This window comes from Fundulus heteroclitus, chromosome 2 (genome assembly GCF_011125445.2).
Source record: "Fundulus heteroclitus isolate FHET01 chromosome 2, MU-UCD_Fhet_4.1, whole genome shotgun sequence".
In the NCBI taxonomy this organism is placed as follows: Eukaryota; Metazoa; Chordata; class Actinopteri; order Cyprinodontiformes; family Fundulidae; genus Fundulus; species Fundulus heteroclitus.
The window spans coordinates 29,389,715-29,494,714 of NC_046362.1; the positions used below are offsets into that span (position 1 = coordinate 29,389,715).

Below are 105,000 nucleotides of genomic sequence, written 5' to 3' on the forward strand. Positions count from 1 at the left end.
TTGTTCTTTTCCTCATTATTCCTCCAGTTGCAATATGTAACGTTGGCGCCATTAGTACTGCTTGCATTGGAGTATAGTCCCTAAAGGTATCCTGCCTTAACCCTGAGATTTGCTCAAAGAAATCTGACAAGATTTTAACATCCAGCATGTTCTATGACAGAGAGCGTCGTCGAAGCCTTGAAAAGGACAAAATACAGCAACTTTGCTACAGCAAAAAAAAGCTTTGTCTCGCTCTCCCTTGCCGAAATTTTTTTATTGCCATGTAAATTCCTTTTACATAACTTTGACATGTGTGTCCCTCCTGTAAAGTAATTTCAAACGTCTATTTGATGTTGAAAAAAAGCACTCTGAAACTTCTCTGTAACATCAACATCCATTTCAGAAATGTTTCAACAATCTGAAAGTACTCATCTTGTGTGCTGACAAATTAAAAAAGATCAACATTTTAAGTGACTGACTGGTTACCTTCTGGTCAGAGCAAATCAAGCAAAAAGTATTACAATTCTGGTTGAGTGGTTAAATCAATGGTGCCTGATTTAGTCATAAAATGGGGGAGAAAATATGGAAAATTATGACTTTGATATCCTCCCAACCTCACACACAGAATATCTACACAAGCACCTCCTCCCAACCGTCAAGCATGGGGAAAGAGTGGTGTTGATTGGGATTTGGGCATTTTGCAGTCAACCCGGAGCTCCTTTGACTGGGACAACATCTTAAAGTCGACAACTAAAGGTATTGCCTCAAACTCTAGGCTCGAGGACGAGGCTGCCATGCACCGGCGCCACCGGCCCTCTGACCACCGCCAGCAGGCAATGTGGGTGAAGTGTCTTGCCCAAGGACACAATAACACAGTGCAGAGTGGGGGATCGAACCGGCAACCTGCCAATTGCAGGACGAACTCCCTACATCTGTGCCACCAAGTTAAAAATAAAAACAATATGATATTTTTTCTGTTAAAGGTAATTCTAAAAACTATTGAATAATAGGGTGTAATAAGTTTTCTGTTTTTTCACTGAGTGCACATCAGCAATTAATAGAGATATTTGAAACCCAAACAATAACTGCAAAAGCTTAAAAAAAAAGGTGGACTTAGAAAGATAATGTTGCATGACTTTTGTAAAAAAAAAAAAAAAAAAAAAAAAAAAAGTAGAAGATCTAAATTTGCACTAGTATGACAGAGTTGTAGAGATGCATTTTTAACTTTTAAACAATACCCAAAGAAATATTCATCCAAAGTAAAGTCAAATTGTGATGTGTAGAGCTATTTTAGTTTATAGATGTTGGAGGGGAAAAGAAGGAACTGTCAAAAATGGTATCAAAAACTACAGAAAAATATAATACACGAGTCCATAGCACAACATCTATTTCAAAATGTGGTCAAACACTCGATATTGGAGCCAGCAGTGGAAATAACGTTTTAGATAGAATTTGACCTCTCCAGGCCTAGAGGGGGATACAATAAGAGTTAAAACTGGGTTATTTCTGCACACCACTGATAGTCTGCCCTGCTTTATGAGCAGTGGTTGCTTTAAAAAAAAAACAGCAAAGATGAGTAAACTATTTAAAGAACCAAGTTTTAACATAGATGTTTAGAAGAAAGGACTCGAGTCGCCAGTGCACGAAAAGATGCCTTATTCCACTTCACTTAGTGAATAATATGGACCACTGGGGTTTTTTAACCTATTGAAAAATTTGCTAAAAATGATCAGGCACAGCTCAATAGTAGTCATTATATTTCACTTTTGTTTTCCAATTTCATGCCCAAGTAGTCGCCTCATGTTGCAGAGTACACTGCACCATTCAAGCTGCATAAGATTTATAGAAGCAATATAACCAAGAACTCCTACCTAAAATCCGCTGTTCCCCTCCTCTGTCTTCATTGCCAGGTTTGTTCAGCACACTTCCAGGCAGTTTTATTTCTCTCTACTGAACGTGGGGCTGACTGCTTTTATAAAAAGAAAAGTACACCTGTTTATTTCTCTTCAGACTACTGTAATACACAGCATCTCTTGTTTGTAGTATCAATATCGATTTCTGCTTATGTCCAAATAATTTCCGTTTTTAGATGGAATCGTGTACTTTAAAGTACAATTCTTGGTTAGGAGCTGATGCCACAAGTGTGTAAAATATTTACCTTGTGTTTTAAGTTGGTCTAGTGTCACATCTATGTCTTTATGTAGGACTTAAAATAATCTTGTGGGAGATAAACAATTGATTCGCTCTCAGACTGCAGTCTGCTGGTGGTTCCTAGAGTCTCTAAAGTAGAATGGGAGGCAGATCCTTTAGCTATCAGGCTCCTCTACTGTGGAACCAACTCCCAGTTTTGGTCCGTGAGGCAGACACCCTGTCTACTTTTAAGACTAGGCTTAAAACTTTTCTTTTTGACAAAAATTATAACTAGTGACTCATGTTACTCTCAGACCTTTATAGTTTTACTGCTATAGGCTTAGGTTACTGGAGTATATCAGGATCTAATTTTCTCACTATATTGAGTTCTACTGTTCTTCAATTATGCATTATGTGTTGTCATTTCTGCTTTAACTTTCTGTTCTCTCTCTTTTCTCTTCATAGTAGGCACCTGGTCTGGCGTTCTGTTAACTGTGACATCATCCAGAGAAGACGGCTCACCCGCTACTACCATCTAATGTAGAACAGATTACTAGATCAATGTGTGCTTCTGTGCTTTTTTGTCTCTCTTGTTGTGTCTCTGCTCTGTTTGGACTGAATGTATATAGTTTTTGAGACAAAACACTGAGATCTGACTCATATTTACATTCATCAACGGCATGAGTGTCACACTCATTTTGGGTTACTAATGATGTATTTGAACTGTTCTTTTTTACTACAACGTACATCTTCATTGAATTTTAAAAACAAGAAATGGTAGCACAATTTTCAGTTTATTTGCAAGTTTAAAAACAGGCTGAAATACATACATATACTCGCACTTAAGTGTTTCTCATCAAGTTGTACCTCAACTACAAACACTTTTTATTTAATCAATAACCAGCTTCTGGCTTGATTATGGCTAGATTTTTGAACACCTTGCTTGACAAAGATAGAGTGCAATTAAATGATTTGGATTCCTGGTACAGAATAGGGGCTTTATTCAGAATCAACTTTATTTGCCAAGTTTGTGTAAAAAAAAAAAAAAAAAAAAAAAAAAAAAAGAAAAAGAAAAAATCCGTAGCCTAAACGGTCATCTGGAAATGTGTGATGCCTTCTCCTCTCTGGCTTTTGATCGAAAAACAGATTTTCTATGTGTTCGGGATGACTGATGCTACGATCTAGCTCTTAATTTGAGATGCAATGGAAGAAAATCAGTTTATGATAGGCTGTAGCCTTAGTTGTTCCTGGATAGTTCAGATGGGTCAGAACTTTAAAACTTGGACACAGTTTGGTGTTCCAAGGGTACAATCTCAAGAACACCTCAAAAGGGGTTTTGCAGTGAATGAATCTGGCTAACATAGATCTTTTAGAATGACCTCCCCAAAGCGTTTGCCCGCACCCTGTTGATTTTTTTGTGTTTGTGTTTTTGTTTAAATACTTGCTTATTATCCAGCGAGAAGTATGACACAGGCTTGCTGATCTCTTCAAAAACATGTGGCTGAAGAAAAACTTGCTAAGGGATGTTGAAAGTTCACAATTAATTTTTTTTTTTCGTTTTTTTTTTTTTTTTACAAAAGAACTGAAGATCTATGTTGTCATCCCTGTACTCTTGACAAGAAAATTTCAAATGCATCATTACAGACTTCAAATTATCATGGCATCATGTTTGTGATGTTAGCTTTCATGTGGATCCTTATGCTTTCCTTTCCTCCCTGTGTTTAGTTGTCTGCAGTGTCATTTAAAGGATTTTTACTTTTAATGTCCTTGAATTTGCAGCATATGCTCTAGAAATTTATTGCGACTGCTGTTATTACATGCTTTAATTTTCCAGTGAAGGATGTCCGTTGTTATTTATTGCAAGCTATACGGCAGGCTTGCTGCTATATGTCAGTTTGCAAGGCCGCCAGACCTTTGTGCTCCTCTGATTATTTGTTACCGTCTTTGTCCTCGAAATACCAATAGGAAAGGTAGAAAATAAAGTCTTTGAGGTATCTGTTATAAACGCATTATATTTTTACAGGAGAAGAAAGTAGAAGTAGAAGTATTGGTAAAACAATGCATTTTGGTGGGGGCAGTTTAATTTTTGGACAATATCAGCACATAAATTAGTCTGGTTTTGTCTGAAACAAATGTACAGATCTATATTCTGTCTCCTAAAGGTAATAACTGCGGTTTTCTCTCTTTTTCGTATCTGTGGGTATGAGTGCTTCTTTTGCAGCAGGATGATGATTGTGCTGTGAGATTTCGAGAATATTTTTTGTGGAAAAAAAAAAAGTGTACTCAGTGTCCATTATGAAAACTTGGGGGAACCATTACCCTCTGTCCTTACAGAGGATTACATGGGTCAGATATTGAAAAGAACGTCTAAAAAAATTCAATTTCATGCAGCTTTTACACCACAATGACTATCCAACATTTCTCCATTTTCTTTCTTATCTTTACGCCACATTTCTCCCAACCTGTGCTCTGTTTCTGCAGGGCCAGTATTGTCCAGAAAAGGGTCATCTATTTCCAGGATCAAGGCTCTCTCACCATTCGACTTTGTGAGAAAGGTAATGACAGCTGCTTATCAACTCCTTTACTCTTTCTTTTGCAGCTCATTTTTCCAACCCAAACTTGTTGTCATGCAGTTATTATTGCCTTCTCCAAATGCAGTACTTTTCCTGCGTTCTGGTACGGATAACCCCCCCCCCCCCCCAACTCCTCCACATTCATTTTCAAAAAATATAAAGTGAGAAAATAACTATTCAATGGGTTAACATTTTTCTCAATAAAAATTAATATCCCTCTGACATGAAATTTTTATCAAATATTGATACCAACACAAGTAATCCTTACATACAATGACATCAAAGCAAATTTGTTCAAGATTAAGCCATGGCTAAAAAAATTATAAATGTTGAGCACATTTACTGAATTGTATTCATTATTCTGCAGAAAATTCATTATTTTGCATTACTTTGTCCGTATCCTCCTCTTTTCCCCCGGGTGCTGCACAGTGGCAGCCAACTGCTCCCCAAGGGTAATGGTAAACTGCAGAGAACAAAACTGGAATGTATGTTGCAATGACGATAAAGATGATTTACTATTATTATTATCATTATTATTATTATTATTATTATTATTATTATCATTATTATTATTATTATTATTATTATTATTATTATTATTATTATTATTATTATTGTAAAAGTCCTGTTATGGATATCACAACTTCAATACGTTTCCTGTATAGAGACGCTAAGTTACATTTGATATTCATTAGCTTCATTTGCTTTAGTTTTATTTGCTGTTATTTGCATGATTGTCTTGCATTCTTAGATTATTATGAAGTATTTCTCAGTAAAACTTCTCCTTCCATCCATCCTTCAGCAATGAGGTCTTATGCAGTCAGAGTGCATAGAAGCCATGGCAATTGACAAAGTTTGTTTATATTATGCTGAATGTTACTATTTGTATTAGTTATTTATCAGTATTTGATTTTTTTTTATGAAATGCTTTTAACTGGTGAATGTATTGAGCTGTAATTGAAGAAAAGCTTAAAGCTCACTGTTATTTCATTATCTTTTCTCTGATTTCATAAAAAGCAGTTTGAGCTTGAGTTTAAATGGTGCTGTAGAAATGAACCTGCCTAGTCTTGTGTTCATGGAAACACTGGTTCTGCTAACTCCAGAGCTTTCTCAATACATCTGTGAGTGCTCGTTGGATCTTGGATAAATTTCTTTTATTTTTTTCTGACAAGGAGCACCTGGTTGTGGCTCTTCATGGTGAAATGATTTTCTTTCCATTTATGTATTATGGCTCACAGGTACTCACTGGAGTGTTCACAAATTTAGAAATATATCTGTAACCAGTGTTATCACTATGTTTTGCAATGATAAAATGTATTCAGAGAGCTCTTTGCTTTCACCCATCAGAATATTCCTCTTACATCATACCATGGTGGTGGAAAACCTTTTTATGGCTCATCAGTTCTGTCTAAATCAGATGATACTGATTTGTACTGATGCAAAAAGGATTGCTTTCTAAATATTAAAACATTTCCGTTGCCTGATTTTTTTTTTTTTATACCATGGGGTGTCCGTTAAAAAGTTCCGGTCATATGGCCTGATTATTCTAAATTATTGCACCGGTTGTTGTCTATATCGTGTAAAAATGTCATGTCATTAAGACCATTGAAAATATTTTTGCTGAAACAAGATGTTTAGCTTTTAATACTTATTTTTTCTGTTGTATTAAATCAGTGAAGCTGGTTGAAAAAGGGTTGAGGATGAAAAAATAATAGTTACCTGGCAATCTGTGCACAATTTACATATGTCTTTGTTGGTCACCACAGAGCTGTGCCAGAGGTTTTATGTTGACTGTATTTTGCTGCAAAGAATAACTGTCATTTTTTAAAGCTCTGAAAATAAATTAAAAAGTTTGCCTAGACAATAAAGCAGCAGGAGTCTCTCAGCTCAAATGTAAACATTTATTGTACAATATAAACTGTGGCTGAATGGTTTTCGCATGCTAAATCTCATAAGAATCCTGTCTTCATAAAGCTTTTTTTACGCCACACTAAAATCTAATTTTCCATGTTATTATGCAAGTCAATCAAACCATCCTGTTTGCATTTGCTGACATAAGTGAGGTGCCTCAAAGTTTGACTCATCCTGCTGCAACTTAGATCTCAGGAGAAAGTGTCCATTAAATAATTGGGTGATTCATAAATATTCAAATTATCGCCTTGACCTATCTTTCAGAAACGTCGGTCCAAGGCAAGATTAGAATATTTATGAGTCTGTGTTGTGGCTAGTGTGTCATTTAAATGACTTCTTTTCCTGCTTTGCAATTCTGTGATATTCTTACTGGCTCCGATTGTTGTCAATTATCATGTAAAATTAAGCCAAAAATACAGTTATCTGTCAAGATTGTGCACCCTAATAATTTCTAAATACGAACACTTCAATTTGTTTGAGCATACAGAGAGAGCAGTCTTTGACTCTTCTCGTTTTTCCACAATTTCTCCTGAGACTCTGTAGCCCACTTGCTTTTCAACCTTTTCATCCTTTGGTTCTCACCAAACCCGCATGCAGTACTTGCATTCAAAAAGCTAATTTGTGGCGTCATCCAACCGAAGCACACAGTTTCTGTTAAAGTTAAAACAAACTCCGCATTTTTACTTTGTGATGAAAAAAACGTAGTTTTCCCTGGCACATGTCTGAAAAAATAGATTGGCATGTAGATATAACCTAATGGCTGTTGTGAAGATGTGGCAGCTCCCAGATCCCATTTTTTGCTGCAGTTCTCAAACAGGGACCTTAAAACATTTTTTAACACCGTTACCGTTTTCTTGGTTAAATATGTGATAGTCGAACGTCTTACTAATTTAAAATGTATAGTTTAAAATAAGGCTTTTTACCTGTCTGAAATACTTACACGCTTGGTAAGTATGCTGTAGTTCATGTTTACTTTGATTTTGGTTCTGAGGGAACCCACTGTGGCCATCCTATTGAAAATTGTGTTGTTTTAATCAAGTAACAAATATGTCTTCCCTGCCCCCGACAGTATATAGTGCCTATGTCTGCAGGGCTGTTCTTTTGTCTTTGCACTTTGTGAAACAGTAGATTCACAAATAATGTGTGGCCAAGTTTACTTATGTTGGGCTTTATGCAGTCGTTTAATTATTTGAAAGATATTAACTTCTCTATTATAATTTAGTTCATGTAACTGGTCTGTGGAAACATCTATATTTGAGTGTATTGTATTTTCTACCTTTCACGTCCCGTCTCCCTGCAGAGCGTGTTCTTGGAGAAGTCACCGACGTACCTGCCATCGAATGCTGCGCTTGTGGAACTGCCAAATATAGACTTACCTTTTTTGGCAACTGGTCAGAAAAAGTACATCCCAAAGACTATCCAAGTGAGTTATTATAACAGGCTTCGATTAAAACCCACATTTACTCTGCAGCTGATTAGAATTCATTTTAGACTGCTTGTCATTTTGACTGATTTAATGGTTCAGATCATTTTGGGTATTTGTTTTAAATGTGCTGTACTTAAAGGAAAATCCAAGTGACCTGATAAATCAGGAATGACTGATGTTAACCATTATGCAGCAATGTAATTTGCTATTATTTTCACTCAAGAACTGATCTCCATGCAAAGAAAATATAAGTTGAAATTGCTTTCTTTTCTTACACTGATCACACAGGTAAATCTAAAAGAATGAGAAAATAATGAAAAAGTCATTTCTTTTTTATTCATTTCAGAAAGTGAAATTCTTATTATATAAATTCATTGGACATAAAGTTTAATGTTTCATGCTTTTATGTCTTGCAATTTTGATCTTTATGGCTAAAGAAAGTTCAGTGTCTCAGAAAATGTAAATATTGTGAAAAAGTTCTATTTTTTAAAACACACTTGATGCTGCCTTCTGCTAACAAGTTTTATAGAGATACTGGTTTTATTTTCCTGCAGGACTTGGGTTCAGGTTATACACACTGTCAAAGTTACAAAAAGCTGGCTTTATGTACATGTGGGCTTTTTACCTTGATCTATATTTAAATGGTGTCCTATGTCTTAGATTTACCACATCACAATCTGTATATTAGTTATTGATTGCTTTAGTTTCTGAGTTACTGAAAGAGAACCCCATGCAATTGTAAAGGCTGCTACATACTTCATGAGAAATGAGACATGTGTCCTCTTTCCCGCAGCGAATGATGCCGTTTTGTTCTCACAGCCCCATCCTTGAGAGTCTCCCTGCATGTTCTCGACGGTGTCCGACTACTGTACTGTGATTGGAAAGAGATAGATGGGCGTGTTTAGGTTGGAGAAACGGAAATGTCTCTCACATCTGTGAAACTGCAATCCCCAAGTTCAACTCTGGTCATTTAAGTGGTCAAACATGCCAACTCCGCTCACTTGCAGCGTTTACTCTATAAATTATTATAAAGTACTTGGCTCTCTTTTTCCCCCTGATGTTGGGCGAACTTCTGCAGCTGAGCGTCTATGCATGGACAGAGTAAAAACTAACTTTTTATGTATTCTTCCCAGCTACGAGGGGGAAAAAAACTCTTTGTTCTCTGGGAGTATGTAGTGGCCTTTAACCACATTTTAAGACTTACTTATTTGAGATCAAACAACTCTGAGCTAAAGTTTCCGTCTCCTCCAGGACGCGCCAACCACTGGTCTGCCCTGATTGGTGCATCCCACTCCAGGAGTTATGTGCTGTGGGAATACGGCGGCTATGCTAGCGAGGGAGTTCGGCAGGTGGCTGAGCTCGGCTCCCCCATCAAGATGGAAGAAGAGATTCGACAGAAGGTAGGACAAACATCAGCAAGAACCAAAGTAGCTAATCCTTCACTTCTTTTTTTTAATGCAACTTTATAAATTATTTCACCTGTGCTTTCTTATACTCTGTGGCACCTAATATGGCATGACAAGTACAAGTAACAGCAGACAGGCTTAAATGAAAGGCAACCGGACTTTTGCTCAGTTCTTTCAGAAAATGTTTCGACACCTATCTAGGAGTCTGAATCATGACGAGACTGCTGATGACGAGAAATCAGCTGTCTCATTATGATTTAGGTGATCAAGTCCTCCACTCACACCAAGCAATAGCTTCTAACGACCCAGGACAGTGACGAGGGGGTCATTGATTTGCATCTGACTTAGAATACGCCTAGCAGGATGGACCTCCATGTTCTTCATGAACAACAACGTACCATCCACAGGTTGCTCAAAGGCGAGCCACCAAAACTGACAAAGACTCCTGGATTGGTGTCAAATGTTTTCAGAAAGAACTGAGTGAAAGTCTGGTTGCCTCCGTTTTAAACCTGTTTGCTGTAGCAATGACTGAGAATTTGCACAGGCGCAAGTACGAGTAAAAATTTTAAATATTCCCACAACAATTTCCTGTTCATATGACTGTGTAAAATATCTACCTGTAAGATTTTTTGCTTTGACCAGAACCAAATTTGACTACGATTTTTTTTTTCAAAAGATCACAAAAGGTAAGTCCATAAGAATTGATTTAATCAGTTTCTGTGTTTGAGTTTCCAGCACAATTTTTATTATTTATTTAGGAAAGCACCAAAAAATATATTTTTTCCAATTTATTTCTGAAAGGCAAGTATGAAATATATTTTGACATGTTTTAGGACTGAATGGGTTACCATCCACACATGGACACAGAAAATTGGTCAAATTGAAACCTGATTTTGTGTGTTAAAAAAAAAGAAAATCTTCATTTTGGCTAAAGTATTGAGATAGTGGAATGTTGTGAAATGTCAATAAACATATTTCAAACATTACCTGCACATATCAATCAGTTCTGCTGGGAATTTTTTTTATCTTCTTTTCATTGATCTTATGTTTTAGGGGATTGTATATTTTGAAAGTTGTCCACTGGATGGACATCTAGTGGACGGCATTAATTTCTGTGTGTAAATTCCGTCAAAATCCTTCATATCAAGCATGCATGTAGCGACAGTATACAGATGTATGTCACCTTTAGAACATAACATTTCTTGTTTTTTTTTTTTATACCAAGGCAGAATTGTCTTGTTCTGGTTGAGACTTATTTTTCCAAGTTTAATTAAGTTTAAATTCTGTGAGGTAAGGGGGCAGTATGGTTGTAGCACCTATACTCATATTACAACTTTGGCTGGAGGGGTAAAAGGGAAATACATTAATTGCAGACAGGATATCTTGAAAGAAACAGGTTATGTACATATCTAAAAATTTTGATCAGCTCTTATTTTGGAGCAATTGAAAAGCAGAACTTAGTAAAGTTGGACTCCTATGCTCATGCATTTTTACATGAGAGCTGAGTATGACCATAGTGAAAAAATATAAAGTAGGAATATGGACTCATTACCTAATGTTGAGACAAAACAGATTTTTTCGGGTGTATTTCTTTAGAAGTACCAATGGCAGTTATTTTTTGATTATTTTGCCTTTCGGGGTATAGTGAAAACCCTAATTTTTTTCTTAGAATATTACACAAGACCAATAAAGCAATTTTTTTAAATCGTGTACTGTTTTTTACTGTTGCTAAAAGTACCAATTCCTGTTCTACTGACTATGGTATCATTTAGTTTGGTTGACAACCAAATACTCATGGTCTGAAAAATAAAATAAAAGGTCTAAATCCCTTAGGAATCTATAAATTATTGTCAAGATAAAGAAGAAACAATGCCTTTTTTTTCGTATTTCAATTATATTTAGATTTTTTTTGGCATAATTCTGTCAACCCACTCTTCTAAAACTGCCACACCTGAACACGGGTTACGAATTGTCAGGAAACAATATGTTGTAAATCTCACTTGTGGTTCGGTTGTTTAACATTTAGCACTACTGTGTTCCTCAGGTTGCTCCATCCTTTGCTTTAGAATGGCTCTCCTCTTACACCTGATGTTAATTTGTTAATTATGCCACCTGCGAAGCGTCAGTCTTTGTGCCCCCGGAGTATAAATACTGCATGGTTTCTGTGTTCTCCTTAAGATGATTTGTTGTTTCATCACTGCGTGTCAGTGGTTGGTTCTTCCTGTTTTGAATTTATGTTTTATGTTAATTTCCTTTGCACTGATTTTGGGGTTTTCTTTTCATGAAACCCTTTCATAAAACATGTTCAGAAATCTGGTAATACACCTCAATGCTGTATTTGCATTTCCTTTTAAAACACCTACATATTTACGAAGTGTAGTTTATATCGACAGGTTTACCTAAGACCTATAAAAAAAGAGTGCCTTTTAAAATGGTGTTGTGATGGTTATCAAACTAGGAACAGGGGGAAATGGTGGAAATGATTGTTGATAGCAAATGGTGGCAGTAATGGACTGCATTTAAAAAAACCTTTTACTGAACACAAAAGCACATTCTATAATGTATTTTTTTTATTCACTCACACACTGAACAGCACCAAACAGAACCCCAGACGGACAATTTAGTTGTCTTGGGCTCTCGTATACATATTAAATACCGGCCTCATCATGTTTAGTGAGAAACTGTTCTAATCCATGAAATGAAATGTTTAGATTGAGTTAAATGATGCTAATATATAACAATAAACACAGCCTATCAAACGATTTTCTCCACATGTGCCAGTTCTAATGAATATGTTGCATGTCTGCTGTAGACGTGTCCTGGTTTGGCGTGGAAGTCGGACTGCCACACACGCCTGCTGGCTCTGAAAGGTGTGGGATGGACATCTCAGAGGGAACAATGGTGTGTTGTTAGAGGACTGTTGGTGTGGCGTGTCCCTGTCAGTTCAGCTTTGGGCTGTTGTGTGGGGACATTATGTGCTGACACATAGCCCTAACCCCTCTCTCGGCTGGTTCGTTCTGTCTGTCTCAGGAGCTAAAAATTCCCAGAAGACAAAGAAAACTACACCCTGTTTTATTGAAAAATTAGATGGCTTTATTGTGTACTATAGGCTGTATTGCTAGCTCTTTAGCAGTTGTAAGGAGCACTTTAGTTGGATACTGGAACGTCAGCAACCATGTATTTGGAGTTAATATTTTTTTTTTCCAAAGGGACACATCTGTGTTGGTTTGTGCAATAAGTTGCAATTTCACTAACGTGTACTCCCTGAACAAAAACCTAAGACACTAAAACTAAGTGATTATAAAAATTAAAAGAGGGCCTTCTCCTAAAGAGATGAAAGGTAAGATAAGCCCAAATTTATTTATACCCCTGGCAGATTTAGCTTCAAAGTAGGCTTTTAATTTTATGTGGAGGGAGCTAAAGATCAGGGTGATGCCATCCCCTGAGACTTGGAGCTCCAAAGATAAAATCAGCCAGAACGTCTACTAGTGGGAACATGCTAAAACCTGGTTATTATTAAATGAAGGGTTTGATTGCTGTAATGCTATTAAATATGCTTTCCGTACCTATTTAGAGGGGTATAAAATATTGTAGATACACATTTAGAAATAACGTAAATTTAAATAGGTATGAAGAATTTGTTTTTTTCAGATTTAATTCTCTGTTTACATTTTTTTCTTTTCTTTTTTTTCTTTGTTTTGAGAGAGGATTGTCTCATTTCTTATCAGAAACAAACTTCTTGGTTGAATGAAAATTATTTGAAAACTAAATGTGCCAGAAGTATGAATAATTTTGACTTAATTGCATCTCGTAGAGACGGAGTTAAAAACTTTTGGAACAAATCCTGACTGGGCAGGGGCGAGAAAAAAACCTTTTAAAGTATACATGCAACTTGGAACAAAATGTACAACAGTTTCATGGTCTTGCCGTATTAAAATGAGAAGAAAATCAAAGACTCCACATGGTTTTGTTGATCATTATTTAAAAACAAAAAAAATGGATCCACATATTCAAACTTTTCCACTTATCATTGTGACCTGGGAGAAACAGGTCCAGCAGAGAACCCCAGAAATCCCTCACAGCCTGGGAGCTTTTAGCTACCTCCACAACTTCTGCTACTGTAATAGAATCCCATCCTCCCGAGTTTTTAGGTTTTTCTTCTTCTGCAGAGGACATGGTAACCGGATTGAGGAAATCCTCAAAGTTTGCCTTTCATCGCCTGACAATGTCCTCAGTCAGGTACTATTCCTATTGCTATTGACCAAATTCAATATCAGACGTTATGGTTAAAGCTATAGTTTACAGATATTTCTTTTATTGTTTATTTCAAATATTTATACATATTTCAGCCCTAATTATAGATAGAAAGTTTGAGGGTGAAAGGAGATTCTAACAACTTATATCAATTATATCAGGGGGTGTCAAACTTGAGTCCTTGAGGGTCATTGTCCTCCAACATTCAGATTTCTCCTTGGTCCAACACAACCTGATCAAAAGGCTGAAATACCTCCCACGCATGCAGTCAGTTTCCACAAAGTCCCACTCATGACCTAATTATTTGATTCAAGTCTTAATAACATAAAGTTGCAGGACAACATCCTTCAAGGTCTGGAGTTTGAGGACATGGTTTAATTAACACCATAAACAATCAGCAGATTGTTTTTAAATATATAGTTCCTTATTTTTCATCCACCCATAAACACTGAAGGAAAACTTAATTTAAAACATGTATTTACTGCCCGCTGAGATAGATTGTCATGGTAACACAAAACTACTTATTGCACAGAATATTAATCATACTAAGATGATGTCCTCTGCTGGGTGGATATTTAGCTGCGTTACTACCTACTGGTACTTGGATTGGGTTCTGTGCACAGCCCACTGACAGCCCGCAATTACAGTTTAGTGATAGGTAGCGTTACTTTGAGTATCATACAAAAGATGAAATCCTCTGTTTTTCTCAATGAAATGTATAAATTTCAGGAACTGTGTGAGAAAAAGTTTCAGTGACTTTTAAACTGCATAATGCCTTGAAGCTGGAGTCATTAAATCCCTGAGGTACTCGCCTAATCTATAGCTGCCCATTTAAATCAAAAAGTTGTTTTTGAATTTGGCAGACACTTTTACCCGAAGCCACTTGTAAATGAAGATATAACAGTGAAGTTAATATTAAATCTAACAACAAGCTACTGAGAAGGAATAAAAACAGTAAATCAGGTTCCATGAGAAGTATAAGGGGTGACAGTAGGGCTGGACGATATGGTTAAAAAGCACATCAATAAAATAAAACTTATTTTGATCTATATAAGTTCAGTCCATTTACCGTTTATTTTGATCGATATCAATAATTATTAAGATTCAAAACATATTTTATGTGCAGCCCTGGCCATTCTATGCTGTTGCTCAATTACCTATTTTTAGATAAAGAACAAACATTGAATTCAATCTCAATCAACCAACTTTTTACCAAAACTGCAAGTTTTTTAAAAAGAAAAAAAAGAACACGTACTCTCTCTGAATTATTTTAAGTGAGCGGAGCTTGGTGACGGAGCGTTCCTGGGTCTGTGTTTTTGATTGGTTGGGAGGATGTAATGACTATAGTATTAACCTACATCATAGGCTAGAATGCAAGAGGAAGAAAAAATTGTTGTTCTATTGAACTTTTTATTGACTCCTTTTTTTTCTATTGCACCTATCGATCAATGTAATAACATTGTTATTGAATTATCCGCTGGCCCTAGGTGACCGTGAAAAGCTGGAAGAGAGGGTGCAGTCGAGGGGGTAGGGAAGTACAGAGTTTTAAGGATTTTTTTACACATTGAAAACAAGGCAAACACACAACTGTTCAGATACAAAAATGTGCTTTTTCAATTCTCAGAGGTGTCAGAGTTCAGACTGGTTGAACACTGAAAAGTCTGCTATAAAGTTTAGATGTCGACATGGGTTAGTAATCCCAGTCTTAGCAGAGAATCTCAACCATCCAGAGGAGCAATCAGCTGTGGTGAATTGTGGACAAAGCCTTAAGACCCACATCTCCAGCCAAGTGCTGATCAGCACTCCTACAACTAACAGGGCTGAGCCTGCAACAACAACAGCAGGCTCACAGACAGAGACATGGGCAGACACACGGGTGCTAAAGAATGACAAGACCTTAGAGCATTCACTGTAATGATGTGAATACAAAGCCAGAAGTTCTCTTCCAGAAAAGTGCTTCCTTAGACAGCTCAGCACACAGCAGTAGGGTGTTATATTAGAAAGTCTGTTAGCAAAAAGGAATTACCTGTGGAAAATTACACAAAGGTGCTGTCTGGAAGCAAATATTTAGCAGCTGAATATGATGTTGACATAACACCTTGCTGCATATCACTAATGTAAACCTAGAGAGAACTGAAGGTAAAGCTTGTATTTGCTTCATTACTCAGCAAAGCCTTCATTTAAAGTCTTGTTTGGATTGTAGCCTTAAGTTGAGCATGGCTAATAAAGCACCACATGAAACACTCCTTACCATGCATCTGAGCACCAAGGTCCAATGAACTCAACACATCATGTACAGACCTGTGTAAAATATGTGTGATTAAGGCCTTTTTAAAGGCTCCAGGCATCTGTTCACGTTTCACACAAGTCAGACTTAGTGGCATGTAGTAACCGGTCAAGTGTGCAAACACCCTTCTGCTCCTTTAGTCAGTTTAGTGTAGTCTTAAGGTACCAATACTGTATGTTTCTGCATGGACAACAGATTGACTATCATTCAAAACGAGAAGCTAGGAGCAGGAATACAGGGATCTCAACATTAAATATTGAATTAGCAACTTATTTCAGTAATTTAATTCAAAAAGTGAAACTCATACTATCTAGATTGATTACACTGTGTAATATATTTAATGTGTCATTGCCATAATTCGGCATTGGAGGACCTAAATGTAACACCCTCAATCGGAGGCAAATGGACTTTCGCTCATTTCATTCTTGAAACATTTCAACACATATCCAGGTGTCTTTGTCAGTTCTGGATAACTTAGATAATTTGCACAGGCATGCTGCCTTACAATTTGGAAAATAGACCTAAATGTTGGCAGACTGGAAGAAGATGTATGGAACACATTTAAGAATGAAATGAAGGCACTTAAAATATGGCACTAGTATACCAAGAGATGGAACCAAGCTTTGCTAAACAAAAAAGAAACATTTGTGACTCTAAAGAAGTGACACGAAAACCTCTTGAGACCAATCAGAGAGGCACAACAGCTGGGGAGAGTCTTAGCAGGAAACTAAGGAAGGTAACTAATAATCCCAGAAAACACAGTGGTAACTAAAACCAAAACATTAAAGAAGCTTTCAGACCAAGAGGGAAAACACTGACACTAAAAAACAGCCTTAACCAAAATGTACAGAGATCAGAAAAATAAGGAATAAGTAAGAAACCCAACATAAAGGTATCAATCAAATATGATATGCCAACTTGAAAAACTTTAAATACAAACAAAAACACCTGCAGTTCATGACATTTATTTCTGTTCTTTCTGATGAGCTAAAGAGAACCAAACACAGTCACTTTGGAAATTTAAATATTTCAGCGAACCAGTTAAAATAAAACATTTCAATACTGAAATGCTGACCTCCACCAGAACAGTAAGCAACAAAAGGTTGAACGCAAATCACAAAGGACTGCATTTGAACATGTTAACGGGAAGCTGAGTAAGAGAAAAAAGGGGAGTAGCTGGTTTTCATTTCCCAGCAGTACTTGGCACCTGCCGACACTGCCAAATTATTAACTCTTAGTTTAGTGATCATGGTATGACTGTGCTTTCTTGGCCAGAAAACTCATCTGACTTTAACCTGATAGAGAATCTATGGGGTATTGGCAAGGGGAAGATGAAACTCCCCAAACTCAATCCACTAAGGCTACTGTTAAAGTAACCTTTGTTTTCTTAAAGGTATAGTGGACATTTTTTCCAGAAATGTAGGTAAGAAATGCCCATTTTCTGAATAACTGCGTGCAAAACCATCTTACCTGCTCTTCTATTCCTCAAGGGTAACGCGGGAAATAATCTCCCAAATACAGTCTAGTCTTATTTTTTTCTTCTGAAGCCTTCGTCTTCTTTTCATAAACTTGTAAGACAATTTGCTTCTTGCTACTCTCAGCCATTTTCAAAGTACAGGGTGAGAGCAGTGGACCTACAATGAACGGCTGAAACCACAACTCACTGGATACATAATCACTGGTAGTGTGTAGGCATCAATAGGAAACTAGCAAGGAACGAGTATGTACATTAACTATGACTGGCATGTGGGACAACCGATACATAAAGAGAACCCCCCAGAACTCGAAGCCGAAAAACGATTGTCTACTTTACCTTTAACTCTTGAGCGGTGCCACAGACTGATTGGCTCTATGCCACACTGCAATAACAGTTATTATTACAAATATGGAGAACAGATAATCTGGGCTACAGTACATGGACATATCAGTAGATTAACATTTCTGTTCCCTTTTTACTAATTGGTATTATGGAATATTTTATTTCCATGAGGAACTAACATTTTATCATTAGTGGTAGGGGGATCCAACTGGGTACATGCAGCCTTCTCAGAACACAAGCATGCTGCTATACCACTAGACCACCAATCCCCCATAAGCACCCATATTGGCTCAGTAGCTGCCATGTTTATCCTGTGGGGAAACTATTATAGTCCCACATATCAAATTTCACTATACAACATTATTTCCAATAACAAACTTTTATTGTGTATTTTATTTATTTGTTGTCAAAGCCTATAATTTAACCCCATTTTCCACCTCATGAAAAATATGTTCCGTTTTGTAAGTTTCTAGGCTTGAATTTTGAGTCGTGTCTAACAGTCACCTATGGGTGAATACCTAAAGTGTTTGTTAAAATTTTTGTCAAACCTTGGACGACTTTTGATAGATATTTACCGCTGCAGACTCAGACAAAATGCCCACTAGGATGGACCATAATGAAACGATTATCAGTATTAGTCACATCAGTTGCCAGTGGTATTAAAGTAGTGCTTGACCGCTGTATGTAAAGGGTAACTACTTTAGGGTACAGCAAACTGAAATTTAAACCAATGATGTCAACAGGTTAAGAACAGAATAAGAAGTTAGATTTTTTAAATTACGCTTTTAATATCACCTCCCAAGGAACAGATTTACACAGCACATCTAATTATTGATTGTCTGAAAATGTCACATGCTGTAGAGTTCGTAGCTATCACATGAGTGGAGGTTGCAAAATGTGAAGTGCTGCTGGCCAAGAAATGGATCTTCAACCTTTTTAATGCCACAGCACACTAGCAGAACCAAAAAAAGGTGTCCATAACCACCTTATTATTGCTTTCCGTGAAATGCCACATGCTCTGCAGCTAAGGTGTGATCACATCAAGATTTTACAGCAAAATGTCAAGAGCTGCTGCGCAACTATTTTCGTGTTACTGTTAGAAAGTAGAACTGCGAGTATGGCCCCAGCCAGCTACACTTTAATGAAATTAACACAGTTCTCGCCCTCTGTGGGAATTTCAGCATTCCCACATCTTAGGCTCTATCTGTGCCTGCGTGCTCCATAATGCACTTTTGCTCACCTCTGAAAGGATTTGCCAACTGCATTCTTCTACTTCTCTGGAAGCTTCATTCAGAAGGTGCTTCAGGGCACTGCCTGTCATGGATACAGCTGTTGAGAGGTGACATTTGATGTGCAGCTCCTTTGTGTGGAGGTTCAACATGTTACATTTTAACTGGCTGAGCTTTTAGCAGTGTGAGGAGGGGTCTTTTGAAATGAGACAAAGGAGGCAGGAGTGTAAAGACAGGTGGACACAGATTGTCTCCAAGCTTTGCTCTAAAACACAGAGCTGATCCCCCCTCCCCCTTTTTTTGCCCTCAGCAGGCATCTGTTAGGTTCCTCTGGGGGGAAACCACAGCTGATATTTCCTCTGCACAGAAGGAAACCTTTTTTCCATTTCAAAGTCTCACAGCTGGACAAAGAGTTTAACTATTAGAAATGGGAAATGTGTCACAGTACCCTTCTTGAAGCCTGGAAAGATAGCCAAGGCATGAGGAATTCCTCATTTCTTTGGCTTTCAAGTTATTTTTATGGTTTAAAAATTTTTACGTTTTTAAAAATATTTTCATGTCCCTAAACCTGTATTCATTTAAACATGTTGCATTTACAACTTCTGTCATAATTGTTTCCGGTTATGTTTTTTCAGTATAATAGTCCTTGATTTCTTCCTGCTTTTTCATCCGAGCATTTCCTTTAATGTTGTTCACTTTCTACATTCCTATATTTAGTTTATCTTTGTCTACATGATGCTGCTGAGTCATTTTTTTTGTCTTCACCTGGTTCCTAAATGCACACACAGTACAGTATCTGTCATTATTGATATTTTCCTGTCCAAACTTGTCCAATCCCTTAACTGGCACCCCCAAAATACCAAAAACGCCTAAGAAAATATATACCCAATTAAATTAGATGCTGCTCTTGAACCCTTTGGAGTAGAGGCAAAAGCTCTGTGTCTCTCTAAAGGTAACTCTTTAAATCTTTAAATTAAGACGTCCAGTATGGTGTTCTGGTAACCAGTTTTCAGTTATTGAAGTTGGAACACATATATTGTCCCTATTTTGCTCTTGTTTTCTTGTTACTTTCTTCGACATGCAGCTGCAGGTTTATGAGACAAGTCTTTGTGTGACAGGTTCAAATTTGAATGCAATATAATAAAAATGATTACTCTAGACCTGTTTTTCTGGAAGTATGTCTAGGTGTTCTCCAAAACTTTTCTGATGAGTAATCAGAAAATAACATTTTCACTCCTGTGACAAGCTCTACCGCTTCTTCTATAGCTATTCAGTTCTTCCCAGAAATTTTACACAAATTTCCTGATGTAAATGTATGTCTAACACCAGAAGCTGACATTTACACACAAGGATGCACCGAGACTGCAGCAACGGATGAGCTTTACGCATGCTTTTGCTATGTGTCCTGCCCCACAAGCGATACATCCACGTAACGTTAATTTCACTGGCTACAATCTCCACATGTCGCAATGAGCGTCTAAACTGGCTGGTCCGAGCAATGTACCTCAAAACAGGAAGAGGGAGGGTTTTGAGAAATGAGCTATGGTGAATAACATTAGCTCTGGAGAAACTGTGGCTCAACACAGTTGGTCTAAATAGCTGTCAATCAAAGGAGCAGGCCCTAGATGACCATCTTGAAACAAGAGTTTTTAAAACAAAAGTCTATGGTAGAAACTACATGGCTTTGAAGTAAAAAAAATAAGTTCTGATGGGTCACCAGCGACCCGTGGCCGGTTAAGGAGTGAAGCATTTAGTGTTGTTTTTGCTGTTGTACCAAGCTAATATGAATAGATCACATAAACACAATAGTACATGCTGCAACCTCTAATAGAACAGTGGAAAGCCATTTTTGCAAGCAAGCCATAAGAAGTCTCAACTCCAGTTGCCAAGTAGAGGACAAAGACAATGCATGGAAGATACTCTGGTCAGACAAGTCCAGAATTTAACCTTTTTGGCCTGTGTGCAAAACACTGTGGGTGCTGGAACACTAATCCTGCATTATTATGAGAATGCCATTATAAATAATGAAACAAAGAGCCAGCAAAATCATATTGTGTGGCTGCTTTTTCTTCAGCAGGGATTGCTGGATCAAAACATTGTAGAGGCTGCAAATTAGGCTGTGGTGGAGGTTTGTCCAGTTCTCTCCAAATTGAGTATTATCTACTACTTTGTGTTAGTCTATCACACACTTCTCTCATTTCCTATGCTTCTCCCTCAAACATCGTTATTGGCAGAGCTTTTACTACAACTGTATGTGCTGTCTTTCTTCCTCCTGAACAAAAAACAGGCTCAGAGCCTATCTGCTTAACTGGGTTTCTTTCTTAGACACAGACAATTATGGAGCTAGTCTGCCACTACCCCTTCTATCATAGAAGGTATTCCAGGACCAGTGCTTCAATGCACTTTGTGTGTGTCTGCTCTGTCTTCTCTAACCCCAAGTCAAGAATGAGTTATAGAAGAATGAGTGTTGGGTTGTCCTACATGTCTGTGCGGACAGGGCGTGAGCCCGTAGAAGCGCTTTAGACATTTAGACTTGACACGGACGCAGATGCAGTATTCTCCCAAAACACAGGGGGCAGTACTCAACAAAACCAGTGGAAATGTAGTAAACAAGGGAAGAAACAGTTGATGTCACACACCCAAAATGGCCGTGCAAAGTGTCGTAAACAATGATGAAGAATAGTTGGTATGTTTATGGCAGCTAAACAGAAATAAACGATGGGTTAGAGACATAAAAGATGGTGTGTTCAACCGTTGCTTACAGAAAGATGGCGAAGATGGGTAATACAGCCTGTTTGTAAAACCCATAGGTATCTTTAATAAATAAAAGGTATAAAAAACACTTGCCTTACTAAATAAAAAGGGATTGCTTTACATACTGTGGGTCGTTGTTGTTGTTTTAGACTTGATTTATGCTGGAAGTGACGGATACAGAACTCAAAATTCTTGTTTGTACACACAAACCTTGCCAATAAACTCACCCCTGAAAGTATGGCAATAATATGTGTATGCTATTTTCAATCACAGAATAATCAGAAACAACATAACATTTAGCAAAGCTGTGTGGCTAGAATCGTCAGTGCCATCTGATGTCAGAACAGGCGACTTTGTTTGGTTGAGGGCACAGTTGAATCCTCCGTTTTTTTAATTAAACTTGCGCTTGAGCTCTGCGCCAAGTTGCAAAAACTTGGTGAAAAAAAGGGGAAAAAAAGCAAGGGTTGTAAAGACATTTGCAAAGCACTGTACATGCATATTAGGTACCATAATGATCATGTCATGCCTTTTATTCAAATTTAATGGCAGAGCTGTAAAATCTGAACTGTAAGCTGTAGAGACCAGGAGTGCAATGGACTTTAAACAGTGTTTCATGGAGTTTTTTTTAAGTTGCTGTCAACTGTATTTAAACAGGGAAAATTGCTAGTCAAATAAATAGTTTGAAAACTTTTTTAATTCAACAGCAAAAGTTATTGGTAAAAGTATGTCTTTGTGGCGTGAACAGTCATCAAATATTTCTGTTAACGTTTATTTACATTGGACAGTGAAGTGAAGTTAGACCAAACAGCGGGATGAAGTGGTGAACTTTTATTTTATTGAAACAAAATCAAGAACATTAGATGGTGAGATTTTTTTTCTCTTTTACCAACCTTTATCAACAATTGCCACATTTAGCACCACTAATTACCGGTTTCTGTGTGTTTTCTAGATTGTTAAATATTGTAAGTTTCGGACTTGTCTGCATCTTCCAATAGAGTGACAGCAAATTCCACATTTTTTCTGCTCTGTGGTAGACAGAGATGTAAATCTCTATAGGATAAAACAAAACATCTTTTTGTGACCTGGTTAGTCTTCTTACTGCTGCGAAGGCTCAAAATAGCTTTTTTGTAAAGCTCAAAGAATCATAGTACAACATTGTCTTGTCAATTGTAAGAACAGTATCTGATATTTTGACTCCTCTAGATATTTGTACACATTTTTTTTTTTTTTTTGAGCAACAATACTTATCTTCGTTGTATACGTGCAGAGCAGCAGACCTTGATGTTCTGTAATTTTTTTTTAATAAACCAGCAAATCTGTTAAATACATAAATACTACAATATCCATATTCATCTCATGTATTCTGTAGAAAATGATGTGTACAACAAATTATTTGGCTCCAATCATAAGTGTTTAGATTAAAGTCAGACATAACATGATGTTCTGTAACACAGTTCGCTGGATCAGAGACGTATCACAGACGTCTGACATGTCCACCGATCTCTGATCCAAAAATGATGTCAGTATTTGGTCAGATGCAGATACTGGATTTATCCTTTATCACTGCAGCGCTGATTGACATAAATCTTACCCCGTAATTCCACATCCTCCTCTCCTGTACATGTCCGCTTCGTTCCAGACCGCCTCCGTGAGTCCGTGAAAAACAAAGCCTACTCCATCTGCGGTTACTCCGTCTTGTTCCGCTCCAAAGTTTCTTGGAGCCCGAGGAGAACATTGTGCGATCATCGTCATTACAAGCAGAATGCAAATCTATTTGGAGAAGATTACCATGTTTCAAATTAAATGTTGAAATGACAAATGTGCTCCTTTACTTGGTGCAAAAAGAGTGGTTTGCATCTGATATTTAGATAAAACAGCTAATTTTATTGTGAATATTTTAAAAAAAATTACTTTGTGGTTGACAATCTCTATTTGCATCATTTATCTTTGACAAACCTGAGGTTGTTGACGTTCTTTGTCCTGTTTTGCAATTGTGGAGCTTGACCCGAGTGAAGCCTGATGGAATGAGAACGTAGCAGAAAATTTAACTTGTTCCGTACGTGTTTTGACGGTGAATGACGGAGAGCGTGTCTGCTGACGGTGACGTTCCAAGACGTCACAGAGAATTTGGAAACTTTCTCAATAATTAAAATGACAACGTAGTTGCTCCGTCGGTTGGACGGAAGGGAGCAGTCACGGAGGATGTGGAATCTGGGGGTTACAAAAAAAAGACTATTTGTTATGCTCCTCCACATCTAAATTTGTCCCTTTTTTTCAAGAAACTCATTTGCTGTTGAGTTCTCTCGTTTTTCTCTGTTTTATAACCTTTTTAACCTTTTTTCTGAAAGGCCTTACTGCTGAAAAGTTGTCAGAGAAAGGTGAAGTAGGAAGAAAAAGGAGACTAGGTCGAGTGGGAGTTAAGGACCTAAAGAACAGTCTTTTCTCTCTACTCCCAATGCTTTACTGGAACATGCTGCAGATGAGCTATGAATAGGCATAACCACAGGAAAAAAAAAAAAACATACAGCCTCACACAACTGCAGACCATTCTCCACGTCTTTATTGATTCCCACAGAAGTCTGGATTGCACTCATATACAAGGTAAAACAATACGTTGTTGCTATTAGAGTGCTGAAAACTCCTCCACCTATTCTTCCTCACTGCTGGCATATGTCAGAGCTAAGGAAGCAATGATGTGGGGGGCACTGTATCATTGTCAGTGTGGATGCTCACAAACAGTTACTGCTTTCTGGGGAGTTTTGTCAAACTGTCAGCGGTGTCTACACTCAATAAAGGGAACTGTCTTTGTGGCTCTTCTCAAAATACCCCAGCAGGGAAATTCTGTTTACTTTGCAGAATAACCAATCAACAGACCTTGTACCTTGCAATTGTACTCATACGCTTTGAACCTTTTCGCATTTTGTCACGTTGCAACCAAAAACGTCTAGGTGTTTTTATTTAGATTTTAAAAGTGGACCAACACAAAATACTGCAGTATTGTAAAGTGGAACAAAAATGGTCTGCTACAGAAAGGAGGGCTTAGAATTTGCCCCAAATAGGGGTCACAACAAACTGGACTTTCTGGCTTAGACAGAAAAGGTTGTACGGTGGAAAATCTGACTTTACACATACAACTAAACATAGATCATGGTGAAATATGGTTGTTGCATCATGCTGTGGGAAGCTTTTCTTTGGGATAGGAAAAGACTGTAAAGAGCTTTAAAGCAGAGTCAGGTTGTAAAACAATAGCATTTCTGCACGAAAAAGCTGCCGTTTATGAGCGGGCGACAAGGACAACCAAGAATCCAAAGAGCCATAAGACATTGTATTAAAAGTTTGTCACAAACCATAAGAGGAGACACAGCAAACTTTTGGGAGATAAGTTGTCTGGTCAAATATATTTGATTTAAAAGTCATACATGGCAGTGGCAGCATCACACCCTGAGAGAAGCTGGTGAGAGTTGATTAAAAGGTAAGATGGGGGTAAATGCAGGGCACTTCTGGAAGTAAATCTGTTACAGGCTGCACACAATGTGAGAGTTTGGCAGAGATTTACCTTCCAGCAAGATGACAAAAAATAGAATAGAATACAATTATCCTTTAGCAGGGCTGCACATTAGGCAGTGGGTAGCGAAGGTCCTGGGTTCGAATCCTACCCTGGGTCTTTCTGCATGGAGTTTGCATGTTCTCTCTGCGTGGGTTCTCTCCGGGTACTCTGGCTTCCTCCCACAGTCCAAAAAGATGACTGTTAGGTTAATTGGCCTTTCTAAATTCTCCTTAGGTGTGAGTGTGTGCAAGGATGATTGTTTTGTCCTGTCTGTCTCTGTGTTGCCCTGTGATAGACTGGCGACCTGTCCAGGGTTTACCCCGCATCTCGCCCATTGACAGCTGGAGATAGGCACCAGCACCCCTCGTGACCCCACAAGGGATAAGTGTGTTGGAAAATTGATGGATGGATGGAATTATCCTTTATGGTCCTTCAGTGGTGGGAAATTCTATGACCCTAAACACAAATATATACTGGATCTTGGTTGCATATCATGACAACTCTGTGATTATTTCTGCATTTCAGGGTACAACATGAAGTAATAACCTGTTGGAGTGCAAGAAACATTTACAAACTGAAGCCTCCTGGGTTACTTGATAGTAAGATTGTCATTAATTTAATATCATCGGCTGCTTATTAATCTTCACACAGATGTCAACAGCATGTTGATGCTCTGACACTACCTAGTGCCTTCACGCTTTTTAAATCAGATTGTTTTATATTAAAAAAAAACACATAATACATAAACTCTGCAACTCAATGTTGATGCTCTGAGGAAAATAATTACTTTTGTTCTTTCTTCTATTAGTAAATGCCTTTCTGTTGGCATGCGTTACACATGCATCACTGGTCTCTAGGGTGATTTGACTGTTTGTCAAGCTGGTCATGTAGCAGGTTGCTATGAAGGGTGTGTTGTCATCCACACTATATTTGGACTCCAGTTTGGTTGCCTCTGAGAGTGAGAGGTGGGTGGAAATGAAGAGACAGCTCAACCCTGTGTTGGCTCTGTGCGCCTGTGTGTGTGTGCGCGCGCACACACGTTTGATCCCGAGTGTTTTATTTTTATCTATCTCGTGTGATTTGCGCACATGTTGGAGTAGTATAATGTAGCGCTGTCCTGATTTCTTAATGTGAAAGACAGAGATAGACAGAGAGTCACACAGCAGCTGATGAACACAGGCACACACCTCACAATGGAGAGTCATTCCCGAGGGATTCTTGGAAAGCTTTTAGCGGCTGACAGATGGATGGCAACTTATCTCTAATTGGCTGGGAGTTATAGAAGGGAGACAACTGGACAAATGAAGCGGAAGATAGTGACTGCCAAGCAACATCATCCCAGGGATCTGACTCCATGTTCCTCTAACCTATCAGCTGAAAGCACCAATTTAAGGCTGCGCTTCGTGTATTTTAGTCCTATCTTTCGTTAGCATTGCGTGTCAGAAGATTCTATGTTGCACAGTTTTTTTTTCTTTTTTGTAAAACCAAGACATCAGAGAGTGCTTAGGGTCTGATCGTTTCTAAATGGTGGCTGTGTGTTTTAAAAGAAGTATGTGTGAAAATGCAATTTTGAATCATTGGGAACAGCTGCCAGTTCAGTGTTTACAGAATGAGTTCTTCTAAAATCTAATTTCAAAATTTCATCAAGAATGAAAAAACATTCTGTTCATCTCAGCTTGTAAAAACAAAGATGTTTATGTCAACTTATGAAATAAAAAAAAAACCTTTTGGCATTTCCGTGCAACAATACTCCAGCTTGCCTGCTGTCAATGTGTTTGGTATTCTGTACATTTTATTAAACGTTTGATTTTCCTACAGTAAAAAGGTACTCATCTTGACTGTAATATCGTCACTTTTGCCAAAGAGTTATAATAAGGCATGTTTGTTACAAACAAATTGTTAAAAAATCTCTTGGGGAAAGTGTTAGCTCTGGTGGAACATAACCCAAGTGTTTTTTTTTTTTTTTTTAAATCAACTTTGGTGGTGCCTTTTATTTTATGCAGCCACGTACACAAGAGGAGCTCTTTTAAGCACTGCAATAAAAAAAGGTATATGTAATCAGACTTTTAAAAATTTATATGAAAATCATGGCTACTTCATTCCTTGTTGTGGATAAAAATACTCTTCAAAATACTCATTAACTAGCCCATTGAAAACCAGTTTACCAATTAAAATATTTTTTGTTTATTTAAAGAGATAATATATTTTCTTTATTTTATTTTATTATGGGGGTCGATAGGGCACGTGATTTTGCAATACATTGTGGGATGTGGTGGCCACTTTCAGGGGCCAACGGTTTTTGTTCTGGATAAAGGTTTTACAAGACCTGCCGCCGCCCACCGCCGTTTTCAAAAGCTGAGTTTCCTTTATATGTCGTCAGTGGAGTTAGTTTTCATACCGGCGAAGAATTCAGATATGTTAAGGGCTATTGGACAAAGTAACTTTGGGTGGGTTCAGGATCTCCAAATATTTTGTCATTTCAGAGGAAATTGAGGCTCTCCTTGTTTGCTGGCCAGGCTAGCGCTAGCAGCCTGCTGAAAGCTCCATGTATAACAAGCTGTGATTCAAACTTACAGCATTTGAAAATGCTGTAAACACAGACACACATATTGGATATGGCATTAAAAGTGAGTTTTGGTCATCTCACAGCTGCTATCCAGCGTCTATTTAGAATTTTCTTTTCAGGTATCCGAGCCTCCTGGCTTTTATTCCAAGTTGGAAAACTGAAAAATCGCAATCCATTGAACGTTGTCCCGAAGTAATCGTGTGAACGAGTGTGACACTTAATGACAGCATGTTTGCACTTTGCATTTAACTCTTCAAAAACATAAGAACAGAAAACAAAGACAGTGTTGTGGATGAAGGAGGTGTACACAAATAGAAGCCTGTTTCCACCTATCCAGGTACCACGCGATGCAGTGCAGTTGATTACATCACACATTCAAGCCCCATTATATTTTTCACTTTATTTAACCAGGAAAGACCCATTTGAAATCTTGTTTACAAGGGCGAACTTGGCAGAAACAGCACTAACATGAACAGCTGGTGAAATGTTATGCTATTTGTATTGAGACAGCTAACCATGTGCAAAATAAAAAATTTGTAAAAGTGTCCAGGGACCACCAAGGTATAAGCAAACTATGTGGTCTGATCATAATGGGATCTTTTATTTATTAAGATCTAAAGTTCTGAACCTATATGCTCACTCGCTGTAATGTTTTGAAAATGTATTTCAAACATTTTTTCGAATTCTATGTTTTATTTTGTAACTGCTTTGTTGCTTCCTATCAATAGTAAACTAAAGTTATTTTTTGGCAGGTCTTTGTCTGGACAATACAGCACTGTTGGACTGTTTTATCATTTTGAGTGATGAAACATTCCCCTTAGAGAAATCCAGAGTTAAGATCAGATATAATTTCTCCTCTGCTGTTTGTTAATAGTAGGCAAAATAATTACATTAACGACTAATGTAATTTAATGATGGTTTACACTTTTAACTCTGTAACCATTTTGTCTTTTTAGAACCCTCTGTTGCAGTGGCTTCCCCAAATACAAATGATCAAAAACTTCTCATAGCAGGAAGTCTATTAAAATGTTTTTAAAGCGTTTTTTTTTCTTATACTTCTTAAAAAGAAAAGTGGAATCAGCTGAATTTAATGTCGACGGGTCAAAGATGAACAAAACCATGAAATCTGCTAAAAACTTGCATTGGTACATCTCACTCCATGTATTTTTTTTAAAGATTTTTGATATTTATTTTAGCCAAATTCCTTTAACATTGTTGCATGGAATACATAAAGATATTTAGAAAAAAGGTTGAAGCATATAAGCAACAGGCAGAATCCAATTTTACTGATGAGCTCCATTATGCTATGTATTTCTGGAATGTTGCTTCTGACCGTGAAGGTACAAGTTAGATATCTGAAAAAGTATGGAGGAGAAAAAGAAAGTAGGCTCGACCCTAGTAAACATCTTTTGTGCTTGAGATAAAATATTTTGGAATTGATTGCGCTCCAAGAAACGCAGGAGAGGCCAATTTGCATAACAGCAGATGCTCAGTTCTCTGTTTCAGTTGTCTTCCAATCTTACACGGTAAATACTGCCAGTCAGAGATGACTGTTTCACTGTTTGTCTCTGCATGTTATGATGCACATTTCAGTCTTTGTTTGTTGGAACTTGACCGAGCCGTGCTCTGGCTGCTCGAATTAAATTTCGGGCTTAGGAAAGGTTGTTTCTACTCTTTGCTGAGGAGACACATCCAAACTGAAAAGTCAAATGCAGACTCTGCACCAAGAGGCAGCTGGACTCACAGGATATCTCTCTCCTTCATCCCTTTTTTGATACAAGGAAGCGCATATCGTCTTGGTGGGTGACCATAAATGTGCAGTTTAAAGATAGCAACACCTCAGAAATTCTCTTTCCTCTTCCTGCCATATGGTGATTTAAACATAAAAGAGAAGTTTTCTCAAGCTTTAATGCATTTTGCAGAAACTTCTTCAAACAAATGAACATTAAACAAACTATTTAATCCAAATAAGTTTTGCCTCGTGGTTATAGTGGCAGTGGACTAAGAGGGTTTACAGCTCAATTACACTCCGGTGTTACACAGGATGACGACATCCCTCGTAGCTCATCTCATGCCTCTGTCTGGCTTTCATCTAATGTCGAAAGGCTTTAGTGCTTCGCTTTGTAGTGGGACTTCATTTCAACTCAATGCTCAAAAGGACTGAGGGAATTTCAGCTTTCACAAGTCACTGTTGTGTCATATCCACTTTATTGTGGAGATTACCGCAGCTCCAAAGTACTTTTATCCCACAATTTGCCCACATTTTAACGTATCAGTTCTTATTGTGTCGCTGCAGTCGTCTGCGCGACGACGTGACACCTAGTATTGCGTGTTGTGGTGTCAAATGTATGCAATCAAGGTGCTCATTTATGACCAATTTTGAGCAGAAAGAAAAAGCAGACATATCTGTATTTAATAAATAATACAGATAATAGAATCATATTTGTCTTTCTTAATCTGGCATGTCATTCAATTCAATTCAATTCAATTTTATTTATATAGCGCCAAATCATGAAACATGTCATCTCAAGGCACTTTACAAAGTCAAGTTCAATCATATTATACAGATTGGGTCAGATTATACAGATTGGTCAAAAATGTCCTATATAAGGAAACCAGTTGATTGCATCAAAGTCCCGACAAGCAGCTTTCACTCCTGGGGAACCGTAGAGCCACAGGAAGAGTCATCTGCATTGTACATGGCTTTGCTGCAATCCCTCATACTGAGCAAGCATGAAGCGACAGTGGGAAGAAAAACCACCCATTAACGGGAAAAAAAACCTCCGGCAGAACCGGGCTCAGTATGAACGGTCATCTGCCTCGACCGACTGGGGTTACAGAAGACAGAACAGAGACACAACAAGAGAAACAAAAAGCACAGAAGCACACATTGATCTAGTAATCTGTTCTACATTAGATGGTAGTAGCGGGTGAGCCGTCTTCTCTGGATGATGTCACAGTTAACAGAACGCCAGACCAGGTGTACCTACTATGAAGAGAAAAGAGAGAGAACAGAAAGTTAAAGCAGAAATAACAACACATAATGCATAATTGAAGAACAGTAGAACTCAATATAGTGAGAAAATTAGATCCTGATATACTCCAGTAACCTAAGCCTATAGCAGTAAAACTATAAAGGTAGCTGAGAGTAACATGAGTCACTAGTTATAATTTTTGTCAAAAAGAAAAGCTTTAAGCCTAGTCTTAAAAGTAGACAGGGTGTCTGCCTCACGGACCAAAACTGGGAGTTGGTTCCACAGGAGAGGAGCCTGATAGCTAAAGGATCTGCCTCCCATTCTACTTTTAGAGACTCTAGGAACCACCAGCAGACCTGCAGTCTGAGAGCGAAGTGCTCTGTTAGGAACATACGGGGTAATCAGAGCTCTGATATATGATGGAGCTTGATTATGAAGGGCTTTATACGTTAGAAGAAGAATTTTAAATTCTATTCTTGATTTAACAGGAAGCCAATGAAGGGAAGCTAAAATTGGAGAAATATGATCCCTCTTGTTGATTTTCATCAGAACTCTTGCTGCAGCATTTTGGATCAGCTGAAGGCTTTGAACTGCATTTTGTGGAATTCCTGATAGTAAAGAATTACAATAGTCCAGCCTTGAAGTAACAAATGCATGGACCAGTTTTTCAGCATCACTCCTGGACAGAATGTTTCTAATTTTGGCGATATTCCGGAGGTGAAAAAAGGAAACTCTGGAAACCTGTTTAATATGGGATTTAAATGACATGTCTTGGTCAAAAATAACACCAAGATTTTTTACTTTATTACCAGAGGCCAGTTTAATGCCACCCAGATTAAGTGATTGGTTAAGAAGTTTATTTTTTGAGGACTCTGGCCCAAAGATTAAAACTTCGGTCTTGTCAGAATTTAGATGCAGGAAATTTAAAGTCATCCAGCTTTTGATGTCATCAAGACATGACTGCAGTCGAAGTAATTGATTGGATTCATCAGGATTTATGGATAAATATAACTGAGTATCATCAGCATAACAGTGGAAATTAATCCCATGCTGTCTGATAATTTTGCCTATCGGAAGCATATATATAGTAAAGAGAATTGGTCCAAGGACTGAACCCTGTGGTACTCCACAGGTGACCCTAGAGTTTGAGGAAGATTTATTATTAACATGAACAAATTGGAATCTGTCTGACAGATAAGATTTAAACCAGCCTAATGCTTTCCCCTTAATCCCTACAGTATGTTCAAGTCTTTGTAGGAGAATATTGTGATCAACTGTATCAAACGCAGCACTGAGATCTAACAGGACAAGTATAGACACAAGTCCATTATCTGAGGCCATGAGAATATCATTAGTGACCTTCACCAGAGCTGTTTCAGTGCTATGATGAGCTCTGAAGCCTGACTGAAACTCCTCAAGTAGGTCATTACTTTGTAAATGTTCACAAAGTTGATTAGCAACTACTTTCTCAAGAATTTTAGATAAGAAAAGAAGATTAGATATAGGTCTGTAATTTACTAACTCATCTTGATCAAGAGAAGGTTTCTTAAGTAAAGGTTTAATAACAGCTACTTTCAAAACCTGTGGTACATATCCATTTACTAAGGATAGATTAATCATGTCTAAAATAGTGCCACTGATCAAAGGGAATATGTCCTTAAACAACTTGGTTGGGATTGGGTCTAACATACAGGTAGAAGGTTTAGATGAAGCTAAAATTTTAGATAGCTCAGAAAGCTCTACTGCATTCGTTACTCAGAGCCAATCAACAGGAAACTCTCCGATCTCTTGTCAGCGGAAAAATCAGCATTATTCTTTGTGATGATATATAGAGTTTTAGTGTGCTCAAAAATGTGTTGTTTTCTGGCTTAGAAAGTGAATGTAGATAATTAAAGAACAGATGAGATGCTACTTCCTGCTACGTTCGCGTTGTTTAATTGGGCTCCACTATTTAGAAACCGTCTTCAATCTTCTCCCTTAGATTATTTTCAGTCAATATCCTTCCTTTGGGAGACATGTAATAAATGACTGCGCGCCTTCAGTCTTTCTTTGTTACTGTTTGCTTCTGCTCCTCAGGGAATGAGATTATGCTTTAAAATCTGTCACTCTGTATATTTGCCTATGAAACAGCTGTGTTTGCGTGCATGCATGCGTGTGCCTTTCCATCCTTTGCTAATTTGGAATTTGTTTTCATTAAAACCAATAAATGAACACTCAAATGCATGCTCACACCTGTTGTTTATGTCAGTAGCAGCTCTGTTTGAAGCGGGCCGGGATAAATGGCGCTCAGCCATCCCACTTCTCTCATCAATAATCACAATCACTTCATGAATCTCCAATTATCTCCCAAGCTGCTGGCCCCGGGCCAAATCTGAGCCTGTCTTCCTATTTTGAAATGATGAGAAGATACTTTTAAGCTAATAACCTGCTATACATCGTAGTTTCCATCCCAATTATTCCTTTTCATTTTGTCTCATTAGTGTTGAAAAAGAAAGATTAAGTTTTGATGAGAAGGGCCACACTTGGGGATGTGGGCTTTTGCATGCATGAAACAAAAACAGAAATGGCAGGATCAGCCGTGTCATTTGGCGAATGGTAACAAAGACACGCTGACTGGATATGAAAGATGAAACTTGTTAATAAGGATTGCTCACCTATCAAAACATAACTAATCCGACTCCTTCTTACTTCCAGAATAATTAACTCCACCTTTCTCTCCTCTACTTTCCACAGTTTCTGCTGTCACTTTCTACGTTCTTTCAGTGCTTATAAATGTCTTCTACTTTCTCACCTCATTACGTCTGACCTTGCCAACTTGTTAATATTCAAACTGGCTTACCTGATTAGTTTTCAGACAGGAAATCGGGCCAAAATTAAAACTGGAGGGAGATCTTAGTTTCTGTTTGTCTCTTTCTTGTGAGCAAGATGATAAAAGTTTATTCCTACAAAATTTCTCCATCTCTTTCATATGTATCTGTTTATTATCATTCAAGTCAAAAACAGTGCAGATGGGAAACAGGAATTAATTTATTAATGGTCTAAGAAGTATGGCAGAACTGAATTTCACCTTCATTTTTCCTTAACTACCAAGTTCTGAAGGCTCAACAATACTTTTGCCTTGAAGGCAGGATCTAGCTACCTTTCTATTGTGTGCTTGTCACAGTGTCAGGGCATTACAAATCAGTGCAATCCTCTACTGGGACTCATAATTGATCATTGATCAAACCAGTTCAGATGGTGGGAGACAGAAGGATTTATGCAAAAATTGCATCACTGTTGGAGAATGTCTCCCACCTTATGCATGAAGCTGTTGCAGAGCTGGGGAGCTCCTTCTGGAACTGACTGCTGCAGCCTAGGTGCACAAAGCAGCTTTATTGCAGACCCTTCCACCCCTGCAGCTGTGAGATTTTATAACCATCGCTGCTCAAGATCAGTATGTTTTTTTACAATGCTCCTGTTAATTGCACAGTTTTTCCACCCATTTTTTGTAGCCTGTTGCTGTTTTTCATGCACAATCATAAATGCACATTCTCAGATCACCGTATTCAGTTGAACATTTCATTTCATCTAAGTATGCCATTTTCGATAACTGTACAGCTTTTTTTCTTCTTTTATGAACTTTTTTCTCCTTCCCTTCTGCAACTGAGTGAGTCTGGACCTCGGCATGATGACACTCAGCACATTGCAGGCACTGTGCTGATTATCTCTCAATGATTATCATATGTATATAATTCCAAAGAACAGTTTACACAACACATAACATGGATATAAATGTGAGCCACCTCAAACACAATTTTATCATAAAAACATTAAAACTTTGAATTCAATCCAAATAATGTGTTAATTGGGTTGGAATGTGAAGTTCTTTCCAAACAATAATGTTTATTAACGTTGTTAAAAACTTGTTGGACTTGATCAAATGGGCTAACCTCGCTTGACTTGCAATGGCTTTGTTGAGGCTAATTTTGAACAAAAAAAAAACGAATGCGCTGAAAAAGTCAAACACGTTTTTTTTTTTTCAGGGTAAATCATGGCAATGACTGCTGGAGCTGATGCCCATTTTTGGAGGCTGACTTTGCCTTTTTTTATTCCTACTTTTTAAATAACGGAATAATCATACAATAAATCACCTTAGCGGATTTGAAATAACAATAAAAACAAGAATTGGAGTATAACCTGTACGTTCGTTTTAACCGAATGGAAAACCCCAAGTTTCCTCGTTGTGGGACAATAAAAGTATCATTTTTATTAAAGCAAAGCTCACAAATTATCAGCAGGGCTGAGATCAGGACTTAAATACAGGTCATTGCTTAAACTTAAGCTTGGCTCAATCTGTTTTATCCACTCCAAGATCTCTTTTGATGTGTGTTTGAGATCATTTTTGGCAAAACCAGTTTGGTCAAGATTTCAACATTCTAACTGCTGTTGAAAACTTTTAAGATGATCCTTCTTCTTCACTATTGCATCCATTTTGTGGTCGGTACAAAGGGAATCAGTTGAAAGGGCATATGTATCCAAAAACACTGGGCAATAATGCAAAGTGTTAAGCTGCTTTCTAAATGCGGGGTTGTCATGTTTTTAAAGCAATGCTTCAAAGTGGGAAGGCTTTGAGGTTAAAAGTGAAAAGTGACTTTTCACTTTTAGAAGAACACGTCTTCTGTCCATACGTCTGAAGGGATTGGGTGGTCTCAAAACTGGCATAAATGGGAGAATCTATTCATTTTCCTTATTCTTTTGCTTGATTTGGACAAACAAAGCCAATGAGGTTCCCACTTGTGGACCACTGCTATAAAGCAACCACAGTTACTCTGTAGTTTAGAGGCATAGTTCAACCATGGCAGCATTTTAACATGCCAGTAAGACGTTTTTCTTTTTTTTTTTTTTCTTTTTTTTTCTTTTTTTCTTGAGGACAACCTCATCTTTGTTATGCTTGGTATTGATACACCTCCCTCAACAGGAGTATGGAATGGTGAAACAACATTTACATGAATACCTGTTATTTTTCAGTACTGTACTGGCAAAGACATTTTAAAGCCTTTTCTATATATAAAATCAACCAACATGTGTATCAGGAGCTTTAACCCCAACCAGGTAATGTCAGAAGCCCTTAACAAAGGTTATTGTTTTCTGTGGTTCTTACATAAACAAGGCAAGGTTCTCAAGTTGAAAAATCTTTAAAGGATTTTATCCTCCATATCTACATTTGTCGAATGAGATTGATTAAATTAATTTGGTTTTGGCTGGATATTCGATAGTAACTGAAGCTAAACTTAAGCTGGGACACCTGTTTTTTATACTGAAGATTTTTAAAATACATCGTCATGAATCAAGATCAGACCATTACAGTAATTAATCTTGACTCCTTGAGGAACTACAATATGTTAAACCCATAATGAGACTTTCCTCACAATTCTTTCACCCCCCAAATGTTACCTAATAGAATCAAATTTAGGTCCAAAAGAACTAAATGTACTGGGAGGAAAACTGCTTTGGGCTCTGATGTCAACTAACTGCAGGTCTACCAGATTAATCCTCCAATCTTTCCCTATGCCAAACAGCCCTCATGCAACACCCTGAAGCCTAACTTCACATGTAGAAGCACATCACAGAACTTCAACACTGTTAGAGTGACAATGAGGATAAGTCAGTTTTTATACTCTAACCTACGTTTTTCAACCATTAATCACCACCTCTGCACATAGGCCTTTGTTTCTGATGTCTCTCCTCTCCTCCTCTGCAGCGGGTTATTCTCGTAAGCCCATTGTTGTTTAACGCTTATCAGCCGGATATTGGATGATCAGGCGTAATCAGGGCCCTCGTCTCCACCTAAGTCGCCGTGTCAGCTCTGACATGTGGGTTGGCATTTAATGTGTGACAGCAGCTCGACACCAGTTCACATCCCTCTTCATTAGGGACGCTGGAGACAGTTATATTTTGCGCCAATCAGCCTCAGTGTAATCACTTGTGTTCAACAAACCAATCTCGCCCATGACAAGATAATTACCGTGGTCTCTCGAGGGAGACGTGTACCGCGGAGGACCGGAGAACTCAAATAGAAGTCGGAGGGGCAGTTGCACCTTTTATAGTTCTGTGTAATTCTGTTTCCATCAGTTTAATGACCGCTTCTCTGTAGCTGTTTTTAGAGACGTAAAGATGGAAATGCTCTCAATAGGGACTGCTGCAAAGTCTGAGCTGTGCTTAATTACCTGTGGGAGTGTTCATGAAACTCCTCGGAGTGTCAGATAATTACATTAAGGTTTATTTTGATCGGGTGCAACTGTTTTGGTTGCCTTCCTGCATTCATAGTTCTTTTCCTAACTTTCCTTGACTTGGAAAGTTACCAGCTACAGACTGCAGCTCTGACAGGTGATGCACTGCTGTGTAAAAGAACTGTAAAAGGATGCACTTCATTATTAAGCAGTGACATTTGTAGATTATGGACTGTTGATAATAACAATCTGTTTATGTTAGCTTAATTCTGATAAGCACATGACTGTCTCTCCAACAAAACACTGTATTAAATGACTTTAGACCATTTGAATAAAAAAAATCAACTTAACTTACCTCCGAGATCCTCTCACTGCTCAGCTATGTCTGAAAATATCAAATTAAAAGCACTTTATTTTCATTATGTTCATAAGTTCAACCCTCCTAGAAGCGTTCCTCTGCTATCAACAATTTAAATCCATCATTACATAAAAAACAAACTTAATCATTGGCGGTAGGGAAAAGATATGGCATTCTCTTCCAGTTCTGACCATTAATTCAGACAAGCAACAATAGAGTTTTCCTCGCAAATAACGCAGATCTTAAACCTGTAAAGTATTAAGTTATTCACAGATCCCACATCACTCAAATGAAAATGTTTAAAATGGACTCTGCTGACACTTGCTGACGCTTGAGTACAATGCACCTTGGGTAGCACCAACAACCATTTTCATGTCACTTGAACCTGCACACCTGTTCAATAATATCAGTGACTAAAAAACTCTCCACCATTTTGAGCCCAGCTTCACCAACCCTCTCTTTGCTTGGCAGTCATACTGAGGTTAAAAATCTCCCAAGCAAAAACATAAATCCACTCCTTTTTTTCCTCTGTCGCCAAGAAAACATCTCTCCTTACCATGAAATTAAAGAAATCATTACATATTAACATCTGGACAAATACTCTCACTTTACCATCTATAAAGCATGACGTCCATACAAAAACAAACAAACAACAATGAAGCTGTATTTATCAATATTTTGAACCAATTTTTGGAATTCCTTTCACTGAATGTAACACCTAAGGGGGATGCCTGCATATTCCAAAAAACTAAAATGCTAAAGGTTACGTTGACAAAGTAATGCTAAAGTAGTGCTTCTCATGATTTGTGGTTTTTTTTTTGCACTTTTTATTTAATTGTTTTTCGTTTGCATTGAAGTGGCAGTTTTCTAGCCCTTCCTTGTGGGTCCGTCTGTTGTTATCCCTGGTTCCTGTGCTTCCTTTGTGCCTATTATTATTTGTATTAAATGTATATCCATCCAACACATGCCTGCTGATGTCCTGGTGCCACTCCAGTCCTTCGCCAATGCAAACCATGTTAATACTTGTTTGCTTATCTTCAACTGTTATTGTTATTGATTAATTCACATTTTGAGTATTTTTGAAAAAATAAAAATAATAAAATCACTGATTAAGTTGCTACAAATATTCATTCTGTAAAGGCTGAAATTGTCTAGAAAGTTACATGCATTGGTTAAGGTGTTAAAAGACTACCTGCGTTTTATGTATAAACTTCACCCAAGTATTTGGACTGGCACTGTATGTGCATTTTAGAGTTTTTATTGAAAATCACGTTTGACATGCCGAAGGCGGTTTTTGATTTAAACAGAAAAACAATGAAATCAGACAGAAGTGTGTTTTGGAAAATAATGACTTTTACAGTTGGGGCCTAAAACTGCATGAAAAGCACATAATGGTGAATAAAGAATCATTATTCTTGCAGTGGGTCAGCTGCTGGATGGAGTGTACAAGATGACATATTTTCCTGTATGGCTGCTGTGTGCCTTTATAAAAGTTTAATAAGCAGAGAAAATATGATGATATTTTCTGTCCTAGAAAACTCCGGAGCTGCTGTAACTTACCTGAGGGTAGCGGGGAGCTGAAAACGAGTACAGCTTTCTGCAGGTCACGTCAGAGCTCATAAACCTCCATTGGACAGGTCACACGATTACAACCCATCTTCCCCAAACGTGTTACAATTTTCCCAGCTGCACTCCGTCTTATTTCGCTGGCCCTTTAAGTATCCCTTTCAGTCTGTCTCTCCCATTTAACAGTTTCCCCTGGCTGCAGTGAAAGCTTACACTCCCAGAATCTCCCGCTGCCAGTCTTCTGTCTTCCCTCCATGTTTTGCTCCAAGTGGTCATAAACAAAAATCCCTGAGAGTGGTGGCTTTATTCCCACTACAGGGCTGAGGGCATGAAATTCATCACTGGCTTTGACTGAGTTACACCCCATCTCAACACAAGGTCAAAGCAATTACTGGACTTTCACTCCCTGACCCCCTTCTCCTCTTTTTTGCCTCAATCTGCACTCCACCAAAAACTCCACTTTTCTTGCTCCCTTATGATCCTTGTTTTCTTCTGCCTCACCAGTCTGCACAGTGCTCCTGTCTGACATCCATGCTTATTTGTGCTTTTGGTTTTTCTGTGCTGTTCTTTTATTCCCCCCTCTTACTGTTTGCCTCTAAATCGTACCTGACGCCCCTGGCTAATTTGCGTGAAATTGGACTCACATGTATGTTTACCTATGGCCACCCTGTCCTCGCCCCTAATTACATATGAAAATCCTTTATAAATACCCTGAAAACACCCATTATATGTCCAAATGGCAATGGAGCTGTCAGACAATCACACAGACACCTGGGCGGATATTTGCAGTGAATGAAAGTAAACCAGCGACTTCTTGACTGACGTCAGCGACTCATTAAAGAAACTGGTTGAAAACTTAAAGTTTGTCTCATCGTACCCCTTGTGTTCTACAATATTAAAGTCAAGCAACGCTGTAGCTACTGCTTTGAGGTGATTATAGCTTAATTAGCTGCTCGTTGTAATGTACACCAAATCACTGTAATGATGTGACTATGCCACCAATGTTTTGATTAAGAAGTCTGTCCCCACACACACACACTTTAAATCGTTAAGACAAGTTAGGATGTTGCATAAAACTTTACAGAGTCAGGCAACGTAGCAGACAGAACTGTTATAATGAGAATGACTGTAATTATATGATATGAATTATTATGGTATAGTGAAATCCTGAGTTGAGCTGGATTATAGCAACATGAGTGCAGTTATAGCCTCTGATTACAAACAAATGATTCAGAATCACGGTTATAGTTTTTTTTTGCATCTGATCAACATATTGATGAGATCGTCTCACGGGGCAGGCTTGGGATGTCTTTGGGATGATGGCAAAACACCCGACCTGTCAGTCAGAAAACCGCTGGTTGCAGAGACCGCAGCAGAGTTAGAACTTGAAATGTCGACGCACGGTTCCTCTTGGTTTCACTTTCAACAATATTTGGGCAACCTGAACGGGCTAATAAGCCGCTCATCATCATGCGCCAGCAGATCAGCGGGATCTTTGAACACAAGCTTCCTCTGCATTCTTCCATCGGCGATGTCCTCCAGCAGCGCCAACGCTGCCGCCGGTCCACAGTTACACGCAACTTAATGCAGCTATATATATAGTCGTGTAATTACCTCCACCTTGAGAATTGAAACACACGTTTTTTTTTTTTTTTAGGAAATAATCTGCTGATCTGACCTCGTTTTGTTTTTCATTGAGAATGCAAAAGCTTGTTAGAGAATCACACGCATTTCATGCACAGAACGATGCTCATATACACCTGGGACAAAAACAGAAGAATGTTCATAGTTTGCATCTGATTGAGGTTATTTCCATCATTTTGAGGTGTTTTACGTGATTGTATGAGGCTAAATAAGATTATCTTTCTTTGTACGGATTTGTATCATAAAACCCATGCAAACACTTCAAGTACAATGCTCATTAGGATAAATAAAACTGAACAGCTATATGTCCGTGGATCTTGGTGAATTTTAGTACTTTGTGGGGTTTTTTAATTAGCAATCGGGGAGGGGGGTCAGTACTATATGTATATTGTTTTAACTTTTAATCCCATGAATGTTGGTTTCATCAAAGAAAAAGAAGGTTGCTTTAAATCCTATAAATAGAAATCGAGGTAAACTTGTGGTACATTAACAAAAATATTTTTTTCTTGAGGAAATCAACAGAGCATAAATGGAACAAATCTTGAGCTCTTTTCTTCCTTTTAGGCTAAATTTCTTTGCATAGGTTTTTTTTTCTCTCATTTTAAGTGTTGCCTTCTGACCAAAACCACAGTAAATGAAGAGTTTAACAACGCAGTTACGAGAGTAGTTATAATCATCTCCCCGCATAAGACGCAACACTTTTCTATTCCCAAATTGCCCAGATTCTGCAATCAGATAAGACATGCTAGACCTAAATGATTTTTGTCACTGTACAGCCACCATATGCTTCACATCAAAGAAAATAAAAAGACGGATACAGGAGGGAACAAGAGGGTTCAAAAAGTGTGAAATCCTCATTACATGTGACAGTGTATTAAATACCATAGGTTAGTAAGATTATCTTTTTATCTTTCAACTTTCTTCCTCTCCCTCTTTCCTCCGTCTTTTAGTTGATCGCCATGAAGGTAATGAAGTTTAAGATTTAAAAGCCTCTGAGGTGTCTCAGATGAGCAGCTGAGTTTCACTCGATAACAGTCTTTAGAACGTCATCTCCATTTCCAGATCCACTTCAAATGCAAATTCAAATGGCTTTCTGCTGCAGCTTCCTGCTTTTCACTTTTCTTTATAACCAGGCCCTCATTACAAAAGCACTCTCTAGCTGTCGATGTGTTTTCAGGGCAATGTCAGAGTGTAATTTCTAGTTTTACCTTGAGATAGTTCATTTTGTGCTTCTTGTGTTCTGTGATATGCACTATGTTTTCATTGTTCGCTTTCTTTACGTACATTGCATTTGTGATGACAAGCGGCATACTGCTTACTCTGGGGAGTAATTTGTTTTCCCAAATAGCCTCAATTTTAAAGGGCTCGGTAAGCACAAAGGGTACATTATCAGTATAAAATGGGATTGTTCATGTGTGAGGTTTTGTTTATACCTTTTCCCACCAAACATAAGATTCAGGCCCTCGCAGGCCGGCACCTCCGAGAAGCATGGACGCTCTCATTCCTCAGACATTATTAATTGGAAGTTGTAACGGAGAGGTTTGCAGATATGGAGTTTGACAATGATCTATGCTGATTGATGTTAGCTCCCTAAGGTAAAATTTTCCAGTTTCGGGGATGACATCGGTGTATGATGGATTAACAGGACCCCGGGTTATCGGCAGTGAGCAGACAGATGGACAAACACAAAGCGCAAATCATTTCGGCTCTGATACCAACTCACCTGAGTTTTGAGCAGAAAGGTTGGAACTTTGTGTCTACTTAGACATGATGATTAAGGTCACTGCATGGTTAAAAATAATAAACGCTGTGTAAAATATTGTTTTAAAACTATGAAGGTCTGGATTTGGTCTGAAAAAATTGTCAAATATAGGTGAGGAAGAAAAGGTAAATAACACAAATGTAAAAAAAAAAAATTAATAAATAGGACAAATTAATTCCTATCTGTTGGATATCCAGAGAGCAGTTCACAACGTTTTCCATTCTTTTTTCCCCCTATTTTCTCTCACTCACATCTTTGATTGGTGCTGCTCATTTTGTCCCTTTACACTTTCACATTATTTATTTTACTGTTTTTGATATAAAAAGGAGCCGCTTGAGACGGGATGTTATGGGACCTCAATAATATCTTCCAATTGGGGGTCGGTCAGAGTTATTTTTGTTGACCAGGGGTCATAACCCGGGCTTCTAATTAAGTATGAAAAAGATCAGATCACATCAGAAACATTGTCAATTGATTAAGACAATTTCACAATACACAAAAAAATACACAATGAAATCTATGGAGGTTTTTTTTCAGTTTTATGATAAGTTTTCTCTATAATTCATCAAATATGTATTGTGAGGAATTAACAAATGTGCAAAGGTCAATTAGATTTGCACACAATGGTTTGTTTTTGGACACCAAATGGGAGCAGAAAGGGTCCAAATTTAACACTGTGGTACATAATGTGGGTGCAAATGAATGAAAGTGCAAACTGACCTGAAGTCCTTGACAACATGTTAATCATAACATGCTAAAAAGTAATCAAACATTGAGATACTGCTTTTACCTATAAGTGCGTTTTTTAAAGTTTTTTTTAATTAATTAAAATAATAAAAAAAACTAAACATCCCTCAACTGCATGAACTTTGTACAGATTTGCAGTGTGATTTAGGATTAAATTAAGTGACATTTCAGTGACATTTACAGAGCCTTACCTGTTTTCAAGATGATTCGGGGTAAGAGAAAAAATGTCTTGTGCGGTGGCTAAAAGAAGACGCTTGTGTTCTCGGGCTGGCTGATTTTTAGGCTATTTTGCCCTTTAGTTCTAGATCCTGTGGTTCTGAGAATTCAGCTCGTTGTCACAATAAAAACAAGGTTGTAATAGCTGCTACAACCTCCATGCAGTTTGCTTACAGAGCAAATTAAGGGGCCGGACATACCACTCTCACACTTCTGGATAAAGTACTGTGTCATATAGATAAGCCTCGGACATATGTGATTGTATTATTTATGAATTTCTCATCTGCCTTTAAAACAGTGCAGCCGCACATGCTTTGAAAGCGCTTGTGTGACCTGAATCTCAGCCGCTCTTTTGTGTTTTGGATCAGGGAGACTTCAATAAGTCTGTATCAGCAATGTCTAACGGACTGGGGATAGAACAACCTTGTGCGGGATGACTGAGAATCTTCATCAGGATATTTAGTGAATTCAGCTTCTTGAGTTTATAAAACTTTGGCTTTAAGATGTATTGTTTTTAACATTAGTTTTTTTTTCTTTGATTTATTTTCTGTTTTTTTTCTGTTTTGTTGTATGGTTGCTTGGTTTGCCAGATGTCAAAGACAAATCATCTCAAAGATGATGAACAATAAAGTTAGCTCCTTTTACTAACCATAAACATTAACCACATATTTCCAGTGTTTGCACAATTTCACAGTTTCTGGCATACCCCAGGTCTTTATTACAATTATTTGGGTATGAGAACCATTTTGTTCAAATAACTGTAAGAAATGAAATTTGCAGTTTAAAGAGTGAACCGATTAAGTCTTCTAGTCTACACGTTACTCCGTTAAACAGGCAATTAGAAGCCACAACTACAGTCGTCGTGTTGGTGGAGCATAGTTCAGTTAAACAAGAGAAGAGGAAGAAATTATTAACTAGAAATGATCCCGTTTGGAGATTTTAACATGTCATTTCACACGTAATGAGTCTGCCTTCATTCTAAGGTGAAGCAAAGTGGCCATGCTGCTCAAGAATCTTGAGCAAGCTTGGATTATAATCTTTATAGACAGAAAACATGCTGTTGTATGTGGATGAAAAGCAAAAAAATAAAATAAAAGGAAAAAAGGACTGAAATTCAGTGCACATAGCAAGTGAAAATCTTTCGACTTGGCTCAGCTGGAGATGGAGACTGAAGCCTGGCCTGCAAAGAAACCTGGCGCTTCTTAAGTAAGATTAATAAGTTATCAGAGTCCTTTTTCCATTGCCATTCAAAAGCCTGGGGCCTTGGTCACCAGACCGACCAGTACTTCTCTGCTTTCTCAGAGCTTGTTGAGGGGACGGGGTTGCATGCAGTGAAAAGAACTGTCCGCCACAAGGGTGGAGTAAGGAGATGAGGAGTTACAAACCTATCAATTGTTTAACCTTAATTTATCCCAAAAGTTGTTTTAAGTTGATTAGGTGAGAAAGTACACCTCCAAACTTCTTCTGTGCAGTCAGTTCATCAGGATTATGAGCCAATTGTAATTCTGCACGAACTTGTTGGGAGAGGCAGAAGCCCGCTTACAGGCTGGCCTCGCCTGGGAGACTGCAGTGTTACGGCCGCCGGCCAGACAGTCAGCGAGACCTGCTCAGTGCATATAGGCTTTAACCTACATAAAAATAAATTTGCTGTGATCAAATGTCCACTATACTGAATTTAAAAAACGTCTCCGTTCAACTCACCGTGGCAGAAGAAAAATTAGACTCATAAAAATCTTAAGATCAGTCTCGACTCCCCCCCCATGTGTGTTACACCCCCCACATACAACTGTGGTCCCTGAGCTGCCCTGGCAGAAAGAAGCTGTGCTTTATTTTTATTTATTGAAACCAACAGGAGTAGAATAGAGTGGAGCCCAGTGGTGAGAAATAGGGTTGAGGGCGGTGTAAAAGAGGCTAAGGAGATGTGAAGCTATCAGTTGCTGTTCAGTACCTGTTTTTTGAGTCGGGATTTGTGGCAGGATATGGATACAACGTTTCTGCATTTGTCTGTTTGACCGCTTTCTTCTTGGCGCCACCCCGCTGGACCGGAGTGGTACTGCAGTTTTTCATCACAATGTCTCGTAGGTCATTCGGTTTGTTTTATATAAATGGCCCCCAACTAATGGAAACACAAAAGCCCAAAAGCCCAAGACTTTGGTTTATCAGGGTAAACCAAAGCCTGGGTCTTTAAATTCTGGGGGTTTAAAGTTCAGGAATCAAAGTCAATTATTTTTCTTCATATGTTAAAAAATGTTGAAGATTTCCTCACCATTTATCTTTATGACATGACAAATGTTCATATTTATCTCGTTGTGTTTTTCACTTAAGTTTCTAGTTTAATTTATTACCAATAATGACCCCAAGAAATCTGTAACCAGGTCATCTTTCAATATGCATTTTCATGATTGCTCAATTCTGTAGATAAATCAACTAAATTGAAGTTAGTGTGCAGATCTACTCTTATGCCCTCAATTGTTAAAATAGTAATCGTCATCAGTGGGTTTAAAACTGCAGCTTTGAAAATTTGGTAGATTCGTCAGCTCTTCACTCAAAAGAGAAGAAGAGGAAAATGCATGAAAAGAAAGAAAACATGAATTTGACCGCCTTAGGTCCCGGGGGGGTCCGGCCATGACAAAAAAAAAAAGTGTTGGTAGGAATTACCTAATCTCCTATGTAAGGAATCACTGCATATGACAACCTTGATTACTACTACCATCCTTAGAAATCAGAGCCAACTCAGCAGGTCATGATGCTGGAAGTTGTGAGCAATAGTCCATACTAGTTTCTAAGTGTTGTTTATCAAAGACAGCAATTCAGTAATCATTTCTGGGGACTGGATGAGATTCTCTGAGATCACCCTCTATTGGTGTTCTCGTGCATGTCTTCCTCTTCTTTAGCCCAGACTGAATGCATTTATTTCACAATGGTCTCTGTGAACTCTAGCTAGGTCTCTGAGTAGCTGCAGACTAACTGGCAGGGCCGCCAGCCCAAGAAAATCCCTTAGTGCATTTGCTGCAGTTTGGTTCCTCAAATATTATCTTCACCCCCCAGCCTTGAAGTCACTGGAATGACTTCAAGGTCTCAGCTAAGGACAACATGACAACTACAAATGTGTGTACTTACTGCTATCCATCACTACACAGAGGGAATGTTGGAAATCAACTCAATAAGGATCAGATCTCATGTGACACATCTCTGATTAAAATTATTTTTGTGAGTAATAACTTCTTTCTCTTGGGTCTTCGCAACGTGTTGACTCATCTTCGCCCTTTGCAATATGTCATACTCCCTTGTTTGCCAAGCTATGTGACCAGGTTGTAAATTATACCTTGACCATTTATTTCTCGAATATAAAACTATATGTGAAATAAAATTAAATCATCCTATGTTTTTTTTTTTTTTTTTTACATGATTGTATACATTTAAGTCCATAGCATTCATACTGATGGAGGATATTTATTTAAAATTATTGTTATTGAACTGAAAGGTTTTTTTTCTCTGATTGGAAATGATATTACATTTTGAAGAAAACATTTTATTTTTAGTTTTGAATTAAAAAAACGCATGTCAAAAAATGATTTATACCCTTCTTACAGATCCACAGAAAAATATTCATTGGCATTACATTATTGTTTTATTTTTCATGACTTGTCTTTGGGAAAGAGCTCAAACTGTAGTTGGTTCTAGTCAGAAGAACCACGTCAGTAAAATTAGTTTAAACTAAACTATGTTCAATTCACTTGGCCTCACATGTATGCAATGTTTTTAACTAGTTATTTTCTTTCTTATGCGTTCAGTTTTTATTTACCCATAAATATGTTAAATTTTATCACATTTGTACAATATATTTATGGACAAATGTTCAGGCTTTAAAATACTAATTCTGCCTTTTGTGTGTCCAAAACCATGTGGCTTTTTTTTCCATTTGCAAAAACAACAGCACTCTAAGCAGCTACATCACATAAAAACATGTTTGTTAACTGCTGATATTACTACAGTTGCCAGCGGCATCAGAGCTGCCATTATTACATTTTGGGGAAAAACACATTTACTAAGGCACCATTCTAACATGAGTCCTAATGCTTTGAACACATGAAACTCTAACAGAGCTTTTCATGAGGAAAGTAAATGTTTCACAAATTGCTAGAATATTAGCATTGATGGAGATCTGAGAACACACAAATCCTGGAACCAGGATTTGGAATGATCTAATTACTACTCCAGTTATCAGTACATTTCAAATACAAGACATTTCGCTGCCAGAAGTTATCAGATGTCTTGGAAAAAAAACATTAAATAACTAGTGATCCCTCAGGGAAAATAAAATTTGGGCTTTTTGCATTTAAACCAGCTTTTACTTTAAAAGAATGTAGGCTGTTATTTTGTACAGTACAATTACTGCTGTTTGCTTGAGGGACAAGGAAATTACCACGTAATTGCACAGTTGATATGGCTTCGTGGCACAGGTGGTTGATAAATAATCTTCTTATCCAACAGAGTCGTGTTTGCAAAATAAGATTCAGCAAATGATTGAAGACATCTTGCGAGATGAGTGAAACCGCAATCTGTTTCCCCCAGGTTAAACGGTTTCATCGTCTACTTGCTGTTAGATAAGACTATCAAATGTGTGTTTGTGTGGCTCATTTCAGTAGGGACTTGTGTGTGTGTGTGTGTGTGTGTGTGTGTGTGTGTGTGTGTGTGTGTGTGTGTGTGTGTGTGTGTGTGTGTGTGTGTGTGTTTTAACCTTTTTATGACTGAGTCACAATGTAGTTGCCAAGTCATCCATCTGTTCAATGGCCTCTATGCAATTGTAATTGCATTAGTGCAGTGTTTGATATTTTTTTTTTATTAGACACCTTTTCCCAAAGTCTCTAGGCTCATTTTCCTTTATTAGACGAGTCTAAAAAGACAATACAGAACCTCTTGTCACCGAGTCCCCCCAGACAGACTTTATTCCAGAGTGATAACTGGGCTGAACTGTGCCAGTTGAAGGGATATGCCAAGAAAACGCTGCAGGTTGCTTTTTGCTTGTGCCATTGTCCTATTGAAAGGAAAATGTTTCAGTATAGTCATAATGAAAGGTTTATTAAAAAGTTTGGAGTGGCAATACAAAAGCAGTTGTCTCTTTAAAGGGCACTATCCCTCATTGTTATAACTTTCCCTTTTCAATTGTATAAAGGTTTATTCGTGATAGTTATTCCATCTGCATGTCCAAAATTGAGAGATATTGTAAAAGGTGTAAGGAAGATTAAAGCACAAGACTGCTGAAAGTTGCCAAATGACAAAGAAGTTACATGCAGAACAGATGAGTGGGCGTAAATATATAGCACAAAAGGTACCCAAAAACAATTGTGCTACCAAAGTCTCAGGCCTGAATGTGAGTTAATATCATACTCGATATTTAACATATATGTATATAGTATATGTATTATTTTCTTTTATGTTTTGCCGTATCTTAGATTTTGCATTCTTCTTCTGGACTAAGCAGAACACATTTGGTATTCTAAACACCTTCACGTTATGATTTAAAGCTAACTCACTTCAAAACCAAAACGATGCACTTCACCACACCTTAACAACTAGTGTTGGCAAAGTGACAGTGCTTCTCCTGAGCCTGAAGGGGTAACGGTTCTACGCGCTTAACACTCATTGCCTGGAATAGCTCCTGGAAGTTAAATTCAGTCTGAAGGTTTGACCAGATTTCCATCCAACTAAATCTGAGACTGCCAACTCGCTGAATGGTAGAACAAGTTGGACATCAAACCAGATAATGAAAACAAACAACTGAATTGTTTACTACTAGTTCTACTAAATTTTACTACTAGCAACAAATGAGATATATTTTTAAGTAACTCTAAGAATACACCTTGCGGATGTTTTCATCCCTAGGCAGCTTCACTATGTTCACTCTTGTTCCTCCTGTAATGGTCTGAACAAGCAGAAAAGGCGAAATTTAAACTGGACACTGTTGCTTTTTAAGATGACCTGGTGACAGTCAGAGATCCCCTGCAGGAGAAAGGTGAAAAACTGGCAGTGATAATTCGGTTAGTCTATAAATCATTTAATAGCTTAGCACCTAATTACATCATCAGCCTGTTATCAGTGTATCAACCCTCCAGACTACTGAAGGTCTTCTGGCTCAAATCTGCTCTGCATACCCAGAACCAGAACCAAACATGGAGAAGCAGCATTTAGTTTTCATGCTTCACTTATCTGGAACAAACTCCCAGAGGACTATAAAGTGCTGAAACCCTGAGTTCCTTTAAATCAAAATTTAAAACCTATTTGTGTAGAGTTGCCTTTAAATGTTAATGTTGAAGTTTTTAGTCCAACTTGACCTGCTGCTACTATTCTAATGCGATGTGCTTCTCTCTGTATTGCTTTTCTTTCCTCTGTCATTTTTGTTGTTTTGAACATGTGCAGCACTTTGAATTGTTTTGTAACTTGCCTTGCCTTGATGACCGCTTGCTTACTCACTGCATAGGTGTCGGGCAGGATGGCTCAGGCTCGATCATGATTCAGGGAACAGGGCTGGGTCATGCACGGATGAGCAGAGATAGGCAGACAGATCCAGCGGTGAGGAAAGGCTACTTGGTCACAGTCCAAGTCCTGGTTGAGGTCCAGAACTTGGAAGCTTGGTAGATGTCCTACAAGGGCAAGGCAGGGAAAGCCAAGTAATGTGAACAAGGTAAAGACATGGTAATCAGGCAGGAAAAGAACACTGCACATCTTTTCAAAAAGCTTTCAATAATCTGGCGACATATTGCTGTCTGCGCTGAGTTTATAAGGAGCAGAAAACAGGTGGGTTGCATGAAGGTGATAAAAACAAGGCATAAGATGAGTACAGCAGACAGGCCAGATCATGACACCGCCAACCTTCAGGGACCATAATCCCTGCTGTGGGGGAGGAGCTCTGGGAGGGGGGGGGGGGGGGGGGGGGGGTGTTGGTTGGGCTGTAATGTTGCAGAGAGCAAGGGGTGGGCTTGTGAGGTGTGCCTGTTTAAATTTTCAGGCTAAGTTGAAGGTTTTCTCAGAGCTCCCTACTGCAAATTTAAAACCAAACAATCTGGATTTCGAATTTTATAAATCCTTCTCTGAATATTTGTTTTGAATATTCATGATCTAATACATCTGTAACAGACTTTGTTGTCTCAATGTCATATTTTAAGGATTGTTGTTCCAGCTGTTTCGTTTAGTGAATAATAATCAATGATACCACAACAATATAGTGGCTTGTAAATGGAATTCCTTTCATAAGTCTGTTGATTACTGCCATCAAAATATCATCTGGTTGTGCATGAATAAGTGTATTAATATTTTTTTAAAACTGGTAAGTGGCCATCTACCAAGTTAGTTAAAAAAAAATCTCTATGTAGTCTAATTTTGGATTTATGCATGTTAGCCTTTCAAATATTTTGGAATATAGACATAATATTGTTACGCTTAATAATGAAGTGCATAGATGTATTGCTATATGATTTTCTTTTTTGTGTGGGTGGGTGAGTTGCCTGCGTTTTTATTTTAATTTTGTCATTATCAGAGTTGTTTTATCAACATATGTCCAAGACGTTCAGCATCTCATTGCAGAAATTGTTGCAGAGGAACTGAATTACTGGAACCATTACTACCTCTATGCTTTTAAAATTGTCTGTCACTCTTCTCTTTGTCTTTTTTTTATATTTTCACAATTTTCTCCATCCATCCATCCGCTTGACAGACCAGATATAGATGTTTGCTTTCACAGCGCAGTTGCAGCCCTGAGCCACAGTAATCGTTTCACTGAGGCTTTCACTTGAGCTCTGCGTACCCTCATGTTTGGCAGCAGTGTCACTCACTAATCTTTGCAATTTCTTTGAAAGATGTGTCCGGGGCCTCAGCTGTTTCCTCTTTATTTTTATTGCTGTCACACCTGGTGCTGTGGATGCTGGAAAAGAACAGATAACAGCAGAGATATGACAGATAGAGAATTTGACAGATAGAGAAGTCAAACACGGCACCGGCACCTCAGTCACTGTCTGTAGTCCTTTTTATAAAATGCTTTATAGTCGGGCTTTTTTTTTCTGTCATCCCACTTTGACGTTATATAAGGAACGGTCCAGTTGAAGGTTTAAAGTCAATATGCAGCTGTCACACCTTTAAGGCATCAAGGGAGGTAGTTATAGAATCAAGTTGTTGAGAAAATCTAGTGTATCTCTCAAAGACCACAATAATACAAAGATTGCATTGATATCCTGGAAATTAATCCCTATTCTTTCTTTTCGTGTACTTTCTTCTTCTTCTTCTCTTTTGAGTGGACAGTTGGCAAACTAGTGCAGTGTTGCCATCATTTAGGCGACCCTCCAAAAGGGATTTAGGGATTTTAATCCTTTTCTTGAGCACATGTGTTTAAAATCCAGCACCTGGGTGCAGACTGCTTCTCCTAACATTTGTGAAATAATAAGTCCCTAGTAAGAGCTCAGTGGCTCTGCGGACCGAGGGAGGGATGTAGTGATGATGTATGGTTTTTGCTACCAGCCAGCAGCAGGATTTAAAAAGCATAAAGAAAAGTAAAAGATAATTTCCAGTGGGAAGAGTAAGGTGAGATATTTCATTTACACTTATAGCACTGACTCAGCCAACAACAGACCTGATACAGTACGTTCTTTGGCCATTAATACTTTTAAAATAATGGTATGGGGAGACTTCTGAAGCAGATTTTATGTGTAGCGTGGATATGATTGCCACACAACAAACACCTCCTGTTGTCCCAAAATGTAGGCTTTATTTTTGAAAACTCATAGCAGCGCATAACCAAACCATTTCCACTAATGATTTATAAACAGCCAGAGGGAGCTTGGAGGGGACTCGTCTTTGCAGGCTGATGACTGAATGTTTTATGTAAGAAGCATTCGAGGGGTAAGTAATGTAAAATCACAGTGGGGACAGTACATTACAGTACTAAGACAGACAAACAGATGAAGAAGCCCAGAGAGGTACGGCAGGGCAAGGTCATTCAAACACTTAAAAACTAAAATAAGAATTTTAAAATGAACTATAAAATGTACTGGGAGCCAATGGAGTGAGGCCAGAATAGGAGTAATATGCTCTGTTTTTGGAGTAGCTGTTAAACGACGAGCAGCAGCGTGTTGAACCAGCTGCAAACAAAAAAAGCAAAGACTGATTCACTCCAACATAGAGTCCATTACAGTAATCCAGGCGGGATGATATAAAAGCATGGATTACTGTTTCAAGGAGTTGTCTTGACAGAAAGAATTGAAATTTTGCCAGCTGCCTTAAGTGATAAAAAACATGATCTAACAACTGCTCTGATGTCAGCAAATATGACACAAAGAAACTAACAGATAATGGAAAAGGTGAAAGATGTAATCCCAAAGACAACATAATAACTCAATGAAAGGAATGCAAAACTCAAAAATGTGTTCCCGTCTGTTTTACCTGCTCTTCATGGGAAGTGGTTGCCTAGTGGCTAGAGCAGGGGGCTTTGCATCCTGATAAGGGTGCAATATAATCTGTTTGAATCCCATTCTTGGGTCCCTGAGCAATACCCTTAACCCCCTGAATGCTTTCTGGGCAGTGCACTGTGGCAGCCCACTCTTCCCTAAGGGATGGGTTAAATGCAGAAGACACATTTCATTGGCCTGTACAACACTTTCAATGACAAAGAAGGATTTTGATTATTAATCTGTTTTAGTCTGTACACTTATTATCTCCAATAATGGCAGTTTCTTCCCTTTCTTTCTGTTTTCAGATGTGTTTTTGTTACTCTCCCAACCCACCTCATTGCCATTCTACTTACCCATTCCAGTCCTTATATTCTTTTCATCTGTCTTGCTATCCCGCTTCTGTTCAGTCATATCATTTCATGAGTCCTCCATCACGTCTTGCGCTCCTTCTGTCATGCTGGGTGAAAATTCTTCTCATTTTACTCCCTATAATTTCTTCCTTCAAAAACAGTTTCTCTAAGTCCACACTCCTCGTCTCTTCTTTTCTTTATGAAAACATTTATATATAAAAAAAAAACATCACATGCTTTGAAATATTGGAAAATCCTAGTTATTTTGTGCCATTACTTTAATTGCCATAAACAAACAGGACCATTACAGAGAAATTTGCATCCCCAAACAGCCTCCACAAAGCTTTCAGTGCCATGCGTTTTCAGCTGAAATTTGTAGGACAGCATGACTGTAAGAGGATATTTTTCTTTCATCCTAAATTGAGGCAAAAACATTGGGTGTCTGGTAATGATTGCTTGGAGAGTAAGAAAATGACTGGAAATTACCTTCATCCTGTTTATTCCAAGAACACAATTGCTGAGATAAAGGAAATGTTTAAGCAGTGAAAAGCTTAGTCTGTTAAAGTGGTTTGTATGATTGAGATTTCATTATGCCATGCAGTACAATTGTACAAAATAGACCAAATTATAGATCATTTGGATTTTTGTGCTGCTGATAAAATTAGCTTATAACGACCTGAAGAATGTCTTCAAGTTATGGGCTTATTTTATGAACTACTAATGTGTACTAGACATGATAAAATGCAAAACAGGACTACAGCTCCACTATTAAACACTTACATGCACTTCACACTAAAACAAAAATGATTGCCATTCATACTCCCCCCCCCCCCCCCCCCCCTTTCCCTATCAACTCCTCACTGATGTGTATTGATGCCTATGTGACCAGCCACAGCAAAGTCAAACTTGTGGAAATCAAATACAATTTAAAAAAATATATGGCCATTTGAAAGTTGCCACTCTGCAAACAAGGGGAGAAAACAGGCCTCAAAGTTTCTTTAGAATCACCCCCAGTATAATTAAATTTTTAATTTGAATTACTTTGCATATCTTTCAGCAACACCTCCCACCCTGCCCTGCATGTCAGTAGAGGGTCTCTGTCAGCTCATTGCACTGCGATGTCAACGAGCAGTATTCTTTTTCTGTGTATTTCCAGCACTGCGTTGTAACATTTGTGTTCTGTGCACTAAACTACACCTAATTTAACAGTAACACAAACAAAGAAAAACTAAGTAAAACATTTAAAACACTTGACATTTACAAAATCGGTAAATGTTAAATGTTACGTTTTGTATCTCTGCAAGTTGCAACTCTCAAGTAAATATGTTGGTATGTTATTGATGCTATTTAATTGCTCATTCAGAAAGAGGGATTATGCAATTTTTGGCTCAAAGATAGCAGTTTTTGGGGGTTGGTGATCAATGTGTGTTTCTGCTCAGGTATGAATAGGTGTGTTCACATCTGTGAATAGGTTCATCAACTTTATAGAAATAGTCAACAGAACACAAAGCATTTTTCCTATTTTAACATCAAATTCAGATTAAAATATGACATGAAAAAACAGCCCACAGCATTGAATTAGATTTTTTTTTTAGCCAGGTTGGTGCTGCATTCTGCTGCGAGTTAGATCTGTTGGTGATTGCAGGCAGGTCAGCTGGCACAGCGCAACATAACAGTGCACAATTGGCACACCAGCACCGCAACGATTGAGATGGGAGAAATATACATATTTTATGTTGTGTTAGATTAAAACACATAAAATATTCTGTCACTTATATCATGTTTGGATATTACAAACGAAGAGCTGCTCAGCTTTAACTTCAATATGATGCATCAGAATATTTTTCTATTTAAAAAAAAAAATTCTCAAACTCACCCCATGAGGAACTGAGAAGTATTCCAGACTTCATGCCTCCGACGTTCCACCAAGATCTGCAATGGTCTTCTCCATTTCGTTGTCTCTGTCTCCTGCAAATGTGCTCCCGACAGCTTCTGATAACAGACGTTCTCGCCGCTCTGCCTCGGGTCTACATAAAAAGTTTAAACGTGCTTCTCTGTGGAAACATAAATATGTCATTAATACTGACAGTTAGCTCCCTTTTTTATCTCAGTTTTAGTATGTTACACCTGTAGCAACTTTATTGCTGTTAGAGCTTTAAAAATTGTGTATCAAATTAAAATAAGTGTTTTTTTTAATTGCTTGTTCTGCAGAATACAGTCATGATGTTGTCACATGCAAGACCTGTAGTTTTAGAAAAGATTCCAAGTCCAGGAAAAAAAAATTCCTTTACATCAGGAAAGACTAAATCTTAAATCGGAGGCAACTGGACTTTCGTTCAGTTCTTTCTGAGAACATTTTGACACCTATCCAGGAATCTTTGTCAGTTCTGGTGGCTCACAACCTGTAGTTGGGTGCACTGCTGCTTTTAAGGAACATGGAGGCCCATCCTCCATTTTCACAGGCCTGTTTCCTCCACATGAAATGCTGTTGCTGCAGCTGGAAATATATAACAATGATTTTTGTAATTGCTTTGCCTGAAACCATTCCTGTCTGGATTTCTGTCCATTGCACATTGATTCGTACATTTATGACTCTGTCCCTCCTTACGTTTTGTCAGTTTGCGGGAACTGCTCTCTGATTTGGCCCATCAGGGTGTTTTTGTTTTTATCTCCGTGTCTGTTTGTGTGTGCCCGTCTAGCTCTAGGTGACTATTTGTTGCTTCGCCTTGTGTGTGTGTGTGGAAGAGTGGTGTGAGGTCTAAAGCTACTGAAGCCTCAAAGCCCCAGGCTGCTCGAAAGAGACAATAAACACTCACTTGTTAAAATTGTTTTTAACCACACAAACTCGTACAGAGGAAACAAGACACTTCCACACTCCAGCCCACACTCGTTTTTTTTTCTTTCTTCCATGCAGATCCAGAGAGAGGGCTGTGTAACTTGCAGTCAACCAGAGAAAGTTTTTTATATTGTATTTTCTTTACTTGACTCCAAATTATCTATAAAACTGTCTAAAACGAACAAAGATTTTGAGAGAGCAATACAGATATCTAACTGTAAAGGTATATTTATATCTTCCAGTACTGTTCCTCTTCAATTAACTTCAAGTTTAGACCAGGTCTATAATTTCTTCCTCCTGCTTTTTGCAGAATAATTAGATAGGATGCATAATGATGGGAAATGTGTTCTAACGTACAAAAAATGTCTCAAATATATAGAAAGAAAATATATAGAGAGGTGGGTGCAAAATGACATTAGCAAGTAGAATAAAATAGATGTATAATAACATACCTGAGAGCCATTTTGTCATGATGACACACACTTTTTCCTTGCTCTTAAGCCTAAGAAGAGTGGAATATACTGTGCTGTCCTTGTATGAGATTACTCCCCCTCGGTCATGTCAATTTGTCAATTTAGGCCTTTTCTCTGTCAATGTTTCTTTTCAGTCCTTTTACAGTCCTCCATTTAGAGGCAAATTACATATCGTAACACTCGCTTTTCACTCCATGTGTCTCTTTGCAGGGTGATGAAGTGCTGACTGTCATTAAAACCAAGGCTCAGTGGCCGGCGTGGCAGCCACTCAACCTGTAAGTACCACACAATGTCAAAACAGAGGTTACTTCTATAAGAGATGAAATGAAATAAAAAAAAAAAACATATAAGTGGCAAGTCAGTGAAGTAGCAGCATTTAAGTGAAAATTTAATCCACTTAGAATTTATTTTAAGAAATGTTTTGTTGATTTAAAGAAGAGGGCATTTTCTGTGTGCATCAGCGTGCTTATCGTTGCTGCTTTTGCTTGTGGTCTGCACATACAGTACTGTGCTAAAGGCCTGAGTAATCCCCTCAAATTAGTCAGATTCTCTGTAGAAAGGGGAAGAGGAAAGGGGAAGTGTAAATTATTGTAGACCCAATTCCAAAAAAAGGTAAAAAACAAAGCAACTGGACTTGTTTTCCGTAGTTGAAGACGTTTCGCTTCCTCTCCAGGAAGCTTTCTCAATTCAAAAAGCCTGGAGTAATGTGGAGTAACAAGCTTTATACAATTGGCAAACAAAGGCCTTGTAATGGCTTAGATAACATGCAAATTCAACAGAAACAGGACCACCCCTTAGTAATGTTTCTGTGGAATTTGCATGTTATCTAAACCATTACAGGGCCTTTGTTTGCCAATTGTATAAAGCTTGTTACTCCGCTTCCTGGAGAGGAAGCGAAACGTCTTCAACTACGGAAAACAATTCCAGTTGCTTTGTTTTTTACCTTTTTTTTGGAATGACCATGACCTGGATGACTGAGAATCTTCACCAGCATTGTAGACCCAAAACTTAAAAGGGGTTTTCACGTTTGCCTCATTAAAAGATGTTCATGCAGTTTGCAAATGAAGCTTAGGTGGAAGTTCAGTTGAAGAAACTCTATTGCCTACCTTCGTCCAATCAGAGGCTCATCCGCCTCCGACGCAAGCCAATCAGCTTTGCACCTCTCCTCCACGAAACCCAATCAGCATCCTGGCTTCATCTTAAAAGAACTTCAAATCCACGTCTCAGCCTTCTACCTGGCGAAGCGCAAGCAGTGGTTGTGCAATGTCTGATTTGGTCTCTGATGACCCTGATTTAACCCACCTATATCCCCTTCTCCACCATCGTAGCCAAGATTCGTCTGGCTTCATATGGTGCTCCTTCAACCTCGTCCCTATCAGAGTGTGATTTCTCACGGACTCTTCGGTCAGAAGACCGCCATGTTGAGCCTGGTTCTGCCAGAGATTTCTTCCTAAAGGGGAGTTTTTCCTCTCCACTCTCCTCTCCTAACCCTCTCCACTGCTTGCTCATCACGGACAGGTTCATGCAAACCTGTGTTATCCAAGCTGGACATCAATCTTTCTGGGTCCCCAAGTGAAGCATTAGTATCAGCTCACGCAGTCTACTGGATTTCACCAATATAGCTCAAGCAGATCATCTCGCCAACCAGCGTCTATGGACTGAACCAACTTCATCTATCTCCACTCCAACACCAATTTCAGGCCTGGGGGGAAACATCCCTATTCTCATACACCTACTTATGCATATTAAAACATAATTCAGCGTTAATGTTTCCTGCCGAGGTCTGAGCGCCAAAGTCTTAAAATTATTGAATCAGTAAAATTCTTCTAATTGTCTTTTCTTTCCGTGTGAGTTTTTCAGATAGAAATAATTTTGTGCTCAATTAATTTTTTTTTTTTCTATTTTCTACAACCACAACAGGATTTGGGTCAGTCTTTAAAAAAACGCTTCCTGTGAATGTAAAAAAATGTGGTTATTAAAAGAAATACACTTGATGTTATACTTGATAGTTTCAATTGTGAGTTTTTAACTTGTCTGTAATAATTTGTCCCTATTTAAAAGGGGAAAAAAAAGTCTCCATCTCCATCAAACCACTTGTGCCGGTGGGCCAAATCAATCTTGAATTGCAGTTGGGGGGCCACACAAAATCGGTCCAAGGGCCGCAAATGGCCCCCGGGCCCCTCTTTGGACACCCCTGATTTAAACTGTCACTTTGGATTATTAAACAGGCCCTAATATTTAATTGCACAGCAGGTATACTAGAAGCCAGGATTCCAGGAAGCTTTCTGACCCACATGAAGATTCAAAACTGAGGTTGTTAGATAAATCCAATGATTATTTATACAAAGCGACGAGTGAAACTGTGCAACAAGGGAGGCTTATGAGATCGTGCTTCCGTGGTGTCTGGTGGACGAGAGGAACAGTTAGATGCCGCGGGGAATGGAACAGGACTGAGATAGATAATCAAGAAGTAATTAAGAGGCTTACTGTTTCTCGGAGAGCAGAGAGCGTTGAGGGGAAGAGGATCCCGGTAACTTGAAGAGGGAGTCTCTGTAGTGAGTTTAATGCTTCAGAGGATGTTTCCGTGAGAGGAGGTAGAGGTGAAGGGAGAAGATCCTGGTAGAGGCTGAACTGAGTGTTGGAGAGCGGGCAAACAGGAATGCCTGGAGGAGGCTGAGCTACAGCGGACGGTCTTGGGTGAGAACTGTCACTGAAAGGTTTGCCAGAGAGATCCAAGTCAGATGAGAACTGTAACTGAGCCTGAGAGGTTCAGAAAACAAAAAGGTGAGCAATGAGGTAATTAAAACAACATAGGTTAAACTTCCTCAGAGAAGGATAACAACTCAAAGAGTAACGAGGAGGAGGGTCTAGGGTTCGACTCGACCAAAAACGATTGATCATCAGGTGAGGCGTGGTCGTCCAACAGCGGCCAGATGAGGGGGTTCCTGACAGGTGTGCCGACTGCCACATGTAACCACGCCCTCCAGCAGAGATCTGGCAGAGATATTCAGAAAGCAACTGCCTCCCACACGCAGACTTGCATTCAAACACCAGGATCATGATGATAATTGTTAGCTCCACTGACTGAATTTGATGTTATAGGCTTATTAAAACAAATTAGTAAATTTACCCTGTGCTATAACACAAGATTTGTGAATTTGAATATGTCTTAAATAAATATTGAAATTAATTATAAATGCTATAAAGATAGCATAATGATTTCCAAAGTTATTTATCAATTATGGAAATATTAAATAGCTGTAGCTCTATAATTGTCTGAGTGATCAGTATGACTGGAAAAGCTGCATATAACTTCAATCAATTTGTCGTTACTTCTCCAGCAGTTTTTTTTTAATGTAACACTGACTGAACTTGAGAAGAGTTGGCTCTCACTTTATGTTGCTGCTGAAGCTAAAAGCCTTTTAACATCAGGTAGGGGTGTGCGCTGAGCCACTAAAGAGTCTGTGAGCAACCTTCTCAGTTAGTGCCCTGTGTACGAAAAGGTTGGGAATCTATTGACCAAACAGAAAACTTGACAAGTGGAGAAGAGGGTGGGTGGAAAGAGGAAACGGGCATACGCTAACAACTTGCCTGAGCTCGTTCTCAATGTTTTCAGGCGTGAGGAAACATGTTTTCATTTGATTAATAACTGAGGAAGGTTGCTTCTGAACATGACTGCAAAATTATTCAAAGCATATATTTTTTTTTTAAAATGAATAAGACATGACTAAAAATAACAAAGAAGGGATTTGCTTTCAAAGTTTAGTTAATTATCATCCATAATTGATGATCAAAAGAAAAACATGAGGCACTTTATTTCTTTGCTGCTGAATGTATCCTCAGATAATGCGATTTCTAGATGAATGATAGAATGAATTTGCATCACAAGTAGCAATTAGCACAATTAATAAGCATGACAAAGAAGTTTGTTTGACTAAAGTTTCAGCTTTCAGCACAATCAATAAACTATTGAAGTGTATGAATATTAATAAACTTTATTGTTTTCCGATGGCATCCTTTATATGCTTGGTAAGTGTCGCGCTACTTGTTTGAATATTAACACACTCTCTCTGGCATCCTCTGGAATTAGTTCAAGAGCAATTAGAATCTTATCACGACTGCAGCCCAGGAGACTTTATGTGCACAGACACTCACTCAAACACTGACACTTGTGTATCTTCCACTATACATCTGTTTAATTGCCCCTCCTAGCATTATCTGCCATTTGCAATGTGTTGTGCAACTATTATTTTTATAAATAGCTGCAGGTACACGCTTGTGTGCACCTGCAAAGTCACACGCTCCCAGTGAATCTGAAGCTCTGACTTGTTTTCTGCAACTTTGAGATGCCAGTTTATTGCTCATTTGGGGGTTAAAATATGATGGCCAAGACACCACCAAAAAGGTTTTAATTGCCTCATTTTTATCCAAGATATCTTTATGCAGTCATGACATTATGGGTGTGAAAATGATTACAGCATAATCAGAAATGTTCTGCTTCTGATTAACTATTTTGCGGATGCAATTATCTAGCAATTAGCTGTTATACTTGGGTCAGAGGTCAAGACACTGGAACTGTCAAATCTGCATGTAATTTATTTAAATTCCAGATTTTGCCAACAGTTTTGCTTGTGAATAATTTGCAGACCTGAACAAAAGTTTTGAGACTGACAGAAAAGCTGTCTTTCATGAGGCTTATTGTATTACTTTTATGTTTTGATTGTTGTGAAATTTAATGCTTGAAAACAATTGTTTTAATTTCAAAATTTTTGCTTATTGTTGTGGAAAATTACAGAAATTGGTCTTGAATTTTTTTTTTTCAATCACACTTTTTATTCGTCACACTGTTTTGGACAAAGTTGTGTGTGATCCCACTACCTTGGATGAGAGACAACCCCACACACAAATGGTTGAAGGTTGCCTTACTGCCTTACTGTCAACATGATACAGAACGTATCGTTATAGTTACCTTTATTTCTCCTTACAGCCTCAGAGAGAATTACTTTACTCCAATCCCCTGCTGACACATCCTGGTATTTTCTGCAGAGTTTCAGTCTGGCTTTGATGATTATCTTGAAGGAAAGTGGTTTCTTTGCTGTCCTTCTTAACACAAGGCCAGAATCCAAAAGTCTCTGTGCAACATGCCAGGCATGCAGACCCGACCTGGTGAACGAACCCCTGCGAGATCAGAATGGAGGAATGCCCACCAGAGCCCAGTGTAACCTCTGTGGCACACAACCACTCTGACACATAGCCATAGGCCACTCAACGAGCACCACACGAACAAAACCTCACCAAGTGTAACATGGTTAATAGAAGACTGATTACAAAGCTCTCTAAAATGATGATTGACATCACAAAAATCGAAGTAGTAAGCTTTACTGAAAACAAGATTTCTCAAGGTCTAAGAACTTTTTCACAGAACTTTTCAACATAATTATGAATTGGTAATAAATATTTTATATATTCCCTGCTTTGACAAAGTATTTCTAACCATTTCCTCTGTTTTAGTTTTTTTTTGTCACAGTTAAGTGCTTCAAATAAGATTTTTTTTATTTTATTTATCCTGAGAAAAAGCAGTTCCAAACCAACCATTTTCCAATGAGAAAGAACAGATTGCCCTTCCATCTGTAAATCATGAATAAAAGTGTGTTAAAGGGCGTTCAATTTTTTTGATTTGAATAGGCTTACCCAGGCCTGATTACTGGTAGACCTTGAATAGAAAGTTTTAGTCAACAGGAAGTCGGCTAAAAAATCCCAAAAAGCAACATATGCCCCAATCTAAAGTAATTTCATAACAGAGAAGAAACATTACCGATGATGTTTACCGGAAAGGGTTACAGAGTCATTTCAAAGGCTTTGGGTATCCAACAAATCACAGTACAATTTTTAATCTACAGGTGAAGAATACATGCAGAACAGTAGGGAATCTTCCCAGGAGTGCCAAGTCTAAAAAATGACACCACCTCTAAAAATACCAAACACCAGAAAGCTCACCTCTGAAAACCTTCATAATATCAGAGTGTTGCAGTGGTCCAGTAAAAGTTTGGATTTGCATCCGATTGAGATGGTTTGACATTACCTTAAACAGGCCCTTCATGATTGAACGCCCTTCAACATGGCTGAGTCAAAGCTATTCTGTAAAGAAGAGTGTTTCACCATTCCTTCTGTGTGTAAAACATTGATCTACAATTTGTCATGAATGGGGAAGTTGTTGCTGGACCAAAACACAGACAGGAATTTGGGAGCTGCGTTGTGAGTTCCATTACAGTTTTAATAAAATAGACAAAGTAAACTTACAAAGACTAACAGGTGACAGGCCGTGGAGAATGACGAGGCTTATAGGAACAGGAAGCATACCTGAGGATTCGGCAACAAAGGAGATGAACAGGCAGTTTAAATAGAGGAGAAAGCGAAGATGACAAGTGAAAGCAATCGAGGAGAAGAGGTGAAGGAAAATGAAATCTAACAAAGAGAATACTGAAAGAACTAACAGAAATCCATAACTAAATCCTAAATGTACAAATATATACATGGTGACACAACCAGTTATGTTGAAAAGGCAATAACTATTAGAGGGTCATATTGGTTTGAATAGCTTTTATTCCTTAATAAATGAAATCATCAATTGAAAACTGCATTTTGGATTTACTTTGGTTATTTGTGTTTATACAAAACTTGTTTAATGAAGTGAAATATTGTGACAAAAAAAGCAAAAACAGAAGAAATCAGTATGGGTAAAAAAAAAAAAAAAAAGAAATCAGTAGGGGTAAAATACTAATGTCACCTGTACATAATTTGTCTTTTCTTTTCCATCCTCTTAAACCAGGCGAGCGGCTCCCTCGGCCGAATTTTCTGTGGATCGCAGCCGGCACCTCATGTCCTTCCTCACTATGCTCGGGCCCAGCCCGGATTGGAACGTGGGGCTGTCTGGAGAGGATCTCTGTACCAAAGACTGTGGGTGGGTCCAGAGACTTGTGGCAGACCTCATACCATGGGATGCAGGCACAGACAGCGGTGTCACGTATGAGGTAATACATCCTACTTTACATAATATTAGGTCGTTTTTATCTGACAGTGGCTGACGGCTGACAAGTGAATCGTCCTGCAGAAGCCCCCAAAGCAGCATCACAGCTAGCTTAAGTGTTGACAATTCACCAAATTTGTCATTATGAAACTTTGCCATTAGGGAACTATGGCAACATCAATGAAGAAAAGGGGCCATTATTTAAAAAAAATGAAGGATGTGGTTACATTATAGACATTTTTCAGAATGTTTTTGCTGCTGAACACTGGCATCACAATAAAAGATGACATATTAGAAATGTGACCTTACATATATAGGATATAGGGTGTTTTTATCTCGTTAAGAGTCGTTATTGGGTCAGAATCAAATCAGAACCTTTACATGAGGTCAACTTTTGTGTATATATATGCCTAAAACGGGACACTTCAAAACAAACTGCCAATTCACTTTTCTTTTTCATTATGATGCACAGGTATTTGTTCTTGCACAGATCTCTTATGATCTTGCCAAAGCATTTCAGGAAGGTTCAGGTGTGGAGTTGTCCATTGCAACACTTTAATTTGTTTTATTTTCAGCCACTGTACTGTAGATTTGCTGTTGTGTTTGGGGTCGTTGTCCTGTTTAGAACCCCGTCTGGGAGAAGCATCAGCTGTCAGATAGGTGGCCTCACATTTTACTCTGGAATACTTTGACTTACAGAGGAGTTCATGGTCCACTCAATGACTGAAGCATGACCAGTTTCTGTGAAATCAAGCCAATGTCATCATCACTTCACCTTGCATGGAAGTTCGTAAAAAGTGTTTATGCAGATATACTGTGTTTATTCAAATGTGGTACTGTGGATCAAGGCCAGGCGTCTCAACTTTGGTCTCATCTGTCCAAGTTCCTTTGTTCCAGTGGTGTTGTGGTTCGTTTAGATCCAAGCACTATTTGATTGCTTGTAGAGTATTGAAGCTTGGTTTGCCCTAAATTTTGATGAATAGAAACCAGATGTTACAGTGTTTGGATCGAGTGAACCAAGTGAGTCTGCCACCATTTATTTGGGACCCCTGACAGCATTGTTTAATATTACTGTTACCAATTTGGGTTTTGCGATGGCCAGTGATTTTAAATTTGACAGTCAAATTAGAGCCCCTGTAAAGTCCTGCCTTTTTCATTTAATGCGGTTGGCAAAAGTGAAATCTTTCCATAACACTTAGTTATTACTGTAATAGACTTTTTTGTTGGAGTGAGTCAGTCCTTGCTCTCTTGTCTGCAGCTGGTTCAAAACAGTCCTGCACAACTTTTAACTGGTACTTATAAAGCAGAATATGTAACCCCGGTTCTGGCTTCACTCCACTGGCTGCCTGTGAATTTTGGAGTCCATTTTAAAATTCTTCTTTTTGTTTTAAAATATTTGAAGGACCTCTCTGAGTTTGTTCATCCCAAATTACCTCCTCGGTCCCTCTGGTCTGCTAAACAGCAGCTCCTGCAGGTACCGAGGTCCAGGAGGAAGCTCAGACGAGGCAAAGCCTTCTCTACTGCTGACCCTCAATAACCTACCCATGCACACTAAAGCAGCTCCTTCTCTGCCTACTTTTAAAACTCATCTTAAAACCTATTTCTATTCTTTATTCTTATATTCTTTCAACATCAGCAAGACCTAGTTTACCTCTTTTGTTTGTAATTAACTTGAATTGTGTAATGTTTTATTTGTTTGTCATATATATATATATATATATATATATATATATATATATATATATATATATATATATATATATATATTGTTTCTTCTTTTAATGTATGTTTAGAGTTTATAGTTACACTTCATAAATAATGTATGATATGATCTGATACGTCAAATTTACATTCCTAGCTGGAGTTTTTTGAGTCTGACATTTAGCTCTTGGATTTTTTGTGTGTGTAATTTCTCAGATGATAGGGGAAACAATAGTTGCTTCTTTAAACTCATTGCTCTTGTCTGTCTGTCCTGATGTTGTGTTAACACACAGCCGAATATGTTACTAATCAAACCTTGCTCTTCAGTTTATACAGAAAGTATAAACTGTATAAACAGGCTGCGCTGAAACCAGGAACAAGTCTCCCCAGGGTCATTTTGTGTTATTAACATATCCTGAAAGAGTGGAATATAAGCTTTCCAATGTTGTCAAACGTGTAGAAATCAAAAAAAAGAATTGAAGAAAATATGACTGCTTGAATGTTGGGATTCTGCAAAGAAGATTAGTGAGAAAAAAAGGCCTCAAAGTTTATTTCCCCTAGGAAGCAGGCTTGACATTAACCCAGCCCTGCACCTCCCACCAAGCCCTGCCTGTCAATAGAGGGTCCAGATCAACTCACAGTACTATTTTTATATGTAAAGATAATTTACAACACTACATTACAATAAGTGGTACATCTATGCATTGAACATCTTTTAACTGTCCAAAAAAAAAATACCAAACCAAATTTAACAGTGACACACACACACACACACACACACACACACACACACACACACACACACACACACACACATAGTTCTTTAGTTTCTTTCTATCTTAATTTTGCATAGTAGTTTTAGTTAACTTTTACTAGCCTAGTAGAGATGATTTGTTGATTGAAATATATGGTAATTTCAGGTAAACAACATTCTATAGTGGTGTTCTCTGGATGTTCATTTATTTTCCGTTAATAAATTGTTATACCTTCTGTTTCTGTTAATAAATTGTCATATGAAGAAAAGTTGTCAGTCATTTATTCCATTCCGTGTTTGCTGTTTAAAGAACGCCAGTGCTCGAATCACCCTTTCAACTATTGTCCTAATATCCGCTGTTTAGGCTGATATTCACTGGACAATACGGTCCAAGGGTTATTTAATAAACATTAAATAACTGTGCATAATGGCACAACACTTGTGTTACATTAAAGTGTAACTCCCACGTAAAAGCATATTTCTACCCCCAGACAAAAAACCTCCATCAAAGATACGTGGGAACCGGAGGAGAAGGTGCTGTGTTCACAATGGGGGGGGGGGGGGGGGGGGGTATGCAGCCTTTAGCTTGATTTGCTATATTGAATCATACAGAGTGAGCACACTTATGCTGGTAGTTATACCACTGTTCGGTCTGGTGAATGATTCCCCCCCACCAAATAATTTCAGTATAATACATTATAATAGTTTTTTTTAAGTTCTCAAACTCACTCCATGTCCAATCATTCTCATGTTCTGCTGCTGTCTTTCTGCTGCCAAATAACCCATCCATCCCTCCTCAGGAGCAAGTTTGTGGTTTAGGACTGTGTCCCAAGTGCCATTTCTTCTTTTATAGTATTTACAGTCAACGTTACGTAAATGTTCCCTCGTTTTGCCGTCTGGTTACATGTTACTGTATACAAGCAAGGAAGGGCCACCGGCAGGATGCCCAAATCAGGCTATATTTTTTTATTTAATGCAATATCCAAGTGCTTTTCACTTTTTGTTACTGAGAAATAATTCTTTAGTTTCTACAGGCTTGCAATAAAAGGGGCTCATCCATATTCACCGACTGTTTTTAGACTAGAGCAATTTATTTATAGTTTGCATACTCATGAATAAGCATGGAGCTTATCCTGCAGAGATGGTAAATACATTTCAGAACCCTCACTCACATGAGGCCAGGTGTTGTTGTTTTAAAAGATGAAGTGTTTCTTCAGTGTTCAGGGCTTAATTTTAGCCTCGTGAGGTATTTTATACAATCACTTCTGCAAACATTAGCACTCGCAGCAGGCTAAGATAAAACTGTGTTTTTATTTTGTTTAAAGTTAATATTAGTTTAGGACATTTCCTGGGTTTTTGTCTTTTATTGTGGTCCTCTAAAAACAGTAAATGACTGTACTCCTAAATTTCACCTTTTATGTGGTTAGAGTGGGGCTATTTTTTCCGGATATTAATAAACCCTTTTGCTAGTTTTATTTCTATATAACACATGCATTCTATACAGAGAACATTTAGTAAATCCCAATCACAGTCAAAAACATTCATCTTGTCCAACCAACTGTATATGAAACACACAAATCTCTTAGCTGCTCTTTATATACTATACACAAAGACGATCTTCTTTATCTTTAACAAATATTATGATAACCTCACACAGTATTGTTAAAATAATTTGTAAACATCAAAAAAGACATTAAACTCTTACTTTTGAAAAGGTTTTTCACTCTACCCTCCTGTATCCTCCCTGCTTGTGTTCTCTTTCTTGTGTTGTTTTGTAATTCTCTCAGAGCCATTTTCGGCAAATCATCTCAATTGCAAACCATGGATCTGGTCAGCAGGTTGCTCAACGCAGTCGATCACATTTTCTCAACGAGAAAACCAGGCAAAAGAGAGATCCAGCTGTCTCGAAGGGACATAGGGAATAGATCTCTGAGGAGTTCTAAGCTCAGCTTAGGAGAAAACACTACACATTTGGATGTATTGGACTTGCTATTGAGATGTACCAGAAAGACTTTAAGGCAGAAGGTAAAATCCCACAGTCAGCCTACGATAAAACAAGTTGTTGCTATCTGAATTGACTTACCCGATGCCTGCCTTGAAGGCTGGTATCTCAAACTGTCCTGGATGTAATGAAAACAAGGTGCTCTACCCCCACTACCCGTCCTTCCATGACACCTGTGACCTGGAACAGTGCTCTACTGAACTGGCAGATAAACACTCCATCAAAGTCTAACGGTTGGGGGGGGGGGGCTACTGGACAGTCAAGGGCTTACACTGACACACACACACACAAACATGGCGATAAATACACCCCCCTATTTACTCACTGCCTCCGATGTGCCCGATTGTTTTTACCCCTCAAGACAAGAACTCTAGATTGAATGTGCACGGATGCGCTGCTCACTTGGGAGGACTTTAATAGGACGCCCACTGCCCGAAAAACCATCACCACCCACCCACACATTTTATGCTTATGATGTTGTTTGTATGTTGCTTCTTTGTGCTGAGGGTTTTTTCTTGCATCCTCGTACTGTTCCTGTTGACAGACAGTGCAAGAAATGCATTTTCCCTCAACCATCCCAATGTACTCTTTTTTTTTTCTTGTTGGCACAAGACACATTGTGTCTTGTGCCAGCAGCCTCAGTCATGTTTGGGCTGTACTGAAATGAAAGTTTGCCCTTGGGGACAAATAAAGTGATTCAATATTAAGCTCAAACTGTAAAAAAATATATAAAGTGGGGACATTTTAATTTAACATGTTGATAGTTATATTCATCCTTAGCTGCCTATATACACACACACGTCTCTATTCTTCTTTGTTTGAAAAGTAAGACAATAGCAAATTTAAAAATGTGCAACAGGTTTCAAGGTGAACGAGATCCAAAACCCCCCAGAGAAAATCATGATCGGTGTTACAAATTTTATTAATTCATCACTTTTTTTCCAGTTAATAGAAACTGATGCATCTGTTTTGTTCTTATTATTCAGAAAAAAGTGATCAATTCAAAAGCTAAACAAAGAGGTGACTTTAAATAAATCTGTGATTCCTGTTCGTCACATTTTATTCCATATATTTAGTTTTCTTTTTAAGCCAGGTGCCTGAACACACAGTCCTTAACACACGTGCAAAGACAGCTGCATTTTTTCTTTTTTTAAATTAAAGCAGAGTATAAATAGAATCTTTGATGCATGCAGAGATGAAACAATAAAACACCTGCCATCCTGGCTGGGAATAAAATTTAACAGTTATTGTTGCAGTTATAACTTTTTATATTGACTCAATTTTGAATGACTGTCACTAAATTGTTTTCTTCCTCAAGAGAAACAATGTAATTTTCTTTTTGAAAAGCCTGTTTCATAGTCATTCGTTATTTTTATGCTGCAATTGGATTAGTGTCCATGTTCCAAAAACAATTTCCTGGTCCTTAATTGTGGCTTCTTAATTTTAATTACTAACCATTGCTTTGTGGAAACCTGTCACCGTCCTCCCTCAGGCATACCTGATGCGCAAAGTAAAAAAAAAAAAATACATTTGTTTCTAGGTGTCACCTTCTTCTTGATTTGGGTGCTCTGTACAGGAATTTCTATTGTATAAACTCAAGATTTCTATTTTTGGTCATTTTAAAAGCATACATTTTAATCCAATAACTAAAATAATTCCCTGTAAGTAGAACACTGTCCCATTTAATAGGGGATGAGATTTGCAAATCAACTTGGAACAATTTATCGATAGATGTAATATGAATTATTTTCTTTTACACAACAATAAATTACACATGGAATATTATAATAACACAAGATAGAAAATAACAAATTATTCTAATTCCAAAAAAGCTTCTCAGTTGATTGCCTTAATAAAGGAAAGGTGTATAGTTTCCTTACTGTTCGGCTCGAATGTTTCCTATGTTGATGTCTGAAAAGTGGCGAAAAATCTCTTGGATATGGAAACTTTTGTTATATATAGATGTTGATCTTCACTCTTTGATTTACCAATATTTGACAACATTTTGCAACTCACTGATACTTTTTCCTATTGGCTCTTTCAGTCACCAAACAAGCCCACCATTCCTCAGGAGAAAATTCGGCCTCTAACCAGTTTGGACCACTCTCAAAGCCCCTTCTACGACCCAGAAGGGGGCGCAATCACTCCTGTTGCTCGGGTAGTTGTGGAACGCATCGCAAGAAAGGTGAAAGTCTCATTGTGTGTCAGAATAACACTTGTTGATACGTGCAAAAATATAGATATTTGGTTGACATATCTGGTGCAAATCTGAGGGGCTTCTTATTCCGTAACTATGAAATACCAGTGACATTTTTATTCTGTTATAGATCTTTTTATTGTAAGAGACTGTTAAATCTTTTAAGAAACAAAGGCTCATATCTAGGGATTGCTTTGTCTCAGGTCTTGAGCTTGTAACCTTGTGTTCCTTTTTTACACAGGGAGAACAGTGCAATGTGGTGCCAGACACCATTGATGACATAGTAGCGGATATTGGACAGGAGGAGAAGGTGGAAGGTAAAGTACCACAGACTCTCTCCATACTGCAGCTGACCAGAGAACGAACCTAAACATAACACAGTAACATTTAAAGCTATATGATGTGTTTATTTAATGATTCAAATCTTATGATTATATTACTATATACCATATTGGAAATTACTCTCTTCATGTGTCTATGTTTACAAAACCCTTTAATTTTAAAGGTAAATTTATCATTTTAACCTTTTAAGCTTGGAATGAGTCTTTTTAAGCTTGAGGACTCAAACTGTGATCATTATAGACACAGTTGGTTGGAAGTAAAACTCAGATTAGAGGTAAAATAGGAACGTTATAGATTTAGTTGGCCTTTGTGCCTAGCATGCTGTGTGAAGATGGAGTTCCTGCTATTGCGGAGAACCGATCCTGGTTCAGGGTGCTGTTCTATTCGAATACATCTAATAATGTTGGATTGAATCAAAACTATTCAACTCAGTATATTGGTATCCCTGTAGTTCTGCACGCAGGGCATTGTAAAATGTGCCATACCCCTTGAACTTTTTTTCAAACTTCAGTTAACCCATGACAATTCAAAGTGTTCCACTGGAATTTTATGGGTTAGACTAACATAAAGTAGCACGTTATTGTGATGTGCAAAATAAAAGATACACTTTTTTCTTTAAATTCTGATACATCAGCAGTCTCATCAAGATTCAGGTGACCAAGTAGTTTGTGGTAACTCTAGAAGAGCAGGAGAGTGAAGTGAGAGTGGAAAAAATGCCAACTATTAATCATGTTTTTCCATAAATTTGGCATGGAAAAAGAAGGCCATTGTTGAAGGAAATCCCTGAGAAGTCTAATCTGCAGTTTGGCCATGTAGGGGATAAACATATGGAAGAATATGGCTGTAGGAAGAAACCTAAATGTAAGTTTATGGTCTACTTGTGAAACACATGTCTCCCATAACACCTCTGTAAAACAGAGTCATGGCAGCATCATGTTGTGGGAATGCTTTTAAGAAACTTATTGTATTAATATAATTATTCGATTAATTTAGCACTGTGGCTCAATGAGAAGAGTACTCATCATGCAATCGGAAAGTTGTGCGTTTGATTCCAGTTTCCTCATCTGCCATGTGGAGATGACCCCTTGGGCAAGGCCTCCAAACCCAAATTACCTGCTGACTGGTGTATGAATCTGTGCATGTTTGCGAGTTTGTTGTATAAACGGGAGTCTATTGTAAATCCCTTTCGGTGTTCAGTATGGCTGAAATAAGCACAATATAAAGTTAGTCATTTTACTATTCCATTTACAAATTGCTTTTCAAGGCAATGAAGGTAAAAGCTGATTCAGCTGATTTTCAAATACATCTGTAACAAATGGAAAGAAGAAAAACCTTACATGCAGCCTTGGTGCCAGCCCTTTTAAGGAGTGATCACCTCATGTCTTAAATAAGTGTTTAGGACCAGTATTGATATCTGGCCTGCTGAGTAAGACTACAGATCAGGGTATATGGCTGTGCATATTTTTTTAAATCCATTATTGTTTTATGCACTGTGCTAAGCTAAGCAGCACACAGAGCACAGTGAACCGCAGAAGCTTTTGTAAATTTATTAGAACTTTTTTTTTGAAAAGCATGTATTATTTTCCTTCCTCTTTACAGTTAATGAGCTACTTTGTGTTGGTTTATTACATGCAACTCCAATGAAATGCATTAAGGTTTGTATTTGTTGTTTGAAAAATGTATGACTAGTTCTGTGAAGATCTTTTTCAGACATTTTTTAATTACTTTATAACGTTACAATTTATGATGAGTTATCTGCAGGTACTTCCCAAGAATTAAGGAGACCAATTTGCTTCATGTTTAAATCAGTTTAATTTGTTCTAATCCTACGGTATTGTCAGAATTAGACTCAATTATGCACATATCTAATTATGTCCTGAAAAAAGGTTTTCTCCTCATAGCTCCTGTTAACTAAAATTTTAGACTGACAATGAACAGTTAAACTGAGTTCAAAAGCTTCAGATTTTACATTTATATTCTTATGATTTCTCAAATGTTCGGGTTAATTTCATACTAATTCTAACATTGTTCTTAGCCTTCAGCTGAACGTATGGCAGAAACCAAGGATAAAAGGAACATGTAGGAGTCCATCAGATCTCCATAAAACCTTCTCTCTCCCCTCTCAGATCTCCCTTTTTAGTGGTAGGCGGTGAAATAGTTTCTTCTTTAACCTACTTCTTTAGTGGCTGACTTCTCTCTTTAGAGCTTACAGCTCCTGTTGTATTATAAGAACTGTAAAATATAAAAAAGCTGCAGAGGTTACAAATTTTCAATCATATTTAATCTGGGTGCAGATAAGACCTTATCTGTATTTGGATCTGGACTGCAGTCAGACATTTGGGGACCTAGTGCTTTGAGCAATGATATTCCAGAAGGAGACTAATTGGAGTTGTTGGGCAATACATTGCAGTTAAAATACATCAATCATTCAGATCCCATGTGGTATTTCTTGTATAGTTTGCATGACAACAGTCTGTGACATTTATAGCCCAATCAGTCAGTGCAAACAACTCCTAATCTAAATATTCTATTCCCCTCTATCATGTTCCATGCATAAAGATAAAAATTATATACATATATGCATTTTTTGTGCAACAATAGATTTGGTTTGGCTATGAGTACCTATTAACACAGTAAATGGCAAAGGCAATTACTAACAGAGTTAGTAATTGGAGCCCAACTGATTATCAGGAATTACCAGACAAACAGCTCTCAGTCCCGGTTAGTTATTATTTTATGAATACCTGGTGGGATGTGGCTTTACAGAACAAAGGATGTAGTGAATTTGTGCATTGGTGTTTTCCAACAGTAAGTATTGCACACATTTACCAAATACATAACATATCCCCAGAATACTGCTATTTCTACTTAACAATTTAGTCAAGAGACTCTTTAAATAGTAAAATCCAACTAAGCCACTGAGTAAAAATGAAAAGAATTAGGGAAACTAATAAACTACAAAAAATGAAAAGGGAACCAATAATAACAAAGGGAAACTGATAAGCAATAACCACCAATGCAGTGATGTCACAGTTTAATTAGAATCTATATATTAAACAACCAAGTTTTTTTTTGTTTTTTTTAGGAATTTTGAATAAGGTCCAATTACCTCTGAAAGCTACCAAAGAACCCATTTGCTGAGTGTTCAAGCAATCAGTTCATAAATGCAAAGCAAAAAGGAAAATTATTTAGATAATTTCATGTTTCAAAAAGAATTTGCTGAATTAGAAATCGGTAACCTTTTGGACAACTGCATCTTAATGTTGTGTTAACTAGCCATTACATGACTTGCCTGGAGAACTTCAAGCACTGTTAGATTCATTTTAATGGTGCAGGTTGTTATAAGATGTGTGTATGAATGCTTTAAACAACTGCAAAACATATCTACCTATGGGTATCAGTAAAGTAACCTTGAACCTTGATTGAATAGAGTGTGCTACCAAGATGGCAGGCTAAAACATATTCACTCACAATTTGGCCGATGACATTTCACATCCGGAATTAGCGGTTAAGAAGACAGCAAAGGAACTAGAAGCTGTGAAGCTATTTAGCAACCCTTCTAAGTCACACATATACATTTAAGTACCATTAGTGCAAGTTTTAATTTGTGTATGAGCAGCACTGGCGGCATGCTATGGTCGATTGCTGCGCGAACGAGCTGTGTGGTAAACACATACATGTTGGAGACACAACTCTTTTATAAGGACTACGAGGAGATACTTTATGCAGGTTAATGAGAAGAAATTAAGGGAGAACACTGAAAAACCAGGATCAGAATCAGACATACTTTAATAATCCCAGAGGGGGAAATTGCTTTTTTTTTTCAGAATGAGACATACTTAACAACTCGGAACAAACTCCAATTACCAAACTATTACTGCTCACACCACTCATTTACATCAAGTTTGAACCACAGATAGTCTCAACTTTGAGTTTAAGCATCAAAACAAAAACAATAAATCTAAATAGTTATTTCATAAACCAACTTTCTCATTTATTTCCTGAGCCGTTTTGATGAAGATGAGTAAGAAAGATGAATAAGTAAGATGAATAAGTAATGTATAAGTAAGATGAAGAAACAGCCTATTTCCTATTAATAACAGTCTATTTCCTGAACCTCCAACATGGCCAGTGAGCGGTGTGGCCGGCCTGGTGAGGAGAGAAGAAGCAGTCGCTGGGGCGGCCATCTGTTCAGATTGGCGCACACGGTAGCGTGTGGCGTTGTGTTTTCTTTGTTGTTGGCATAATTACGGACAGCGTCTCTTCTTGGTGAATCTATTATTCTTTCAGATTTGTTCTTGGAGGAGCTCAGGAAGTTCTTTTCCAAGGGGGTCGTTTCACTTTTGGCGAGGGCATGGTCATCGGGCACACAGACAGCAGTGTCATGGTTTTCAGGTGACGAGTCCACATGCAGATACGATCGGGAGGCAAAACACAGTTTTAAGATGTTTATTATAAGAAACAAGCAGATCTAAGGACGGGACTACGGGTGAGTCGGCTGGGTCAGAACGTCAAGGCTGGCGAGTCTGTAAGAAAGAGGAAGTCAGAAACTCTGAAAGTTGAACCAGGGGAATAGCTAGAAGTGCGCTGCTTACCATTTAGCCGGGCGGACCTAACCGGGAAGAAGTAGCGTCGGGAATACTCTATGATTCTACTCAGCTGGAGTTAGGCGGCTGGTGGCTGAGGACGGCTGATGTAACTGGCGAGGGATCCTGAGCGAACCTCATCGGCAACGGTTGACAGATGGATTGACCAGAGTGAATGCAGAACCAGCAAGAACCGGGAGAGGGGAACTCAGGCCTCGCTGGGTAACATCCAGGAAGTATGAGGGGAGCGCCAGAGCAAAATCTGAGCAGGCGGTTCTGCTGGTCTGTTTCTTCGGAACGAGACGTCAAGACGGGTGAGTGCATCCAAGCACAAAAATCTGAGGCAAACAGAGATCCAAAGATTAGTCAAAAAACGAAGAGCAAAAACTCACAAGCTGGTGTCCGAGCGTAGGGACAGAGGCCACGTCGTACCACGACTGGTTAAGGCTCTGGCGTCTTCCATCTGTCAGCGCTCTGCTTAAGAAGCCAGAGGAAGCCGCCTGCAACGAGCTGCAGGTGTGGGCCACGCCTCCTCAGCCAACCAGACACACCTGTGGAATAGAGTTAGAGTAGAGCAGCACAGAGAATCCTGACACTACCCCCCCCCTCAACGGCCGCCTCCTGGCGGCCCAGACGAAGAGGTGCTGGGCTGAGTAGCCCAAAAATCTGAAATCAAGTCCTTATCCAAAATAGTAGCTGCGGAAACCCACGAGCGCTCCTCAGAGCTACGACCCTCCCAGTCGACGAGGTATTGGTGACCCCTACCTCGCCGACGGGCATCCACAACCCTGAGAACCCGAGGGTTCTGACTGTCCTGGGAGGGTGGAGGGGGTCCGGAAGGAGGGCACAAGTTGCTGTCCAAAACGGGCTTGATCTGGGACACATGAAAAGTAGGGTGTACTCGGGAGTGAGGGGGCAAACGTAAACGGACAGTGCTCGGGTTAATCACTGTCTCTATCTCATAGGGACCAGTGAACCGGGGAGCAAGCTTTTTAGCGGATGGATTGGACAAAACGTCTCTGGAAGATAACCAAACCTTCTGACCGGGGCGATACTGAGGAGCTGGTCGGCGGTGCTGGTCGGCAAACCTCTTGCTCCGCTCTGCGGTGCGAGTGAGGGCAGTGATGGTTGATCTCCAGATGTCCTGGCAGCGAGCAATGTAGTCGTTTACGGATGTGAAGGGAATCCTGAGTTCCTCTGTGGGTAGAAGTGGAGGCTGATATCCCAAAGCAACCTCAAAAGGTGAACGTCCAGTAGCTGAGGTGATGTGTGAATTAAGGGCATACTCCACCCAGGGCAAAAACTTGTTCCAGTCGGAGGGTGAAGATGACGTAAGGCAGCGGAGAGTAGTTTCTAGTTGCTGGTTCATGCGTTCAGTTTGGCCATTAGTCTGAGGATGATATCCAGAGGTGAGTGTATAACGGGCACCCAGAGCAGAGCAAAAGTGCCGCCAGACCTGGGAGATAAACTGAGGACCCCGGTCAGAGAGGATATCAACAGGGATGCCGTGGAGTCTGAACACATGTCTGATAAGAAGCTGAGCTGTCTGGAGTGCGTTGGGTAATTTGCGGATGGGAATAAGATGACAGGACTTGGAAAACCGATCAACTACCGTCAGAATAGTTGACATACCTTGGGACAATGGGAGACCGGTAACGAAATCAATCGCTATGTGGGACCATGGACGTCTGGGGATGGGAAGAGGATTTAACAAACCGGAAGGTGGCTGTGTAGAAGACTTATTCTGGGCGCAAACGGGGCAGGCGAGAACATATTCTCGAACATCCTTCGTCCATGAAGGCCACCAGAATCGCCGGGAGACCTGGGACTGGGTTCTAAAAATGCCCGGATGGGCGGAAAACTTCGTGTCATGACTCCAACGTAGAACCTCAGGACGAACAGACTGGGGAACGTACTTAAGCCCAGGTGGCCCTGTACCTGGGTCCGGGTCTAAGAGTTGGGCCTGTCTGATTCTGTCCTCCAGATCCCAATGCAGTGCTCCAACCGTACAGGTGGGAGGAAGAATCGGTTCCGGCTCCCTCTCTTGTTCAGAAGATATAAACAGACGGGACAGTGCATCAGGCTTGACATTTCTGGAGCCGGGTCTGTAGGTGATGGTGAGGTTGAATCGAGAGAAAAACAAAGACCAACGGGCCTGTCTAGAGTTGAGTCGACGGGCTGACTGCAGATAGGAGAGGTTCTTGTGATCTGTCCATATTATGATGGGCTGCTCGGATCCCTCTAACCAGTGCCGCCACTCCTCCAACGCTAGTTTAATAGCTAGTAGCTCACGATCACCTACATCATAGTTCTGCTCTGCTGGTGATAAACGACGGGAGAAAAACGCACAAGGGTGCAACTTACAGTCTACCTCCGACTGTTGGGACAAAACCGCTCCCACCCCGGTATTAGAGGCATCGATCTCTAAGATAAACTGTTTGGCTGGGTCGGGGTGAACTAGTATGGGAGCCTGGGAAAAACGGGCCTTAAGTTTACTGAAAGCCTCCTCGGCCTCTGGACTCCAGACATAAGGTACTTTGGGGGAAGTGAGAGCATGTAAAGGAGATGCTACCTGACTATAGTTCCTGATAAAGCGCCGATAGAAGTTAGCGAAACCAAGAAAGCGTTGGAGCTGTTTGCGCGACTCAGGAACAGGCCATTCCACCACTGCCCTTATCTTTTCTGGATCAGACTTCACCTGTCCGCCCTCTAAAATCAGACCAAGAAAGGAAACAGAAGACTGGTGAAAATCACACTTCTCGGCCTTAACAAATAAGCGATTCTCTAATAATCGCTGGAGAACAAGACGGACGTGTTGTTTATGTTGTTCTAGGTCACGAGAGTAAATCAGGATATCGTCAAGATAAACGAAAACAAAAACATTCAGAAAATCCCGAAGGACATCGTTCACTAATGCTTGAAAAACTGCCGGGGCATTGCACAAACCAAAAGGCATGACTAAGTATTCAAAGTGACCTAGCGGGGTCTTAAAGGCCGTCTTCCACTCATCCCCCTGTCTCACCCGAACCAAATGATAAGCGTTGCGCAGATCAAGTTTAGTGAAGATCTTAGCATTCTGGACTGGTTCGAGGGCTGAGGATAATAGAGGGAGCGGGTACTTGTTCTTAACGGTTATTTGGTTAAGCCCTCGATAATCGATACAGGGTCGAAGGGTTCCATCCTTCTTACCAACAAAAAAAAAACCCCGCGCCCAATGGGGAGGATGAAGGACGGATTAACCCCGTAGCTAGAGATTCCCCTATATACTTCTCGAGCGCTTGACGTTCTGACCTGGAGATGTTGTAGAGCCGACTCACCGGTAGTGGAGCCCCAGGCAAAAGGTCAATAGCGCAATCGTAAGGGCGATGTGGGGGAAGTGAACAAGCCTGAGTCTTACTGAATACTCTCTGAAGATCGTGGTATTCCTCCGGAACTAGCGATAGGTCAAGAACGTCCCCAGACTCTGTCTCAGGGGAAGGGGTAACAGATACAGGACGAGCGGACTGTAAGCAACGAGAATGACAAGCTGGAGACCAAGATTCTAATCGGGACTCGGCCCAGTTAAACTGCGGGCTGTGGACACTTAACCAGGCTAAACCCAAAACAACGGGTGAACGCTTTACAGGGAACACAAAAAACGAAAGTTGTTCCCGGTGGTTACCCGAAACTATCACTACTAGAGGTCGAGTGCGATGGGTGATTAAGGTTAAACTCTGCCCATCCAAGGACGACACCCGGAGAGGCTCGGGTAAAGGTTCGACCGGCACACGAAGCTGATCCACTACGGTTTGGTCAATTAGGTTGAAGTCCGAACCGGAATCAACTAGAGCCGAGACATCGAAAGTATCCTGATCAAACATTAACGTCACTGGTAAATGTAAGCGAGAAAGAGATGGCGCCTTAGTTACTACTCGGGGGCTAGAACTATTAACGTCCACCGTTCTCCCCGTTACGAACGGTGGACTGGATCTTTTGGCCGAACCGGACAATCCTTAAGGAAATGACCTTCCCCCCCACAGTATAGACATAAGTTGCCCGCGAAACGCTGTTGACGCTCCTTATTGGTTAAACCAACCTGGCCCAACTGCATGGGTTCAGGAGGTGATGGAGCGGACCGCGGCTCCCTATGGGTGAGCGTGGAAGGGGTGGATGATCGCATGACTTGGTTCTGTCTAACTCGGCTCCGACTACGTAGCCGGGTATCCAACCGGATGGCTAGCGCCACAAAATCCTCAAAATCCCCGGGTTCCTCCACCCGGGCTAATTCATCCTTAAGGGACTCATCAAGAGCCTGAAAAAATACTGCCTTTAACGGTCTTGGTTGCCAATCCGCCGCTGCGGCAACCGTACGAAACTCCACTGAGAAATCAGATACGCGTCGACCGCGCTGTTTTAACGAAAGGAGATGACGAGACTGATGAGCCGAATCTAACTCGGGCGAAAAAATAGTCTTAAACTCGGTAACGAATTCCTGAAAAGTAACCCCGAATGACTGACAATCAGGGAATCGAGCCTCAGCCCAACTAAGTGCTTTACCTGTTAGGAGTCGTAGTACATAAGATATCTTAACCTCATCTGAGGCGAAAGTCTGGGGGGATCGGTTAAACACCAGTTTACACTGGAAAAGGAAACCTCCGCAACTCCCATGGTCACCAGAGAACTTCTCCGGACTAGGTGACGCGCTCTCAAGTGGCGGAGCCCAAAGCTGATTATCAGTGCTCGGAGCGACGGGAGGCGGGGTGCTAATGTTTTGAGTGACAGGCGACGTCATCGCGGAAGTAACTGTGTCCATGAGCTGGCTAAACTGAGCGGCTAATCTATGAAGCTGCTCCTGTGTTGAATTTACGGCTAAACCTAGCGACTGCATCTGTTCTTGCTGTGCGGCTAACTGCCGCCCGAACGTATCCGCTGGACTTTGGTGGCCAGAGCCTTCTTCTGTCATGGTTTTCAGGTGACGAGTCCACATGCAGATACGATCGGGAGGCAAAACACAGTTTTAAGATGTTTATTATAAGAAACAAGCAGATCTAAGGACGGGACTACGGGTGAGTCGGCTGGGTCAGAACGTCAAGGCTGGCGAGTCTGTAAGAAAGAGGAAGTCAGAAACTCTGAAAGTTGAACCAGGGGAATAGCTAGAAGTGCGCTGCTTACCATTTAGCCGGGCGGACCTAACCGGGAAGAAGTAGCGTCGGGAATACTCTATGATTCTACTCAGCTGGAGTTAGGCGGCTGGTGGCTGAGGACGGCTGATGTAACTGGCGAGGGATCCTGAGCGAACCTCATCGGCAACGGTTGACAGATGGATTGACCAGAGTGAATGCAGAACCAGCAAGAACCGGGAGAGGGGAACTCAGGCCTCGCTGGGTAACATCCAGGAAGTATGAGGGGAGCGCCAGAGCAAAATCTGAGCAGGCGGTTCTGCTGGTCTGTTTCTTCGGAACGAGACGTCAAGACGGGTGAGTGCATCCAAGCACAAAAATCTGAGGCAAACAGAGATCCAAAGATTAGTCAAAAAACGAAGAGCAAAAACTCACAAGCTGGTGTCCGAGCGTAGGGACAGAGGCCACGTCGTACCACGACTGGTTAAGGCTCTGGCGTCTTCCATCTGTCAGCGCTCTGCTTAAGAAGCCAGAGGAAGCCGCCTGCAACGAGCTGCAGGTGTGGGCCACGCCTCCTCAGCCAACCAGACACACCTGTGGAATAGAGTTAGAGTAGAGCAGCACAGAGAATCCTGACAAGCAGACCATACTTACTTTGGATCCAAGGCTTCTTCAGAAATTGCAGTTTCTTCCTCAGCCAGAAACTTTAAGTTGTTCTTGAACATCTCCCCCGCCCCCCTTTGAATAGAGGCAGGCATTTTCCATTAACCATTCTCTTTTATTCTCGGTGTGAATTTAGGTCCTTGTTGTTTGCGACTTGGTTGGGCTGGACAATTTCTTTTTAAATGTTTAATCCACTCAATAGTTTATATATTTGTATTTCAATGTCGATATACTGAGAGAACGTCAAACTAAAGTCAAAGTCCTGGCTTTGTGTGCACAACCTTGGTCATTAGAGCTGAATATGATTCTGTATCCTAGCTGACCAGAGATAATGTTGCAATTTATTCAGATATCAGTATTCTTTTCCCTCTCAGTGAAAAGCTTATTATGAAGGACTTGGTGTTGGTGTTGTTTTTTCCCCAGTGCTTGTCCATTATACCTATTTTTTACACGGAATAATGTTTGTAGGGGTGCAAGATTTTGCACACAAGGCAGAAATCTTAACAAGGATCTCTAGCTGTCTAATAAATTTCTCCCCCAGTGAGTCACTACCGGTTTCCTCTTTCCTGCCACCTTTTCCCTTCCTCTTTTCTTCTACCTGTCCAGGATTTCTTCCCTGCTTCTGTGTGAGATGACACTGAAGTGGAGACGTTCTATTCAGGCTGATCTCTCTGGTCTGCCAGGACCTTTAACGCTTTCACTTACAGTTCCACCCATCTCTCTCTTTACCATTTCCGCTCTTTTCTCCTCTGTCATTATGCGTTATCCCAGAGAACTGGGGCCATTAGGGTTTGTCCCCAAGGTCTCACAGTATAGTCTCTCACACCACCTCCTCTAATTTTCCCAGGAGAGAAATTTTAATTTAAGCCCATACCCCTGCTACTTCTCATACCTCTGCTTCCACTGATAATTGGATGAGACAGTCACAAATCACACTCCTCTCTTATGCTCATCCTGAATCCCTCTGCTGCTTCCTTTCTTGCTCGTATGTCCTTTTATGGACTCTGGTGGTCCGATACGTGCTCTAATCACATTAAGATTCAGTGTTAAGTAATTCTCTCTGTCCTCACTGCACCTGGGGAAAAAAAATCAAGCTGGCTCATCCACAGTAAAGTAGATTGTTAATCTGTTGAAATGCCAATTAAACTGTCCACATTGACCTTTTCACCCCAGGCTTGGCCCGGATTATAGGAAAGACGTTTAAATTAGTCCTCATCCTTTCGTTATCTTTCGATCTACCTCTCTTAGATGATACACCAGAGACGTGTATCTACTCCGCCTGGTCTCCCTGGTCAGCCTGCAGCAGCGCCACGTGTGACAAAGGTCGACGGATGAGGCAAAGGATGCTGAAGGCTCAGTTGGACCTCAGCGTACCTTGCCCACACACCCAGGATTTCCAGCCCTGCATGGCCCCAGGATGCAGTATGGAGGGTAAGAATACACACACTTACACACAACGATTTGGAAAATAAATAACCATTACTTGGCAGCCTGTTTTCCAAACAAAACATGTAGTTGTGTGGAATGGTGTGTGCGTGCACTGATTTATTGCTAACTAAGATAATTCTTTATTTTCACTCATTAAACTGGGGGAAACTATTTATCTTTAACTTGTTTTATATTCCTAAAATGTTGCAGTGCAACTGTTCAAATGTTGCATCATACATTTGCATAGATTCAGTGATTTGTCAAAACACAGTAACACGTACATGTCTATGGTACTCCTTGCGTCCATGAGTTAAAAGCAAAGTGTACATTGAATTACTTTTCTTTACTCTCCTCCCTCTCTGTTTTTCCTCTACTTTTTATTCCTTCTCCTTCTTTTTGGGTTACAAAGAAGATTCAAATTAAAAAATAGATTCCAAGAAGACACTATTCTTCAATTTATTTTAACAGGGTCAGCTTTATCTCACTGAGGCCCTTCCACACTTTGGCAAATTAAGACAAAGGCCCTATGTAGACCTGGCACTAACATAAGCCATGGCTGATTCAGTCATAAGTGGCCAGCTCTATGTTTGAGTATGACATATAGCAGTGCAATTAAATCTATCTAAACATTCTAACATTTTAAAGTTTAATGATATACTGCCCACAGTTTTACTCACAACTGGGATAAAATGACTATTGCAACACACAATGGGGTCTGAGTTTGAGGTTTTCACACCAAGCAGGGTTGTTTGTGGGCCAATAGTTTCACTACCTGATCAGCCCATATATTGAAATTTCCCATTTGGGACCCAGCTGAGATCCACACTAAGTTGCACACAGGTTCCCTGCATTTTATTAATGATAACCCTTGCCAGAAGTGGCAAACCTACCAAAATGATATACATACTAATCACTTCAGAATCAGTTGGGCCTTTAAAGTGTAAGATTTACACACTGGCGCACCATGTAGTGGTGAGCTAAATTAATTGCTAAGGACCTCGCTGTTAAGTGTGTAGTACCTACTTCAGTAGGGTAACCACACATCCCCATTTTCCGGGGACAGTCTCCGTTTTGGATTACCTGTCCCAGGGAATCATGATGTAGTAAAAAGTGTAGCGCAACGAGGTATTTACCCGGCACTGTCCCTAATGTAGTAGAAGAGCTGGGCCGTTGCAGATCAGGCAAAACAAACCAACCCCCAGGCAGAGATTCCCCGCTTAAAAGAAATCAGAGATGTCCCCGGTTTTCATTAGAGAAATCTGGTCACCTTATACTACAGAAGCCGCTGAGTGTCATAAATGTGACATTGTAAACATGCCCTCCATGTATTAGGTACCAAGCTACTGCTAATAGCTAATAGCTACCGTCAAATGGTTTTTGCCACTGTTGCCAAGTCCGCTTGTTTTTTTTGTTTTTCTCTAAAGTCACTTGTAAATCCAGTGAGTCGCAATTTTTTGGGTTTGTTTCTGAACGTGAAGTCACTGACTTTGGCTCTAAAAAACAACAATAAACACGACTAAAGAGACGCGCTCACGTTGCTGTGCTGTGGACACTGTGAACCAGCTGATATCACTCCGCCCTTCTGCATATGCCTAAGAGGGAGAGCTATTCGTCTCTGCCTGGAGGACAGAGTAGATGCTGGACTATACTGCCCTGTTTCTAATGTAACGTCAAAATAATCTTCACTGTTATATTAATTTAACTTACCTGTCCTGCAGAAAGGCTGCAACCTCCGCATTTGTTATGAATCCCCAATCCCTCACGAATTATCTACACTCCACCTGGTAATAATAATTCTAACTATTAATAATAACTCTCATTTTCTCTCGGTTATTATTTATTTTCTCTGTGACTTTCTCTTCCTTCTTGGTGGAAAAAGAGTATGGACGGTCCTCCGTTTTAACAGAAAACAGCAAACAAAATGATCTACAGTCATCTTTGCTTGTTTTCTACTCTTCCTTCAGTGATAGCACATCGTCATATAGAAAAATGGGAAAATGCGTATGGCTGACAAGCTTGGCCTCTTGCGGCTGCTGAAATCAGAAACAGTGTCTCCCAGTGGGTGCACCAACACCTATGTATTTATAAACTTCTAATTCTAAGTTATGATAAGGCTTTCATTTTTCGTGCAATTTGTATTAGTCTTTGGTAGAATATGTATATAAATCCTTCATTTTTGCAAATTAAAAGCAAAATTAGTTACACACTGTCCCTTTAAAGGTACCAGGTCAACGCTGATGTTTGAACTACCTCAGCTGTGTCTCTTCGATGTAATGTATCAGCTAATCTACTCTAAGGCTAATCTCGGCCACTCTTCTGTGGAAGTTAAATGTTTCAGCTATGTGTATCCACAATCCCAGTCTTTATGTCATAATACATTTCTACCCCAGGTGACGGTTGGAATTTATTCAAACTGGTGAATCCAGAGCTGTACTTTTGGATTAGCTGTTTCTTTACCACAAAAGGACTGGTGTACCACCTGCAGTACTACAGACAAGGCTCCGATTAATGTATTCTTCTTCTGGTCCATCCCGCCATAATTTGTTAACAAGATATTGAGATACTTGAACTCCTCATTTTTGGCGCTTCAAACGAGGATTTCTAACTGCATTATTGTTTAGGGCAGCAGTGTCCAACTCCCATCCTCAAGGGCCGATGTCCTGCATGTTTTAGATTTGTCCCTGCCCTGAGAAATCTGATTCAAAGGACTGATTTACCTCCTCAGTCCGCCATCAACGTATGCAGAGGCCTACTAATTAAGCACCGATTAAATTTGGTTACAGTGAACCATGGCAGTACGGAAAACATGCAGGACATTGACCCTTGAGGACTGACTTTGGACACCACTGCTTTTAATGGCCTCCACGCCACAACTAAACCTGAGTTCCTGTCCATGAACTGCACAAAAAGGATTGGTGAGAAGGTGAAGGGGTTTAAAAGACAGCTATGCTTCCCACTAATCCACTACATTCTGACTCTCATGGCAAAATGTGGCCCCTATAAGACCACAGATTTTTGAAGGTGATAGGTAGAGATCAAATGGATGTAAGCAGACATCCCACGTTAGATACAGACTAATCACCGCACTGAAAATTGTCTGGATTAGCAGTAAAGTCTGAGCAGCTTTCTGCATCCAGGATCTGTAAATAAGGATTTAATTGTGTTTATCTCAGGATCAAAGAAATCAACACCCCATGTGTTCATCATGTCACAGCTAACCAGAACAAATAAAGGATTGTGTCTTTTTTCAGAAGGATAATTAGGATTTAGAGACAAAGCCGGGAAGTTAAGGAACTTTTATTGTATTTATTTCCTATGCATTCTCTTCTGTCAAAGTAGAAATGTTTCTCCCTAATTTCCAACTCAGTTGTCACGTTTATTCTCTTTTACTGTAAGGAACGGATGCTGATTCTGCACAAGCACACACGTAACCAGAAGAAAAAAAAACAACAATTTGGAACAAACGCTGAAAGGCAGCGTCTGTCAGCTGTCTCCTCATTTCCCCACTTTGACTCCCAGGAAGTCTTTTAGTAATCAGACAATGGAAAAGGTTCAAGGCTAAAGGAGGTTCCCACAGACACCCACGCTTCCACCCTCCGCTGCTCACCTTATCGATTGTTAGACAGCAACATGGAGAGCTTTTTATTCCCAAGAACTTCTCCTTTGTTTTCATTTAGCGCTCCGTTAGCGTGCGACAGGAGATTGATAATTGTGGGGTCCATGCTGGGGCAGGATGGGAAGCAACACTCAGGGTGATTAATATTCCTGCAAAACACTCCGACTCTCCGGAGTCCCTACCGGGGTTGAGATACCTGTATCTTTTATTAATGATTCACTTAGTTCTGCTTTATTAGGCTGCAGCTGGTAAGCAACATTAGTTTGTTGGAAGTATATGAGAGTCAAGCGCTGTTAGTCAAAGAAAGATCCATTTAGGATTGTCAGAGCTCATTGATCATTGCTGAAAGAAATCTCCAATTTACAAGGTCTAGTCCCACATAATCATCTGCTTTTGACAGCCTCTCTTTTCACAGTTTTGATTTGCTATCTGCTCCACCGACACAGGCCGGGTTTCAGCAGAAAGGAGCCAGGGTTGCACACTGTCTCTCAGCAAGTAAATAATAAGGGGATCTTGAAGCACCATGCTGGCTAATAGTGATAAAAAAAATGGCAGAGTGAAGCCTTGTTAAGCTTGAGAAGCACCAGTTCACTCTTCAGCTGGTACAAGCCGAGGTCATACATATTGACTTTGTTTCCCTCGGGCCCCGGCCGTGAATAGGACAGTCCCCAAGGCAACTAGTGCTATTAAAAAGGGAGCTGAGACAGTTTCTAGAGAAGAACCCTTTGAAAACGGCTCTTTAAACTTTGAGCTGAGTGAAGAGGCTGATATCCTGTGTGGAATATTCAGTCTGTAGGGGCAGGTGTCCTATAACCAGAGGATAGGGACAGATATTCCTGTCATGCTTCCTTTGAAATCATTCTACTGGGAGAGCGTTTGACTTAAGATCTAAAGGTCTGGTGAGATTCTGGGTTCCAGCAGGATGCGGTTTGTTCTCGTGAATTAATTTTAACTGAATAACAATATCTTTGGGTGAACCAAAAACGTTGCAACTGCATTTTGCAGGGTGATCAGGCTGGAGATTATTTTGGATTCAAACTTCCTTGCCTCGGGGTGTTTGTCTCTTCTAAAGATGCGTGGATATTGCCCATTTTCCTTTCAGGGTCAAAATTCCTTATACTGTTTTTCAAACCTTTCTTTTAATCTGCAGACAGAAACAATCTGTTGATCTTTATTATCTGCAGGAAGGTTTTTTTAAGTTTGTTGTGCAGGAAATGCAGGTTCATGCTTGTAAGAAATGCTTTCACATGTATTTACAGTTATTCTAATAGTTTGGTGATATCATCTTCTGGTCATAAACTTTCCAGAATTTTAAGATCTTAGAAACATCATCTGTGGGCAAAATATTTTAGCCCAGCCTATTGATGAATCTAAATGGTTTAGACAAAGTAGTAATTCATGTTGTTTAACGTTTTGCTTGACATTTAGGGAAAATGTCAAACTGCCCTTCCACACCTGTAATACAAATCCATACCAGAAACATGTATTAACAGAGCCTGGACTTCTATATATCGTTCATTATGGCTCATTATAGCTGTTGATCCATGACAGTAAAAGCTGAAGTGAATCACAGTTAAACAGACAAGCAAGTCTATATTAAGAGTGAAGTAAAGTTCACACCCGGCCAGACATATAGACACTGTGACTGCAGTTATCAAGGTTTTTACAACCATCCATTAGAACAAGATTTTAAAAATGATGGCTATTCCTCAAAACACATGAAAATTGCATAACATGTGCCATCACATATTTTTGAACAGTATTATTAACGTTGGTTTTGTGTAAAGAAAAAAATTTACCAACAAAGATGAATCGGTCACTTTGTGCTAACTTAAAAGTGTCACACTATTACTCACAACTATGAGCCTTTTATCCATGGCACACTCGTCTCAGTAAGGTGCAGCCTGTGAAAATAACAAAGAAAAGTGTAATCATTTGACAAAACAATATCAAAGTCTCCAAAGTTATAACAATCTGTAGCATTACCTACAGATTGAGGCTATTATCCCCTGCACACTGTGCGGGTGCTGCCCAAAACACGGAGACTGTTCAGTTTTGCAACTGTGCAGTGTTGCCAGTGGCACTAAACCTGAAAGTTACAGGTCTAATGCCCCCTAGTGGCCAAAGGTTACACAATGCTGCTTTAGAAATAAGCTTTTCTTTTTCTATTTTTTCTTTTTTGCCCAAGCACAAATTTATATTCACCTCCCTTTTTCTTCACCCACCAGTATTTTTTGCATTAGCTTCAGTTTGTAACTTATGCAAAAGAGATTGTCAGCCTGTTTTGCTCATACTGAAAATAACAGTTGTTGAAGATACAGAACACCCAGTTCACAGTAAATGAGGTGGGGAACCACTAATTTAGATAATGATCAGCTTACTTTGAGCTACAAAAATGGTCAGTAGAGTCATTCTTTTTGTGAACCAGTTTTATGACAACAAGGAAACCCATTCATTGATCTCATTTTGCTTATTGTGAGTGTGGGGTTTTGTATGTAGGTTTTGAAACAAACTGTTAGTATTTTCACTATTTGATAACAGCCAGAATGATCTCAAGCAGTAAAATCAAAAAATTCTTTCTTGGAAGCGTCATGGAAATGTTTTAGGTGAATATCACGACTTTTGTGCTTTTGATGTAAGAGCTTTGAGAAGTAGGATAGTGTTTTTGTAACACATTTCTTTCTTTTTTTATTTTTTTTTTCCCCCAGTGTCCTGTCTAGCAATGTGGCAATAAAAATTGATATCTTAATGCCAAATAGAGCTCGACAGATTTTACTTTCACAAGTGGAGCAAACAGCTTTCGCCATAATGCTCCGCTTGATTTGTGCGTGTAAATAGCTTTATTGTGATTCCTGCAGGGAGAATTTCAAAATATATGGACACTACAATGGGAAAGTAGGAGAGTAAAAGAAAAATAAGACGAGAAAAAAAAAAAGAGAAAGAAGAGGTGAAAGAAAGAAGAGACACACACATTTCTGATCAAATGTTATGGAGTCTCTGGGCGACACAGAGTCCATGTTAGTTGTTTAATTTCATAGTGCACAGGGCACATGCAAAGAGTAAAATTTAAGTTTCCAATACATGTTCTTTAAATAGCACCCGTTTCTTCTCCTGGTGGACAGAGCCTTCAACGTGCATGATGTCGGAGTGGATCAGCTGGTCTGCCTGCAGTGTTTCCTGTGGGATGGGGATGAGGTCCAGAGAGCGATACGTCAAACAGTATCCTGAGGACGGCTCGCTCTGTCAGCTTCAAACTGAGGAGACTGAGAAGTGTGTTGTCAACGACGAATGCTGTAAGTCTGCCTTCAGTGATGCAATGCCTGTATCACTATGTTCACACAAGTATTTAAAGAACGTTTTTTTTTTATCTGCATTTAATGTGATAATGATGTACCTGTTTACAAACCCTTTCAATTTTCCAGCTGTCACTCCATTTAAAATACAGAGGAATTAACACTCACAGCAGTTTTTACACTCAGGATTTTCATTGTATTTGATCAGGATCTTATGTGACAGCCCGTAACAAAGTAGCAGCGGAAAGAAAATAATACTGCATGATTTTACAAATAGTGTGAAAAATCCAGGATTTCCCTGTACAGGATTTAGCTCAATTCTTCTTCCTGGCTGGCCAGCTTCCCAGTTCATGCTGTAAAAGAAATCATAGCTACAGCATGATACCGCCACTACTATGTTATCATGTGAGTACAGTGTCAGGGTGTTTTTGTTCTTTTTCTGTGAAACATGGTGAATTCAATTCAATTAAATTTTATTTATATAGCACCAATTCATGAAACATGTCATCTCGAGGCACTTTACAAAGTCAAATTCAATCATATTGTAGAGATTGGTCAAAATTTCCTATATAAGGGAACCAGTTGATTGCTTCAAAGTCCCGACAAGCAGCATTCACTCCTGGAGAAGCATAGTGCTACAGGGAGAGTCGTCTGCATTGTCCATGGCTTTGCAGCAATCCCTCATACTGAGCAAGCAGGGAGCGACAGCCAGAATGTTCAGTTTTGAACCCATCTTACCAGAGAACTTTGTTCCATGAATTTGCTTTCTCTGCCTTCTCTGAAGACCTTCAAATAACAGCCTTACTTGTACTGGGAATTAATTAAACAAAGGTATTTACTAAGATTTCTGAAACCAACTGGTTTTACCAGATTTTATTTAGGGGCACATTACAACCTAAATGTTCAATTTATTTTATTGAAATTTAAATTGGTAGAGCAAAACAAAGAAGTAGAAGGAAATTTTATTGGGAAAAAAAAACTCCAAAAACAACAAAAAAATCTGAAAAGTGTGGTGTGCACTTATCAGCCTCCTTTAGGATGATACCAAAATATGAAAACGTTATTGGGTGCTTTAAAGGCATTTATATATATATTACATTTGTTGTCTGTTATACTTAAATGCTTTGTTTTTATATGTAAGCACTAGTTAAGTTGACTAAAATAATTTTAGAATTTGAATCTGGGCAAACTGATTTAGTATACAGTTCAAATCACATCATAGGCAGTCCTCTCAATCGTCTGTATCAGCTTACTCCTTGCAGGGTCTTCTGGGAGCTGTTGCCTTTCTCCAATGGTTAGTGGCTAGTGGCAAGGTACACCCTGGACAGTTCCTGAGTACATCACAGGAAAACACAGAGATACACAGGACAGATAACCTTGCTTGTGTGCACATACTCACCCTTTTTGTAACCAGTTAACCTAACATGCATGGTTTGGACTCAAAAGAACCCACACGTGTTTTCAAACAGTAACCAGGTCCTTCTTGTTGTTCCCTACAAGAAACCACTCGGTTTAAAAATAAATCCTTTGAAACATAGTTAGATTAATGATAGAGTGGATGGTTTTCTGCAAATGTAGGTAAGAAACGCCCAAGTCCCTTTTTGAATATCTGTGCACGCACAAGACCTGCTTACCTGCTCTTCAGCTCCTCAAGGGGATTGTGTGAAAGAATCTCCCAAATACATTCTGGTCTTATTTCTGTCTTCTGAACACTTCCTCTTCTTCTCAAACTTGTAAGACAGTTTTCTTCTTGTGACTCTCAGCCATTTTCAGAGTATACAATGAACGGCTGAAACCGAAACTCACTGGATAAACTGGATAAACACCAAACGTGTGCAGCCATCAAGAGGAAACTATAGGAACACAGCAGCGTTACGTGAGCGTGTCAGAATGATTGGCATGTGGGACAACCAATAGATAAGATGATCGTCCATTATATCTTTAAAAGAATTATTAAAACCTAATCAATAATTTGTAAACTGGTTTAATTTTTAACCATGCAAATTGTGGTTTGAAGCAAAGAAAAAAAAACATGAATTTCTTTCTTTAGCAAACTTTTAAATACCAATAAAAGTCAACGGACTGTCATTGTTAAACTTCCGGCATTGCAGCAGGATAAGAAGAAGAGCAAATGCTTTGCAGCATCAGACCCTGTGTGGTACCACTTTCTTTCTGGCAGCTGCTGTTCTTGATGAGCAGGTCTTCAGGCCTCTACAGTGAAATTCCTACAAGCAGTCCAAAACAGCAGCACATCTGGTGTTTGAGCAACCTGAAACAGTAATGAGGCCTCTCTCCAGGTCTCATTAAACTCTGGGGGCTGCTTCAATTAGATTCAAGTCACAAATACTCACTTGTAGAGTGGGTATTTGTGACTTGAATCAGGGTATGTCAAACATGATCTGGCATAAGTGAGAAAAGCTTCAAGTACTTCCTTTCAGTCTCATTAGATCCCTCTCTTGATGCTCTTATCAGATTTAGCTCTCTCTTAAAGGTGCCATGACATCACTGTATAAACCATTTCATGTAGTTGATATTGCTTGCATATGTAAATTCTCCAACGAATTTCATAAAAAAAAATAACATTGCTATTTTGTAAGGCCAAATGACCCTCCTCAGTAAAAGGGTTGGTTGACTTCACTCTGATTGGCTACAACCATATTTGGAAAAACGGTCAAGCACTGCACTGCTTCCCTCCTCTATCCACACCTCGCTTCTCAGCACGACACTCCTTTACAAATCAAAATTATGGTTTTATGACTGGTGGAAGTGTTTGTGTTGCAGGGTGTCGGACAGGCGAGGCCAAGTTGACCAAAGGCTTTGACCTGGCAGTGGGACCGAAATGAAAAGCCACATAGACCGCATCGCAAGCGGCCCGCCGCTCAGCTGTCCCAGCTGCATATTCCCGCGACACAGGAATATGCAGCTGGAATCCATTTCATCTGCTCGCTCTCCTCCACAGTCACTGCAGTCTCTGTGGAGGAGAGCTTGCGGTAACTGTGGAGGACTGTGGTGGAGAGAGACCTCTCACTGTGGCAGGAAAATCATGCCGCTGACAGCAGTTTGGCTGGTCAGGTAGTCAACCGGGGTTTTCAGTTTACAAACACACCTTTCATACATTTGAAATCATCAGCATTTATAAATCGAATAAACTTACAGGTACCGACAGCGTTGTGGTCGCCAACTTACGCGAAAATCCCCATAAATGAACTCCAGCCACTCTTCTTTGATTCTCTCGTCTTTCGGGACTAAGTGGAACCTTCAGGCATTTCAGACCAACATTGGACATATCAGCTGACCTTTTTAGCAACCTTTGTGAAGTTAATTGAACCGATACAGGGAGGCTGATCTGTGGCTGCCCTCTGCTCACTGCTCCGCCGTCCTCCTCTCAAGACAGACAGTGCATCAGCTGGGGGAGGAGGGGAGGGGCTAAGGCTGTTTGCTTGACTGTGCTCTCTGATTGGAGAATATAAATACGTAAAAAGACAACTTATGTAGAAAGACAACCCGTTGTCTGATCTGACCGTTTTTGAGCAAATTAACAAAGCTGACCGCCCCTAAGCAGGTCCTTTGGTATTCAGTTTAGACATTACTATTACTATTACTATTACTATTATTGCTATCAGTGCACAACAGACCATATTCTACTCCCAAAATCTCAGAAAGTTTTTATTTGTTGTCATGGCCCCATTAAGGCTCAAACCAGCTTTTTACAGCACTGAAGTGTGTTTTTCATTTTTGTATCATATGTAATTAAAATATGTCTTCCAACTGTATGTACAATGTCAATGTTTATTAAATTTTTACACTTTCTTCAGGTTCTACATTAAAACAGCCTGGCATGAAACGTGCAGTCCCTTGGCTGTGACAGTGATAGTTCAGATTTGAGAGTTTATCAACCAGCGTCTCTTTTAGAGTCACTTTAATCACACAACTTCATATTTGACAAGGCTATATCACATCCCTTTTCAATGTGATGTCAGTGTGCTGCCTACATTTCCATTCTGATTCAGGCCCTTCTGTAAATCTTACTTTAATCTCATTAATAAATATTTTAGTTTCTGCTAAATGAAAAAAGTAAACTACAAAAGGAAGCGTTTCGTACCATTAACAGTCAACATCAGTGTGTGATTTGGATTTTTGTTGTTTGGTTTTGCTTCCCACAGCTCCCAGTAGCTGTGTGGTGACAGAGTGGGGGGAGTGGGACCCCTGCAGCGTCACCTGCGGCCTTGGCATGAAAAGACGTGAGCGCATGGTGAAGATGCCTCCTATAGACGGATCAATGTGCAAAACTGAGGTGGCTGAGGTGGAGAAGTGCATGATGCCCGAATGCCGTGAGTTTAGTCATTCTTGATATTCTCTCATTGGTAAACGTGCATGCATTTGTACCTCGCTGCTACTAGACATGCATCACTGATGGGTACACCCCACACAGATGAGAAATGAGCCATACAGCATAGAGCCACAAGAAAAGATTGAGTAGATGAAGCCACTGTGCCAAACACAACAAACCAGGTTATCTAAGACCAGCTGCACAATTTCATGGGTCTTTTGTTTTGAATCTGCAGCGTGCTTTTTTATATCTTTAAATGTTTGACATCAATGCTTATAATGCCTTCTAGATCAAGGCTTCCCAAACTTTTCAGCCTGCAACCCCCAAAATAACTGGCAGAGACGGGAGACCACCGTTTGGGCGTAATTTTATGAGAACTCTTTTAAAAGAGCACGGTCCTCCCCCAAGTGTTAAAATAAGGAAAGCTGAGCATCTGGTAAAGTTATATTTTGGTATCGGTTTTATAAATAGGAAAATACTAAATCTTTTTTGCACATACGCATCAAATTATCATTAGAATCAGGACTTTGAAACAATTGTGCAAACCATTGTATGATTGTTTTCTTGCAATATTATGACTTAATTCTAATTATATTAATACTTTACACTCGTAATATTATGACTATATTCTCATAATATGACTATATTTTTTGCAGGGTTATTTATTCTGGCATACAATATTAAGGCTTTATTTTTATAATTTCCAGAAAAACAATATTCATATTAGGGCCATTGTAGATTAAAGAAAATACATTTTTGGCCACAAAGAGTAGGTTTCCACAAGAAAACTTATATATTTTGAAATTAATTTCACATATTTGTGAGAAAAAATACTTTGATGTTCACTGATGTTGAAATGTTGTAAAAATGTAAGAAGAAATTTAACATTTTCCATGATTAAAGGTATAAATTAGCCACAGGTGAAACTGTGCAACAATTAATGAGAGAACCTACAGTACACATCTTGTACTTTCTCACTGGGAGAAGTTATGCAGTTCTGTGTTGTGTTTTATTTTGCATTAAATTAATACCAACTTATTTAAAATGTAATTTTTTTTTTCTATATTAGAAAAATACTTGCCATTTTTGTGCTTAAAAAAAGCCAGTTTTGTTCACCATATGGTCCACGTAGTTCTAACTGGATGAGTCTGTAAATTTGCACGCACACAACTCCTGCCTTTCTTTAAATAGCCGGCTACCCTAAAACCTACTCACAATATTTATTTTTTTCTTCCCACCGTTGCTATGCGGGTTCATTTAGGTTTAAAAGAAGTAAAATAGAAACCGACTTGGAATTCATGTTAGTTTACATCTGAGTGTGAATAAATAACCAAAGTCCTTACGGAGCCATTATTTGGCTCTACTATCACACTTATTATACAGTATACTCGAGTTATTTTGGTTCGCTCTAATAAAGGTGACTGATCTACACATTAGAAAGCGTGACCGTGGCTTTGTGTGTGCACAGACACTATCCCCTGCATGCTGTCGCCCTGGTCGGACTGGAGTGAGTGCAGCGTGACGTGCGGCCGGGGAGTTCGAAGCCGTCAGAGGATGCTGAAGTCTGATCCTGCTGAGTGCACAGAGGAGCTGGAACAAACAGAGAAGTGCATGTTGCCTGAATGCCGTGAGTCCTTGAATTTTAAACTCTCCCCTGTAGTTCAGGATACTCTATTTTTTCTTTCTGAACCTGATTTATTTTAGTTTTTGCTACCAGTCATTTTTGGCTGTGGCTTCATTGTATTAAGTCAGTTAAAGTCTGTTTTGGTAAAATTTTATCTGTTCAGATTAAAGCTGAGTTTAGTGACACATCTCCTGTTTAGGCTCATCCTCTGCTAATCATCCTGCTGTGGAGTGGTATTCTTCTTCTGAGAAGTGACCCCTATTGTTCAGGAACAGAACTGCAGCATGTGTGATAAGAACAAGAAAAAACGTTTTTTGGATGTCTTCAGTCTATTGCTTCATCCTGATTGTGTGGATCAGCTGTTATTCCTGCAAAAAGACACGTGATTGGACGGCATGTGTGTTGAATTCAGAGCTAATCAGTGTGCAGTTTAGTCTGAACTATTCTGATTTACCACAAAGTGTGGTCATGTTAGTGTTGTCTCACCAAAGCTAAAATGCATTATTGATTGTTGCTATTGTAATGGTGAGGCTACTTTTTACATCCAGTAAATGTCACTAAGATTATACTTTTTCTTTTATGAGCAGTCTAATAATTCCCTCTTCGAAAGGTGCAGTTGTGTTTTTTTTGTTTTTGGTGTGAAATATACTTTTAGTTATTCACTTCTGAGTTAAAACAATGGACACAGCTGTTTCACTATCAATTTAATCCCATGCTAACCCAGGCTCCTGAGCATGCCAACAGATTCAGTGCCAGGAGTCGAGCCAACTTCATTTATAAAGTACTTTCAAACAGCTGTCACTGACCATTGCCACTTAAATTTGCCATGGACTTTATAATGCCTATATTTATCACTGCTATGAAAATGAAAGTACTCTTGAAATGTCCCAGAAAACACTTAATAATAGGATTATTTAATTTAATATAATGCAATTAAGACACCTTTACTGCAGGACTGAAGATTCACCAACCTTAGCTTGACCAACGCCCGAAGGGTCAACCTCCTGGTTATTTGAGTCTATAAATATCTGACCTCTTGGAAGCGCTCATTATCTGTGTAGCCAGAAAAATTAAAGGAGAACAATGAAAAACTATTTAATTAACATAGTTTGATGCAACAAAGAAGCTATTCTTGGATGCATTTTATCCTGTGACAAGCAGAGGGCGATAAACTAGAATAGTCCTTAGATTTTTCATCTTAGTGGGAAAAATGTCAGAGCTGTCAGGACCCAAATGCTTCTTTTACAAAAAATCAAAAAAAAGATAATAAAGAACAGAAAAAAGTTACTCTTAATGTTGAATTTCCAGGCAAATGTTATGTTTGAAATGGCAGAAAAAAGTATCGCTGTCAACAGAACGATCTCCGTCAAGGTGCAGTTTTTATGAAAAAGTTACAAATCTATAAAGGTGTTATCATATTTGAAAATGGCCTTTACACAATTAGCGTAGTAGAATATTTACTAAGCTATCAAGAAAACCTTTCAATTTGTTTTTGAGCATAGCAAGTCATTTTCAGTTTGTGTCCGTTTGGTTCCTTAAAGGACACAAACTAAGGTTTTAAAAGGTGACGCATCCTTCGGGGTCGGATAGTTTAGATAACAACATATGAAACACGCGTGTCACTGTTTTCTTTACAATACTGATTGATTGATTTAACAAAAACCTGCACTGTGCATCTCCCAGTCATTTCTCTTTTCTTAAAATGCACAGTGTAGCATGAAATACTTGCTTATAATTTAAATTGTTAGGATCAAAGATGCAGTGTCAGGGGGAGCAGTGATTCTGCAGGCCGGGCACTGATCTGTGCAATGTGATAACACATCATAAGCTCTGGCCGTGCAGAAAGGCTGCTTAAAAAGTCAGCAGTAACTCTGCAAGTTCCATCAAATAAAAGGATCTGTTGAGTTTGCTTTATCAAACAGAAACCTCATAAATCATATTAACAAGGTTTTTAGATGTTTGATAGAGAAAAAACAGCATTGTGAATACGGAGGAAGATATCAGACGCATATGGGATAAGGTTGTGTAGATGTTTAAAACGGGATAAGGTTATAAAACTTTCCAAAAGTTTAAACATCTCAGGGAGAACTGCTCAATCTATTATCTGAAACGGAAAGACTGCAAACCTAACAGTACGTGGTTGTCCATTTTGAAACTGACAGGTTGGGCAAAGACAGCAGTAATCAAAGAAGCGCCCAATGGTAACTCTGGAGGAGCTGCAGAGAGTCACAGCTCAGTTGGAGCTGTGGACAAAGGAGTTGCAAGAAAAAAGTCATCAGGTGTTCAGTTTATTCCACAAACCATATGGTGGCCACAGCCAAAAACGTGGAAGAAATGCTATAGTCAGATTCACCTGAAACACATCATCTCCACTGTGAAAATTGTTGATGGCAGCATGGTAATTTGGGGATCTTTATCTTTAGCACAGACAGAAAGCTAATTTGAGTTGATAGGAGGATGGACCTAGCTAAGCCCCTACAAAAAATTGGAGGAAGCATACCAGTTGCCCTCAAAGACTTAGGATTGGGCTAGAGGCTCACGTTAAAACGCAACAACGACCCTAAAAGACCTGCAGCTATAGTCCCAAAGAACGGTGGTTCTACCAAGTACATAAGTGGGGGATGCTGAAAACAAATGCATTATACACATTGAGATTTTTATTTAAAAAGTGTTTTCAAAACTATTCATGTTTTTCCTTTCAGTTCACATTGATACAATACTTGGTGTTGGTCTATTAAATGCACTCCCAAAAAAATATATTATAGAAAGTGTTGTTTTAGTTGTAACATGACAAAATGTTTGGATTTATTTATTTATTTCCGGATTTTTTTCTCTTCTCTTATTCCTTTATCTTCCATTGTTTCTATCATTCCTTCGTCCAGCGATGGACTGCATGGTGTCAGAGTGGTCAGAGTGGTCGGAGTGCAACAAGTCCTGCGGCAAAGGGCACACCATTCGCACCCGGATGATCAAACTGGAGCCGCAGTTTGGAGGCAGTTCTTGCCCTGAGACCATCCAGAGGAAGAAATGCAAGATCAGGAAGTGCCGCACAAAAGGAGGAGGCAGGAGTAAGGCCAAAGGATCAGGTAAATCTATGCATCAGGAAGCAAAGTGCATGAAAACCAATATGCAATACCTATGAACAACACGTGAATTAAAAAAAAAACGTATTTTCCCTATGTATTAACACAACGATTCACAGGATGCAATTTACAGACCCAAAGTCTGAAAAGAGCTGCAAATGTGTAGAAATTTTAATAATGTAATAAAACAAAGAGCTTTACTTTTTGCAGGTTTTGCCCTAAGCTACAATGTCAACACTGAACAAAGACTAAATTAGATATGTGTCACATTGCAAACTCCAAAAGGCTGTTGCTTAAGAGAAACAAAAGTATTTAGATGAATTCAGATATTTACTTTTAATCTGATCTAATTAAAATAGGGCCAATTCATAACTATGCACAAATAATGATACACAGAACAAAGTACAAACATGCACTATACTGTAAATTTTTTTTTATAGTGTCCTGTCTGGCAATGTGGTAAATTTTTTCAGTGTCACTGCTTGCGCTGGTGTTAGTTTCTGACGGAAGCCTCCCCTGCCGCTCCTATTTGCTCAGGTGCAGCGAACTGCCAGCTGCAGCCGTGGACCAGCTGGACGGACTGCACTAAACCCTGCGGAGGAGGCTTACAGGAGCGCTTCAGGACGGCAAAGAGAAGGGCAAAGGGCAATTGCAAGGACCGGAGGGAGATCCGTGCCTGCAACAATCAACCCTGTTAGGGGGCCACTACTGAGCAACAGAGAGCAAAGGCGCGTCGCCAACATCGGAAATTTCAAGTTGCGTTGAGAAACAATTTTTTTGTGTCGTTGGAGGTGAGAAAAGGGGAGGATATTTGGCTAGTTTCATACTTGAAAAAATGAGGAAAGGGGAAACGGGAAGCAAGTGAGAAACTGATCAGATGAGAGGAGTAAACAAGGATTTGATGTTTAGTGAAGCCATTGTAGAAATTAGTGAACAGGAATGGTTTCCATTTTAGAACACAGAAAGAGTATAAGACACTAATGTCTGTGTCCTGCAAAACCTGCTCTAAAGGAACTATGAAAAAAGCTCTGCTAACCTCAGCATTACCAACTCCAACAACCACCCCACGATCTGCAGTATTAGTTTTGAACTACGCAGTCATGGCAGAAAAAAAATGAACCTTTTAAAACAATTTTAACAATATGTAAGAAATATAGACTGACTATTGCAAGACTTTAAAGTGATTTAAATTTAACCTTAGGTTTAAAAAACACAACACATTCTCCATTAATTACTCAACAAAGATGACACCCAAATGAAGTAAGCTTTGTATTAAAAAAACAAAGTGCTCCACAATTCATCAGCGTGTAGAAGCACCTTTAGCAGCAGTAACTCTCAGCAGTCATTTGTCTGATTTTTTTAGTCTTTCACTTCATTGGGGAGGAATTTTGCCTGACTTGTCTGATCAATTGTTTCCTGAACATCTCTTTTAAAGTCCCGCCATGACATTTGAACCCGGTTAGGGTGCGGACATTGACCGGGCCGTTGAGACAAATCAGTTTGTTTCTTTTGCAGCCATTCTGGTGTAGATTGTCTGCTGCGTTTACAATCACTGTCCTATTAATAACCCAGTGTGGGTCAAGCTTCAGTTATCAGACAGGTCTCCTCACATTTGATTGTAGAACACTTTGGTTTAAAGACACATTTCTGTTCGACTCAGTGCCTGAAAAGGCATTGATGTCCTGTGGCTGCAAAACAAGCCTGAATCATCATTCTTCCACCACCGTGCTTAACAGTGGGCACGATGTACTGTTTTTTTTCCCCTCTTTTTCATTTTGCTGTGCCTTATGGCCTAACATCTCTGCCTTAGTCTTAAGCACATTGTTCCAGAGGTCTTGAGGTTCATTCGGTTATCCAGGTTTGCAAACCTATATCATGGTGTCATATAATTTTTAGGTGGAGGATTCTTTCTTCTTCAACCCTTCCCAAAAACATACACTTACATGTACTGTCTCTAGATCTTCTGTGATAAAGTTTCACCTTTAAATGCCAATTGAGGACTGTCGAGTTTGAAATGGAGCCTTTTGTTTGTGTCACTTCTCAGAGTATTGCACTCAACTAGTTTGGAAATGGCCTGGTAACCATTCCCATATTGAGAAACAGCAACAGCTGCTTATGTAAGGTCACTGATATATTTATAAGCCAGGGCAGCAAACTGCCAAAATTCCTACTTTTATAGAAGTGATCACACCATGTGTTTCGGTTGTTAGATCTTCATAATTTTAGAACCTGTTAAAGGCCTGATCAGTTCTGTTTTGCTCTCATTTGTAAAGTCCTAGAACTGAAAGATGGGTGTCATTAACTTTCACCATGCCTATAGTTCACCTTTGTAATGTGGATATGACAATTTGAGACTTTAATGATAGATTATCACCGCTCTTCTTGTGAAAATAACAACAGGCTGCTAAAATGTATCACATATTAACACAGAGACCATATTCACAAATTTCAGTAACACAAACATACAATTTTTAGTAAACATTTTAATTTAAATATATATGTTCAAGATGACTTGCATTACATTATTCTCTCAGTATTTTTTTGTAGAGTGAAACAAAACCTGTTGCTTATACCCCGAATCAGTGAAAGATACATTGACCTGTAAAAAATAAAGTGTATGCTAAATTATTGGTCACACTTTATGTGTGAAACATGCAGCACCAAATGGTGTATTTTATAGTGAACTATTATTTCTAGATGCCATCCCAATGTAAGCTATCAAAAAAAGAAAAAAGAAAGAAAAACGGAAGCAGCTAATCCGCTTATTTGTAAAGTATTTTTCCTGAGAGGAAAATAAAACAGCCTCTGGCAGAAATTTCCCATTTAAAATGCTGTGGCCATGAGAGAGTTGCAAACATTTTTCATCAAACTCGCAGCAGGTAAGCACCACTGATAAAGTAGATTCCCAAACAGCTCATTTCAAATGGGAATTTCTTGGTTTCTATCCAAGTACTGAACCTTATAGGAGGATTATTGTTCTTCCTTATGACTATGATTTTTTTATTTATTTTTTTTACAATTTAATACCAGCAGCGTATACTTTTTTTTCTCAAAACCACAAGGTTACAGTAAAGTAATGCTATTTTTGACTCAAATGAAGCTAATTAGGGCTTTTTGCAGGACATGGACAAGTGTACAAGAAGTCTTTTGGGGCTCTGAAATGTACTGTAAATCTAACAACACTTATAGAAGACACTGCTATGTAATTACTAAAACTCCTTCCCCTAATAAACAGATACATTAAGTGGAGATGTTTTATACTGTTCAGATTACTTCTTTGTATACTGTACTGCGGTTTATCTGTTGTTTCAGCCGATGTAGCATTAAAGCTGCGATAGCATCAACAGACATTGTTTTTAGCATGTGCTGTTTTCTTTTTTTTGTTTGTGGCATGATGCTTCATCAGGTGTAGTTATTGCCACAGGACAGTTAGCTTATTGGCTGCATCTGCTTCAGCTAGTTCTAAAAATCACAGACGGATGGATCCTTAGAGGCGTCACATCGAGCTGATCTGCTGCTTTGATCTGGAAGTTGTTACGGTCTTCAAACAACTGGGACAGCTCACCGTGCAGCCAGTCATTATCTGAGCTTCTGCTAAAAGATTTTGTCATATATATATAGTGTTTATGTCACTTTCTTTATTTGTTGTTGTTTTTCTTTTTTTTTTTTGGACACTTCAGCTGGTTAGTTTCCTTCATCACCAAAGTTAGATTGCTGCAGCTACTGTCTGGAAACTCTCCTTATGTTGTTGTTTTTGGTCGTTTCTCTTTATTTCTGTATCACATAACTATTTTGTAAGAAACCGCCTTTACAATAAAAGTGTAAATGTAAAGACTTTGGAAATGATTGAACTTTTTTTTATCTAACATTACATTTGCAATATGAAAAGCCACAAAATAGTCTAAAACCTTACTATGCACAAATATTAAAACAGATAACTGGAATGCTTGGCCTTTAATTTTATTCAGGTTATTATTATATATTTTTTATTATTATTTTTTTATTATTATTATTATTAAATTAGAAGAACACTATTTTTGATTGAAATGCCTGATGCCTGAAAGAGCCTACAAATAAAATCAGTCAATCATATTCATCATGTTTTTTGTGACCATGTGATCAGTCAAAAATAATCATGTTTTTTGTGAGTATATTTAAACCCCTAGTGTCTAAATATCTTTATTTGCCACATGTCACTTTTTAATTCTCCCATTTATCTGAAGAGTACTATAGGCACAAATATCCAGAGACAAATTCTTCTCAGAAACATATCTGCCACAGTAAATCTTCTCAGAGCAATGTGTCGGTTCTATGAGCATTCATTGTGATCATCAAAAGTGATTTATAAAAACTGTCAATCTGGTGTAGGAAGGGGATCACGGGTTTCAGAGAAGTGTACATAGTTTTGGTATCCGAAGAGCTTTACATTTTCAGTTTCTTGAAACCATATTTTGTCCCAAAATATAGTTTTAAGATGTGTTTCAATGATCTCAAAACATTATAAAGATAGGCAATTTTCACCAAAAGGCATACTTTTAACTTTGCTACTGAGGTACTCGGAGTAGCGAAGTCACTGTAGCTGATTGATATGGATTATTGAAAACATTTTCTGTGGCTTAGGATAAACAGTTTCTCAAGCCAAGGCCATCTGATGCAGGTTCTGTAGAAATTAAATTTTGGCTGTGATTATCTATTGTTGCTGCAGTGGAATATCCTAAATGTTTTAAACAGAATATGCCATAATATATTTGATTCTGAATTTAATATTTACATAAAGGTAAAACAAAATAAAGGACTTTTGCTAAAATGTTTCCTAAGTCTCTAAATGCAACAAAACAATCTCACTTCTGATGGGTCAGTTTGATTGATCACTGTCTGGTTCTTTTGAATGTGGTGTGAAGACAGTGCCAAAATTATTGCTTGTAAATCAAGAGACGCATGTAGAGGGCACCTCAGTTTGATGCATAGATGTCTACTCTTTATTTGTAATCAGATGTAAAAATTAATAAATAAATAACACCAACAGTGCCACTCACACCAATCCTTTCCTAAAGCTGCACAAACCTGAATTACAAACACAAAACTGTTATGCAGTTGCAAAAATTGTCAGATACGTAACAAAGATGAAAGGCTTATTTCAAAACACTTTCTTTATTGCCCAAGTGTCACAAACATCTTTAGAAGACCTTGAGAAAGCCTGTAGAACGTTTGCTTAAGACCATTTTGTTCTGCCTGGCTGCTTGGAAGCTACAAATGAACAAATACATGGCATCACAAAGCTTTATATACAAGCTTATCAAAATATGCAACACCCTAATTTTTACTTTTAAGCACTATCAGACAGTATATCATTAAATATACTTGCATTGAATTCATATGCCAATTAGCAACTATTAGAACATATTTATCCCCAATTAGTTTACTTTGCTCTTGTGCAGAGGCGTTCTGATTTCAGCTTGTGTTGGTTTCATTTTAACATGTAAAGCTTAGAATCAAGACACAAGACTACAGTAATTTTTAGCCAACAAAGGTAAACCACATTACAGTAAGCATGGATTGTTTTTTAAAAAAATAAAATTAAAAAAAAGTTATTTTATAATGATAACCCTCCCTAAACAAGATTTTAATTATACCAAACAGGACAGATGAGTTTGGAAAACAGCGTGCCACTTTTCTATGTTTTAGATTTGACTTTCTGCCTGACAGTGAATGTAATATTCTTATGTATAATACTGCAACATTTACTTATGACCTGTTTAGATGTGCTGTGCCCTCTTCAAATCAATATTTTTATAGTTATGCATGAGATCCCAAGGTTCAGAGAGGACTGTGTGATTACCCTTTTACCCACTAGATGGAGACACTAGAATGTAGATTTCCACAAGTTTGAAGAACAAGGTCAAACTTATACTATACATTATATTTATTATTATTATTATTATTATTATTATTATTATTATTATTATTATTATTATTATTATTATTATTATTATTATTATAATATATTTCAATAGGGTTTTCTTCTGAGAAGTATTTCTCAATATCTATATCTGAACTACTTTTAACATCACCACCTTTTCATAGTAAATCTTTTAACTGTATGACTGTACAAAAAGTACAGCTATATACTGAAAAGGGCTGCATCTCAGTTGCAATATGAAAGTTTTGCTTTTTTCCAGCACATTCACATAATACTATATGAAAAGAGGCAAAAATTTAACATGCCCCTTGTTAAAACAGCTGAGCTTGTTCTAATGTGTTTAATCACAACAAAGGCTTTGAAACAGGTCTGTTTTGTTAGCCATCGGTTTGTTATACCCCTCAGGGACAACTTTATTTGAGTGCAATAAAAACACACAAAACTAGACCAGGAGGCCAGGAAGTTTGACACTTTAACCAGAATATTTATACACTCCTCACCTAATGAGTACCTCAGGAGTTGCTTTAAGATTGCTAACTGACCCCAAAAGACTTTAAATTGTACTCTCTGCCTCCATATGTCTGTAGGAAGAAGGTCCAATCTAAAAAAAAACATATCACTCTTAAATTATTTGCACTTACTTTCGGAAGTTTCCATACTCACATTATGTACACACGTTATATTAAGACAGAGCTTTTAATAATGTATACAAAGTATAACTTCTATGATTTGTATTCCAGTGGTTTGGATAGCCAGGAACAGCCAAGAAAGGTGGTCCTGCTCCAAAACCCTGCCCCTTCCACCTCAACAAAACCTTCCGGCTCAGTGAGAGGAAAAATGCCTTCTGGAGAAAGGTTTTATGTGCAGACAACACAAAG

At 38.9% G+C, this 105,000-nt stretch overlaps 1 protein-coding gene across 1 annotated transcript; it reads left to right on the forward strand.

Moving 5' to 3' along the window:
- Positions 1-4,498: 4,498 nt before the first annotated feature.
- Positions 4,499-102,034, forward strand: spon1b (spondin 1b). The gene is made up of 13 exons (XM_036152233.1): positions 4,499-4,664; positions 7,894-8,016; positions 9,271-9,419; positions 56,668-56,732; positions 63,287-63,488; positions 69,986-70,126; positions 70,380-70,455; positions 82,077-82,259; positions 88,995-89,165; positions 93,329-93,496; positions 94,964-95,122; positions 98,002-98,205; positions 98,740-102,034. The coding sequence occupies exons 1-13, from the start codon at positions 4,514-4,516 to the stop codon at positions 98,898-98,900; spliced, it is 1,953 nt and encodes a 650-aa protein (XP_036008126.1). The 5' UTR covers positions 4,499-4,513; the 3' UTR covers positions 98,901-102,034.
- Positions 102,035-105,000: the final 2,966 nt, after the last annotated feature.

Bases quoted from the DNA above. Each gene is read 5' to 3' on its own strand.
- spon1b (XM_036152233.1), top strand. From the start codon at position 4,514: ATGACTATCCAACATTTCTCCATTTTCTTTCTTATCTTTACGCCACAT. The intron at 70,456-82,076 runs GTAAAGTACCAC...TACCTCTCTTAG, and splicing joins ACAGGAGGAGAAGGTGGAAG to ATGATACACCAGAGACGTGT. The intron at 89,166-93,328 runs GTAAGTCTGCCT...TGCTTCCCACAG, and splicing joins TGTTGTCAACGACGAATGCT to CTCCCAGTAGCTGTGTGGTG.